At 38.8% G+C, this 134,574-nt stretch overlaps 3 protein-coding genes across 13 annotated transcripts; all 3 read left to right on the top strand.

The window, feature by feature from the left end:
- The first annotated feature begins 18,848 nt into the window (after window positions 1-18,848).
- Window positions 18,849-74,328, top strand: STYK1 (serine/threonine/tyrosine kinase 1). 5 transcript variants are annotated; one of them, XM_067695696.1, is made up of 12 exons: window positions 18,947-19,150; window positions 46,673-46,795; window positions 47,322-47,456; window positions 55,789-55,943; window positions 56,354-56,488; window positions 59,223-59,489; window positions 60,211-60,392; window positions 62,167-62,250; window positions 66,644-66,852; window positions 68,628-68,668; window positions 69,332-69,428; window positions 71,592-74,328. In XM_067695696.1, exons 4-12 carry the CDS (start codon window positions 55,880-55,882, stop codon window positions 71,794-71,796), a joined length of 1,284 nt encoding a protein of 427 aa, XP_067551797.1. In that variant the 5' UTR covers window positions 18,947-19,150; window positions 46,673-46,795; window positions 47,322-47,456; window positions 55,789-55,879; the 3' UTR covers window positions 71,797-74,328. The 5 variants fall into 5 exon arrangements, with proteins under 5 accessions (XP_067551799.1, XP_067551797.1, XP_067551798.1 ...); XM_067695697.1 differs by lacking the exons at window positions 46,673-46,795; window positions 47,322-47,456 and adding an exon at window positions 50,942-51,048; XM_067695695.1 differs by lacking the exons at window positions 46,673-46,795; window positions 47,322-47,456 and adding an exon at window positions 50,930-51,048.
- A 5,036-nt stretch (window positions 74,329-79,364) lies between these two features.
- MAGOHB (mago homolog B, exon junction complex subunit) lies at window positions 79,365-86,729 on the top strand. 2 transcript variants are annotated; one of them, XM_067695693.1, is made up of 6 exons: window positions 79,402-79,542; window positions 79,945-80,153; window positions 81,719-81,777; window positions 82,451-82,561; window positions 84,842-84,924; window positions 86,373-86,729. In XM_067695693.1, the coding sequence occupies exons 3-6, from the start codon at window positions 81,763-81,765 to the stop codon at window positions 86,470-86,472; spliced, it is 309 nt and encodes a 102-aa protein (XP_067551794.1). In that variant the 5' UTR covers window positions 79,402-79,542; window positions 79,945-80,153; window positions 81,719-81,762; the 3' UTR covers window positions 86,473-86,729. The 2 variants fall into 2 exon arrangements, with proteins under 2 accessions (XP_067551793.1, XP_067551794.1); XM_067695692.1 differs by lacking the exon at window positions 79,945-80,153 and having other exon boundaries at window positions 79,365-79,542.
- Window positions 86,730-86,862: 133 nt separating this feature from the next.
- Window positions 86,863-114,483, top strand: LOC137201628 (C-type lectin domain family 12 member B-like). Of its 6 annotated transcripts, none has more exons than XM_067695686.1 (12): window positions 86,863-90,020; window positions 91,629-94,709; window positions 95,828-95,943; window positions 104,660-104,790; window positions 105,180-105,296; window positions 107,376-107,474; window positions 108,494-108,613; window positions 109,728-109,799; window positions 109,942-110,093; window positions 111,628-111,734; window positions 114,082-114,238; window positions 114,334-114,483. In XM_067695686.1, the coding sequence occupies exons 4-11, from the start codon at window positions 104,757-104,759 to the stop codon at window positions 114,221-114,223; spliced, it is 843 nt and encodes a 280-aa protein (XP_067551787.1). In that variant the 5' UTR covers window positions 86,863-90,020; window positions 91,629-94,709; window positions 95,828-95,943; window positions 104,660-104,756; the 3' UTR covers window positions 114,224-114,238; window positions 114,334-114,483. The 6 variants fall into 6 exon arrangements, with proteins under 6 accessions (XP_067551787.1, XP_067551786.1, XP_067551789.1 ...); XM_067695685.1 differs by having other exon boundaries at window positions 96,713-104,790; XM_067695688.1 differs by lacking the exon at window positions 91,629-94,709 and having other exon boundaries at window positions 96,713-104,790.
- The last annotated feature ends 20,091 nt before the right edge of the window (window positions 114,484-134,574 follow it).

Below are 134,574 nucleotides of genomic sequence, written 5' to 3'. Positions count from 1 at the left end.
GCCTCTTTGCAACCGCACTACAAATTTCTTTCCCCAGGTAGTAGATGGTGCCCCTAGGTTGAGAGACACTACAGTGTATGTCAGTTCTGTTGAGTTAACTTCTCAGATCCACTGCACCTTTCAAATTATTTATTCCCTAAATCAAGTACATACTTGAGCCTAGGCTTGCGCAAAGCACTGTTCGAGTGGCACAAACCAACAAAAGACCCGAGTCCCGCAGAGTTTGTGTTTTAATGAGTGAATATAGAGAATCAACAAATATGTAAACAAATGTGAAATTTAATATCAGATGGCAATATATGTTATAAAGAAAAATAAAACATGGTAAGGGGCAGAGATTGGCATAATTGTGGGAGGTATGTTTATTTTAAAGGGGGGTGTCTTTCCTATAAGATAAGAGGATATATAGATGGAGTCCTGTGGTGAGAGATGGATAACCATTTGACTATCTGGAGAGAAGAAGATTCCAGGCAGAGGGAGCAGATGCAAAGACTCTAAGCAGGGAGCATACGTGGCTTGTTTGAGAAATCACAAGCTGGAGAAAGTGGATTGTTCAAGAACCTTGTATTGCTTTGCAAGTTTAAAACAAAATCAAAATTGGTAATATGCACAAGGCAAAAATGTTCAAAGATATTAAAAAGTATTTTATGAAATGTTTCCCATCTCAGTCCTGGTTCCCTCAAGGCAACCGAATAGCATGTTTTAAAAACATATATCTGTTTCAGATATGTTTTGTGCGTGAGTCTGTGTGCATGTGTGTGTCTGACCAACTAATGTGAATTCGGGGAGACGGGGTCTTAATTGTCTCTAATGAGACTTATACATCTGTTGTTATAATTCTGTAGGTAACTTTACTGCCCGGCTGTTTGCTCTCTTTTCTAACTTTCCCCTTTTCTCTGCTCATTTTAAAGCAATTTTATTATTATGGAGTATTTCCAACATACTTTTTAAAATGTTTTTTAAAAAATGTACCATATATATTTGGGCCCTGAGATTTTTTTCCACCTAATATCTTTCCTCTTGTTCCATCACCAGTGTATGTAGAGTCCTCTTATCCTTTGTACTGGCTCCATAACTTTGCATTGCATAGTTCTCCATACCTTTGTCAGTCTTCTATTATTGGGTATTGAAGGTTTTTCAACATTGCAATTATAAACACTTTGTCATTCCAACACCCTTACCTCTAAATACCGCCATCCATCAGGGTTACAGCTATTCTATTTCTAGAGAAAAAAATGTAGCAATGAGTGCAAAGAGTTAGGGGAAAAAAGTCTTAACTTTGGTAGTGTATATAATTACAACCCTAAAACACACTGGTTGGAGCTACAGGAGAAAATACAAATTGGATGTGATATGAGGATGGGCCTGAAGTAGGTTCTTTTACAGCACAAAATCAGGGACTTGAATTACTTTACCAAGAGACACACAGTCCCTGGGTGGGAGCACAGCTATAGAGATTAACTAGAGCCTGTCATACCGTGATTACACATTAGCTGTGATCGGTATTCATTTGAAGCTCTGGAGTTTTGCATATTTGCAACAGCACCTATTGGGAAAGTAGCCCTATGCAACTCAAAATGATAGGGCCTGCTATGTGCCAAGTGATGCTGGGTGTTTTCACGTCACAAATATATCAGTTGCAATCAGCATTATCGGGATTCCTGCGTTTATTGCACAGAGGCAATTTTCGAAAGTACTTTTGCCCTTAGTGGATTGAAGAAATGTGTTACAAAGACTAATACTTCGAGATTTTGAAGTAATAAAGTTCTTTGAATCTTAGAACCGACACATTAAATCCAAGAGCTCGTACTTGGTTTCAGCTGAAAAGAGGAAAAAAGTCTCTTGACTTTAGAGGAATAATTGTATATATTATGGCATGAATGTTTGGTTTAATAGGAAAACGCTAGAAGGGAAGCAGGTGCTGATAGAAATCTCTGAAAATTAGGTGATCTTGTCAGTGGCAGTGGTAAAGACTTCATCAGCTTTGTGACTTTCTCAGGGTGAAAACATTTCATTTTAACTGATAAACTAGTTCCAGAGCCACCCAGATACTCAGAATGGGGATGGGAAGCTGTAATGGAATGGAAACCACACTGATAATGTAATATTTCCCCCAGCCCCTGTAGTTTGGGCAGTATTCCGTTAAGAAGGGTATAGAGTGGAAGCATGTGAGAAATGAGAAATTGCTACTTTGTTACTGCCATAGTATCATCCTTTCATGCACTGATCTTCTCACTGTTTAATTCATGGAGTATTTCACCTGTGGAGTTCTGAGTGACTCCTATACCTGCTACATTGACATGGTACCACTGGGAACAGAATTTGCCGAGCAATAAAAACATGGGGAATTGCATGCGTGTGTGTGTATTTTATTTAAGGAGTTCCTAAACTATTTGCTAGAATGGTTGTTAGGGGCTGAATTGTGTTCCATATTCTTACGTTGAAGCCCTAACTCCCAGTGCCTCAGAATATAACCATATCTGGAGATAGGTTAATGAGGCCATTAGGGTGGGGCTCAATTCCATAGGATTGGTGCCCTTATAAGACCAGGAAGAGACACCAGGGGCTCGCATGTGCTGAAGGATGACCATGTGAAGGGGCAGGCAATAGGGCAGCTATCTGCAAGCCGAGATGCCTCAGGAGAAACCAAACCAGCCAGCACCTTGATCTTGGACTTCCAGCTCCAGTACTCTGAGAAAATAAATTGTTTAAACCATCCAGTCTGTGGTGTGTTTTTGTGGCAGCCCTAGCAATCTGATACAGTGGCTGTATCATTTTACATTCATAGCAGCCATGTATGAGAGTTTTTATCTGCATTTGGTATTGTCACTTTTTAAAATTTAGCTCTTCTGTAAATAATGTGTGTGGTGATATTTATTGTGATTTTAATTTGCATTTCCCTAGTGGCTAATAATGTTGAATATATTTTCATGTGCTCATCTGTTGTGTGTATATTCTCTGGTGAAACGTCTTTTCATGTCTTTTACAATTTTTTTTTTTTTTTTTAAGCTGGCTATGTAGTGGCTGAGTCCTTTGGCTCAGCCAATCTTTTCAGCCTCAGGATCTAGAAGGGACCGTTGGAGACCCTGGTCCCTGCTTCTTTGTCCTGGTGGCTGGGCCAAACAGGGCCCTTGCTCTTGAAGTCTGGGACTGGGCATTGATCTTGTGGGAACACTCTGAATTTGAAGTGCTGGGAAGATTTTTAAGGGCCAGGGGTGGATCTTTTCTAAACGTTATTACTTGTAAATAAAGTCTATTTTTTTCCCTTGGTGGGAAAATTTATTAAAAAAAGAAAACAGTTCCTTATGTTTTATAATTTAGATATGAGTCCTTTGTCAAATATGTGGTTTGTAAATATTTTTCTTCCAGTTAGTGGCTTGTCTTTTCACCCTCTTAATGGTGTCTTTTGTTAGAGCAAAAGGTTTTGATTTCGATAAAGTCCAATTTATTATTTTTCCTCTATGAATTGTGCTTTTGGTGTCATGTCTAAGAACTTTTCACCTAGCCTAGGTCTTGAAGATTTTCTTCTATGATTTCCTCTGAGATAACTTTTGTATAAGATGTGAGGTATAGGTTGAGGTTCATTTTTTTGCCGACAAATATCCAATTATCCCAGCACCATTTCTTGAAAAGACTATTGTTCCTTGGCTGCACTGCTTATGCCTTTGCCAAAATCCAGTTGGCCCTGCTCATGTGGGTTTATTTATGGGGTCTCTATTCTGTTCCATTGGTCTAGCTTGTCTGTCCCTCTGCCAACAACACATTGTCTTGATTACTGTAAATCTTAAAATATAGAAATACAATAGATTTTTATATGTTGACCATGTATTCTATAAATACACTGAATTCATTTATCAGTTCTAGGAATTTTTTTTTTTTTTGGTAAATTGGGATTTTCCGTAGTTACAAAACAGGATTTTTATCATATTATCTGAATATAGGGACAGTTTTATCCTTGTTTTCCAGTCTGTGTGCCTTTGATTTCCTCTCCTTGCCTCATTCTGCTGGTTGGCTAGGACTTCTGTTTTTATTTCATTGATTTCTGCACGTTGTTATTTCCTTTGGGTTTATTTTGCTCTTCAGTTTCTGCTTTTTTTAAGATGGGAGCTTAGATTATTGACTTGAGACTTTTCTCCTATTTTAAGATAAGCATTTTAATGCTATAAATGTCCCTCTCAGCACTACTTTACTTGTGTCCCACAAATTTAAAATGTTGTATTTACATTTTCATACAGTTTAATGTATTTTTAAATTTCTCTTGAGACTTTCTCATTCACCCATTTAGAAGTGTGGTGCTTAATTTCCAAGTGTTTACTGATTTTTCTGTTCTCTTTCTGATGTTAATTTCTAATTTTATTCCCTTGTTGTCAGAGAACGTGCTGAATAATTTTACTTCCTTAAAATTTGTTGAGAGCTTCCGGGAAGATGGCGGAAGAGTAAGACGCGGACATCACCTTCCTCCCCACAGATACACCGGAAATACATCTACACGTGGAACAACTCCTACAGAACACCTACTGAAGGCTGGCAGAAGACCTCAGACCTCCCAAAAGGCAAGAAACCCCCACGTACCTGGGTAGGGCAAAAGAAAAAAGAATAAACAGACAAAAGGATAGGGACTGGACTTGCACCAGTGGGAGGGAGCAGTGAAGGAGGAAAGGTTTCCACACACTAGGAGGCCCCTACACGGGCGGAGACTGCGGGTGGCGGAGGGAGAAAGCTTCGGTGCTGCGGAGGAGAGCACAGTAGCGGGGGAGAGCACAGTAGCGGGGGTGCGGGGGGCAAAGCGGAGAGATTCCCGCACAGAGGATCAGTGCCGACCGGCACTCACCAGCCCTAGAGGCTTGTCTGCTCACCCGCCGGGGCGGGTGGGGCTGGGAGCTGAGGCTCAGGCTTTGGTCGGAGCGCCGGGAGAGGACTGGGGTTGGCAGCGTGAACACAGCCTGCGGGGTTAGTGCGCTACATCTGGCTGGGAGGGAGTCCGGGGAAAAGTCTGGACCTGCCGAAGAGGCAAGAGACTTTTTCTTCCCTCTTTGTTTCCTGGTGCGCGAGGAGAGGCGATTAAGAGCGCTGCTTAAAGGAGCTCCAGAGACGGGCGTGGGCCGCGGCTAAAAGCATGGACCCCAGAGATGGGCATGAGATGCTAAGGCTGCTGCTGCCGCCACCAAAAAGCCTGTGTGCGAGCACAGGTCACTATCCACAGCCCCCTTCCGGGGAGCCTGTGCAGCCCGCCACTGCCAGGGTCCTGGGATCCAGGGACAACTTCCCCGGGAGAATGCACGGTGCGCCTCAGGCTGGTGCAACGTCACGCAGGCCTCGGCTGCCACAGGCTCGCCGCGCACTCCGTGCCCCTCCCTCCCCCCGGCCTGAGTGAGCCAGAGCCCCCGAATCAGCGGCTCCTTTAACCCCATCCTCTCTGAGTGAAGAACAGACGCCCCCCAGCGACCTACACACAGAGGCGGGGCCAAATCCAAAGCAGAGCCTCTGGGAGCTGTGAGAACAAAGAAGAGAAAGGGAAATCTCTCCCAGCAGCCTCAGAGGCAGCAGATTAAAGCTCCACAATCAACTTGATGTACCTGCACCTGTGGAATACCTGAATAGATAACGAATCATCCGAAATTAAGGAGGTGGACTTTGAGAGCAAGATTTATGATTTTCCCCCCTTTTCCTTTTTTTCTCAGTGTGTATGTGTATGCTTCTGTGTGAGATTCTGTCTGTATAGCTTTGCTTCCACCATTTGTCTGAGGGTTCTATCCGTCCGTTGTTTTTTTTCTTAATAATTACTTTTTATTTTAATAACTTTATTTTATTTTACTTTATCTTTGTTCTTTCATTCCTTCCTTCCCTCCTTTAGACAACGAATCATCACAAATTGAGGAGGTGGACTTTGAGAGCAAGACTTATGATTTTTTCCCCTTTTCCTCTTTCTGTGAGTGTGTATGTGTATGCTTCTATGTGAGATTTTGTCTGTATAGCTTTGCTTCCACCATTTGTCCTAGGGCTCTATCCGTCCATTTTTATTTTCCCTTAATAATTATTTTCTTATTTTAATAACTTTATTATATTTTATCTTACTTTATTTTATTTTACTTTATCTTCTTTCTTTTTTCCTTCCTTCCCTCCTTCCTTCCTTCCTTCCTCCCACTCTCCCTCCCTCCTTCCCTCCCTCCTTTCTTTCTTTCTTTCTTTCTTTCTTTCTTTCTTTCTACTTCTACTAATTCTTTCTTTCTACTTTTTCTCCCTTTTATTCTGAGCCGTGTGGATGAAAGGCTCTTGGTACTGCAACCAGGCGTCAGTGCTGTGCCTCTGAGGTGGGAGAGCCAACTTCAGGACACTGGTCCACAAAAGACCTCCCAGCTCCACATAATATCAAGCGGCGAAAATCTCCCAGAGATCTCCATCTCAACACTTTCACACAGCTTCACTCAACGACCAGCAAGCTACAGTGCTGAACATCCTACGCCAAACAACTAGCAAGGCAGGAACACAACACCACCCATTAGCAGAGAGGCTGCCTAAAATCATAATAAGTCCACAGACACCCCAAAACACACCACCAGACGTGGACCTGCCCACCAGAAAGACAAGATCCACCCTCATCCATGAGAACACAGGCACTAGTCCCCTCCACCAGGAACCCTACACAACCCACTGAACCAACCTTAGCCACTGGGGACAGACACCAAAAACAACGGGAACTACGAACCTGCAGCCTGCAAAAAGGAGACCCCAAACACAGTAAGATAAGCAAAATGAGAAGACAGAAAAACAGCAGATGAAGGAGCAAGATAAAAACCCACCAGACCTAACAAATGAAGAGGAAATAGGCAGTCTACCTGAAAAAGAATTCAGGATAATGATAGTAAAGATGATCCAAAATCTTGGAAATAGAATAGGCAAAATGCAAAAAACATTTAACAGGGACCTAGAAGAACTAAAGATGAACCAAACAACGATGAACAGCACAATAAATGAAATGAATAATACTCTAGATGGGATCAATAGCAGAATAACTGAGGCAGAAGAACGGATAAGTGACCTGGAAGATAAAATAGTGGAAATAACTACTGCAGAGCAGAATAAAGAAAAAAGAATGAAAAGAACTGACGACAGTCTCAGAGACCTCTGGGACAACATTAAACACACCAACATTCCAATTATAGGGGTTCCAGGAGAAGAAGAGAAAAAGAAAGGGACTGAGAAAATATTTGAAGAGATTATAGTTGAAAACTTCCCTAATATGGGAAAGGAAATAGTTAATCAAGTCCAGGAAGCACAGAGAGTCCCATACAGGATAAATCCAAGGAGAAATATGCCAACACACATATTAATCACACTGTCAAAAATTAAATACAAAGAAAACATATTAAAAGCAGCAAGGGAAAAACAACAAATAACACACAAGGAAATCCCCATAAGGTTAACAGCTGATCTTTCAGCAGAAACTCTGCAAGCCAGAAGGGAGTGGCAGGACATATTTAAAGTGATGAAGGAGAAAAACCTGCAACCAAGATTACTCTACCCAGCAAGGATCTCATTCAGATTTGATGGAGAAATTAAAATCTTTACAGACAAGCAGAAGCTGAGAGAGTTCAGCACCACCAAACCAGCTCTACAACAACTGCTAAAGGAACTTCTCTAGGCAAGAAACACAAGAGAAGGAAAAGACCTACAATAACAAACCCAAAACAATTAAGAAAATGGGAATAGGAACATACATATCAATAATTACTTTAAATGTAAATGGACTAAATGCTCCCACCAAAAGACACAGATTGGCTGAATGGATACAAAAACAAGACCCATATAGTTGCTGTCTACCATAGACCCACTTCAGACCTAGAGACACATACAGACTGAAAGTAAGGGAATGGAAAAAGATATTTCATGCAAATGGAAACCAAAAGAAAGCTGGAGTAGCAATTCTCATATCAGACAAAATAGACTTTAAAATAAAGACTATTAGAAGAGACAAAGAAGGACACTACATAATGATCAAGGGATCGATCCAAGAAGAAGATATAACAATTGTAAATATTTATGCACCCAACATAGGAGCACCTCAACACATAAGGCAAATACTAACAGCCATAAAAGGGGAAATCGACAGTAACACATTCATAGTAGGGGACTTTAACACCCCACTTTCACCAATGGACAGATCATCCAAAATGAAAATAAATAAGGAAACACAAGTTTTAAATGATACATTAAACAAGATGGACTTAATTGATGTTTATAGGAAATTCCATCCAAAAACAACAGAATGCACATTTTTCTCAAGTGCTCATGGAACATTCTCCAGGATAGATCATATCTTGGGTCACAAATCAAGCCTTGGTAAATTTAAGAAAATCGAAGTTGTATCAAGTATCCTTTCTGACCACAACGCCATGAGACTAGATATCAATTACAGGAAAAGTTCTGTAAAAAATACCAACACATGGAGGCTAAACAATACACTACTTAATAACGAAGTGATCACTGAAGAAATCAAAGAGGAAATTAAAAAATACCTAGAAACAAATGACAATGGAGACACGACGACCCAAAACCTATGGGATGCAGCAAAAGCAGTTCTAAGAGGGAAGTTTATAGCAATACAATCCTACCTTAAGAAACAGGAAACATCTCGAACAAACAACCTAACCTTGCACCTAAAGCAATTAGAGGAAGAAGAACAAAAAAACCCCAAAGTTAGCAGAAGGAAAGAAATCATAAAAATCAGATCAGAAATAAATGAAAAAGAAATGAAGGAAACGACAGCAAAGATCAATAAAACTAAAAGGTGGTTCTTTGAGAAGATAAACAAAATTGATAAACCATTAGCCAGACTAATCAAGATAAAAAGGGAGAAAACTCAAATCAATAGAATTACAAATGAAAAAGGAGAAGTAACAAGTGACACTGCAGAAATACAAAAGATCATGAGAGATTACTACAAGCAACTCTATGCCAATAAAATGGACAACCTGGAAGAAATGGACAAATTCTTAGAAATGCACAATCTGCCAAGTCTGAATCAGGAAGAAATAGAAAATATGAACAGACCAATCACAAGCACTGAAATTGAAACTGTAATTAAAAATCTTCCAACAAACAAAAGCCCAGGACCAGATGGCTTCACAGGCGAATTCTATCAAACATTTAGAGAAGAGCTAACACCTATCCTTCTCAAACTCTTCCAAAATATAGCAAAGGGAGGAACACTCCCAAACTCATTCTATGAGGCCACCATCACCCTGATACCAAAACCAGACAAGGATGTCACAAAGAAAGAAAACTATAGGCCAATATCACTGATGAACATAGATGCAAAAATCCTCAACAAAATACTAGCAAACAGAATCCAACAGCACATTAAACGGATCATACACCATGATCAAGTGGGGTTTATTCCAGGAATGCAAGGTTTCTTCAATATACGCAAATCAATCAACGTGATACTCCATATTAACAAACTGAAGGAGAAAAACCATATGATCATCTCAGTAGATGCAGAGAAAGCTTTCGACAAAATTCAACACCCATTTATGATAAAAACCCTCTAGAAAGTAGGCATAGAGGGGACTTTCCTCAACATAATAAAGGCCATATATGACAAACCCACAGCCAACATCATTCTCAATGGTGAAAAACTGAAAGCATTTCCACTAAGAACAGGAACAAGACAAGGTTGCCCACTCTCACCACTCTTATTCAACATAGTTTTGGAAGTTTTAGCCACAGCAATCAGAGAAGAAAAGGAAATAAAAGGAATCCAAATCGGAAAAGAAGTAAAGCTGTCACCGTTTGCAGATGACATGATACTATACATAGAGAATCCTAAAGATGCTACCAGAAAACTACTAGAGCTAATCAATGAATTTGGTAAAGTAGCAGGATACAAAATTAATGCACAGAAATCTCTGGCATTCCTATACACTAATGATGAAAAATCTGAAAGTGAAATCAAGAAAACACTCCCATTTACCATTGCAACAAAAAGAATAAAATATCTAGGAATAAACCTACCTAAGGAGACAAAAGACCTGTATGCAGAAAATTATAAGACACTGATGAAAGAAATTAAAGACGATACAAATAGATGGAGAGATATACCATGTTCTTGGATTGGAAGAATCAACATTGTGAAAATGACTCTACTACCCAAAGCAATCTACAGATTCAATGCAATCCCTATCAAACTACCACTGGCATTTTTCACAGAACTAGAACATAAAACTTCACAATTTGTATGGAAACACAAAAGACCCCGAATAGCCAAAGCAATCTTGAGAAAGAAAAACGGAGCTGGAGGAATCAGGCTCCCTGACTTCAGACTATACTACAAAGCTACAGTAATCAAGACAGTATGGTACTGGCACAAAAACAGAAATATAGATCAATGGAACAGGATAGAAAGCCCAGAGATAAACCCACACACATATGGTCACCTTATCTTTGATAAAGGAGGCAGGAATGTACAGTGGAGAAAGGACAGCCTCTTCAATAGGTGGTGCTGGGAAAACTGGACAGGTACATGTCAAAATATGAGATTAGATCACTCCCTAACACCATACACAAAAATAAGCTCAAAATAGATTAAAGACCTAAATGTAAGGCCAGAAACTATCAAACTGGTAGAGGAAAACATAGGCAGGACACTCTATGACATAAATCACAGCAAGATCCTTTTTGACCCACCTCCTAGAGAAATGGAAATAAAACCAAAAATAAACAAATGGGACCTAATGAAACTTCAAAGCTTTTGCACAGCAAAGGGAACCATAAACAAGACCAAAAGACAACCCTCAGAAGGGGAGAAAATATTTGCAAATGAAGCAACTGACAAAGGATTAATCTCCAAAATTTATAAGCAGCTCATGCAGCTTAATAACAAAAAACCAAACAACCCAGTCCAAAAATGGGCAGAAGACCTAAATAGACATTTCTCCAAAGAAGATATACAGACTGCCAACAAACACATGAAAGAATGCTCAACATCATTAATCATTAGAGAAATGCAAATCAAAACTACAATGAGATATCATCTCACACCAGTCAGAATGGCCATCATCAAAAAATCTAGACACAATAAATGCTGGAGAGGGTGTGGAGAAAAGGGAACCCTCTTGCACTGTTGGTGGGAATGTAAATTGATACAGCCACTGTGGAGAACAGTGTGGAGATTCCTTAAAAAATTACAAATAGAACTACCATATGACCCAGCAATCCCACTACTGGGCATATACCCTGAGAAAACCAAAATTCAAAAAGAGTCATGTACCAAAATGTTCATTGCAGCTCTATTTACAATAGGCCGGAGATGGAAACAACCTAAGTGTCCATCATCGGATGAATGGATAAAGAAGATGTGGCACATATATACAATGGAATATTCCTCAGCCATAAAAAGAAACGAAATTGAGCTATTTGTAATGAGGTGGATAGACCTAAAGTCTGTCATACAGAGTGAAGTAAGTCAGAAAGAGAGAGACAAATACTGTATGCTAACAGATATATATAGAATTTAAGAAAAAATAAATGTCATGAAGAACCTAGGGGTAAGACATGAATAAAGACACAGACCTACTAGAGAATGGACTTGAGGACATGGGGAGTGGGAAGGGTGAGCTGTGACAAAGCGAGAGAGAGGCATGGACATATATACACTACCAAACGTAAGGTAGATAGCTAGTGGGAAGCAGCCGCATAGCACAGGGAGATCAGCTTGGTGCTTTGTCATCGCCTGGAGGGGTGGGATAGGGAGGGTGGGAGGGAGGGAGATGCAAGAGGGAAGAGATATGGGAACATATGTAGATATATAACTGATTCATTTTGTTGTATAGCAGAAACTAACACATCATTGTAAAGCAACTATACTCCAATAAAGATGTTAAAAAAAATTGTTGAGTCATTTTGGTTTTATGGCTCATGATATGGTCTATCATATAGCATGTTCTATGAACTCTTACAAATATTTCTGCTCTTGTTGGGTGGACTGTTCTATAAATGTGAACAAGATTCTGTTGATTGATGTTGTTGTCAACTTTTCCTATATTCTTGCACCAACAGACCATCTATCCATCTAGACCCACTGGTTTCTCCTCCATCAACATGTAGTGCTGAGTTTTGGCGGAGACGAAGGAAATCTTCAAAGCTATATACTGAGTTTATCCAAAGATATGGTTTCAAATTGGGAGATTGGGATTGACATATATACACTAATATGTATAAAATAGATAACTAATAAGAACCTGTTGTATAAAAAAATAAAATAAAATTCAGAAATTCAAAAAAAAAAAGATGTGGTTTCAGCCAGACTGAGTGAAGAAGGGGCAAGATCTTAGCACCTTCCCCACTTTGAAACTTGTCTTGTGAACTCATGTAGACCTAAGCTAAACCTATCTTAACTCCTTCAAAAATTTAAGAAACTGGGTCAGGCAAATTAAAGATGATAAAAATTGTATGGAAAAAAAGTAAAGAAATACGGTATTATTAACTTAGGGACTTTTTAATCTTTAAGGTTTCTTGCATAAATGAAAAATACATTAAGTGCCAATGTTCTCAGCATTGTTTTAAACCTTCACACCAATCCTGGCTAGTAGCTTTTGTTGCCATTTAGGAAATGAGAAAGTTGTGGATCCAGGTCACACAGATTCAGTAGGAGGCTCAAACCCACGGAAATGGAGGAGACAGGAAGAGTCTGGGAATCAGAAGATCTGGGTTCAGATCCAAAGTTTTCATCATCTTTAATCTCAAGCCACTCACTCAACAGCGGGGTTTTCATGTCTGGCTGAAAAGAAAAACGTTGTGTGGATCAGTGGTTTTCAACTGGGGGTCAGGGTGAAGTAATTGCAGAATTTTCCCCAGCTCTCTCTCAACTTTAGTATGCCATTATCCTTTTGTAAGTGCCTCTGTCAAGATCACTTCTAGGGATGGCACCAAAGAACTGTATTTCACTGGCTGATATCCATAATCTGTCTCTGCACATAACTGTAGGGGAAATGATAGCAGAGGTAACAGCCAATGTAGAGTGTTCCAAGCATGTGGCAACAAATAGGAACAGGCAACGGAGAAGCTGAATGAGGATTGGACAATTTGCTCACTTTTGTCAGTTTAGAAGTGTGTTTAGGAACTTCCCTGGTGGCGCAGTGGTTAAAAATCTGCCTGCCAATGCAGGGGACATGGGTTCGAGCACTGGTCTGGGAAGATCCCACATGCCTCGGAGCAACTAAGCCTGTGCACCACAACTACTGAGCCCGCATGCCACTGAGCCCGCGTGCCCACGCACATAGAGCCCATTCTCTGCAACAAGACAAGACACCACAGTGAGAAGCCTGCGCACCGCAACGAAGGGTAGCCCCCGCTCGCCACAACTAGAGGGAGCCCACGCTCAGCAACGAAGACCCAACACAGCCAAAAATAAATAAATAAATAAAATAAATAAATTCGTTTTTAAAAAAAGGAAAAAAAGAAGTGTGTTTAAACTGTGATATGAGACCATTTTTGACAAGTATAGTTTGAGATAACTCTAAAGTTGCTGTAGTTAAAATGTACTAGTAATGGTTAAGAACTACTGAAGTCATTTTCTTGATGGACTCTGAACTTTTCTTTTTTCCTCCACTTTTCCTTTGCTTAGTCCTTCCGCTCCTCTTCCTTCTTTTAAGACATTCATTTTAAGGTTCAGTTACTGCTGGTGTCGCATCCTTTACAAATATGACCATAGTTGGGAGGTTGCAGATGAACCACGGGAAGAGTTTTCCAATGCTTTCAATCTGGATTCTCTTTCCAGTCTTATTCATCACAATGTCCCAGTTTGTGTACTTATAACTTAGAGTGGTCAGAGGTTTGTTTGTTTTTTTCCCTGCCACAACCCTCAGGGATAAATTTCCTGTTGTTAATAAAGAAATAAGAAAAGACTCAGTTGTACAGTTTTTCTCATGATACTATGCTAGTGGTTTCAAATGAAGTTATTTAAATTTCAGATACTATAGGTACCATTGAGAATAGTTGTCTCTATTCTTTTAGTCATTCAGTCTAATTTAAAAAATGGATTTAAGTCAATTTTTAAAAATGAGTATGCAAGTCACTTTACAGTACATCTAAAATTAACACATTGTAAATCAACTGAACTTCAATTAAAAATAAATAAATAGATAAATAAAGTGAATGTGCATCTGAATGCATGCATTTTTTAATACAAAAACTCTGTATGTATTTGTATGTACTTATAGTACCTGTTATAAAACATAAAAAAGAAATTAAAAATGAAAGACAAGATAGCATGCAGAAAATGTTTATTAATGTAATAAACTTCTTACTATGATATTTTAATAATAACTAGTAAAGTGATTTAAATTGTTTTAGTATTTGTAAAAGTATTGGCTTAATATTTTGTGATATGTGATTTGAAAATATGTTTTATATGTTCACTTTGATCTGATAGTCGATTTCAGTGTCTGTAATAGCTGAAAAAAATGTATGGGTCCAAATGGAAGAAAAGCATTTTGCTTCTATCATGATATATTTCAATTCCATCTACCAGCTATTTAAATGTTTTGTTGGAATTTGCATAGAAAATTTTCATCTATCTGGTATCAAAACAGTTATGTAAACTAGTTAGAAATTGTTATATAATAATTGCTTTCAAAGTGGAAACTATTCATTTATACAATTTTTAGAGGTTAGAAATTTTAAAAAGTTTTAGAAATATGTAAATATGAGAGAATTCAGAGGTGAAAAATATATCATTTCAGCAACAAAAAAATACATGATAATGAATAATATCTCCAAAAACCTATTTTCAACCCCCATAGCAAGGGTTCTTTTCAAAAATGTTCAATTTTTACACATTGTGAAAATATCACTTTTACCTTGAAGGTGTTCATCTTTTCTACAACTATCTGCTAGCATATTCCTGTCAGTCACTGAACACAGGAAAAATAGCAAATTTAGGAGACCTACCTTCATATAAAAGAAAAGTGGATATTTTAAATGTGACAATTCTCTTAAGTATACAGATGCATCTATATAGGACAATTTAAATTATTACTTCTCATTTCAAGGTATTTCCAGGATTATACTACTTAATAGTTTTGATTTTACAAAATAAACCACATTGATATCATTATAGATTGCATTATGTTAAACATGTATAAACAAATGTAAGTTATCACCCCCTTTTTTCATATAATTGCAATTCTTTTCTCAGGATACCTCATCCTGCATACGTGACACGTGACCCTCTGACATGCAGATTCAGTGAGTATTCCATTGTCACTCTTTTATATAAAAATACAGTGAATTTTAGTGAGAAAGCTTACTTTCATATACTTCAAGATAAAAACATAAGCAAATCTTCGTATTTTCCTCACAATTTACATATATCTCACTAATGTATCCTATGTACCGAGCACTATATAGATTATCTTTTACCTTTACTACAAGACTTTTTATTTCCCTTTTATTTATGTGGAGAACAGTGGCTCTGAAAAAGTGGTATGCCTGCATTTCTCAGGGTAATTAATTCTAGCTGCTGTAACAAACCATCGTAAATTTCAGTGGCTTACTATAATACACTTTTTTCTTATGGACGCTTTTGGTTGAGTGGTTCCCATGGGCACTTTTCCTCCCAGTGGCTTCTTAGGAATAAAATCTCTTTCCATGCTGTGGGTCTGTTGTCTTGAATACATGGTTTCAGCTTGTCCTGCTGTCATCCAGCCAGTAGATGGGCAAATGAGAAGATGTCTCCTGGGCTATGGTCCTCACTGCTCTGAAGAGGTAGGGGGAAATGTCGGTATATAGAAGATATTAGTGAAGGGGGCACGTGCAGTCAAGCTCACGTTTTGGCAGAGGGTTACTGCTGGTCACAAGGAACAGATGCCTCCGTGAGTGATTTGAGTGCTCTTCCACATGTCAGAAGATGCAAGAAATTGGGCTCATAAACTCTCCTCCTGAAAATATCTAACTATCTGAAGGCCTGTTCTGCCAGTTTTTCCCAGAGCACAGAGTGCCTCATTCCTGATCTCCACCCTGAACCCCTTTTAAGGTGTGTTGAAGGTCAGGGATTGCTGTGGCTAGTGACTTCAGCCTTGTAGAACCTGACGGCGAGTGACAAATTTTAGTTGGCAGTATCTACTGTTCTTTCAATTCCTGAGACGCCCCATTTAGGTGGGGGGCATTGCTGCAGCGAGTCTATTGCTGACTGTTTACAGCTTGCATCATTGTTCCGTTTCCATGTGCCATGCAAACCTTCTTTGTAAGCCTCGGGGTCTGTGAAGCTGTGTATGGTCCCCTGCTGCCCTCCTATGGTGAAGTTGGATTGTTTTCAGATAAAGTTGGAAGAATCCATTTGCCTGGCTTTTGTGTTAACTTCCTTTGAAACAGTTCCAAAGCAATGCTACCCAATCTATCACAGTTTTGTTTTATTTTTGCTTTTTTCAGTACACGGGCCTCTCACTGCTGCGGCCTCTCCCGTTGCGGAGCACAGGCTCCGGACGCGCAGGCTCAGCGGCCATGGCTCACGGGCCCAGGCACTCCGCGGCGTGTGGGATCTTCCCGGACCGGGGCACGGACCCGTGTCCCCTGCATCGGCAGGCGGACTCTCAACCACTTTGCCACCAGGGAAGCCCTATCATAGTTTTTTGGCTTTGTTTTGTTTTTCTGTTTTGTGAAATAACTCTCCCAGTTGTACTTACGGTCGCCTTTCCTGAGGCTCAGTTATGTTATAAGGTCTAGGCCAAAGGACTTTAAGAGACAGACACAACGTTGAACATCATTCTATTCTTGTCATTGGGCAACGCCTTCTCGCTCCGACACTTTCCTTATAATTAACAATTTTCTAGGGCTTTCTCCATGCCTCACGTAAACAGATTTCAGGAGGGTCCACCCCACCAGTCTTCAAGCTGGAGTTCCTTCTCACATTTGTAGAACCCAACAGAATACACTAAATAACACAGGAATGAGTGTTGTTGTAGGAATTTAGAGGATCTGGTAGAGGTGTGTATGGACTAAACTGCAGAATGAAGAGGTCCCCAGTATATATTTCAGAGTGACCTCTTGCTGTTCAGCACTTAACATTGGCAGAGCGGAAAATGGGCATTCAATAAATGCTGATTGAACGAATGGCGAGGCAGAAATAGCCATCTGGCAGGGAAGGATGGACTGAAGCATTGATGAAAATGAGTAGGAGGGACAGAGGTAATAATTGAAATTATAAGGGAATGAACACTTGGAGAGAAAAGAGAAATAAGGGGTATCTAGACACCTTATTCACGCATATATGTGTGGGACCAGTGATACATATATGCCTCCTGTTTACATCTTCTGTTTAAGATTCTCTATCTAGCAGGCATGTAGGTGTTTCTGTGTCTGTGCAGTTATTTCCAGAGTTTTCCCTATCTCAGAAATTTTAAAAATTCATAAGTTATTTGAATTGTTTATTAAAATTGGAGAATAAACTTTTGAATCCCCCTTTGTTCTATCTGTATATATTTTTTAAAATTTCTAGGTCCTAGAGGTTATTACTTCTGTGACCGTAGTGGGTCCTTTACAAAAACTAGATTTTTAAACACAATTCTGTGTATCAGAATGGATATCTAGCAGTATGTTGGATGCTGCAGGAATTACAAAAATGAGTAAGCCATGGTCTCTGCCTTCAAGGAGATCAGGGTTCTTGGGGAAGTAGAGTAGGAGATTACATAATATAAAGCTCAGATGAGTTCATGTGTCTTTTATTCATCAATTATGACATAAAGGATGGGAAGAAAATTTGAGTGATGAGACTTCATGCATTCTTTTTTTAAAATTGAGGTAAAATTCCCATAACAGAATTAACCATCAACCATTCTTATCAGTGGCATTCAGTACAGTTCATCCTATTTTAAAAGAGATCTGAAGGAAATGAAACTGTCAATAGCAAAGACTAGAGAACTGAAGTACCTCAGTCTCTAAATATGTCACGTCACATTGCACCCAAATTCTTTCTGTTCTAATGATGCCCAATTTCTGCTTAGTTTGTTAACAATGCTGAGCAAACTGGCCATCTATTCAATCTATGACCTATATTTCTTGAATAGAACGTGTATTAGGTGTTAGTATCTAATTTGGAATTCTCCCAGCTGTGTATTTTCTTCAGTGTCTCCTATGATTGTAAAATCCATGTGGGGGGACTTCCCTGGTGGCGCAATGGTTAAGAATCCACCTGCCAATGCAGGGGACACGGGTTCGAGACCTGGAAAGATCCCTCATGCCGCAGAGCAACTAAGCCCATGGGCCACAACTACTGAGCCCGCATTCCACAAACAGTACTGGAGCCCGTGTGCCTAGAGCCCGTGCTCCGCAGCAAGAGAGGCCACTACAATGAGAAGCTCGCGCACGGAAACGAAGAACAGCCCCCGCTCGCTGCAACTAGAGAAAGCCCAGGCGCAGCAACAAAGACCCAACGCAGCCATAAATAAATAGATAGATAGATAAATAAATAAGTTTTTTAAAAAGTTAACATAAATTCCACATGGGCCAGTAACCTAACTAGTTGTTCATCACTATATCCCCAGAGGAGAACCGAGCACACAGATCATGTAAAAAGCATTTGTGAATGATTGATTACCTACTCCTGGGATCTTTATTTTCACTTGTCCCATATATATTGCCTCATGTCATAGCAGTGGTCAATATAATCTGGTGCACCCAGTAAAGACTTGGGGCTGCGATTGTCCCTGGAGCTAAAGTCAAATCCTGACCATTCTGAGCACCAATGAAGGCAGCTGTTATTGGGTCGCACAGGAGGTGGCGCTGTTGCGCTTTATCATGACTATGATTTCACCTGGACAGGCGTCTCCTTTATACTGGTCTTTCAATCGCTAGTGAAGGAATTGAATAAGTTGATCAGCGACAAGTCCAGCTTTTACAGTTTCGGCAGAGGTTTCCTGCTGGTTCATGTGTGGTGAGTCCCGGAAACCTCAGTGCCCGCAGACTTTCCTTTGTGGGAACCCCGCCCAAACTCCATCCTTTGCTGGCAGCCACGCCCCACAGTGGGAAGGAGGGACTGAAAAGCATTTCCTTGAGGACGGCACAGCTTGCCCTACCCAAAACAGTCTTTTTTTTTTTTTTATTCCTGGTTGGGCCCGTTTCATCTGAAATACAGAGTGACCGGAGGAAGGACACGGTAGTAAAAAGGGTTTGGGGGTACTAAGGGTGGGAGGGGGATGGCAGTGATGCAGCTCTGGGTGGACTTTGATGTTTGGGAAGAAAAAAAGGGAGGCGGCCGAAAGTGGGGTGGTTGCGAGTGGCTGTTTCTATTTTATGTGAACAGCGATCACCAGGTGAATGAATCTGTATTTCTTTGGAACAAGCATCTCGTGGGTTTTGGCTTCTGTCTTTTTTTAAGGAGAGGCTAAACTTGCCTCAGCAATTTTGGCAAGGATAGAGGCAGCCAGAAAGCGAAGTGATGAGGGGTCTCTGTGTATTACTGGAGAGGAGGCCATCAGGAGAAGGGAGATATATAGAAACAAGCATGTACAGGAATTACAGTACTTGTCACAGGACAATACAGTCGTTCAGACGTGCCGCCTTGGGCTCCCTGCTGTCAGCTTCAGTTCCTCATCTCTTATGCATAATGAAGAACGTAATTACCTCACGGGGTTGTTGTGATATTTAAATGAGATGAGATAATATCTGTAATCACGCTTAAAAATCGTGCAGTCTGATAATGCTGTTCTTCGTTTACCGAATTTCAGTTTCCTTCTTAATTTGTCTTCTTTTTCTTTTTTATTGAAGTATAGTTGATTTACAATATTATTAGTTTCAGGTGTACAGCATAGTGATTCAGTATTTTTATAGATTTTACTCTGTTAAAAGTTATTACAAAATAATGGCTATTATCCCCTGTGCTGTGCAATATATCCTTGTTGCTTATGTATTTTATACAAAGTAGTTTGTATCTCTTAATCCCATACCCCTATCTTGCTCCTTCCCCCTTCCCTCTCCCCACTGGTAACTACTACTTTGTTTTCTATATCTGTGGGTCTGTTCTGTTTTGCTATATACATTCATTTGTTTTATTTTTTATATTCCACAAGTAGGTGTGAATACAGTATTTGTCTTTCTCTGTCTGACTTATTTTACTATGCATGCTGTTCTCTAGGTCCATCCATGTTGCTGCAAATGGCAGAATTTCATTCTTTTTTATGGCTGAGTAATATTCCATTATATATACTTATATAATGTATATATGTCTTTTTTAATCCATTTGTCTGTTGATGGCCACTTGGGTTGCTCCTATATTTTGGCTATTATAAATAATGCTGTTTTGAACATTAGTGTGCATGTTTTTTCAAATAAGTGTTTTCATGTTTCCGGATATATACCCAGGGGTGGATTTGCTGGGTCATGGTAATCCTATGTTTAATTTTTTGAGGAACATCCATCCTGTTTTCCATAGCAACTGCACCAATTTACATTCTCACCATTAGTGTACGAGAGTTCCCTTATCTCTACATCCCTTCCAACATTTGTTATCTAAAGCTATTCTCACAGGTGTGAGATGATATCTCATTGTGGTTTTGATTTGCATTTCCTTGCTGATTAGTGATGTTGAGCAACTTTTCATTTGCCTGTTAGCCATCTGTATGACTTCTTTGGAAAAATGTCTATTCAGGTCTTCTGACCATTTTTTTGATTGGGTTGTTTGGTTTTTTTTAATATTGAATTGGATGAGCTGTTTGTGTATTTTGTATATTAAGCCCTTGTTGGTTGTGTCATTTGCAAACACTTTCTCCTATTCCATAGGTTGTCTTTTTGTTTTGTTGGAGGCTTCCTTTGCTGTGCAAAAGCATTTAAGTTTAATTAGGTCTCATTTGGTCACTTTTGCTTTTATTTCTTTTGCCTTAGGAGACTGATCCAATAAAATATTGCTATGATTTATGTCAAGGAGTGTTCTGCCTATGTTCTTTTTTAGGAATTTTATGGTTTTAGGTCTTACATTTAGGTCCTTTAACCATTTTGAGTTTATTCTTGTATATGGTGTCAAGAAATGTTCTAATCTCATTGTTTTATGTAGCTGTCCAGTTTTCCCAGCACCACTTGTTGAAGAGACTGTCTTTTCTCTGTTGCATATTCTTGCTTCCTCTGTTGTAGATTAATTGACCATAAATGCGTGGGTTTATTTCTGCTTTCTATTCTGTTCTATTGATCTATGTGTATGGTTTTGTGCCAGTACTGTGCTATTTTGATTACTGTAGCTTTGTAGTCTAGTCTGAAGTCAGGGAGAGTGATTCCTCTAGCTGTGCTCTTCTTTCTCAAGATTGTTTTGGTTATTTGGAGTCCTTTGTGTTTCCATACAACTTTCTTAAGTATTTGTTCTAGTTCTGTGAAAAATACCATTGATATTTTAATAGAGATTGCATTGAATCTGTAGGTTGCCTTGGGTAGCATGGTCATTTTAGCAATATTAATTCTTCCAATCCAGGAACAGGATATATCTTTCCATCTGTTTGTGTCATCTTCAATTTCTTTCATCAGTGTCTTATAGTTTTCAGAGTACAGTTCTTCTGCCTCCTTAGGTAGGTTTATTCCTAGGTATTTTATTCTTTTTGAAGTGATTATAAATGAGTTTTGATCCCCTTCCCTCTGTCTTCTCCTTTGATAACCCCTTTAATGAAAATACTGGTGCACTTAATGTTATCCCAGAGATCTCTTAGATTGATTTCATTTATTAAAATTTGCTTTTCTTTCTTTTTTTTTTTTTTTGCGGTACACGGGCCTCTCACTGTTACGGCCTCTCTCGTTGCGGAGCACAGGCTCCGGACGTGCAGGCTCAGCGGCATGGCTCACAGGCCCAGCCGCTCCGCAGCATGTGGGATCTTCGCGGACCGGGGCACGAACCCGTGTCCCCTGCATCGGCAGGCGGACTCTCAACCACTGTGCCATTAGGGAAGCCCAAAATTTGCTTTTCTTTTTGCTGTTATGATTGGGTGACTTCCATAATTCTATCTTCCAGATCGCATACGTGTTCTTCTGTATCACTTAGTCTGCTATTCATTCTTTCTAGTGTGTTTTTTATTTGTTATTGAGTTCATCATTTTTGATTGAGTTTTTAAAAATATATTCTAGTTCTTTGTTAAAATTCCCATGGTGTTCATCTATTCTTTTCCTTAATTTAGTTAACATCCTTATTACTAATGCTTCGAATTCTTTACCTGGTAATTGTTTATTTCTGTTTGTTATTTATTTTTTCAGCATTTTTTTTTTGGTTTAACTTTCTCTGACTGTATTGACTCTATGAACAGTTACCTCTTGCAGTCTTGAAGGGGTGTTCTTGTGTAGGAGCATCCCTGTACAGACTATGTGTGCCCAGTGCCTTTGGTGGGAGAGCTGGATTTACTGTGTATGCAATCATGTCTTTCCTCAGGGCGTGCCAGCAGCTATCATTTTGGTAGGAGGTGGGGCTGGACATGGAGGGGCTGGAGCTGGAGCTGGTGTGAGGCGGGACTTCCCCTCTTCTCAGTGGCCATCGCTGCCCTATTGGGGGTGGGGTATGACCCCAAGTTGCTGGAGCAGAAGCCCTGAGGGTTGGGCCAAGCTGGCTCTGTTTCCTTTAAGTGTGTTTTCCCCTCCCTCTGTTCTGGGACCCTTGTCTGAATTGTCTCTGATGTGCTGCACGTGCAGATGCCTGCAATTGTTTCCCTTGCTCTGCTCAGAAGTAGCCTTGGATCCAGGTCCCTTTTGCCCCTCACAGCTGATCACTGCCCCACCCAGGTCACCTCTGCATTGAACAGCTGAGCTTTCTTCCTGGCTGTGGCCACCCCAGATCCAGTGTCACACTGAGACCCAGAGCAAGTGGGGCTGGAGAGTTCACTCTGCTTGGGCTGGGGCACATGCCGAGGCTTTCTCGGGAAACCTGGCAGCCACTGGAGTAGCCCTCACTCCGTCCTCTCCACTTTGCCTCAGGGGCAAGCCAGCACATGTGCACTCCTCACGAGTGAGTCCAGGCTCCCCACAGCTCTCCTGTTAGCCCCAGTGGTCTTCCCACAAGCCAAGGGAGCTCATCTCCCCTGTGTAGGACCCCAGAACTGGGATGCCCAATATGTGGCTTGAACTGCTCGCTCCCCAGCATGGGTCTTCACCTGTGTAATCCTCCTTTTCCCCTGAGTCCCCTTCCAGGGGCACAGGTCCTAACCTGATCATTTCTCTTCCCTTCTTATCCAGTTACGTGTGGATCTTTCTTATAGCCTTGTTTGTACAGGAGTCTTTCTGCCAGTCTCTAGTTAGTTTTCAGTGAGAATTCTTCCATATGTAGATGTATTTTTGATGTGTTCGTGGGGGAGAAGTGAGCTCCACCTCCTCCTACGCCACCATCTAGATTGATCCCATCTCTGTCTTCTCTTTTTCTTCATTTGTTTTTCCTTTCTGTCAATCCCTCAACCTCATTCCCATGTTGTCTCCTATCTTTCCCTGTTATTTCTGTGACTGTGGACTCCTGATACGAATCCTCTTCCCATCTGAGTTGTTCTACATTTCAGACCAAGCTTTCTTCCCACTACTTACTTGCAGCCATCGGTAGTTATGGTGATAAAGGCATTAAGCTACTGGAATGTGTAACACACCCACACTGAAAAGTACCCGGAAAAAGCCCTGTTCCCAAGTGCTAGGGGTACAGCCAGGAAGAAAATAGCCAAAGTCCCCAAATTCTTGTTCTCATGAAGGCTTTCATGCTTTCCCTTCTAACTCCCCACCAGGCTACTGCTCTGTGTCTACTTCTCGGCTGTGCTAATGAAAGGACGTAAAGAAACTGAGTATGCCCTCAAGGAAATTACTATCTGGTTAGAAAGAAACAGATAATCATAGGCAAATTGATTAAGTACTGAATAAGTAAGTTGGGTATTCAATGCTCTATATTAGCATATCATTTCTTGGATACAGTTTCTAACTGGGGAAAGTACAAGTAGAAGGGAATAAATGTACACAAAGAAAAAGGAGATATTATATACATAGTGTAAAGTGGAAAGAGTCCTGTCCTGAGTCCAAGGATCTGAAATCTGTTTTAAGCTCTGGTACTTTTTGTGAGCAAAGAACAAGGTACTTACCTCAGTGTGCTTAGTTGTTTTATTATTATTATTTTTTTTCTGTCTTAGAAAATAAAGGGTTGAGGTAGACTGGCAAATCTTGGGAATTCTTCCAGATTAAAAAACTGGGTCTTTTATTGTGGAATTTCTCATAATTTCTCTCAGTTTCCTAACCAGAATGATCATGAGGAGATAGGTTAGAATTTAGCTGTGGAGACAGTCAACTCGGGATAAGGAAAGGAAAATGGGGATGAAGTGAAAGGGTTCCTATCCATGTCTTAGCTTCAACCTCATTTCCTAAAGTTAGTCTTACCCCCCTCAGCTCAGGTGGCCTTCTCCACAACGTTCCCCTGCCTACAACGCTAGCTGAACTGGGCGGTGTAGACTCCAGCTACATAACGCCGTGAAGGCCCCTTCCTAAGCGAGAGATTTCAGGGAACAGAAGGATTTCCTGATGCTCATGCTTCCTTTAACCCTCATCAGTCTAGGTTCTATCTCAGCTTTTAAGCATTGTCTGCCCCTGCACCTAATCTGCTTTCTTACTTATAATGATAATCGTTCTTGGCCTTGATGTAGCCAATAGCCAGTACAGCCGATTCTTTTTCTTTTTAATTAAAGAGTAATTGGCCTACGACACTATGTTAGTTCCAGGTGGACAAAATAGTAATTCAGTATCTCTTTACATTACAAAACGATCAACCCAATAAGTCTAGTTACCATCTGTTACCATACAAAGTTATTACAATGTTATTGACTACCTTCCCCAGGTTGTATATTTCATCCAAGTGACTCATTTATTTTGTAACTAGAAGTTTGTACCTCTTAATCTCCCTCACCTACTTCACTGGTTGTCCCTCCCTCCTCCCCTATGGCTGCCACCTGTTTGTTGTCTGTATCTATAAGTCTATTTCTCTTTTGCTGTGTTTGTTCATTTGCTTTGTTTTTTTAGATCCCGCATATATGTGAGATCATACAATATTTGTCTTTCTCTGTCTGACTTATTTCACTTAGCATAATGCCCTCTAGGTCCATTAATGTCAAAAATGGCAAGATATCATTCTTTTTTATGACTGTGTAATATTCCATTGTATATCTATCTATCCATCTCACATATTCTTTATCCATTCATCTATTGATGGACAGTTAGGTTACTTCCATACATTTGCTCTTATGAATAATGCTGCAATGAATATGGGGATGCATATATCTTTTTTTAGTATTTTTTATTGGACTATAATTGATCTACAATGTTGTGTTAGTTTCTGCTATACAGCAAAGTGAATCAGTTATACATATACATATATCCACACTTTTTTAGATTCCTTTCCCACATAGGTCATTACAGAGTATTGAGTAGAGTTCAGTAGGTCTTTATTAGTTATCTATTTTATATATGGTTTTGTGTATATGTCAGTCCCAATCTCCCAATTTATCCTTCCTCCCCTTTCCCCCTTGGTAACCATAAGTTTGTTTTCTACATCTGTGACTCTATTTCTGTTTTGTAAATAAGTTCATTTGTACCATTTTCTTAGATTCCACATATAAGTGATATCATATGATATTTGTCTTTCTCTGTCTGACTTATTTCACTCAGTATTCATATCACCTCTTTTTACATGCATTACCCTTTGTCTCCCTAAAGATTATTATTAGTGATATATGAGAGGAGAAAAAATATGACCAATGAATGATAGGGCAATGAGCATATATCTTTTTGAATTAGTATTTTTTTCTTCAGAAAAATACCCTGAAGAGTAATTGCTGGCTCATATGTTAGTTCTGTTTTAATTTTTTGAGGAACCTCCATACTTTTCTCCATAGTGGCTGTACCAATTCACATTCTCATCAACAGTATATTAGGGTTCCCTTTTCTGCACATCTGTGCCAACACTTGTTTATTTGTTGTTATTTTGAGAATAGCCATTCTGATAGGTGTGAGTTGATATCTCACTGTGGTTTTGATTTACATTTCCATGATGATTAGTGAAGAGCATCTTTTCATGTGTATGTTGGCCACCTGTATGTCTTCTTTGGAAAAATTCTATTCAGGTTCTCTGCCCATTTATTAATTTTTTTTGATGAGTGTGTGTTTTTTATATATTTTGGATATTAAGCCCTTATCAGATATATCATTTGCAAATATCTTCTTCAATTTAGTAGGTGGCTTTTTCATTTTGTTAAGAGTTCCTTCACTGTGCAAAAATGTTTTAGTTTGATGTAGCCCCATTTGTTTTGTTTTCTTTTTTGCTTTTGTTTCTCTTGCCTGAGGAGACATATTCAAAAAATATTTCTAGGGCTTCCCTGGTGGCACAGTGGTTGAGAGTCCGCCTGCCGATGCAGGGGACACGGGTTCGTTCCCCGGTCCGGGAAGATCTCACATGCCACGGAGCGAGCCATGGCCGCTGATCCCGTGCGCCCGGAGCCTGTGCTCCGCAGTGGGAGAGGCCACAGCAGTGAGAGGCCCACGTACCGCAAAAAAAAAAAAAAAATATATATATATATATATTTCTGTGTCAAAATGTATATATTACCTATGTTTTATTCTAGGAATTTATGGTTTCAGTTCTTACAGTTAAGTCTTTAATCCAGTTTGAATTTTTTGTGTATATGGTGTAAGAAAGGAGTCCAGTTTGATTCTTTTGCATAGTGCTGTCCAGTTTTCTCAACAACATTTATTGAAAAGGCAGTCTTTTCCCCATTGTATATTTTTTCCTCCTTTATCATGGATTAATTGACTGTATAAGCATGGGTTCATTTCTGGGCTCTCTATTCTGTTCCAGTAACCTATTGTGTTTGTGCCAGTACCATATGTTTTGATTACTGTAGCTTTAGAGTATAGATGGAAATCAGGGAGTGTGATACTTCCACCTTTGTTCTTTCTCAAGATAGTTTTGGCTATTTGAGGTCTTTTGTGCTTCCATACAAATTTAGAATTACTTGTTCTTGTTCTGTGAAAAATACTATTGGTATTTTGATAGGGATTACATTGAATCTGTAGATTGCCTTGAAGAGTATGTTCGTTTTAATAGTGTTAATTCTTCCAATCCATGAACATTGTATATATTTTCATCTGTTTGTTTCCTTTTCAGTTTCTTTCATCAGTGACTTATAGTTTTCTGAGTATAGGTCTTTTACCTCCTTGGCTAGATTTATTCTGAGGTGTTGTATTCTGTTGATGCAATTGTAAATAGGATTGTTTTCTTAATTTATTTTTCTGATAGTTCATTGTTAGTATATAGAAACAGAACTTATTTCTATATTTTAATTTCGTATCCTAAACTTTATTTGTTAGTTCTGATAGTTTTTGTGGTGGTTTCTTTAGGATTTTCTGTATAATATTACATCATCTGCAAACAGAGTTTTACTTCTTCCTTTTAAATTTGGATTTCTTTTTCTTGCTTGATTGCCATGGCCAGGAATTCCAATACTATGTTGAATAAAAGTGGTGAGGATGGGCATTCTTGTCCTCTTCCTGATCTTAGAGGAAATGCTTTCAGCTTTTCACTTTTGAGTAAGATGTGAGCTGTGGACTTACATATATGGCCTTTATTATGTTGAGGTATGTTCCCTCTATATATACTTTGTTGAGAGTTTTTGTCATAAGTGGATGTTGAGTTTTGTTGAAAGATTTTTCTGCATCTATTGAGATGATCATATAATTTTTATCCTTCAATTTGTTAATGTGGTGTATCACATTGATTGATTTGAGGATATTGAACCATCCTTGTATCCTTGGGATTAATCCCACTTGTTCATGGTATATGATCCTTTTAACGTATTGTTAAATTTGGTTTGCTAATATTTTGTTGAGGATTTTTGCATCTATGTTCATTAGTGATACTGGCCTCTGGTTTTCTTTTTTTGTGGTGTCTTTGCTCGGTTTTGATATTAGGGTAATGCCTGCTATGTAGAATGGGTTTGGAAACATTCCTTTATCTTCATTTTTTGGAATAGTTTGGTAAGGACAGCGTTAATTCTTCATTAAATGTTTGGTAGAATTCACCTGTAAATCTGTCTGATCCTAGACTTTCTTTTTTTGGGAGTTTTTTTGATTACTGATTCAATTTCATTACCGGTAATTGGTCTGCTCATATTTTCTAATTCTTCCTGATTCATTCTTGGGACTCTATATGTTTTTAGAAATTTATTCATTTCTTCTAGATTTTACATTTCATTGGTGTATAATTGTTCATAGTAGTGTCTTGTGACCCTTTGTATCTCTGTGCTTTTGGTTGTAACTTCTCCCCTTTCATTTTTTATTTTATTTATTTTGGCCCTCTCTTTTTTTCTTGATGAGTCTGGGTGAAGGTTTATGAATTTTGTCTATTTTTTTTCAAAGAACCAGCTCTTAGTTTCATTGCTCTTTCCCCTTTTTGTCTCTATTTTCTTTCTTTCTTTCTTTTTTGCCATGCCATGCAGCATGTGGGATCTTAGTTCTCTGACCAGGGATCAAACCCACACCCTCTGCAGTGGAAGAGTGGAGTCTTAACCACCAGACCACAGGGAAGTCCCACTTTATCTCTTTTTTGATCTTTATAATTTTTTCCTTCTACTAACTTTGGATTTTTGTTTGTTCTTTCTTTTCTAGTTCCATTAGTTGCAAGGTTAGGATGTTTATTTGAGATTTTTCTTGTTTCCTGAGGTAGGCTTATATTGCTATAAACTTCCCTCATAGAACTATTTTTTCTGTTTCCCATTGATTTTGGATCATTGTGTTTCCATTTTAATTTATTCTCAGGTATTTTTTGATTTCCTCTTTGATTTCCTCAGTGATCCATTGGTTGTTTAATAGCACGTTTTGTAGCCTCCATGTGTTGTGGTTTGTGCAGTTTTTTTTTCTTGTAGTTGACTTCTAGTCTCATACTGTTGTAGTTGGAAAAGATGCTTGATATGATTCAATCTTCAAAAATTTATTGAGACTTGTTTTTTATCCTGCCATGTGATCTATCCTGGAGAGTGTTCCACATGCACTTGAAAAGAATGTATATTCTGCTGCTTTTGAATGGAATGTTCTGTATATATAAAGTCTATCTGATGCAATCTATCATTTAAGCCAGTGTTTCCTTATTGATTTTCTGTCTGGATGATCTATCCATTGATGGAAGCAGGGTGTTAAATTTCCCCTACTATTATTGTGTTATTGTCAACTTCTCCCTTTATGATTGTTAACATTTGCTTTGTGCATTTAGGTGCTCCTATGTTAGGTGCATCTATATATACAACTGTTATATATTCTTGTTGGTTTGATCTCTTGATCATTATGTAATTTCCTTCTTTGTCTCTTGTTACAGTCTTTGTTTTAAAGTGTATTTTATCTAAGTATTGCTACCCCAGCTTTCTTTTGGTTTAATTTTCGTGGAATTCCTTTTTCCATCCCCTTGCTTTCAGTCTGTATGTGTCTCTAGATCTGAAGTGAGTCTCCTGTAGACAGCATATATATTGGTCTTGTTTTTTTTTAATCCATTCAGCCACTCGTTGTCTTTTGATTGGAGCATTTAGTCCATTTACATTTAAAGTAATTATTGATAGGTATGTACTTTTTGCCATTTTGTTAATTGTTTTTGAATTGTTTTTGTCCTTTTTTGTTCCTTTCTTCTTCATTTGCTCTCTTCCCTTGTGATTTGATGACTATCTTTAGTGCTGTATTTGGATTTCTTTCTTTTGTGTGTGTGTGTCTATCTATTTTAGATTTTTGATTTGTGGTTACCATGAAGTTTAAATACAGCAACCTAAATATTTACATGATTATTTAAGTTGATGATCTCAAGTTCAAATGTATTCTAACAACCCTGCATTTAACACCCTCCCCCCCACACTGCATGTTATTTACACCATATTTTACATCTTTTTGTTTTGTATATTCCTTAACTATTTTTGTGCATATAGATGCTTTTACTAATTTCATCTTTTAAGCTTTCTACTAGGTTTGTAAGTGGTTGATCTACTATCTTTACTGTATATTTGCCTTTACCAATGAGAATTCTCCTTTCATAATTTTTATATTTCTAGTTGTGGTTTTTTCTTTTCTGCTTAGAGAAGTCCCTTTAACATTTCTTGAAAAGCTGGTTTAGTGGTGCTGAACTCTTTTAGATTTTGTTTGTCTGTAAACCTCTTTATCTCCTTTTCAGATCTGAATGATAGTCTTGTCAGGAAGAGTATTCTTGGTTGTAGGTTATTTTCTTTCATCACTTTAAACATATGTTGCCACTCCCACCTGGCCTGCAAAGTTTCTGCTGAAAAGTTAGCTGATAGTCTCATCAGAGTTCCCTTGTACATAGTAGTTGCTTTTCCTTTGCTGCTTTTAAGATTATCTCTTTATCTTTAAGTATTACTATTTTCATTACAATGTATCATGGTGTGAAACTCTATGCGTTCATTTTGTTTAGGATGCTCTGTGATTCCTGGACCTGGATGCCTTTTTTTTTTTCCATATTACAGAAGTTTTCAACTTTTTTTTCTTCAAATAACTTCTCTGCCCCTTACCTTCTTTTCTCTTTCTGGGACCTATAAAATGTGAATGTTAGTACACTTGATGTTGTCCAGAAGACCTCTTAAATTATCCTTATTTTGAAGAATTATTTTTTCCTTTTTCTGTTCGGCTTGGGTGATTTCCACTACTCTGTCTTCTAGTTTGCTGATCCGTTCCCTGTATAATCTAATCTCCTGTTATTCTTTCTAGTGTATATTTTTAATTTTTGTTCTTGTATTTTTCAGTTATTTTTGGATCTTCTTTTAATTTTCTGTTTGTTAAACTTCTCACTGTGTTCATCCATTCTTCTCCTTAGTTCATTGAGCATCTTTATGATTATTACCCTAAACTCTTTATTGGGTATATTGCTTATCTCCGCTTAGCTTAATTCTTCTTCTGGGGTTTTACCTTGTTCCTTTATTTGGAGTGTATTCCTCTGTCACCTCATTTTGCCTAATTCTCTCTCTCTCTCTCTCTCTCTCTCTCTCTCTCTCTATATATATATATATATATATATGGTTGGTTATACATCCCGATCTTGGAGAAGTGGCTTATGTAGGAGACATCCTATAGGGCCCATCATCACACTCTCCTCTGGCCACCAGAGCCATATGCTCTAAGGGTACCCTCTATGTGGACTGCATGGACCCTTCTGTTGTGGTGAGCTGACTACTGTAGGTGTGCTGGTAGGCAGGGCTTGCCCCCAGCCAGTGGCTCTCAGGCCCTGCCTCATGTGAAGGATGCTGGCCCACTGGAGGGTGGAACTGGGTCCTTGGGTGACTGCTTGTGGGGCTTGAGTTGGGGGTTTCCCAGGGCTGGTTCCCCCCATGTGGCTGGTTTCTTGGCCTGTGGGGTCCTAGGACTGGTGCCTACTGGCTGGTGGGCAGGTAAGCCCCTGGTGCTAATAGGCTAGAGGAACGATTCCAAAACGGTGCTTGCCAGTGTTACCGAAAGCTCGGCCTCTCTGTACACGGGTGCCGAATCAAATCCTGGAGACAGTGTTGGGTGAAGTAGAAAAGGATAGCTTTATTATTCAATACTCTGCCAGGCAAAGGGAGACACACTGGGCTTCTGCCTCGAAAAACTGTGTGTCTCAACCCCAGAGGATTTGATGAAGGGTTTTACAGCAGTGGTTCAAAGGTGGGGTCTCTGACAAGATTAGGGTGTGAGCAGGGCTGCTCTCCCTTAATCTCATCTCAGGTCTCCTAATCTTGATGAGCTTCTCTGGTCCCTTTAACCTTTCCTCAGGTGGTTTCCTGGCTGCTCCTCCCTAGATTAGCAACTGTTCAAATCCGCCCTTTGGAACTCAGGGAAGGTCATGGAGGCTGGAGTCTTGCTTATAAGAAGTGGTGGACAAAAGGAGGCCTCCGTGCCTGCCCCACTAGGTTTCACCAGCACCAGTATTCTTGTAGTAGAATGAGTTCCCAAAATGGCTTCTGTCAGCATCTATGTCCCCAGAGGGAACCCCAGTTGCTTCCTGCCTCTCTGGGAGGCTCTCCAAGATCAGCACATGAGCTTAACCCAAGCTCCTTTAAAATTCCTGCCTCTTCACTGGGTCTTGGAGCATGTGAGATTTTGTGTGAGCCCTTTAAGAGTGAGTCTCTTTTTCCAAGACAGCTCTCCCTATGCAACTTGCCCTAGGCAAGCCCTACTGACCTGCAAAGCCAGGCATTCTAGGGGCTCAACTTCCTGGTGCAGGAACCCCAGGCTTGGGAGCCCAATGTGGGACTCAGAACCTCACTCATTGGTAAGAACCTCTGCAGCTGTTATTAACCTCCAGTCTGTGGGTCACCCAGCTGCAGGTGCGGGGCTTGACTAGACCATTCTCCTCATCCTCTTCACCTCCTACTCATCTCATTGTGGTTCCTTCTCTGTATCTTTGATTGTGAAAAATCCTCTCTTCTAGTCATCAGGTCATTTTCATCTATAGTTGCTCTGTAAATGGTTGTAATTTTGGTGTGCTGGTGAGCAGAGGCGAGCTCAGGGTCTTTTACTCCATCCTCTTGACCACTCCACCTCAACAAAACCAATTCTTGACAATTACATGATCATAGCACCTTGAAGATAGTGATTGAATGTTTTGGACCTACACTTTTATACTTTCATGGACTAAATTACTGTCAAGAATGATAAATGAAAGGGAAATCTGCTTCAGTTTTTTTCTTGTATAGCTGTTAACATCTTATACCTTCAGTCATAGTAAACTGCCCCATCTTTGTATAGTTAACAGTGGTTCTTAAAATTGTCAGGTGACAAAATACGTAGAAATATGGTGCTGTTTCTAGAACATTGATCTAAATTAAAATTATTATATGTATATAATTCTAGGCTTTGTTAGAATTCTACTAAGAACAAATTGTAGCAGATGCTAAAGTTTAAGAAAAAAATGTGTTTCCAAGTGTACATTGTAGCCATAGAAAAATCTCAATAATACATATATAAGACTCATGTTAAGCCAGTTAGCTTCCTGGAGAAGACTTCAAAATTATTAGTTTTCATCTGATTATCATTTTGAATGATCTAACCAAATGTACTGTTTTGTTGGATAAATGTGGGGTGTTGGGTTGAACAACTCTGGGAGACACCATTTATGTTATATCCGTATTATGCTATCACCTGAATGATGAAAAATATTTGCCAAAGATGATAATTTGGAGCTTAGAGAAGATGATCTTAAACATTTTTTTTTCTGACAATAATAAGTTTTCAAGACCAATTGTAGACCCAGCCACCCCTAGTTTGTGTCATTAGGATCAACCTCTCCGAAGTCCCTTTCAAGTCAGATGGGGTTAACTTAGCCCAGACAAGGAAATCACCTGCTGACCCTTGCCTACATGCTGTACGATGCCCCTCCAGCTGAGACCCAAAGTCAGTGCTGCCTCTGGCTAGTTAGAGGCTACAGCAGCAGGAAAGGATTTGTTTATCTGAGTAGAAGTGACAAGCTTGGCTTGTGGTTCAAGGAAGGGGGAGGGGAGCTGAGGGAATGCTGAAAATCTGTCTCGACTGCCTTGTTTTCTACGGGATTTATAAGCAGATTCCACAAATCCAACCAGTCTGGTCTAAAGCTGCCCTGCCTCCTACCTCTGTGGTCTTTCCCAGTAGGTCCCAATGCCTCATCCCTTGAGTGTTCCTTGGGGCTGATATCTTAGTATGAATCAAAATGAGTTTTGGGGGAGGGATAAATAAGCAGAATATTCACAAGAATATTCTTAAAGCCCTGCAGTGCCAGCAAGGAGAACACAACTGGGATGTAGAGTCTCTCAAACCTTGGAAACGTATGGGGTAGATTTCCAGAGGTTAATCCAGATACATACACAACCCAAAGGCCTGGCAGGCAGAAGAAACTATGAAACTATAGGCACGTTATGAATTCTAAGAGCTAGGATCTTCCTCCTTATCTTCATCTGTACAAAACTTAACTTAAAGAAGAGATCAAATGTCCAGTCAGCCTTTGGAAGGGTGGAAAATTACAGTAAAAGAACACCAGGTGGACATTCAAGGCACACAAAGCTAGTCTTAGCTTAAGTTCTAATTAGCTGTTGGAAGACACCTAAATCCTGTGCCTCAGTTTCCTCATCAGCTACTTATGGAGGTTAGGGCTTTTTTGGTTGCTTTCAAAGGGCTCTTCTTGTTGTACATGTTTAGAATGCATTTGTGGAGTTCATGTTGCATCTCACAGTGTACCTGTAAAGCAGGATAAGAAATGGAAGGCAGGGTTGCTATTTTTATAGTTTCTTTAGCAGGGAGCTGTGTCTGTAGTGGCACAGGAGGTACAGTGGTGGTTTATGGTATGGGAGTAGAATGGCTTTTTGACACTGAAAGTTGAACCTGCTGTGTTTGCGTCCCTTCTTGAAGCCCAAATAGCTCCCTTAACACCAAGTGACCTCGATTTCATGCCCTGTCTTTCTTGTCCTCACCAATGTTCCACTCTTAAGATGGTCTAATAATGGATTCATGATCAGAAGGTCCCACATCTGATTAGATCTCTGATTTATTTTCTGACCCTAGGCGAGTCACCTTTTCACTTGGATCTTAGTTTCCACATGCAATATGAAGTTCTTAAAACAGCCATGGATTATTCTGAATGGCTTGCTATCATAAAAATGAAGATAACTTAAGGGACTTCCCTGGCAGTCCAGTGGTTAAAATACCATGCTTCCACTGCAAGGGGCGTGGGTTCAATCCCTGGTCAGGGAACTAAGATCCTACATGCTGTATGGCCAAAAATAAATAAATAAATAACTTTGAAGAACACTCCAAGTTTTTAGGATTGGGAAAAAAAGAAATGTAGATTAACCAAACGCTGTTTTGTAACTATCTGTAAAGCACCTCCCCTTCATCACCACCACCTTTATCTTTCTAGGTCTGCTTTTCTTGGGCTGATATTAAAATTGATTATTTTTAATTCACTGAGTTAATGCACTGGGAACTAGAGGCAAATTGACTTACAAATAAAAGTATGAGCTTAGGTTATCTACAAACAGATGGGCAATAAAGACTTGATAGTATCAGCAAGACCACAGGTTGTGGGCTTATAGAGAGCTAGATAATGTGTGAGATCAATCACTCAGACAAAGTTCACTGAACCTTGGGATAGAACTCTGTGCTAGATGGAAATCCCCATATCTTCATACCTGAGTTTAACAGCTATATTGGAGGCTGCACCTCTGTGGCTTTTATTTCAACCTTAATCAAACAAATTTTGGGCGCCCCGGGAACAGATTTTTTTATAGGTTAGGTTTATAGAAACATTTATGTTGCTAACAATTTAGAGATGTGACTCTTCTGTGACATTCTCTAGTCCCGCCAATTCATGGCAACCTAAGAAACTGAGACCAACTCAGGAGGTCCAAGGAAAGAAACTGGTTTCTGACACTGAGAGCTACAGAATGTGGCGCCCTATAGTCTGTGTACTTACCCAGATATGAGAAAGATAAGCAGTGGGCTTCTATTATCTTATATAAGGCATGTCTGGTCAGCTTCTAGGAGACATGTACTGTGCAACCTGTTTTAGAACGGATTTTCTCAGACACAGAACATTCTGTGGTATCACCAAGCCACACACAAATTCTGATTTAACCTTTAGAGGCCATGGACCTGCAAATGCTGACAATAAGTGAGACTTGTATACTGAAAACTACAAAATGTCATTGAAAGAAATGAAAGAACTGAATCAGCAGACAGACGTCCTCTAGGAGTAGGAAGACTTAATATTGTTAAGACAGCAGTCCTCCCAAGTTGATGGACACAGTCAATGCAGTCTCTGCCGAAATTCCAGATTTTTTGTTCAGAAATGGTCAAGCTGATTCTAACATTCATATAAGAGGGAACACAAGGGACTTAGGGTATCCCAAACAATCTTCAAAAAGAGAACAAAATAGTAGGACTCAGACTTCATAATTTTAATTTTTTTTTTTTTTTTTTTTTTGGCCACGCTGCACAGCTTGTGGGATCTTAGTTCCTCGACCAGGGATTGAATTGAACCCAGGTCCTCAGAAGTGAAAGTGCTGAATCCTAACCACTGGACCGCCAGGGAATTCCCCAGACGTAATAATTTTAAAACGTACTACACAGCTGCAGTAATTAAGACATGCGTTATCGGCATAAGGAGAAATATGGACTTCAGACTCTGGGACCCCTGTTTTCAGGCCTCCAGCCTCGGATTGAATTATAGCCCCAGATTTCCTGGTTCCCCAGCTTGCAGATGGCAGACTGTGGGACGCCTTGGCCTCCATAGCCTTGTGAGCCAATTCCTATAATGAATCTCCTCTTATGTATGTCTTTATATATGCTGTTGGTTCTGTTTCTCAGAGAACCCTCACTAATGCAATGGATGAAACTTGAAAACTTGCTAAGTGAAAGAAGGTCACAAATTGTATGATTCAATTTATATGAAATATCCCAAATAGGCGAACCTTTAAAGACGGAAAATAGATTAGTGATTGCCTAGGGACTTGGAGCGGGGAGGTGGGCATTGGGGAGTGACTGCTACCGGTACAGGGTTGGTTTTTTTTGGGGGGTGGGGGATTAAAATAGTCTAGCAGTGTGGTTGCACAACCTTCTGAAAATGCTAAAAAGCACTGAATGGTATACTTTAAAAGGGTGAATTTTATGGTATGTGAATTATATCTCAATTTTTTAAAAAACCCAAAGCAATATTAAAGGTAATTTTTAAAAATATAAACTTATTTATTTTTGGCTGCATTGGGTCTTCGTTGCTGCACGCAGGCTTCTCTACTTGCAGCGAGCGGGGCTACTCTTCGTTGCGGTGCGCGGGCTTCTCATTGCGGTGGCTTCTCTTGTTGCAAAGCATGGGCTCTAGGCGCGTGAGCTTCAGTAGTTGTAGCATGCAGGCTCAGTAGTTGTGGCTCAGGCTTAGTTGCTCCGCGGCATGTGGGATCTTCCCAGACCAGGGCTTGAACCCGTGTCCCCTGCATTGGCAGGCGGATTCTTAACCACTGTGCCACCAGGGAAATCCCTAAAGGTAATTTTAATTTAAAAAAAAAAAGTTTTTTGAGAATCTGCTATGGAAGCAGTATATAGTATAATGTAAAAACACAGATTCTAAAACCACACAACCTGGGTTGAGGTTCCAAATCCCTGCTTACTAGCTGTGTGATCTAGAGCAAGTTACTTAACCTCTCTGTGACACAGTTTCTTGATATGTAAAGTGCTTAGAACAGTACCAAACACATGGTGAGCACTGTATAAGTGTTTGTCATTTTAACTATATGCCATAAAATGTACTAGGCAGTATCGGGAAGCAAACACCAGTATCGAGGAAGCAGTGCTGAGCACAAATATCAGTTAAGGGTGGTGGCGTCCACAGCAGGTTACTTCACTTGCTTCATTGTTTGAACTCTGCTCCTTGCTCACTCGTGAAAAGAGCCTGGGTTTAGTGGAAAAGGAGAGAAAGATACTGTGGGTCCAAGGATACAATACCTGAATTTAACCTTGCTACCTGGGTCCTGGAAAAAGGTCCAAAATATGTTAGGAGAGATATATAGAGAAAAAACCAGAGCAAGGGATGGTGAACAGTACTTCATATATTTTTGTTGTTCAGTTGAATGTGTTAGGCAACAATTCTGAGGGTTTTCCTCTGGAATTTAGACACTAACCTCATGATCTTTGTTCTCTTGTCCTATCTTTGTTGGGATCTTTTTTCCTCTTTCATTTCAAAATGTAAGATCAAGCAGACCTTTAAAGTTCATGTCCCTGCCACATTTTTATTCCCAGGACAAATCAAGAACCCAGGAGGGTGGTGGGCATTTCAGGCAATATTTGCATCCCTTTGCTTTAAACTGCTTTCTGCATCTTTGTAGGGGTGCATTTACAGTTATTGATTTTTCTGTGGATCTCAATCTGTTGACAGACACCAAATAGAGATTCTAGCAGAAGGACTGGATTGCATACCCATTTTGAGGGAATGATATAAGGTATTAAATTCCCTACTTACAAGGATAGAGAAAAACCCTGTTGTCTACCTTTCTCTGGTTTTACACTTCTGAATTCTCTTCTACTATGTAAATATATTTTATACATACTTGGTTTCATTAGTGTTCTGCTTTCTTGAATATTCTCCATTGGATATCAATAAATAATTATAATGCCTTGTATTTTTACTCTTTACATATTATTTCTTGGTGCTTTACATACAACCCTTTGACAAAGAGATGTTAATTGACTTGTTTAAGGCCACACACAAGAACTTGCTGACCCAGAATCATTACTTAGATCTCGTGACTCCTTTGCCTGTATTAGGAGAGGTTTCTTCCCTTTTACTGTACGTTTCTCCTAGAACTTCCTATTGAGAAATAATCTGGGTGAGGAAAATATGGTGAATTCCAGGGCAGAAGGCAGCCGAAGCCTGAAGATTAATGCCAGGGCCTCATTATACTGGCATCCACGCTGGTACCGATATAGCGTTATTTAAAATTCATTCGATATCAGATTTTTCTCCTAGGTGAATCTCATATCACCTTTTTTAAGATGCATTAACCTTTGTCTCCCTAAAGATTATTAGTAGTGATATATGAGAAAAAGTATGACTAATAAATGATAGGGCAATGAGCAGAGTTGGCTTGAAGTTCTCTGGAATACCTTAACAAAGCTTAACAGATCCCCAAGTTATTACTGTAGGAAAGCTTTACCTGTGGGGTGTGTGTGTGTGTGTGTGTGTGTGTGTGTGTGTGTGTGTGTGTTTGTGTGTGTGTGTTGGGTGCAGGAGGGTGGAACATGATTCTGAAATCCTTTTATTCTAAAACTGTAAATGTCCTCTCGTATGTTTTATGTCATTTGTCAGAATGTCTCTGGTTAGGTAAGGATGACAATATATTATGTTATAGATTAGGAATTAAAACACAGGGGAGGGCTTCCCTGGTGGCGCAGTGGTTGAGAGCCCACCTCCCGATGCAGGGGACGAGGGTTCGTGCCCCGGTCTGGGAAGATCCCACAGGCCGCAGAGCGGCTGGGCCCGTGAGCCATGGCCGCTGAGCCTGCGTGTCCGTGCTCCACAATGGGAGAGGCCACAGCAGTGAGAGGCCCTCGTATCACAAAAAAACAAAACAAAAAAACCAAAAAACAAAACACACAGGGGAATGATAATATTTGGCCAAAGAGAGAGAAAGAGAGAGTACTAAAACATAGTTGCCAGTTTAGAGCCTTATCTATTCAGGGTGATCAGCTCGGTGCTCTGTGATGACCTAGAGTGGTTGGATAGGGAAGGTGGGAGGGAGGTTCAAGAGGGAAGGGATATTGGGATATATGTATACATATAGCTGATTCACTTTGTTGTACAGCAGAAGCTAATACAACAATGTAAAGCAATTATACTCCAATAAAGATGAAAAAATTAAAAGAACCTTATGTATTTAAAATAATAAATATAGGGCTTCCCTGATGGCGCAGTGGTTGAGAGTCCGCCTGCCGATGCAGGGGACACGGGTTCGTGTCCCGGTCTGGGAAGATCCCACATACCGCGGAGCCGCTGGGCCCGTGAGCCATGGCCGCTGAGCCTGCGCGTCCAGAGCCTGTGCTCCGCAACGGGAGAGGCCACAGCAGTGAGAGGCCCGCGTACCGCGAAAAAAAAAAAAAAAAAAAGATTATAAAATAATAAATATATATTTTTCATTTTTGGCTGCGTTGGGTCTTCGTTGCTGCGCACTAGCTTTCTCTACTTGCGATGCGCGGACTACTCATCGCGGTGGCTTCTCTTGTTGTGGAGCACAGGCTCTAGGCGTGCGGGCTTCAGTAGTTGTGGCTTGCGGGCTCTAGAGCGTAAGCTCAGGAGTTGTGGCGCACGGGCTTAGTTGCTCCGCCGCATGTGGGATCTTCCAGGACCAGGGCTCGAACCTGTGTGCCCTGCACTGGCAGGCGGATTCTTAACCACTGTGCCACCAGGGAAGTCCCAGAACCTTATCTATTAAATTAGAGCCTGGTGACTTTCCTCTGTATTAAGTAAGAAAGGAAGATAATGCTGGTTTAAGGCAGAGTTCCCAAACTTGGTTGCATACTGGAATTAACCTTCAGAGCTTTAGCAGATCCCAGTACTTTGTTCCCATTCCCAGAGACTCTGATTCTGACTTAATTGATGCATCTTGGGCGTTGAAACTTTTAAAAAGCTACTTCAGCCACACTGGTTTAACTCTGGGAGGGGGTTAGAGTCGGGGTAAGGAAATCTACAATCAGTTTTATCTACTTTTATTGTAAGTATATGATGTTTTAAATTTAAAAACTATGAAGCAATTTATAGAAAAGAACATGAAAGTAGAAAATTTAAGATTTAAAAAAATCAGGTACTTCACAGAAGGAAGGTGAGAAAATTGTAGTAGAAGCCTGGTAATATTTACTCTAAGAATACATTAAATTTAGATTTCAGGAAATAATTTTCTTATTCCTGTGATACACAGACATATGAGTATTCTAATTGTGTTATTATGTCATGATATTGGTATGAAATCTCATACAAAAGGATAGGTCATTTGAAGATATCATAATTTGAATAATAATAGTTATTATTATAGGAATGTTTTTATTTCTATAATTATTATAGGAATAATTAATAATAGCTACTGTTTGCTGTGTGCTATATATTGTTCTAAGGATCATTTAATTCTTACAGTGACTCTTGGAGCTAGATAATACTGGAAACCCAATTTAACAGATGAAAAAAATGAGATTTAAGAGAAATTAAGTAATTTGCTCAAGAGGACACAGCTAATTAGTAGCAGAAATGGGTATATTGGGTTTCAGAAATGCATTGGGCTATACTTCTGAGAACTGTAATAAAAACTGAAAGGTAGCTGAAGCCTGGGAGTATGCCTTTTTGGCCTTTGTTGTGGAAGATATAAAAGACCTCAAGGAAAGAAGCATCTAAAAACAAAGCATCTTCCTCATACATGTAAGTTCAGAGCAGGAAAGAAAGGGACAAAGACAGATGGCTGAGATGGGGCCAGCTGTTGGGCTGCACTGGGGCTATATTAAGACAACAGGCCAGCTATAGAAGAATCTCTCACTTCTATTTAAGAAAATACATGCCTACACACCCTACTCACCCACACCCACATTCTCCATATTCGCGTGCGCACATGCAGTGGTTCTGCATTTTTTTGCTCACTGAATTTATTTTCCAACTATTCTCCTTTAACATTTAGCAAGTCTTTTGGCATTTTCATTGTGTTGTGCCTGTGTTAAGAAGAAAGGGATTTTATCCACAGTTATGCCAGTGCTTTGAAGGAAAGCCACACTCTCTTGAGATCATCATGGTGGACCAGTAGTAATCAGAGTTAGAGACCGTCAAGTAGAGTATATTATTCAGGAACGGTACGTTGGACCCCTTGGTCTGAAAAGTAATTATGCTACACACATGAATTCTTGTTAGAAGAGGAACTTATAACTACTATCATTGAAGAACACTTTTACAATCTTATTAATTCTCACTAGAATCCTCTGAGCTAAGTGGTCATGATGATCTCAGTTGTAAAAATTAGAAAACCAAGGCTTTACAAGGTTGAGATAAGTCCATTCTGCATCTCCATCTCTGATGCCTGTGTTCTTTCAACTATACCACAGTTTGATGAAGATGATATATTAACTTTGTTCCCGAAAGTTCCAACTTGGCTGTTTCCCAGATAGGAAAGATAACGCCTCCAGCAAGCAATAAGAAAGGACTTGCTAAACTTCAGAGCTTCACCTTGACTTTCGGCCAAGAGAGCCCTCTTTGAAGCCATAAATCTTGACTTACTGATTCTACCTAATCTTTAATTCTGATCACTAGTTAAGAAGAAGATTTTAAAGAAGAGTTTCTCTTCTGTCTTTTCTGTCACCCTCAGCCAGTTTTCTTTTGATGTCTCTGCTTTCAACTTTTTCTGGCTTCCAGACTTTCTTCCTTTTCATTTTTTTATTATAAAATAATGAAGGCTTAATTCAGACTATCTGAAAAATAAAAAACGGAGGAAAAAAATCAATCTTACTGTCACCATTGTTGCTGTAACATTCTGATATATTTCTCTTTTGGGTTCCCCTGCATGGGTATTTCCCCCTAACCAGTACTGGTGTGGTCTTCGCTTATATATGTATATTTTAAAAATCTGCTTTTATCATCTAATGTGCTACCAATTAAAATTCCCCATTTATTAAAAATTTTCATGAACATAAAGTTAATGTATTTACAGTATTCCACTCTATAGCTATATAAAAATTTAACATCCCACCTTGTATTACTTAGGGTTCTCCAGAGAAATAGAATCAGCAAGAAGTATGTGTGTGTGGGGTGTGTGTGTGTGTGTGTGTGTGTGTGTGTGTGTGTGTGTGTGTATTTATCTCACTATCTATCAGTCATCAATCTATCTACCTATCCAATCTATCAAGATATACGAAATCCATGGATACTTGGCAAGTTCAAAATCTTCAGGGTAGGTGAAGACCCAGGGAAGAGTAGCCATTTGAATCCAAAGGTAGTCTGCTGGCAGAATTCCCTCTTCTTCTGGGCAGGTCAGTCATTTTCTATTAAGACTTTCAGCTGATTTGATGAAGCCCACCCACATTATGGACGGTAATCTGTTTTATTCAAAGTTCACTGAGTTAAATGTTAATCTCATTTAAAAAATTCCTTCACAGAAACATTTAGAATAATGTTTGACCAAATATCTTGGTAGCATGGCCTAGCCAAGTTGACACAAAAATTAACCGTTACACTCTTTTTGATGACAATTTGTTTATATTTTTATCTTTTTTTATTGTAGAAAATTTCAAATCTATACAAAAACAGAAAAAAGTAGGTAGGATGGGAAGATGGCTACCGATGTATTAATCACCCAAATTCAACACTTTTAAACACATGGTCAATCTTGTTTTTTTACAGCTCCACCCACTCTCCTTCAAGTCCTGGGATTATTTTGAAGTAAATGTATATTTTTGCTTTCAAGAGAAATAGATGACAGTACAATAAAAATGTTTGTCTGTGTTCAGAAACATCTTCCATTTAAAAAAGATCTTCTGGGACTTCCCTGGTGGTGCAGTGGTTAAGAATCCGCCTGCCAATGCAGGAGATATGGGTTCGAGCCCTGGTCCAGAAAGATCCCACATGCCGCGGAGCAACTAAGTCTGTGTGCCACAACTACCGAGCCCATGCTCTAGAGCTCACGTGCCACAACTACTGAAGCCCGCATGCCTAGAGCCCGTGCTCTGCAACAAGAGAAGCCACCACAATGAGAAGCCCGCACACGGCAACGAACAGTAGCCCCTGCTCACCCAACTAGAGAAAGTCCACATGCAGCAACGGAGACCCAAAAATAAATAAATAAATATTTTAAAAAAAATAAAAATAAAAAAGATCTTCTTATAATTGACTCCTAGGAGAGAAATTATTGGGTCAAAATTATAAATGTCATTAAGGCTCTTCATTTACATATTGCCAAATTTGTTTCCGTAAATGTTGAAATTTTGATAACCTGTCAAAAAAAAAAAAGAGAGACTTTTTTTTTTTTTTTTAAACCCTCTTGCACTGTCAGTGGGAATGTGAATTGGTGCAGCCACTATGGAGAACAGTATGGAGGTTCCTTAAAACACTAAAAAAGAGTGAGCTTTTTAATAAAGCTCTTCAGTGCATCAAAGTTCTTTCTTTCATTTTTTTCTTAAGTAGATAAGCAAAAAAAAAAAAAAAATTGCGTCTTGTTTTTATTTTAATGTGTATTATTTAATTACTAGTTAAATTGAATATCTTTAATCTTACTCCCCCGTGGTTCTCTATTTGTTAAACATCTTGGTTTGATGAATTTGTTTTCATCAGTTTTTCATTTTCCATGGCCATTTATTTATTGGCATCTTAATAATTTTCTTATTTATTGCTGTAAAATTTCTATGCTTTTATTTGTTCATTGGTTGATCTCTTTTTTTTTCTATTGGAAATAATCTTTTCTTTAAAATTTAGCAAGTCCTTGCCAATCCAATATAACTTATACTGTTATTTTTTATGCTTCTTAAAACATACAGTCATTTTTCCAACTAAACTTTATTTTTACATAGGGATGAAACAAGGATCTGAAGTATTTTTGCCAAATGAGTAACCCGTAATATGCATATTATGCATAATTCGTATAATGCGTAATCGATCTCAGCACTTCTTAATATCAGGTAGAGTTTAGTATCTCCTGGGAAACATGGAGACACTCTTCCTTTTTTCAGTGCTGATAGGTGAAAGCATAATCTATTGGATTCATAATCATCACAATCTCTTCCAGGGTTGGGGGGTGGTGAGCTCCAGCACTATAGTACTAGTATTTTCTTAGAAGCTCACTAAAAATTCTAATGTACAGACCAAGTTTGAGAATCTGCTTGTTTTTTTCATGCTGACTTCTTTATACTAAATTTCTAAATATATGTTTTATTTATAGGATATTTACGTGTTCTATTAATCTTTGTCTCTATTTTTCAGTGTCATTGTGTGTGAGTGTGTCTGGGTAGGTGTGTGTGTGTGTGTATGTGTGTGTTAGGCTTTGTCATATATTCAGGCTTAGAACATGCCTCTCGGGCTCAAAGTTTGATTTGTTTTGTTTTTAGAATAAAAGATTACCTCATGCTGGGATGTTGCTTGTTCCCTCCCTCATCTTGCTGGAGCCCTAAGTTTCCAAACAAACCACCTATAAGAGCTCTCCCTGGGGGCTTCCCTGGTGGCGCAGTGGTTGAGAGTCCGCCTGCCGATTCAGGGGACGCGGGTTCTTGCCCCGGTCCGGGAAGATCCCACGTGCCGCGGAGCGGCTGGGCCCGTGAGCCATGGCCGCTAAGCCTGCAGGTCCGGAGCCTGTGCTCCGCAACGGGAGAGGCCACAACAGTGAGAGGCCTGCGTACCGCAAAAAAAAAAAAAAAAAAAAAAAAAAAAGAGCTCTCCCTGAACTCCTTATCTTAGTCTTCTCATTCTTAGCTAAACATCTTAGAAAAGCTACCTAAACACATTTTCTCCACATCCTCACTTTCTATTTACTCCCTGAACCACACCACTCTCTGGCTCTGCTGCTGCCCTGACACTACTCTTTCTATGGCCAAGAGTGATCTCCATGTTGCCTTTATCCATTGGTGACTTTTTTCTCGTAATTTTCATCAGCTTTACGACCAATTGTCTGAGCAAGAGATGTGAGATTAACTAGGTTGCAGAGGTAGACGGTAGGTAAAGATGGACAGTTCGGTTATAGAGTCAAATGCAGGCAAGAATAAGCAACTTGGGTTTTTGGTGGCGTGAACAGAGCACAGGGGCAAGAGGTCCTGGGGTGTGTGGGTAGACATGAAATAGAGCAGGGATGGGGTGATTCAGGCTCTAGGCCGGCAGGGGTGTTTACCTGGGGGGAGATGTCTTCCCATTTGTAGCAGAACCTCGGTAACCAGAGTATAGAGCAAAGTTCTAATCTCATGAAGGAGGATTGATTTAGGCAGAGAGGACAGTAAGAGCCTATCCACCCGTGAGGATGGATTCAGGATGGGACCCCAGATTTGAGAGTGCTTGGATCCATAGCACGGGTAATCAGACATGCCTTGTCAAAATGGATCGAGGTTTTGTCCTCTCAAACTGGGGAGGATGGTGAGAGGAAGGGGAGAGGGGAACTGAGACTATCGATCACTATTGATCTCCTTACTGCCTCTGTCAAGATGGGTTCAGGACCTGGGTGAAGACTGAGCCAGCAGATAGGTGGTATCAATGGAACCAGCTAGAAGGAGTTGAGGAATTTAGAGACAGAGGTTAATTAATTAATTAATTATATCACTATTTATTACAGCATTCTACCTGTTTTTGTACCTTTGTTCACAGCATTATGCTCTTTGATCCACCACGTCTAAATCTCCCTTCCGCGACATGATTGTTTTTTCTTTTTTAAAATATTTATTTATTTATTTATTTTATTTATTTTTGGCTGTGTTGGGTCTTTGTTGCTACACACTGGCTTTCTCTGGTTGCGGTGAGCGGGGGCTGCTCTTCTGTCCGGTGTGTGGGCTTTCTCTGGTTGTGGTGAGTGGGCTTCCCACTGCAGTAGCTTCTCTTGTTGTGGAGCACGGGCTCTAGGCGTGCAGGCTTCGGTAGTTGTGGCTTGCGGGCTCTAGAGCGCAGGCTCAGTAGTTGTGGCGCACGGGCTTAGTTGCTCCGCGGCATGTGGGATCTTCCCAGACCAGGGCTCAAACCTGTGTGCCCTGCATTGGCAGGCGGATTCGTAACCACTGTGCCACCAGGGAAGCCCGACATGATTGCTAAATTCAGACACCTCCTGGCAGGTGTAATACTTAGGCTGTCAAATCACACCTTGTAGGTGTATGCAGATTTTTAAAAAATATTTATTTATTTATTTGGTTGCAGTGGGTCTTAGTTGTGGCAGGTGGGCTCCTTAGTGTGGCTCACAGGCTCCTTAGTTGTGGCATGGGAACTCTTAGTTGAGGCGTACATGTAGGATCTAGTTCCCTGAGCAGGGATCGAACCCGGGCGCCCTGCATTGGGAGCGTGGAGCCTTATCCACTTCACCACCAGGGAAGTCCCTGTATGCAGATTTTTAAAACCTACATTAATTTGTGATTACTTTAACTCGCTCTTCAAACACAGGACTACATATACTTAGATCCACAAATATTATAAATATTTTGATAATGGTGTTTTTTTGTTTTGTTTTTTTATTTGTAGTTATATATGCTTACCTGATTGGTACAGCTGTGTGACTACCTCCCAACCTGGAAAACAGGTGAAGAAGGGAGAGACTAATATACTGTATATGGATCGCCTGTAATGGACCTGGCACGACCCCAGGTATTTTACATAAATTATCCCATATAATTTTCAACAGCCTTGGAAGGTAGATATTATTGTCTCCACTTTACAGGTGGAAAAACAGAGGCTCAGAAAGTTAGGATAACTTATACACAGTCACGGTGAATAGTAGAACTGAGATTCAAATAGAAGCCCTACTCCAGAGCTCCTTCTCTTACTATTACCTCAAAGGAAATTACAGGCAGGGGAGGGATAGGAATGAAAACTTGCGAGGTTCTGGGGCTGCCATGATGTGGGTAGGAAGATGCAGGTCCAAGGGAGCCTTCAGAATTTGAGAGAGGCGAGGGGGGATTACTGGTTGTGGGGACTTCTTGGCTGGCCTGCCCCTTTTCTGGTGTCATTCATTTCCTGCAGCTCTCTGTAGTTCTTTACTACCCTCAGGAGAGAAGCAGGTGTCTCGGTCCCGAAATTAGGAAGAGAAGGGATGACAAGGTCAAGTGATATGCTCAGTGAATCACCTACCAACCCAGAACTAGAACTTCAAACCTCTGCTCTGTAATCCTAGCACCAGGTCAGCGCTGATGCTACTTCCCCGGACTCCAGACCGCTCAGCTCAGAAGCACGCTGGCCCACTCCTGAGGCGGGGAATCTACTGTTTGCTCCTGACAGTGCAGAATGAGGTGGCGATGTGTTCCCACAGGTGCCTTTTTCATCTTGCCAGGCCTTTGCTATTGTTTACCTGGAATTACCTTCTGTGTATAGAGCCCTTACAAGGGCACACCCTGTGTGACAAAGCACTGAGGTGAACGGCAGCTGAGCTGATTTCCTGATTGTGGAGTCTCCTATCTGTCTCTCTGCCTGCCTGCATCTGGGACTCATTTATCAGAGAACGAGAAAGTGTGCTTGTGTGTGTGTGTGTGTGTGTGTGTGTGTGTGTTTCCCACAATCTTTTGGAGACTGTCTTCCTTCTTTCTTTTTTTTTTTAAACTGTGAACTGTTTGTCCTATTAGCATTTCCTGATTGGCAAGCTTATAAACATATTCCACAACCTCTACAAATACACATTTTCTCATTGCATAATTTCTTTCGATGTGGTATAAGGTGTTTGTCCAGTGAACAGAAACATCTTCAGTTTTTCTCTAATAAGAAGATAAAGTAGTTAAATGTAGACATGTTCAGCAATTAATCAGACTGTCTTCTTTCTGCCCTCCTCTCTGCAGAGGGCTGTGTGTTAGAAAAGGCTGGAGGCGTGGCAGGACAACAAAATAGATCTCCTCACTTATAGGGGAAACGGAAACGGTCAAAAGATTTTTAAAGTACCAGAAGCTCCCCCTTAGAAGGAAAAGCCAAGTGGGGTGAATCACAAAGATGGGGACTGGTCCCTGGAAATGCAGTGTGACTGACAACAGTAAAAACAAAGTATTTGAAACAAGCCCCAAGCAGCACATACAGGCATCTTTGGTGTGTCCATCAGGTAGGAGAAAATAAATGGATCAGAGGCAACTCTGTTTTCAGAGCAGGTGGTGATTGTATGTTCTTGGCCTTTCCTTTTTTGTTTGTAATAACCCACAGTGCCCAGCGTGTCACTGATATTCAATCAATGAATAAGGGAGTGGACAGCACTTTGCAGGGAGTTGATGTTGGGAGGCAGCAAAGGAGCTAAAAAGCCATTGGCCTTTCCTTCCTATCAATAATCTTTATTATGGGCTTGGGAAATTGCTGTTGGTTAGTAATCCCAGGAAGAGAAGATAGCCAGCAAGAGAGAATATAATTATATATATATTATTTCCGGACTTTGGAGGTTTGCACGTGGTGGATGCAGGGTTATGGAATCAGGAATGTGATAAGTAAAATGATCATTATAATAAAAACAAAATGTCTCGAATTTGTATAACACCTCAAAGGGCATAAAATGTGTTCATGTCTGTAATGATATTTAAAATCTGATGCTGTCTGTGACGTGAGCACCGCATCTCGTGCCTAGGAGTCCTGGGGCTGCGTGTCTTGCGTTCCATGTCCTCCCCTACGGAGCAAGCTTTTCAGGAGAAGCCAAGATACAATTTAGGCTTCCTCATCTCTACTGCATATCACGTATATTTCAGGAATTCTCAAAGAGGTAAAAACTCCTGACAGGTAAAAATAAGCAAGAAGAGCTGATAACGCTCTGTCCTGTCGTCAAAAGATTTTGTTTAAACATGGTCAGGACTCCCAGGCAGCATGGCAGGGCCTCTCTTTTTATGGTTCAAAGTGCATTTCAAGCCTTAGGTCTCTAGGAAGGTGGAAGAGGGTGCAGATCAGCCCAGTCACAATCCTTCCATATCTGAGAAGTACGGGAGGACGAGGGGTTCTCTCTGGCTACCTCCTCTCCTCTCCGCCTTATCTGCTCCAGGAGATATCCCTGGGCATAAGGTGAGTTATCTGTGCAAGTCTGATTCTCTGGGTTTAAAGAGCAAGCCCTTTCATCTACTTGTCCTCTCACGAGTGCACTGCAGGAGAAAGGTAGAGCCTGAGGCGCTCGGCAGGGCGACTCTAATGATTAGGCCAGTGCTCTGTCCGCTGGGGGTTCTGGCCCTTTCCTGAGCCCCGGACTCACAGTGGAAGATCGCTAGTGCTGGAAACCAGGCCCTTTTCCCCAAAATGGAAGATAGAAATAGGCTTGGGCTCAGATCCAGGAAAATGAACAGACAAAGAAAATGATCCTGGATTCCATCACCTGGTGAGTACTGGAAACCATTTCTGATTCGACACTCATATTCAGAAAGCATTTTGAAGACAGACATGCAGACGTGCCCCTAGGTGACCTCGGAGAACACACAGATTCTACTCACCTGTTCTTTCCAATTTATGGTCTATTTGTTGGTGAAATTTAGTTTCAGCCTTGTGGTTTCCATGATTGTTTTGCATTCTGACATAATTCCTTCTTGACACTATGTGTCTTGTGCATTTGAATGGCAAGGACATACACGTAATGAAGTAGTTTATTATTTATTTATTGGGCTGCATTGGGTTTTCATTGCCGCGCACGGGCTTTCTCTAGTTGCAGCAAGCGGAGGCTACACTTCATTGCGGTGCATGGACTTCTCGTTGCGGTGGCTTCTCTTGTTGAATGGGCTCTAGGCACGCGGGCTTCAGTAGTTGTGGCTCGCGGGCTCAGTAGTTGTGGCTCATGAGCTTAGTTGCTCTGCGGCATGTGGGATCTTCCCGGACCAGGGCTCGAACCCGTGTCCCCTGCATGGGCAGGTGGATTCTTAACCACTGCGTCACCAGGGAAGTCCCAATGAAGTAGGTTAAAGAACATTGGGTTTGTAGTTAAAAGACTGAGGTATGGGAAATTACCTGGTGCTCCAGTGGTTAGGATTCTGGACTTTCACTGCTGAGGGTGCGGGTTCAATCCCTGGTCGGGAAATTAAGATCCCGCAAACTGTACGGCCAAAAGAAAGAAAAAAGTCTGGGGTATGAAACCTTTCTCTGACATTTATTTACTTGCCTTTTGTTTTTTTAAAAACCCTAATTCAGAACTTAATCTCTCTGAGCCTCAGTTTCCTCCTGTGTGTGAAAGTGGCTAGCCTAGCATGATACATGCACACTGTAGCTCATCAATATATGTTTATTGGATCTGAAAACAGGAAGGACAGATCGGTTTTCGGAAAGTAATTCTGGAATCCTCTAGATCTGAGCAGTTCTTTTCTATCTTGCTTCCAACTTAACATTGTCACTCCATTAAGTGAAGTTTTTGGCTGGACAGTTCAGGGGTAAGGATGATGGGGGAAGAGAAGGGAAGGCTGAGTGACAGAGCCAGGAGGCAGATGGTCTCTGTCTCGGGGTGCCACCTCCACATATTTTATCTTCCTCACTTTGGGTCTTTGTGTCCTCTGCCCCATAGCCCACAGCTAATAACCCCCTTGACCCAGTGCAGTGCCCAGCTAGGCAGCGGGGCACTTGTCTGTATGAAGATAATATGGCTGGCAGATCCACTTGTGCAGAGATGCAGGTGGTAAGATTGAGGGTGAGGCAGGCATAACAGATTTAATCACACCTTATGGGAATGGGACCATGTGTCATACAGTCTTTCGAGGAACTTCTCACAACACATAGGCAGACAGAGTACAGGAGAATGCATCTAAAATTTTTTTTTTTTTTTTTGGCCTCAACCTGTGGCATGCGCGATCTTAGTTCCCGGACCAGGGATGAAACCCCTGCCCCCTGCAGTGGAAGCTTGGAGTCTTAACCACTGGACCACCAGGGAAGTCCCTGCATCTAATTTTTAAAGTTCTATTTGTAGATGAATTTTGGTAAGAAGAGTTTCTTCTGGACACTCACAAGTAAATCGCTGTTTATGTCTGGGACATTATTATGCTAACTGCACAGAAATGTCACTCATCAGAGTTGTGTTATTATTGCAAACAGAACTGTCTTTCTTTGTGTGTAATAAAACAGATGCAAAGATGCAGTGTGCATTGTACTTACATTGTAAATATGTGTAAGAATTTGGAGGGCTACTATGAATACTTAGTTCAATTCCAGTTGTGATCATTCACTTCTTTTTTTTTTTTTTTTTACATCTTTATTGGAGTATAATTGCTTTACAATGGTGTGTTAGTTTCTGCTTTATAACAAAGTGAATCAGCTATACGTATACATATGTCCCCATATCCTCTCCCTCTTGCATCTCCCTCCCACCCTACCTATCCCACCCCTCTAGGTGGTCACAAAGCACCGAGCTGATCTCCCTGTGCTATGCGGCTGCTTCCCACTAGCTATCTACCTTACGTTTGGTAGTGTATATATGTCCATGCCTCTCTCTCGCTTTGTTACAGCTTACCCTTCCCCCTCCCCATATCCTCAAGTCCATTCTCTAGTAGGTCTGTGTCTTTATTCCTGTCTTACCCCTAGGTTCTTCATGACATTTTTTTTTCTTAAATTCCATGTATATGTGTTAGCATACGGTATTTGTCTCTCTCTTTCTGACTTACTTCACTCTATATGACAGACTCTAGGTCTATCCACCTCATTACAAATAGCTCAATTTCGTTTCTTTTTATGGCTGAGTAATATTCCATTGTATATATGTGCCACATCTTCTTTATCCATTCATCCGATGATGAACACTTAGGTTGTTTCCATCTCTGGGCTATTGTAAATAGAGCTGCAATGAACATTTTGGTACATGGCTCTTTTTGAATTATGGTTTTCTCAGGGTATATGCCCAGGGGTGGGATTACTGGGTCATGATCATTCACTTCTATGGTCTCTAGACTGCAGTCTTGAAAAAATCTGGGGTGGATTTCGCTTCCCATTTTATTCTCATTCTCTTCCTGTTTGTATCTCCTTCATACTGCTCTGTGTCCCTCTAGATTCTCGATTTGGGGGGCGGGGGAACTAAATCTTTTTTTTTTTTCTTTGCAGTATGCGGGCCTCTTACTGCTGCGGTCTCTCCCGCCACGGAGCACAGGCTCCGGACGCGCAGACCCAGCGGCCATGGCCCACGGGCCCAGCCGCTCCGCGTCACGCGGGATCCTCCCAGACCGGGGCACGAACCCATGTCCCCTGCATCGGCAGGCGGACTCTCAACCACTGCGCCACCAGGGAAGCCCGGAACTAAATCTTTTAATATGCTAACAGAGTCAGGAGCAAATGAAAAGAGAAAAAATAAGGAAGGATAACCACAAATGAGGCAATAATATTGTTTTAATTAGAGCCCTGCCTGAGAGATTTGGCACCATACGTATGTGTAAACTTTAGGCAAGCTATGTACATATTTTCCACTGTCAAATATAGTTATCAGAATTAACAATTTCACAACCTCACTCGACCCTTGGTTCCAATGCCCTGCGTGTAGTAATACATGGCACTAAAGAGAGAACTTGAAATCTGCCAACTCTTTATTCACTGTCTGAATTAGCTTTGTATAAAAATGAAATTAAATGTTTTGTTTAGAAAATAAGTGAGACACAGAGAAAATTAGACCTGCTTAACGACCATAGGGGAGGTAGACTTTTCCCACATAACCCACGGACCACAATTGTTCAGACAGGTGCTGTGAACATCTACCTGGGCCCTAGAGCAGGGGTCTCGGGTGGGAGGGGAGCCTTTAAAAATAATTTGAGAAACAGTGGCATGAAAGGATAAGGCATATAGGGTTGTGTTTTACATACTTAAGGACTTTACACTCCAATTAAGAGACGAAGCAGTAGCGAACATATTTTTTTCTTTTAACCCAGTGAGATATAGTTGAAGGGGACAGAGTATTGGTCATTATTGTACAGAAATGTTGGTCAGATACATTCTTCTAATAATCAGATGGGTTAGAATCAAGTGCATAAGAACGGCCATCCCAGAAGGTATTTTCATCTAGCCATGGCTTTTCTTAGCTTGACACAGAATGGGCAGCCAAGTCATGTGGTAATTGAATGTTCGTATTCAACTAATTGCAGAGAGAAAAATGATGTGGAGAGAAATATTGTTCTTACAAGTGATTATAAGAACTTTGTGACCTAAGTGCTTTGAAGGGCTCTGTGTGGTAAGTTTCCTCTGTAGGCGTTCATGGATATAGGGGTCTACCTGGCGCGTATTCCTTAAAAATTCTACATTCATTTGGTATATTATAGATGCTTCTAGCCAAAGCGTAATCTTCGGAAAGGGCTTATTATACAAACATCTGGAAAGCGATTTATTGAGTGGGCCTCGCCACATTATAGGTTTATTTCCTTGCTTCAGCATCCAGTTTCGTTGGGCCGCTATGTGTTGTTAAGCCCAGTCTCTATAAACTGTCTAAGCACAATTACAACTCATGGTGAGAACCTTGCTCAGGAAATGCAATAGAAGGTCACGTTGTATCCCAAGGTGGGTGCTCTGTAGTAAGTGTGATACCCAGGTGAAAGGGTATAGGCATGGACTTGGGGCCTTGGCCACAGGTACGTTTGGCCATGTGCTGTCATCGTGGGCGGCCACCTGAGCAGCTCTACGTGGGGACACGTGCACAGGGCTTTACGTTTCGTGCTCAGGTGTGCGTCAGCACGTGTGTAGTTTGGTTTCTGGGCGGAGCTCGCGAGTTGGAGCCGGCCGCTGCCTGACCCTTTTCTCCTCTTGTAATGCGGTAAGAGAGATTATGCTCCGAGAACCGACTCCCCAGAGAGCCAAACTCGTTTAACTGGCTGCTCCCTGAACGAAAATAATTACATCTGATAAGGCACCGAAAAGGAAGTAAGAGGAAAGGAAAATAAGAATCAGAATGACATTTGCAAATTATGTTTGAATTCTCCCGGCTGAGCTAATGTTTTATTTTTAGGACCTTCTTCGCTCCGCCCTCTCAAGGCTCTCTGTTTCTTGCCCTTTTATGAGTGTTTTCCCTTTCATGCAGTCTTGTGGAATTGTGGGAACTTTCACCTTGCCTTTTTGGCCTGCAAACTCGATGAGATGGACTTTACTATCTTACCATTCATTGCCTTCATAGATCCCTCCCCATGTGCAAGCCCACAGATAAGAATTTCACTTTCTCTCTGTGATGTTCCTTCTCCTGGCTACTCCTCTGTTTACTTAGGTTTCTGTCAACCAGCCACACACCTGTATCTTTTCTGAGCTGTAAGGGGATTGTTTAACTCTCATCCCCTCAGACAAACTCATGCAACTCCAGGAATAGTGAAAAGAGGACAGCTGGCGGGGAGGTTTCTTTACATATGTGTTTCCGGCACTGAGACACTCTGCCTCAATAAGGTATTAGTGGTTATTAGTATTAATAATAAAACACAACATGTAATGTAACAGATGGGACCATAATATGGCTAATGGCACATGTGTACAATATAGTATAATATCATATAAGTTACAATTATGATTTTCTAAAATTTACCTTGTTATTAAATCACTACAGAACTAGATCACATATTCAGTTACCTAGGCAGTGAAAAATCACCATATTTGTTTCAGATCAATCAGAATTAAAGAAGTTGGCTTTGCTGGCCATGGAATCAAGTTAACCAAGGGCAAAATAAAGTTTTTATATACATGGAAGAGCGGTGACCACCAGTTCTCTTCAGAAAGAAAGAATTGGGTTTTTGGAAATATATGCTGATTATATAGAATTCTATAGAAATATAAGCTGATTATATAGAATTCTATAGAAATATATGCTGATGATATAGAATATAATCATGTAAAGAATCTCTGGTCAGGTAAGCAAGAAACTCACAACTATAGTTTACTTGGAGGAGAATTGGGAACTGGACAGATGGAGAAGGAGGGGGTGGGGAAAAGATTTTCATGGTATACCATCTTATATTTTTATTTTTGGATCATATGAACATATTTCTTTTTTGTTAAAATAAAAAGAGAGGAAGAGAAGATGGCTTAGTCCTGACGCTTGCTTTCATCCACGTATTGGTAAGAATGAGTGTCTGTGTCTATCTGTATATGATGGGTAGGGAAAGCTCTGAGAGTTGCAGAATTAAATAGTTTTATTGATAACTGCCATCTGCTCACTGGTAGTGAGAATGCGGTAGAGGGATGTTTCAGAGAAGGAAAGCAAATGCATAACTCATCTCTCTTGAAATCTGCCAACTATGGATTCATTGTCTGAATTAGTTTTGTATAAAAATGAAATTAAGTGTTTTGTTTAAAAATTAGGGGATACACAGAAAAAGAAAATTAGACCTTCTTAAGGACTGTAAGAGAGATAGATCTTGGGCTTTCCTGGTGGCGCAGTGGTTGAGAGTCCGCCTGCCGATGCAGGGGACACGGGTTTGTGCCCCGGTCCGGGAAGATCCCACATGCCGCGGAGCGACTGGGCCCGTGAGCCATGGCCGCTGAGCCTGCGCGTCCGGAGTCTGTGCTCCGCAACGGGAGAGGCCACAACAGTGAGAGGCCCGCGTACCGCAAAAAAAAAAACAAAACAAAAAACGTTCTTCCAGTTTGAATGTCAGATAGTTGGATAGAGATGAATTGGTGGCTTGGAGCGTTCCAGGTACCTGTGTACTTAATAACTAGTTATTTGGAGAAGTGTTTTAAAATTCTCTGTGTGCTCCATTTTATTTTAGTTTTTCGGAACAACTCAATCCTTGGGGATTATTCTCTAGTGCTCTTTGCATCCTCTGAGGGTCAAGCGCTGAACTGGACTGCTGTGTGGCAATGGGAGATGAGAGGCGCATGACGCGGATGCTGTTGGAATGCAGTCTCAGTGACAAGTTGTGTAGTAAGTACAGATGATATAGAGATCTGCCGTCTGAGTTTAGGATGATGGAGATTAAGATCTGAATAGATTCTGGAAGGAAGATCATTTGATTTCTAATAGAAATGAAGCAATGGTGAGAATTGAATTGGCACTAGTGGCTTTGGGTGGAGGGGGGAGAGTGGCAATCATAGATCCAGATGTGCTGCATCCTCGAACTCAGTAGGAAAAATGAGAGACGAGGTGCACAGCATACTTCATGGGCTAAGAGACAGGGACATTGGGATTTCAGACCAGGGAGTTGATCCCGATTGTGGTAGAGGGATCAGCAGGAAGAGATGATCGTGTGGGGTGAGCTGAAGACTGATGGGTAGGGGAAGTCAGGTTAGGCTGCTTCTTCAATCTCTTCTCTACTTCCTTGATTTCCTACCTAGTTGTCCAGGAGCAGCAGTATGAAATCATCATCATCCCAACCCTTCTGGTTGGGATCTTCCTCATTCTCCTTGGGGTCATCCTGTGGCTTTTCATCAGAGAACAAAGAGAGCAACAGCAGTCTCCTGGACTACGAGGTAAAGTTCAAACCGGGGCTGGGCAGTGGCTCGGGGAAGATGGAGATTGTAGAAAATGAGGCACAAGCCTCAATGAGCCCAAGTCTAGAGGACCCTGCAATGAAATAGTGGGTATGGGTCCCCTCCTGTGTAGTTGAGAGGGAGGTGAGCTCTTCTCAAGGAAATGTAATGTATGCTTGTTAGCTGAAAGAAGAGTAGGCAAGAGAGGCCTCCTGTAACCTGTTTCTGTCTTCTTCGTCCTATGGCACTATCAAATCTTTGGCCATGTGAGTGTCTAAGGACTGGGGAGCAAGGCTTGGGTAAAGCCCAGAGCTTTGTAACCAGCTTGGAAGGATGACATTTTACTCTACAATGCATTACAGCCCTACCCTGTGCTTCTGGAATTTAGGATGTAAAGGAGTAGCCTTCATAATAGTCCTTGAAGCATTAGGTAGGAGGTGATAATGTGCTATTCTGGGGTACCACTGAGCATATAATGGAAGAGAATCAGCTCATACAGGAAACTCAAAGAAAAAAGAAGGAAAAAAATATCCTGACAGTAAATGAAACTCTACAGTGGCTGACCCCTAATCCTTCTCTAAACTGTATCCCAAGTCTCTTATAATTCACTCTTACAAAAAACTTCTCAAAGAACTTGTCTAAACTCACTCTCACTACTTCTACTTGTCATGTTCTCTTCTGAACAAACTAAAACAAGGCTTCCCCCACCCCTCCCCGCAATCCACCAAAAGAACTCTTTCCAAGATCACCAGTGTCAACTCTGTTGGGTCTTCATCCTACTTGACCTGTCAAAAGCATTTGACACTATTTTGCACTTCCTCCTTCTTGAAAAACCTTTTTCTTTCCTTTTAAATCTACAGTCACTTCGAAACTGATCTCATTTTCAGTCTTATGGATTCAATTATTTTCTCAATTCTGACTATAGTCCCCTTGAACTCAGATTTTTATACTAAACCACCTACTTTGCAGTTTGGACCTAGTACACATCTAAAACGTAATGTGTGTAAAACAAAGGTCCTGAAATTCCCTCACAATGTCCTCTCCCAACAGGCTTCCCTATCTTAGTAAATGGCAAGCCCAGCTCCCTATATGTTCAGTCTAAAATCTTGAAGATGTCCTTGACCCCTCTTTCTGTCACACTCCGTCTCTAGTCCATTAGCAAATCCTGTTAACTATGTCTTCAAAATAGACTCAAGCCACCCTCACCTCTCATAGATAATTGTAATACACTCTTAAGTGGTTTCCCCACTTCTGCCTGTATCCTTTTATGCTCTATTGTCCCAGAGCAGCAGAATGATTCTTTTAAGGCATAAGTCAGTCCTGTCAATTCTCTGCATGAAACCCCCAGTTGCTTCTCAACTTAGAATGAAAAAAGACAAAATTCTTTTTAAAAATAATTAATTAATTAATTAACTTTTTGGGCTGTGTTGGGTCTTTGTTGCTGCACGCGGGCTTTCTCTAGTTGTGGTGAGCTGGGGCTACTCTTCGTTGCGGTGCGCGGACTTCTCATTGCGGTGGCTTCTCTTGTTGCGGAGCATGGGCTCTAGGCACACGGGCTTCAGTAGTTGTGCCTTGTGGGCGCTATAGCACAGGCTCAGTAGTTGTGGCGCACGGGGTTAGTTGCTCGGTGGCATATGGGATCTTCTTGGACCAGGGCTCGAACCTGTGTGCCCTGCATGGGCAGGTGGATTCTTAGCCACTGTGCCACCAGGGAAGTACAAGACAAATTTCTTTTAATGGTCTTACATGATCTGGGCCCTCTCTGGCCTCATCTCCTGTAACCCTCCAGTTTTCCCCTTGGTTCCAGGGGCACTGATTTCATTACTCTTCCTCAAATATGTCAAAAATGCTCCTTCCTCAACCTCTGCACTTCTTCCTGATACCAGTATGGTTTGCTCTCAAATTGCTTCTATTTCTCAAAAGTCATCTTCTCAGAAAGACCTTTCCTGACCTTCAAACATAAAATTGCATAAGTGATGCTCCTTCTTCCCCTCTTTTCCTCCATAACACTCCTTACCTAGTATATTATTATCTGCTTCCTCTCTCCTACCACTAGATGGTAATCTTCATGAGAATCTGGACTTTGCCTCTTCCTATCACCTAGAACAGTGCCTGGCACAGAGGAGGTGATATTTGTTGAATAAATGGATGAATAAAGATTTAATAAAAAGAATGAATCTCTCTTCTCTAATGGAGAAAATCTCATTTAGAAAGGGGGAAAGTACCAAAAGAATTTTTTGATTGAGACTCTTGGAAATATGGAATAATTTGATTTGGGGGACAACTTGAGGGAGGAGTAACTTTCGCTCAGAGTTGAGTAGTTATCCATACCTACCCTCCACCTTGGGAAGCTGTTTGATTGACTTTAATGAGAGTCTCCACTGGCAGTTACCACCACATTTAGGTGTCTGTGGTTTGAATACCTATTCAGTAACTTCCTTAATTGTCTTCATACTATACTCATACTGAACTGTAATCCTGAGGAAGACTGAAATGAAATGTCGTTACCCATTTTCAGAGGTCCATCTCCAGTTGTCTTAGAAGTAATGGGATTATTACATAAATTCTGCAAGGTTTGTATTGATGCTGGTTCATAGGGAAGCATCAGAAGGTATCCTCACATTGGCCAGAGAGAAAATTGCTGAAGGGACTCCTTGATGGTTTGTTCCAGGTTCTGCTTTCTTGGAGTCCCTGGGCCAGGAAAAAGCTTGTTGGTACCACCTCTTTGTTTTAGGTGTTGCCCACGTGCCTGCATCTAGGGGCCTAAGCTGGGAAGCAGCAAGACCTGAAGGAAGTGTGTTTGTACCACTTAAGGAGACATCGGTGGAAAGCCTTCTACGAACTTCCACACATGCCCTGGCTAAGCTGCAGGTGCCCCGGGAGCACCTCCCTGAAGTTCTGGAGCAAATCCACAATGGTAGTTTTGGGACCATTTACCGAGCCAAGATGTATACTGGGGACCCTGATGAGCCCAAGAGTGTTGTCCTCAAGGCTTTAAAAGGTAAAAGGAGAAGTGTTGGACTTCCTTTCCTCTTTTAACTTGTTTTTACTGTGAGCCCTCAACAGTGAATGCTAACAGGCTTTGCAGACATTAAGATGTTAATCAACAGACAGTTGTGGTCACAATTGGGCACAGAATAAGAAGGGAATAGAAAGTAAAAACTCTGAAACAGAAAGGTTCTTCTTTGGGTCTTTCCCTAGCTCAACCTTGCCTATCAAGGCTGTTAAAACTGATTTTTCCATATTAGATATTACTTGAATGAGGATTTTGTGGTTGTTTCTTCATTTTTCTTCACTGTTTTGATATCTTTTCCAGTTACTGCATTTTTCTTCTTTTTGCTGATACTCATTGATATGGACGAGTAATGATGGATACGTAAAACAGAACAAGGATAGGATTAGCAAGAATATTAATCCAAAGGTCTAGAAGTAGTAATATGTTAATGTGTGATAATATTTTAATGTGAACAGAACACTTGTCTATTAGGCAGAAGAAAGCCCACCAGTTCTAAACACCTACGGTTCTATGTTACCTTTGACAAAAGATCAGTGACATTGAAGATCATCTTCTAATTGATTCTCTTTCTTTTTACCTTTTGTCTACACTCACTCCCCTTTGGAGCCTTGAAATTTATCATCTGAGGTTGCTTCCTGACTTGAGCCCCCATTTTATTGGTGATACTCTGACTGCTCACTCCCCATGGTTCTTCTGTCCTCCACAGAACCAGCTGGGCTCCAAGAGGTGCAGGAGTTCTTAGGGCAAATCCAGTTCTATCAGTACCTGGGGAAGCACAAGAACCTGGTACAGCTGGAAGGCTGCTGCACAGAAGGGCTGCCGCTCTATATGGTGTTGGAGGATGTGGCCCAGGGGGACCTGCTCAGCTTTCTCTGGACCTGTCGCCGGGTAAGTGGTAGGGTAGAGGTGTTGGGAAGGAAGGGCATGACCTGGCTTATTAGCTGTTCACATGTCAATTAGCCTGACAAATGAGAGAGACATTATAATAGCATAACAGAGTGATTATCACCAACCAATAGAATTTTTAGTGATGATGGAATATCTGCTCTGTCCAATATGGTAGCCACTAATCACATGTGGCTACAGAACCCTTGAAATGAGGCTGATATGATTAAGAAACTGAATTTTCAAATTTATTTAATTTTAAATAATATATGTTTAAATAGGCATATGTGGGTAATGGCTACCATATTGGGCAGTGCAGATTTAGAGAATGGACTTTGGGCTCCATCTCCTACAAGCTACGTGACTTTGGGCAAATCACCTCTCTGAGTCTGAGTTTTTGGAATCTGTAAAGTGGGAGTAATAATAAATACTTATTAAAATTCAAGGAAATTATGTCTGTAAAAACATAGTGATTGGAACATATTAAGCACTCAAAATGGTAGCTGTTTTAATGATAATTGCATAACAACCTAACTACTGTTAGTAATCATTTTGTTGTTAGTGTCAAGTATATTTTCCATTCTGTAACATCACCCTAGTGTGCCGAGGCTGAGTTAAGGAGAATTTCAGCCTGCAAGTTTGTATATCTCCGATTCATATTTTGAAAAATTTAAATGTTCAGAAATTTCCAGGCTAAAGTGCAAGTCCTACTCCTTACAATTTCACCACTTCTCTATCTACTCCTCTTTCTGAAGTGCTCCGTGTTTTCCTAGTTAGCTCGTCACTTGCTGCTGAACAAAGTTCAATATTAATCAAGCCTCCTAGGTAGGCTGATCATTGTATTACTAAATGTGTATGAAAAAGAGACCTTGTTGACTTCTTCCACCCAGTGATGCAAATAGGACAATGTGCACATCATGAGATTTTAAACTTTTTAAGAGGTTATCCATCTGTCACTTGGTCTGTGCCCTAACCTCACGTGTTTCTTTTTATTTTTCAGACTGCATGCCTCTCTATTTCAGATTGTTTTCACATGCTTTTCTCATTACACCAGACTTCTCTCCCTTTCCCTTCTTTGTAGGGTCAATGGCCACTCACTCTTCGGATCTCGTCAAGAGCTTTCCTTGCTTCTCCAACTGAATGAGCTCTCTTTCCTCCACCATCATATGATCTCTTTTACATTTCTTTCATGGCACTTATAGATATGTAACCATGTATTTATGTGTGATTATTTTATTTTGATTCACATGTGTTTGCCACAGTATAAGCTCCAGAAGGCGTAGACATATTTATTTTGCTCACTTTTGTATTCTGAGGTCCTAAGATGGAATCTGGCACATAGTAGGCATTCAGTCAAGATGTGTTGAGTTAATGTGCTTAATTAATCTCTCTCTCTCTCTCTGTCTGTCTCTCTCTCTCTCTCTCTCTGTCTCTCTCTCACACACACACACACACACACACATGTTCTGCCCTAGGAAGATTGCTGCTTTATCCAATGGATAGTCTTATATATACTTGTCTTTCTTACCTGCTATTCTGTTCTTCATTCTGCTATTCACCTACATTCTTTACTGTTTTTCTGGTCCAATAAATCATGGTACTTCTCTGCATATCTGAGAATCTCTCATATCATCTGTCCTTGAATCTTATAGTCCTTATATTTTTGTGTATTTTCCTTAGCTTTGATAACTGCATTTAAGAATATCTCTGCCCCTAGCTTTTCTTTCAGATCTGTTCATGTCATTTTGATATACTGCTTTTTTCTCTATCTATTTAGGATGTGATGACCATGGATGGCCTTCCGTATGACCTCACAGAAAAACAAATATATCACATAGGGAAGCAGGTCCTTTTGGCTGTGGTAAGGCTTGGAGAAATGACAACAGATGGCAGTGATTTTTCTTGTTAGCTTGGTATTTAATGTCATATTTCTCAGTTATGCTCTCAAATGGGGTATATATTATAAAGGAAATCAGATGGAAGTTAGGGGACGGAAACTCAAGCACCAATAAATTGTTTTCAATTCTTTCATGAAATTATTTAGATAATATAATTCAGGATTGGTAATTCTAGGAAGAAAGTAGTCAGTTTAAAGTGTTTTTTTAATATTTATTTATTTGGTTGCATCGGGTCTTAGTTGTGGCAGGGGGGCTCCTTAGTTGTAGCTCACTGGCTTCTTAGTTGCGTTTTTTTAAAGAAGATGTTGGGGGTAGGAGTTTATTAATTTATTTTTGCTGTGTTGCGTCTTCGTTTCTGTGCGAGGGCTTTCTCTAGTTGTGGCAAGCGGGGGCCACTCTTCATCGTGGTGCGGGGGCCTCTCACTATCGCGGCCTTTCTTGTTGCAGAGCACAGGCTCCAGACGCGCAGGCTCAGTAGTTGTGGCTCACGGGCCTAGTTGCTCCATGGCATGTGGGATCCTCCCAGACCAGGGGTCGAACCCATGTCCCCTGCATTAGCAGGCAGATTCTCAACCACTGCGCCACCAGGGAAGCCCTGGGCTTCTTCATTGCAGCAGGCAGGCTCCTTAGTTGCAGCTCCTTAGTTGTGGCATGCGAACTCTTAGTTGCAGCATGCATGTGGGATCTAGTTCCCGGACTAGGGATCAAACCCAGGCCCCCTGCATTGGGAGCACAGAGTCTCAACCACTGTGCCACCAGGGAAGTCCCAATTTAGGGTTTTTAGAATGAACAGGGGGCTTCCCTGGTGGCGCAGTGGTTGGGAATCCGCTTGCCAATGCAAGGGACACAGGTTCGAGCCCTGGGAAGATCCCACATGCCACGGAGCAACTAAGCCCGTGTGCCACAATTACTGAGCCTGTGCTCTAGAGCCCATGAGCCACATCTACTGAGCCTGCATGCCACAACTACTGAAGCCCGTGCGCCTTGAGTCTGCGCTCCCCAACAGGAGACACCACCGCGATGAGAGGCCTGTGCATCACAATGAAGAGTAGCCCCTGCTTGCAGCAACTAGAGAAAGCCCAGGTGCAACAATGAAGACCCAACGCAGCCAAAAAGAAATAAATTTATTATTTTTTTTTTTAAAAAAAGAAGGAACAGGAAGGGTTTTAAAAGCTTTCTCAGTCTTAAGGGTAAAAAACCAGGGCCAAGAGCTGTATGTCCACATACTTCCAGATATATACTAATGTTAACATAACAGATGTAAAAGGGGAAAGGGGAAGCAAGTTGGGAGAAGAAATGGGAATAGAAACTGAATGGGTGAAAGGCTACAGAACCAGAAGGAAGCTTATAATTTATACCTGTAAAACAAGAAATACTAGTTCAGAACATGTTAGGTTGTAGATTTGCTTCGATACTGAATGTGATAGGAGTTACAGATACTTTAAAAAGAAGAAGGAACAAGGGGAAAAGGAGGAATAAAAAAGAAGGGGCAGAGGTGAGAGCATTTCTTTATTTTAAACTAACCTAAATAAACAGGGAAGAGAAAGAACTCAAGGTTTAAGAAAAAAAAAAGTTACCTTTACCAGAATTACTCAGGAAATTTAGATGACTATTCCTATGAAATTATTTAGATAATTGTGTTTAAAATTAGTTACGGAAAATCAGGGCTCTGTGAAGCTACTATTTTAGTATTTGATATATCTTGCTACCTTGAGGTATGAAATATACAAGAGATATAAAAGGAATCAGAGAAAGCTTAGGAAAAAAGAGGTGATGAAGTGAGAAAAAGTTAGTTGAAGTTCTCATGGAGCAAGGGAGAGAGCACATCATACAAATAAATGTTAACTATGGTGTTTGGATGGCCTAGTTGGTATATTTCCTTGATAAAGTTAGGGTATCAGGGGCTTCCCTGGTGGTGCAGTGGTTGAGAGTCCGCCTGCCGATGCAGGGGACACGGGTTCGTGCCCCGGTCCGGGAGGATCCCACATGCCGCGGAGCGGCTGGGCCCATGAGCCATGGCTGCTGAGCCTGCGCGTCTGGAGCCTGTGCTCCACAACGGGAGAGGCCACAGCAGTGAGAGGTCTGCGTACCGCAAAAAAAAAAAAAAAAAAAAGTTAGGGTATCAGGACAAATGAACTATTTAAAAAACAGAAATAGACTCACAGCATTGAAAACAAACTTATGATTACCAGAGGGGAAAGGGGAGAGGAGGGATAAGTGAGGAGCTTGGGATTAACAGATACACACCATATATAAAACAGATAAACAACAAGGACCTACTGTATACCACAGGGAACTATATTCAATATCTTGTAATAACCTATAATGGAAAAGAATCTGAAAAAGAATATATATATATGTATATGTGTATATATATATATACACATATACATATATATATACATATATATCTGAATCACTTTGCTGTACATCTGAAACTAACACAACACTGTAAATCAACTATACTTCAATAAAAAGTTAGGGTATCAGGACAGGGCTTACCTTGTATTCTGAACCATAATTGCAGGGGTGCCCCATAGAGATGCAGTGATCACACTGGAGCATTCCTGAGAGCCCAAGGTTACCAGGTATAAGGCAATAACATACTATTTTTTCTAACTTTTAACAACCTCAAGATCAGTACATTCTTCAATTCTTCTCATTACAGTATAATATCTTTGTTCTGAGACCTCACCTGAGACAAAAAACCAAAAAACCAAAAAATCCCTGCTAGTCACTGTTTGCTTCACCATCAATGACTGGAAATTACCACCTTCACCTTTTATTTTTTCACACCATTCTTGTTTAGTAATCATAGACCTCAGTCTCTAGCGCTTCAGTCATGTATAGTTTTTCAGCATCTCTGTATGCCTTGAACACCTTGATGTTGGGGGAAATGATTTCAACACATCAGTGTCATTCAGGTGCAGTGGTTCTCAAATGTCTTCTTGGCTGTGCTATAATCATTTTGATACCTCTTAAAAAGATAGGTTATCAGGTCCCTCTTCCTAGATTTTGGTTAAGTAAATCCGGAGAGAAAACCTTATGAATTTATAAATCTCTCAGGCAATTCTGGTTTGCAGCCTGGCCTGAAAAGTATTAGTAGAATTTGTAGTACTTCCTATGAATTAGAATACTGGGTTCTGGTCACTACCACTTAGTACCAGTGTGACCTTATATAATCATTTAGATTTATCTGAAAGTTACTTCCCTAACTCACCTCATCTAGTTATTTTAGGGACAAAATGAGATGATGTAAAACTGTATATAAATTTATTATTATGACACTCAACTTTGCTATGTATATATTACCCTGTTTGGGAGACTGCTGCTAGAAACTTGAAACCTACTCTCCTTCCCCTTGTCTAGCTGGGTCCTATCTGAGAGGAAAATCAGGCCAGGGTCAGGGTCAGAGTAGGAGATTATAATTTCCAAACCCAGTACAAATGTTATTTGGATTATTTGCTGTTTGCTAAGCTTTATTTGTTTGTTTTAAAGCAAAGCTAGTGTATTTACTAATACATGTGTCTTCAAAAATATAAGGGTATATCAACGTATCCAAAATGTGTAAATCATTTGTCAAACCCCAGAGAATGTACAATGCGAAAAGTGAACCCTGAAGTAAACTCTGGACTTCAGTTGAAAATAGTGTATCAGTATCAGTTCATCAGTTGCAACAAATGTATCACACTGATGCTAGTTGTTAATAATAGAGGAGACTATGAAGTGGGAGGGAAGGGATGTGGGAGTGCTATGGATTTTCCACTCAATTTTGCTGTCAACTTAAAACAACTCTTTAAAAAAAAAGTCTTTTAATTTTTTTAAAAAAGGAATGAAGTATTTGTATCAGTTTGCTAATCTTAAACACAATGCAAACATGTCTGATTCATTATAAATACTTGGAAGCCGGACTTCCCTGGTGGCACAGTAGTTAGGAATCTGCCTGCCAATGCAGGGGACACAGGTTCCATCCCTGGTCCAGGAAGATCCCACATGCTGTGGAGCAACTAAGCCCGCATGCCGCAAGAGCCACAACTACTGAGCCCGCGTGCCACAACTACTGAAGCCCGCGTGCCTAGATCCCGTGCTCTGCAACAAGAGAAGCCACCACAGTAAGCCCCTGCTCGGTGCAACTAGAGAAAGTCCGCGTGTAGCAACCAAGATCCAACACAGCCAAAAATAAATAAATAAAAATTAATTAAAAAATTAATAAATACTTGGAAGCGATATGTCATTATTAATGAGGCTTGTTCAGAGTAGAAAATATACTTTTCTTTTCAAGGGTTTGTTTCTCTTTATCTGTGACCTAAGCCATGACCTCAGAGAGCTGATCCATCTTTGATCTCATGTTGACAGGAATTTCTCCAGGATAAGCATCTGTTCCATGGGGATGTGGCAGCCAGGAATATCCTGATCCAGTGTGATCTCACTGCTAAGCTCTGCGGACTGGGCCTGGCTTATGAAGTCCACTCCCGAGGGGCCATCTCGTCTACTCGCATCGTACCTCTCAAGTGGCTCGCCCCAGAACGGCTTCTGCTGAGACCAGCTGGCATCAAAGGAGACATGTATGGTTTGTTCCTGCCCTGCCCTATGGATTTCTTCCTTTCTCGACCCAGGTGTCCTCCAGCTCATGAACATGACTGGGTCTATTGTCAATTATGTCTCCACATGAAATGTCTACTGAGAAGTCAGCCTCTCAAGCAAAAATGCGTGTTATGTGGCAGAGCTCCTACTTGGCATCTGCCTGCAATCCTTTTAGTGCCTTTTGAAGTATTCCCTCTGTGTTAGATTAGAAACCTTAATTAGGAGAGAAAAAAAGTGAATAGATTATTCATGCTAGTATCTGAGGACTTAATCTGGTGGAGTTTTATCTGTGTATCTAGTTTTATCTGAAAGAGGTAGGTCCTCTTAATCAAAAGTTTAGTTAAACTAGGACTTATTAAAATAAGTACCTATGTGTGTGTATACTCAATTTATTTTAACTTAAAACATATAAATAGATATTTAATTATCAGTCTTTTGGAGGAGGGCCAAGGGGATAGACCTGCTGTGCTAAATGAAGTTACGTGTTGTGTTTCTTGTATAAGTAGCATCCATAATGAATTACTTTTGAGTTTCCGTTTGGGATGACTCTAAATAGAGTGGGAAACTTGAAAACGCTTGTGACGCAGTTTGACTACAGACACTTCGTTAATTTTTTCCCAGTTTTCTACAGTTGTCTCACCCACGCAATGTGACAACACTTTCTTTTTAGCAGCTTGGTTTTACAGAATATTTTCAGAGCATTCAATCTAGTTTTCAGGGAGCTAATGCTTTGGGCATGTATATTTAATCAGCTTACGTAATATTTAATTACATAATTACAGTTACATGTAGGATTGGCATAAACAGGATTGTAAAGAACTGCGATTGACTTTTGGTAGCCATATAACTCAACTGCTCGGAGGAGCACATAAACATAATATAGAGTATCTTACTAGCCATGAATGTTATGAGTTGCGGGGGAAATTTAGAACATCAGTTGATGTGGTCAGTCAATTAAAAGACTGCTTTTTAATTTTATTTATTTATTTTTTGGCTGTGCCGTGCGGCATGTGGGAGCTTAGTTCCCTGACCAGGGATAGAACCCATGCCCCCCTGCAATGGAAGTGCAGCGTCTTAACCACTGGCCCTCCAGGGAAGTCCCCAGAAGACTGCTTTTTTATTTCATTGCTGTTTCGCTGACATCTCCTTTTAAATAGAGGTCTGGGAGCTTTGAGGGCTTAACTGGGAAATATTGCTCATTTAATGATGATATTATAGAATAGTGAAATATACATCTCTTGAATCATATTGCTTAGGCAAATGCCTACTCCAATTATGTATAAAACTTGTTATGTTAATATTTTTCCTAGGTTTGGGCAATTAGATCTACTGAGGAAATAGTAGATAAATGATAAAACTTGCTTGGCCTTGAGCTAAGAATAAAGGCTAGAATTTCAGCAGGGAGAAATGGAAAGGATGAAAAAGATGCAGAGGGGAATTTCTGTATGTTTGGGTGAATATGTTTGCATGTTTGCACAAACACTCACAATTTAGCAAATAATGGTAAATATCTATTAATGTGTAATATAGAAAAAAGGAGACATAAATTCAGTACTCAAATAGATTAGATTCTAAGGGGATTGGACAGAAATGCTTTCTAATGGCACTACCTCATTGCTTATTGTATCAGTCACCCTTGATTCCCTTTCATTGCCTTTGTAATGGGGTTCTTACTGAAGGCCTCTGGTACTTAAGTGAGCTGTCTTTACGAAAGGCAGAAATAGAAATTAAATCCATGGCCTTGTTTCTTTTACAGCTGGTCTTTTGGGATACTGCTCTACGAGATGGTGACTCTAGGTGAGGAGGATCCCCAAAGTAGTGTGCACCTATACAAAAATATACAAGGATGTTTATTTGGGTGGTGGATGACATTTGCTATGAGAAGGGGTTTCGGTACAATCTCTGAAGGTTGAACTGAGTTGACATAGAATCCTGATTTTTGAGATAGTCTTGTAATGTCTTGATTCCCTGCCTCTCTCTCTCCTTCCCTCTTCTGTTTTTAACTTTCTTTTGCTTTCTTTCTCTTTCTTTCCCTCAACACTTTACAAATTCCATGGGAGGTATTAAAATCCAAGGATGATTCCAAGGATGATCTTGCATAAACATAAAAATATTGTCTTTAGATTTATTAATCCACTTGATGGAGAAACTATAGCACCTTCTCATGTTTGGGAAGCAGAGGGCAGATTATCTTATGTCTCACTTTGCTTTATTTTGTTACTTTCCTAAACACTCAACGTTCTGCTAAGTTATCAGTACCCACCCCCATCTCTTTTTTTCCAAAATTCTCTAAGCTATATCCTTACTTGATCACCAGGGAGCAATTATATCTATTAGTTTTTCTATGGCTATACTTTTGCAGGTAATTAGCCCAGGTGGATGGAGAGTAGTGTTAGTTATACTTTATATTCTGAGGACCCTTAAGTTCTCTTACTACTCTCATTCTTTCCATACCAACAGGGGCACCTCCATATCCTGAAATTCCTCCTACCAGCATACTACAGCATCTCCAAAGAAGGAAAATCATGAAGAGACCCAGTAGCTGCACACACACCATGTAAATGGTTTTTAAAATCTTTTTTTGCTCTTCATCAGTCGTGCTCCTTTCAAAGTGGCTCAGATGACCCTCAGCTGTCCTTTGTGTGCTAATGTACAACCCTAAACCAAACCTCTGCAGTAAAACACATCTGCTCACATATACGATGTACACGTATATGTATATCATATGTATGTGTGTATACATACACACACACAAAATATTGAGGCAACCACTGAGTACTATGTTAGAAATTTAAGTTTGCTAACATTGTTAAAGCTTAGTTCTTCTGGAAGCTTTTAAAATAGACCAAATCCAATGCAAATACAGTAGTGTTTTATCTATTTAAATGTCAGTCTCAGTTAGAGACTACTGGCTTCAGTTCTAATATAGTTGTCATAAAATCCATTGCACTACAGTTACTCACTGGTTCCTATTTAATATTTAACTTAAAAACATATTGATTATCTGTTTTCCCAGTTCTAAGCATGTTGGAAGCCAACCAAAAGTGGGGGTGAGAAGAAATGAGGCAGGAGGAGGAGGATATCAAATTGTCAGCAGAAAGGGACAGTTGGTGAACTAACGTAGAGGCAGAAAATGGAAAAATTCAAAATTACATTCAGAATTTTATAACCAATAAAGTACAAAAAAAGGTTGTTATAGAACATAAGAAAAGGTTAAATTATTTTTAAGAAGACAGGAGTTAATATATTAATATACATTTCTATTAAAGTTGTTGCTATTTTGTAAATTTTTCAGCACTGAAAGGGTAAATTTCCAGCACCTGGGTTTCCCAACATTAAACAGTTACAGCATCAAGCATGTTAAAACTGTTAAATATCATAACTGTTGACATATATTTTTATGTGTAATACACACACATACACACAGTATAGTGATACTGGCTGGGTATACTAGAATGGAGTTGTTGACAAATATTTCTCATAGGCTTTATGTGTATAAAAGGCTGTCCTTGATACTGGGGAGAGACATTTAACTGATAAAGTACCTGGTCTTGAAGAAGGATGTCAGAAACAACATGAAAATCAACATAAAATTTGAGGCAATAAGTAGAATGGTCAAAAGCTCAGATTCATCTCACAGAGTCAGAAAGACACACGTTCAGTCCTAGTCCTACTACTTTACTGTGCGTTGTGTACTTATTTTAAAATAGGTATAATGATAATCCTACCTCAAAATTATTGTGAGGCTACAATGAAATAATGCATGCTAAGTTCCCCTACCATGCCGTTTATAATAAGTAAGTTCTTGGTAAAACATTAGCAGTATTATTAAAATAGCATTTTCTACAAAGTCTCATCGTACAACATTAAAGAGTGTGGGAAACACAGTGCATGCTGAGGTTTATAAGGAAAGGAATTGAGACTTAAATCTGTAGGAAAGGATATTCAAGGAATTGGGCAGAGCATGAGCAAAGACAGAGTTGGGTGTTACTAACCACATCTAGGGCATAGCAAGACACTGACTTGTCAGGAGGAGAGGGCTTCAGTTAGGCAAGAACTATATGTTAAGAAGCTAGGGGGTGGTATGTTGACTTTATATGGTGAGCAGTGGTAAATCACTGTAGGTTCAGGAATGAGATTTGATGAAGAGTGTTTGAAAACAGGCTATGTTGTAAATTCTCTAGAAACTGGATTGAAGCAAAGACAGATTAAAGGTGGTAAGTACTTCTATCTCGATTAAGGCAATTTCCTAGAGAAGCTAAGTAATAAAGAGGGGAAATGACCTGGATTAAAGGAAGGAACCATCTAATTACATTATCTGAAATGAGTATGAATCGTATTATTCCATACCTTCTTATTTTCCTTGCTGTAATGTAGCTCATACTGGTAGATAAGTTATAGCAATGGTTTGGAATGATGCAGATTAATAACATGTAAGATGAAAACACTTAAGAGTTTTTGGTAATCTAATGGAAAAAAAACCTGTTCTGTCATACTGATTGTAGTTTAAGAAATATTTAGTCATTCCTTTTATAAAAAGGGTCCTGTTGAGAAGATGATATTAAGAGACTTAGCATTAGGAGGATGAGAAGGAACAGTATTCTCTGGGAAGCATGTGGGACACAGCAGTGAGAAGTAGGTTAAAGACTCATAGGTTTCTTTTGTTAAGGTTTGTTAGGAGATGAGACAGTTTCTCTTGTTTCTCTTGTTTTCCTTTCAGGTACGGTCTCATGAAGTCCTGCTGGCGTTGGAGTGAGGACAGCCGCCCCTCACTTAGAGAGCTACACTCACGCCTAGAAACTGCCGCTCGAACTGCCAATGACAAGGCTGTGTTGCAAGTACCAGAATTGGTGGTGCCTGAATTGTACGCAGCTGTGGCAGGCGTCAGCGTGGAGAGTCTCTCCTATAGCTATAGCATCCTTTGAAGATCCTGGGGCAGCACACATTTTTGGGAGATCATATACTCTTGGAACCAATTCCTCCAAGAACAGAGACAAGACTTTCCAGTGGGACATAAAGGGAGGAACGGGACATGGATCCTGCATCTTCCCCTACATATTTCCCCAGAAACCTGAAATGATGCTAGATGAGGCTGCACACAGCATATACCCTCGAGACTGAGAAGTACAGTTTCATTTCTGTTATCCCAGTCCTGAAGATGCAGGGTAGATGGGATGGACCGTGTCAATGCAAGGGAGGTTTTACAAGTCTGCAGTGTTCGTCGCAGCATGGCACAGATAAGCTGGTCCCTCCCACCACAGGCTGGTTTCCTTTGAAACATGCTTTTATCTAGACTATTATAAGGTCCAGAAAATTGGAATCAAATGAGGGAAGAGAAAGCTGATAAAGGAGTTGATGAGAAGAAAATTGAAGGTTCTACTTGCTCAGGAGTATAGATGAGGACCAAGGTCATCCTTCAGAGAGAAGGGGGAGGAAGGACACACAGGACTTCATTCCTGGTCCGTTCATGCAGGGCTGAAGGAGAACGATTAAGGAAGACTTCTGAGCTCCCCCTAAGGTGTATATAGGAGAAATATGGTCCCCTTTGATCTAATTCTGAGGTAGGTGAACCCTGTTGGTACTATTTTAACTAGAAGCTGGCGGGGTCATTTCATGATTAAGAACATTCAACATGTACTTTTCAACAGTCTGGCTTCCTGGCCCCTATGAGACTAGGGAGACTGAGCCCAGAGGGTCAATTGGTTCGATGATGAATACACTGTGTATTTAATAAATGGGAAATATGGAAGTCAAGCAAAAGTGCTTAGTAGGCAAGGACGTCTTTAAAAGGGCTAGAAAAGGATGTAACCTGAGATGGAAGGATGATAGCTTCCCATTTTCAATCATCCAGTGATCTACTGTGAAACTTATTTCATTAAATTCATATTTATTGAGTGAAAGTAGGCTTTTCAGGTTATACAGTTGCCAAAATCTCTCCAAGAGGGAGAATAACAGTAGATAAATGAAAGCTAATGACAACAGAAAAATTCAAGAGGCAATCTAGCTTGTCAGAAAAGGGATTCCTCATGCGTGAGAAGGGGATACTACCTACCTCACAGGGTTGTCATGAGGATTGAATGAGAGGATATATTTGTACCGTATCTGGCACATACTATGTGCTCAATAAATGTTAATTTCCTTACTCTCATCCTTACTAGCCTAGAATCTTTCATATCTTTTTCATTTAACACCTACGGTGGCCAAGAAGAGAACCTCGGTCTGTCAGTCACACTGCAAGGGAGGACATGCTTAAAGATGATGGGATGGTCCAAATACCACTTGACTAAAATGAGGAAGTCGTAATTTTTGTGTGAGCGTGTGGATGATGACAGGCATCTCCTACTAGTTCAAAATACTGGAAATATCATGATAATGACAGTTCAGTTGAACACGTGGTCTGTGATTTTAAACAATACCTTGGATGCTCTAGAAGGGACATCCAAGGCTGCTATAGGAAAATGACTGGCAGTTGAAAAACTTGCAGAAGTTAGAATCCTGATGGAGTCATGAGGAGTCGCCCAACTGAATAATGATTCTTGCACCTCTAGGAATACCACAATGACTAGACAGAATTTAAATGCGTGGTAAGCAGCAATAGAGAGAAGGGAGGAAGAATGGCTCAGCACAAAATGATGAAGTCCTATGGGATCTCATTGTTCTCAGCTGTTCATTTAAGTCAAATTTACAAAATATTTATTTATTTATTCAACTATTTTCAAAGAATAGAGTGTTAAGGACAACTGTGCCAGACACTGTGCTAGGTGTTGGATAAAAAGAAATGGAGAGCTTTGGCTTACAGTCTAGAAAGCAAGAGACACTATATACACATTTATGTGGGTATTTGTTAATTACAACTGTGATAAGTGCTGTGAAGAAAAAGTATAGGGTAGTAGAAGGGAGTATAAAATGGGGACCTCCCTGAAAAAATGGCATTTAGACTGAGACCTTAGGGATGGGTGAGTAAGCCTGACAGTGAGGAGAAGAGAGTTCCAGTTGAAGGATTATGTATGTGAAAACTCTGAGGCAAGAAAAAACTCAGTTTGAGGAACTGCAAGGAGGCTAGTGGGAGGGAGGTATAGTGAAGTGGGAGGAGAGTGGTGCATGATGAAACTGAGCATTGCTCTTTCACACTGTATTTTTTTTTTTTTTGCAAGGGAAATAATGAATTCACCTTTACCAATGATATTCAAAGTAGCACTCGACACTCATCCATCAGGGGTAAATTAGGAATAATAAAAATCAACTCTACCAACAGTCTGGGAATAGATCAGATGATCCAAGAGGGAATACTTCTCAAAATCCCCACCATGTACAAAAATAGACTCAATGGAAAAGAGCAGCTTTTAAAATATGTAAGAGGAAAAAAATATTAATTCTACAAATAGTTATTCATTGTATACCACACACAAAGCTCAAAGTTAGCTTCTATGGAAGAAATAAAGACAAATCCTGAATGACTCAAGCCTTCAAGTCACTTATTTGGTAGTAAATTCGTGCCCCTCATTTTTTTAATTACATATCTTTATTAGGAAAAATATTTTGAGCACTCAACCCTACTAAAATTATATAATTTATATATAGATGTAAAATATACACAGTATAAAATAAATGCAATATAAATTAAAATTGGTAAAATAAAGAAATATTATTTTTTAATTTTATTGGAGTATAGTTGCTTGAAATAAATCTTATTTTTAAAATATTTTGCTAGTTGTCTCACATTGTATGTTAATGTTTGTTTTGGTAGGAGGCAAAGAAGCAGACAATTGCCATTTTAAACTTTGTTTTTCTGGATATAGGTCTGGAACATTGGATACAGTAATTGTTTATTCAGAGGAAACTGGGTCTTTCCCTCACTTGGCCAGGCTTTTTCCAAAGGAGAATTATATTTCTGGCATCTTTGACTTATCAGCCATACCAGGTATTCCCAAGCTAATGAATGGAAAAAAGAATGAAAATATTTACCATTAATCAAGTTGAATCCAGGTTAGGGTTTGTTTTATTGTTTTGATTCCCTCCTCTCCCAGTCTTGCTTTTCCAATTTATGCTTTATGGTTAAAAAAAATTGCAAAATAGCTAGGAACTGAGCAAATGCCCACCTGGAAACCACGTCTCATTGAAACTTGACAATGTAATTCAACTTAGAATAGTCTGAACCAGTAGTTCTCAAATCATGTTCGTGCACAACACTAGTTTTAGGTATTTTCTATTAAAATTGAATAATAATATTTTTCACCATGCTAAAGAAAAAGTTAGTGAATAGAATCTTCTAAATCTTAACCTTGCTGTAACAACTGTTGTTAAATATTTGCTCTACCATGACTCATTTAAACAAATAAATGTGTATCAAATACAGTAGAAGACTGGGAGAATCACCTATTATGCTTAATTTAGCAGACTGGTTTTACTTGTATTGGAAATAAGAATTAGTGGTTATGCTATGTGTTAGAAGCATATAATATTGTCATATGCTCGATAAATTATTAGTTTGAATAATGGAATTGAATATATCATGTCATAATAATCTAGCAATAGCTTCAAGTGCTCACTCACCATATATGAACATATTTGAGAAACAATGGTGTGGAAGTTTTGGTGTTTCTGCATGATGGTGGTTTTCTCATTAAAAAAAGTAACTCCACTGAGTGGTTTAAAACAGCGGTCCCCAACCCCTGCGGGGCGGGGGTGGGGGGGGCGGTTCCTGTTAAGAACCAGGCCGCACAGCAGGAGGTGAGCCAGCGAAGCTTCATCTGCCGCTCCCCCTCGCTCCGCACTGCTCGCATTACCGCCTGACCATCCCCTAACCCCGCATCCGTGCAAAAGCTGTCTTCCACAAAACCGGTCCCTGGTGCCAAAAAGGTTGGGGACCACTGGTTTAAAAGACATATATGGTTAAAACAGAGAAGTCTGCTACAGAAGGGAAGAGAGAAAGATGGGTGGATGGAATGAAGACTGAAATAGACCATAGTCATTCTGACATTTAAAAACATTTCAATTACCTTAGAATAATTTTTTAGACCATATAATATTCTTGATTTACTACTCTGATCCATTTAATGTAACAAGCTAGCCCTAACAGTTTTTGTCTGTAAATACAAAATCAAAACTATTCAAAAGCTACTGATAAAATAAAGAAAACAAATGAAAACAACAACTATCTTTGGGCTTGCCTGGTGGCGCAGTGGTTAAGAATCCGCCTGCCAGTGCAGGGAACACGGGTTCGAGCCCTGGTCTGGGAAGATCCCACATGCCGCGGAACAACTAAGCCCGTGCGCCACAACTACTGAGGCTGCGCTCTAAAGCCCGTAAGCCCCAACTACTGAGCCTACGTGCCACAACAACTGAAGCCCGTGCACCTAGAGCCTGTGCTCCGCAAAGAGAAGTCACCACAATGAGAAGCCCGCTCACTGCAACGAAGAGTAGCCCCTGCTCGCCGCAACTAGAGAAAGCCTGCGCACAGCAACGAAGACCCAACGCAGCCAAATAAATAAATAAATAAAAATTAAAAAACAAAACTATCTTCTCTAATTATCACAAGAAAATCAGAACATATTTCTGGAAATTGTAAGTAGGAATGATTCGATAATTTTAAATAGTGGGGCAAAAGGCAAAAAAGGTGTGAGGACAGAGCAGACATGAGAGATCAAAGGAAGAGAGAATTTTAGACATAGGAAACATCAGAATATTTAAAAGATGAAATTAACACTTAGAAGAAATAATCATCTCTGACCCTAGCCCTCTGACTTGATTCATCATCATGAAGTTGAAAGCAATAAACTTAAAAACTTCAATGGGAAATCATTATTTTATCAATGAATAATGTGTATTTGATTAAATCATTAAGCCTTCATTTCAGCTGGAGTTGGAAAATGAAATGTTTATTTCTTAATTACTTCACAAGGGTTTTTGAAGCTAACCACAGAGAGATTGCATTAGCAAAGGCAGAAATAGTTCTTCATTTGGCTTCATTTAAGCAGCCCAAACATTTATTTTTATAAATAAACTATGCTGTCACCAGTAAGTATGTCCTAATTTGAAGCCTACAGCCATTGAGATTGAGATTTCTCAATGTTCCAAAAATATTTTCTGTTTCCAGCCCATGTAAAAGCATATAAAATGGTTCTTATTTAACTTTGTTGTCCAAAATGATAGCCACTAGACATGTCTGGCTATTTAAATATTAAGTTCACACAAATTAAATAATATTTAAAAATAAAAATTCAGTTCCTCAGTCTCACCAGCCACATTTCAGGTGCTCAATAGCCATTCAGAAAGTTTCCATAGCTCTGGTGTATAACATCCAAGAAGACCACAATACACAAATGCTTTATCACTTTCCAATCTTTACGGTGACACAAGAGACGTACAGTTTGGCTTTTTTCTTTCTTTTTTTTTTTTTGTTAATTATAGGAAGGATTGAGTAAGTATATTTTCACATTTCATCTTAAAAACAGATAGGGTTAGAGAGGATTAGTCTTGAGCTCAGATGTCTTTTTAGGGGATAAAGACAGTAATTGGTTACAGATAAAAATCTTAACCCTGTGCATTCCATAAGCTCTATTTACACAGTCACAGACCTGGTACCTGTAGCTCTACCTAGGTAAGCGTGAACACTTGGCACATTTGCCAAAAATGGGAAGGAAATGCATTAGGAAATCCAAAGATTGCATGAGGCTCCCTACAAAAAACAAATGGATTACTGCCTATATTTTCAGAGATATTATGGAATATTATGATCAAGTTTCTGTGGATTATTTTTGTGGTAAGTACAGTGACTGACGTATCCCAGTTTGCCTGGGAAGTTCCAGGTTTTAAGACGGAAAGTCCCACATCCTAGGAAACTCCTTGGTCCTGGGCAGACTGGAATGGTTCATCACCCTAGTGATGAGGGATGGTGCTTTATGTTTCTTGTATATTTTCCATAATGGCAGCCTATATTGGAACTGAATAATTTTTCTATATTAACATTTATACAATGGTTAATATAGTTTTCTATATTGACAGTTATACAATTGCTAATACAGACTCAACATAACCTGCCCAGTCTGCTTTTCTGGTTATTCTACTTCTGTGAACTTTGTGTTCTAATTATACTGAAATGCTTGGCTTTCCCAAGGCATGCATTGTAACACGACTGCACCTTTGCTCAGGCTATTTGCTTTTCCATCCCTCTGAACATATACTGAATTTACCCAACAAGGTCCAACTCAAATAGCACATCTTGTCACAAGCCTTCCCTGGTACTTCCCCTTTCTTCAGCTTCCCCAGTAAAGTGATTTGTGTCCTCTGCTGTATTACCAGCATTAAAAAGATTTTTTTTTTCCTTATAGCATTTGCTTCCTTGGGCATGTGTCTACATGTTTGTTTCCTAGACTACAAGTGCAAAGGGCTCTTTTTTAATTACCAGTGCCCAACAATTTCTGGCATGTAGGAAATGCCCGTTATAACTCATTATATAATGTTTTATAAATTCTAAATCTTATTTGACATGCATTATCTCATCTGATCTTTTCAACAATTCTTTGAGCTTGACAAAGTTTATTGTAGTCTATTCGTTTGGCTGACGAATAAACAGGCTTAGAGATAGCGTCTTAACCACGGTTAGGTAGAGATACGTGATGGGAACGAATCCCAGGTCTTCTGACTGCCACTCTTTCTACCAAATCCCACTGAAGGTTAAAATCATCCAACAGGCAGGATTATTCTGTGTGTTGGTAAAAGAAAGGTAATGAATAATATCTGAACAATAGGCTTTGTGTAAAGCTCACCTTGCCTTTCCCCATCCTTCAAAACCTATCCTAGATGAGCACTCCTTCCCTTTCCCCATGTAATTCTATCTGGTAAGAAACGCGGGCTGAACCACTTGATCTTAAGTCAAGGTGCCAAAACTCCAGAGGCCACCAGAGAGTAACCCTTACTGAATAAGTTTTATTATTAAAAGGAATTCTTTTATATCATGACTGCCAGAGATTTTTCAGTTTCAACGTGCCTTTCAAAATTTCAGACCTCCTGTCTGATGAATTCTTTTTACTTTGTCTCTACTACTGGCTTCTAGGTGTCGGATAACTAGCCATCATTGTCCGAGGGGAAAGGCCCGTGTTAGGAATCTAGCAGGAGAAGGGTTTGTATTCCCGAGGTGCCATTCTGATTCTGGGATTTCGCTTTACTCACTCCACGAATCAGGGGAATAAGGCCACACCCACCTCACGGATGCCGCGAGAATCAGAGACAGAGACCCGACAAGTCAGAGCGACTGCGAAACTTTAGCTCCAAGCCCGTAACAAACGCTTTCATATTTTCACACTTCTGTGCTTTCCTAATAGAATATGATCTACTGAATTTTGAAAATAATACGCTTCCAACCTAGTAAAGTTCAGGTCGTTGCCGCCCGCCCCTTCCCCGCGCGCCTCCACGCCTCTCACTCGAGTCCCCGCCCTCCCGCTTTCCTCTGGGGGAGGGGGGGTGTCGCAGGAGGCGGAAATGCCGCAGTGACGCGTTTATCCTGCGCGACTGACGTCACTGCCAGGCGTCCGGCGGCACGTTGGCTGGGCCTTCGGCGGGCTTTTCGGCGACAAGGATGGCTATGGCCAGCGATTTCTACCTGCGCTACTATGTAGGGCACAAGGGCAAGTTTGGACACGAGTTTCTGGAATTTGAGTTTCGGCCGGACGGTGAGCAGAAAAGCGGCCGCGGCAACGAAGCGCGGTGCTGAGCAGGGGGAAGCGACGTGGAGAGGCCGCAGAGGAGTTGGGGTGGGTGGGCGCGCCTCCGCGGGCTCGCGAGTGTTCAGTAGGGCCGAGGAGCTTAAGGAAAATGGGAAGCGTACATTGGCTTTGTGAATAAAAGAGTAAATTGGTGTCAGTTAATTAAGAAAAGCCGATCCTGCCAGATAGTAAAGTTCAGAATCCTAGCATCAGTTCACCGGAAGGGACCTTAAAGGCTCTCTAGTTTATCTGCCTAATACCTGAACGTTTGTGAGAACATCTCCACCACGCGGTGGACGCATGGATGCTTAAAATCTTCCGGTGAACAGTAAATTTCGGACTGCCCATTCATCTTTTTTATTCATTCAGGCGCTGTATGGAAGGCAAAATGTCGAGAAAAACGAATGAGGCCTGCTCTGAAGCGGGGAGCCCCACGTGTAGAAAAATGAGTGTAATGCCGTGTTTGGGGTGCCTAAATACAGTTGTTCCCTATAGGATGCATTAAGACTATAAAGAAGGGGCGTGGTTAGTTCTACATGAAAGAGTCGGCAGTCTTTTTAGAGAAGGTGACAGTTGAGGTGAGTCTTGAAACGAGAGGAGATTTTTTTCTTGGTCTCTGAGGGGAAAAAAAGAGTCAGACTGCTGAGAGCCGTATGAGGTGAAACTGCCTGCTGCCCAAGAAAAGTGCAGCAAATTCTGTCTTTGGACAGCTCTGATTCTCTTTAGATGGTTGTACTGTATATTGAATTCTTATTGTAACAACGACAGTCCCACTGCATAGACTTTTCTTTTTTGAATGCATATTATGTGCTGGGCAACATGTAAAAACAAAAATTGAAGGGACAGTAACGCATAAGACTCTTTACTTCCCCTCAAGGAGTTATACCTTGGTGGGTGACATAGACATGAAACTAACCGTAAGGCAGTATAGATATTAAGTGCTGTCCTTCATGCTTTGGACAAAGTTCTGTGAAGGCATGAAAGAAAAATTAGGGGAGGATGACATATTAGGAAAGGGGAGGAACATCGCACATTTCATGTAGAAGTCAAGGTAACTTCGGCTCTGCAATTATTTAGAAACCTTAATCACCTTACCCTCTCTGGTTCTCCCCAAGTCTTTTCTAAATTTAGCTAAGGAGCCAAGTTTACCTGAATTCTCCATCTGTTCTTTCTTTGTGTGATACTGTTTTCAGGGCCTTTGCCTGTGAACAACTTTTAGCTTGTCTGTATCACTTTTAGCCAGTCACATAAATTAAGTAGTCTAAGATTATGAAGGAAATTTCATTCCAGAACACTGGTTCTCATCTGCCACCACACCATTCCACAACCTTTCCATAAGTAATGATGAGTTCCAAAGACAGTGATTCCTAAGGGCTTCTCATTAGGATAACCTGTCATTTTAGAGGATCAGGGTCACATTATCACAATACATCTGTATCTGGGCAATTGACCAGCCATGAGGAGAAGCAGACATTAGGGAATTCATCAAAATTAATTGTAGATCAGGTAACAAACTGGTCAATTTTTATTCAGAAGTTATAGTTTGTGTGCTTCTTAATTACAATTCTAAAACAGTATCATTGCCATAATACATTAATTTGAAGGAAAATAATTAAAAGAACATTTTGGAGTAGTGGGGAAAGCATGTGTATTGGAAGAAGGTAGATCTAGGTCTAAATCTTGTGTGACCCCGGGCAAGTTACTTAACTCTGTTTTCTCAACTATGAATACGTGAGAGAATAAAACATACTTTTTAGGGTTGTTTTACAGATTAGATTAAATGTTCTGGGTAACTCAGCACCAATAAGACATGTAATGTAAACTTTAGAAGAAGTGTTAGTTCCTTTTTTAGATTCTCTGTCTAGATCATGACATAGCTTAAGAAAAATGGGCCTTGAAAATAACCTTCCCATTATATGGAATTGTATTGAAGGCATGGAGTTTAAAAAGTTGACTGGCTTCAACTTCAGCCAACTTAACAGCAAATACATGTTCAGCATTGATCTTATGCCAGGAGGGAGGAAATATTAATAAAAGTAGTAGTATAAAATGATTTTTACCTTCAAAATTGCTTACGATGTCATTTCTTTATATTTTAGCAGTTTTTGCTGTTATAGATTGAATTTTTTTCCACTTCCCACAGGAAAACTTAGATATGCTAACAACAGCAATTATAAAAATGATGTCATGATCAGAAAGGAGGTAAGTTTTTTACAGATGTGTAATTTTTTATATTAAACCTGTTTCCCTCATGTCTGTGTTTTTTTTACATATTTAAAGTACATCTAAGGCTGTAAAGAAGAAACCGATGTATAGATTGAAAAAGGCTTCTAATTGTAGCATCGATAACAACAAAAGAAGCAATCTGAATATATTAAGTTGTAGTCCCACATTCAAGTGTATCATTTAATTCATTTTATAATTAACTTTGTCTTTTTACTCTATTCATTATTTAAAACTAATTAATAATTATGTTTTAAACACGGTATGAATTTTAAATGAAAGTCTCAAAAGTTAGGTATAAGAAAAAGTTCAAAGCACTAACTGTGCTGTGTATTTGTATTTGTCACTGTTCACCTCATAGATTTTGTGTTGACCACTCAGAGGTACTTGAGTCCTGTGTTACAAAGGCAGAATACAAGGTTTTAAGATGAGGCTGGTGTTGAGAAGAGGGAAAAATATGTTTTAAAGGAAAGGGCAAGAGAGTGAAGAAAAATCATAAGAATGATTCTTTCCCATGTTGTACTTTTAGAATCAGAATTCAATTTTTCTTTAATATTCTATTTGAATACTCAGGGTTTGTAACTCTGTTTTATTATTGCCTTCTGAGTTGTGTTGAGAAATAGACACTGAAATTTTTATAACTTGTTTTCAGGCTTATGTACACAAGAGTGTAATGGAAGAACTGAAGAGAATTATTGATGACAGTGAAATTACAAAAGAGGATGATGCTTTGTGGCCTCCCCCTGACAGGGTTGGCCGGCAGGTTTGTATTTAATAATTCTTTAATTGCATAAATACTAAAAATTGTTAATATAATTATTATGTTTCTCCTTGTTTATTTAGAATAGCTCCTCATTGAGTCTTGGGTTTTCCATTTAGTAGGCACCTGGTAAATACTTTATAATTTTATTTCACTTTGCGTCATTTTCTGTGCTACCGCCTAGTAGTAAAGGAGTCACTTTAGACATCTTTCTGAACAGTCTTCTCTGCAGCCACCCCAGCTAAAGTTAAGATGTTTCACAGTGTTATGAATGATTGCTATTATTGGTTAATTACTTTTATTAGGAAATAAAAATAGGTAGGAAAAAACACAAGTGTTTGTTAAATTTGAGAATTAGAATTCTCATTGACTACATAAAATTCACTTTCGCCAGATTTATAACTTTGAAAGTTCTTACTTGCATCTTTATGCCCCAGAGAGTGATTTGATTGGTTTCTTTGTTCCAACTGACCGTTGCCTTTGCCTCTCATATTCCCTTCAGAAAAATCGATGGGCTGCTGAAGAGCTCTGAAGGCCTAATTTCACTCTGTAGAAAGCCAGTTTGATTTCTGAATTGGGTCTTTTCACCTGTTGGAGAAATGAGATATGACCCCAGGAGGAAGAAACATTTAATTTCGCTTTTGTATATTCCCGAGGATTATACTGTATAACAACTTCTTTGACTAGAAGAAAATGTGGCGAAATCTAATAGATGCTGACTCTCTGTAGCAGTAACTTAACACTTCTCTTTAAAGAAATATTATTTAGGAAAGCAAAGGTAATAGTTAACAGTATTTATTTTATGCACTGCAAACACTTTTAAGAAGTAAATTTAGATCTGTTTGTTTTATACATATATACGTTTGCATTAAAAATAGCAACAAACCTTTTATTATCTCTTTAGACTCAGGGAGAGAACAGTGTTTTCATCTACCCACTTGATGTGTTCATGTGTTTTGGTTAGTGGGGAGGATTACTCATGCTCCAGAAATTGTCTGTTGGATCTTTAAGTCAAAGATTTTACGATTGTTTGAGAGTCTTATTTAATTCTCCATTTTGTGTGTGCCATAAACTGTACATAATTAGATTTTCTGCTCAGATACACAGCTAGGAGTGTCTTTAAGGTCATCTGTTAATTTAAACTGAAAAATCACTACAGACATAGCCTCTTACTTTTTCATTTTAGATTTGCAGATAAAATATGGAGAAAAATTTATACTTAATTTTGGCACACTAGAAATATCTATATTACGTTATATTTGTTTTACTAGTTCTTAATTTTAATTGTTTTGTGAAGTCAAAAGAGTATGAATCAAATATTAGTACCATCACTTACTAGTGGTTCTACATCAACAGTTTTTTCCCTCTGTTTTATGAGTCTTGGATTTCACATTTGTAAAATTAGGCAAATAAAGCTGACCTAGAAGGGTAGGCTTTATTAGTCCAATTTGAGGGATTACAGAGAATGTTTGTAAAGTCCCTAGCACCAGGCCTGACACATAGTGGGTACTAAGTAGTACTGTTATTAATATGCAGTTTATTTGTAGAGCCTGGTAGAAAGGGTAAATGTGTTTGTATTTATTATATTAAAAATAGGCTTATACCCATATTACTAGTTTTACTCACATAAGAAACATTTCTCTGTCACTCGTAAGTATATCATTCATTTGATAGCATCATCTTTTTGAGATCTGTGGAAAGCAATTCTTTTTTTTTTCTCTTTTTTTTGGTTATTTCTCTCTTTTTTTAACATCTGCATTTATTTCTATTTATTTATTTATGGCTGCGCTGGGTCTTCGTTGCTGTGCATGGGCTTTCTCTAGTTGCGGCGAGCAGGGGCTACTTTTCATTGTGGTTCACGGGCTTCACATTGCTGTGGCTTCTCTTGTTGCGGAGCACGGGCTCTGGGTGCGCGGGCTCCAGTAGTTGTGGTGCGTGGGCTTAGTTGCTCCACGGCATGTGGGATCTTCCCGGACCAGGGCTCGAACCTGTGTCCGCTGCATTGGCAGGTGGATTCTTAACCACTGTGCCACCAGAGAAGTCCCTGGAAAGCAATTCTTGATTCATCCTAATATTGGGGACACCTGAGGAGCTGATGAGATTTTTTTTTTATTTTACATAGTTTATAGCTACCATGTCGTTTCATTTTTGGTTTTTTTTTTCCTCCTCTATGATGGCTAGAAAACTTGCAGCTAAAATTGGGACTTCTTGGTAGCAAGAATACATATATCTTGTGGGATGGATTTTTATATTAACTACATTTCTCTGTTTTATTTTTTTCAGGAGCTTGAAATTGTAATTGGAGATGAACACATTTCTTTTACCACATCAAAAATAGGTTCTCTTATTGATGTCAATCAGTCAAAGTGAGTATGTTAAAGCATTTTGACTAAATTGACATAATTTATTAGAGGGGCTCATTTTAGCACCATAGCCAGTTTGGTAAGATTATTTTAATTGCAACCTGTATCAGTTCATTATGTATATGTAATCCTCATTTTTATAGTAGTGAAGACTTGTTATCAAAGAAGTTAGCAGTATATTTTACTGATTGCCAAAAATAATCTTAATCTGGACACAGCATCACAAAATTTAAAAGAAATCCTTATTGGATTTATCAGCCTTATTAGTCCCATATAACATCATTCTCCTCCTTGGATTTAATACTTGAAAGAAATGGAAAAAGCCCCAGTATAGCTTAAGTATGGCTTTAGCTACCTGTGTCTTCCCAAGCTCTGTAAGTGCGGTACCACATAACCATTGTCTGAAAAATCTCTCTGCCTCCAATTATTTCTTTCCACTCTTTCCCCTCAAAATGTTCTTATAGTGTCTTTTTCCTATCCCCCTAAATTGTAATAATTTATTTGTTTGCTTAACTGGTTTCAGTGTAAGCTCCCTGAGAACCTTGCCGTATCTCAAAGTTAGTGCAATGCCCGGCACACAATAGGCGCTTTATAATCAATAGAGGAAAGGAGAAAGGAATTAATGCATAACTACTGGATACAAAAGGCTATGTTCATATATGAAGACTGGCGAGATACTTTTAAACTATCACATCTGTTTTCCCATAGTTGGTGAGGATGTGGCATTTGTATCCTACTGGGATTGTAAATTGTTACAGTGTTTTTTGGAAAGCAATTTGATAATATGCATCAAAAGCTGTTAATATTTTTCATTTATCTTTGTCCAACTGATTTCATTTCTGAGCATTCATCTATCCTGGGAAATACTCTGAAATAATGAAAAAACTTTATTATTCATAAAGATGTTCATTAAAACCTTAGTGATAATTGGAAAAAAAAATCCAAATGCTAACAAGGAGAGATTTGCTAAATTAATTAAAAATTATTTGTGACTTTTTTTTTTAATGTAATGGAAAAAGTAATGTTTAAAAGGCCACAGTAAATGATTTTAATTATGAAAAATATTAGAGAAATACCAAAATATTTATAATTATTCCATGAGGAATGACATTATATAGTATTGAGTTTCTTTTTTCTATCTTTATAATTTTATTTGCCTTAAACATTTTTGTGATGCATAATGTTATTTTTTATAAGGAAATAAACACTTTAAATATGAAATGAATACTGATGAAGAAATTTATGTATTTTTTTATTACAGAAAAGGTAGAGATGGGAATTGTTCAGGTTATCCATTTTAGTTATCAGAAAATGCTTTCTTTCTCCTCAAAATTCCTTTAATGTAATTGTTTTAGGTTTTTGGTCTTTGTTTTGTTTTAGGAATTAATTTGTACTATTATGTTGTCTCATTTTAGGAAGAAAAAAGTAACTTTTATCTTTTTAAATTTTAGGGATCCTGAAGGCCTTCGAGTATTTTACTATTTGGTACAGGACCTGAAATGTTTAGTTTTTAGTCTTATTGGATTACATTTCAAGATTAAACCAATCTAAATTGTTTTTTGAAACTGTGTTTATATTTAATTAAGGGATGGGTGAGGGAGGGTTTGCCATTTATGATATTGGGGTTTTTTTGAATGTGAAGCAAGCTTTTTTTGTATGCAAATTGAAAATAAGAGAATACATAAACAGGCTTAATGATTATCTTCACCTGGGTCCAAGTGGCTTGGACAGTCCCCACACACATTAAATTCTGTAAATAAAAACCACCTTTATTGAAATTTTGCTCCAATAAAACATATCAAAGCCTGGATGGAGAGTGCATTTTTTCCTTCAGGAGGCTGTATCTCTGATTCATTTTAAAGATAAAAATTGTTCTAGTAGGTGCATTCTATGGCAGAGGGTCTTTCACATAGAAATATGTAGCCAGATTCCCATCCATTTAAAGGCAATTGTAGATCTTCCCTTGTTTCTACCATACCTGATGGGATTTAATTTTTTGGTGCTTATAGAAGTTGTTTGTAGAAGGTTTTGGATTTTTTACATTTCTCACAAACCCCTCAGGGGTCATTCACATTTAAATGTTTTTGTATAAGCTGTGATTTCCTCAAGGTTACGAAGGTAAAGTCAGTACCCCAAATTAGGCACATCTTTTATTATGCCCCTGTTTCCATTATTTCACAATGTATATATTTTGTATATCTGTGGGAAGTAAATGAGTTCTCAGCTCTAAAAATTATTTAAAATTTAGACTTATGTATATATGTGTGTGTGTGTATTTATATCCTAACTCCTAATGAACACATCCCAGTCATATTTCTCAGTTCCCTTCAACTTCTTTCTGATAGACCTGATTACTTCTCCTGTTAGTAGCTAATGCCCTGATATTCTGTTACTTTTCCATCTGAACCTTCACTCTAAAAGTATGCAGTCCTGTTAGTCATCATCCGCTTTGCCCAGGGACCTTAGGGTGGAAGAATTGGTGTCTGAAGGCTCACCGGGGCTCCTGAGCAGCTATGGCCAGTAAACTGTGCGATAATAGAGATGTTCTGTATCTGAGCAGTCCAATAGGGTAGCCACTGGATACTACATGTGGCTACTGAGTACTTGAGATGTGGCTAATATAACTGAATTTATAGTCCTGTTTAAAAATATTTTCCACCATTTTATTATGAAAAATTTCAAACGTAGAAAACCTGAAAGAATTGTAAAATGAACACCCATATGCCAATCTAGATTCTATAATTAACATTTTTCATTTACTGTAATAAGTCTATTATAAGTCGTATTGTTGATTTCTCACTTATGGGTGGAATAACTAGTATAATTGGTGTCAATAAACTTATTTTTATTTTTTTATAAATTTATTTATTTATTATTTTTGGCTGCCTTGGGTCTTTGCTGCATGCGAGCTTTCTCTAGTTGCGGTGAGCGGGGGCTACTCTTTGTTGTGGCTCGCGGGCTCTGGAGTGCAGGCTCAGGAGTTGTGGCACACGGGCTTAGTTGCTCCATGGCATGTGAGATCTTCCCGGACCAGGGCTCGGACCCCTGTCCCCTGCACTGGCAGGCGGATTCTTAACCACCGTGCCACCAGGGAAGTCCCCAATAGACTTTTAAAGTGCTATTTAATTTTTATTAAATTTAGATAGCCAGATGAGGTTTGTGGCTACCCTTTGGACAGTGTAGCTCTAGAGCATGGCTTGGAAGCTTGTTTACCTTGGAGTGCTTCTGGTCCTTTGCATTGCATTAAAATGCGTGGCCATCCTCTTCGGGTTTGCCATGGAAAGTCACCTGATCTCCAGATTGCCACTGTGCAAGACTGCTGTCACCCCCTTGAGGTCTCTTATATGAAAATAAGCATTTCTGTTCAAGCTGTAGACCTTGATGGATGTGTACTATAAAACTATGTTATAATTCTCTTAAGCTAGATGTCAACCTCAAGGAGAAAACTGTGGGCCCACGATTTTGGTTGCTCCTCAAAATAATCATTCTGTGGCTCCTATTGAATAAGGCAATCCACTCAAGACTGAGCAAGACTGGGGAGAAATAGTCCTTGGGTTAGAAAGGTTTTGATATGTTAACTCCGTCCTCATTCTTAACTTCCCCCTAGTGCTGATTTACTTATGGTCTATCTTCACTATCTACTAAGGTTCTCATATTCAAACCAAGATTAGAGAATAGGTCATTAGGAGAAATATTTTATATTTTCTCTGATATTCTTGTCATTTTTGAACTGGCTCTTGCTTGATTTTAAGTGGCTGGTGGAAAACGAGCATTAAAAATTAAATTTTGTACAGCACTAGTTTTATGTGAAACAGGATTTTTATAGCACTCAGGTCAGCAGATACATGTCTCCACCTCTCACTCCCCCCATAATAAAGAGACCTCTTTAAATAAATTTCTTTTTCTTTTTTAATAAATTTATTTATTTTTGGCTGAGTTGGGTCTTTGTTGCTGTGCACGGGCTTTCTCTAGTTGCCGTTAGCAGGGGCTACTCTTTGTTGCGGTGTGAGGGCTTCTCATTGCGGTGGCTTTTCTTGTGGAGCACGGGCTCTAGGCACGTGGGCTTCAGTAGTTGTGGCTTTTGGGCTTCAGTAGTTGCGGCACGCAGGCTCAGTAGTTGTGGCTCATGGGCTGTAGAGCGCAGGCTCAGTAGTTGTGGCGCACGGGCTTAGTTGCTCCGCAGCATGTGGGATCTCCCAGACCAGGGCTTGAACCCATGTCCCCTTCATTGGCAGGTGGATTCTTAACCACTGCATCACCAGGGAAGCCCTAAATTTACTTTTCAAGTGTTGATTTTGTGCCTCATCCCTTTATTTGCCCCTTCATGGGATGGAGTGTCACTACCCAGCGTCTAAGACAGTCTTTTCTATGTAGTAGGTGCTTTGTAAACATTTTTTCAGCATTTTATTGTCTTTTATATTTACTGCCTTCAGATTATTTGTCTTTGTAACTTAGTCTGAGGTGTAAGAGATTCATTTCTGTCACTATGGATACCTTTCATTACCATGAATTTTTCAAATGCACATACTCATACCACAGAGTTGTATATTCGAACACATTGGATAAGGATGTGTCTTTTGGATGTGGCCCAACTGTGATCCTAAGTTCTGTGTATAGTCTGAGTTCCTCAATCAACGCAACCAATACAGCACAGCAAAGAGGATGGGTGCGAATCGGGGTGATCCGCCAGGCTGTACCGTTCTATTTTATTTATATATATTTGTTTACAAAATATACTTTATTTTTTAAATTATAGATTTACAAAAAATTGAAAAGGTAGCACAAAGAATTCCCATATGCCCCCCACCCAGTTTCCCCCATGCCCCTGTTTTACATGAATGTAATACAAACTATGCATTATCATGTTTCTCTTTTCTTATTGTGCCTACATGTGCCTATTCCTACTGTGCCCCGATAATCATTGTAGATAGAGAAATATTTAAGATTATAAATTGGGGAGTGGAAATCTGTAGTATTGCCCTAGTAACACCATCTTAACTTCGCTTGAGGTCAAGAAAGCCTTTGAGGGACATAACCCATGGAAAGCTGAAAGCTGACCAGCCTCTGGTGGAATTTGACCTTCTGGGGAGGACTACCAGGTGGGTAAATGGTGTCTCTGCCATGAAACCAACGCTAAATCTGGAACTTTTTCTAAGGGTCAAGGGTAGCGGGGCATGGTGGAAAGAGCTGCTTAATGTCAAATGTTTAAACCTCTGGTCTTTGAAGTAAAGGGTTGTGCTAAATAATCTTTAATGTTTCCTCTTAGCTGTAGTAACATATGAGGCAGAGATTTAAAAAAAAAAAAAGTGCCTTATATGAAAGAAAAACCAGGTTTTGTGCCTCTTCTTACTGTTAAAAGTACAAGTAGATATTTCATTGATAATCAGGCTGAATCTATTCATGTGGGCATTTAAAATATGAATATAGGGGCTTCCCTGGTGGCGCAGTGGTTGAGAGTCCACCTGCCGATGCAGGGGACATGGGTTCGTGCCCCGGTCCGGGAGGATCACACATGCCGCGGAGCGGCTGGGCCCGTGAGCCATGGCTGCTGAGCCTGTGTGTCCGGAGCCTGTGCTCCGCAACGGGAGAGGCCACAACAGTGAGAGGCTGGCATACCGCAAAAAATAATAATAATAATAATAATGAATATACATGAGGTTATTTTATATATCCTATTGTTAGACTACTTTGTTTTCATTTGAAATGTGTGAGACCTGTGAACATGGGTTGTGCTGCAAGTTCAACGACTGATCCATATGATTTTTTTTTTAAAAAACTTTTTTTAGAGCAGTTTTAGGTTCACAGCAAAATTGAGAGGGAAGTACAGAGATTTCCTGTATATTCCCTGCCCCCCCCCCACATGCGTAGCTTTCCTCATTATCAACATCTCCCACCAGAGTGGTACATTCGTTACAACTGATGAACCTACATTATTAGGTTTCACTCTTGGCTGTGTACATTCTATAGGTTTGGAAAAAATGTATAATGATGTATCCATTATTATGGTATCATAGAGTGTATTTTCACTACCCTTAAAATCCTCTGTCTATTCGTTTCTCTCTATCCTCAACAGCTGGCAACTTCTAATCTATTTACTGGCTCCATAGTTTTGCCTTTTCCATAAAGTCATATAGTTGGAATCATACAGTCTGTAGCCTTTTCAGACTGCCTTCTTTCACTCAGTAATACACATTGAAGGTTCCTCCATGTCTTTTCATGGCTTGATAGCTCATTTCTTTTTAAGGCTGAATAATATTCCATTGTCTAGATGTACCACAGTTTGTTTATCCATTCACCTACTGAAGGACATCTTAGTTCCTTCCAAGTTTTGGCCATCCTAAATAAAGCTGCTATAAACATGTGTGTTCAGGTTTTTGTGTGGACCTTAAGTTTTTTGATTATTTTAATAATTGGTTTCCTAGCATTATATGGCAATGAGCTAGATTGAAAATCCAAAAAAATTAATAAAAATAACAAAGGTAAATGAATGATTTGAGGATGAGCTTAGAGTCCAAACCGTGTGATACAGTGGCAAGAACACTGAAGAACTGAAATTCTTCATTATGGCACTACTTCACAGAACTATTTTCCCTTTCGACCTGTGAATAGGCTTTATCCCTTAGTGGCACAGAGTCTGAATAGTTATCCAAAATCCTTTTATTTGTTTTTTTTTGCCATTATTTTTTCATGCTTTCTTATTTCCTCAGGTGTTCTCATTTAGTTAGAAGTTGGAGGAAGGATGCTTCCTGTTTGATTGGCTGCTGGAGACCAGCTGGGACAATAGAGAAATTCTCTAGACCATTAGAATAGATTTTATCGTCAAGAGAAGGAGGACAGGGCTTCCCTGGTGGCGCAGTGGTTGAGAATCTGCCTGCTAATGCAGGGGACACGGATTCGAGCCCTGGTCTGGGAGGATCCCACATGCCGCGGAGCAACTAGGCCCGTGAACCAAAACTACTGAGCTTGTGCGTCTGGAGCCTGTGCTCTGCAACAAGAGAGGCCACGATAGTGAGAGGCCCACGCACCGCGATGAAGAGTGGCCCCTGCTTGCCACAACTAGAGAAACCCCTCTCTCAGAAACGAAGACCCAACATAGCAAAAAAATAAATTAATTAATAAACTACCCCCAAAATCTTCTTTAAAAAAAAAAAGAAGGACAAAGTAGCTAATTAGGGAAACAGGAAACCTCAAACAACGTGTTCTTTTGAGTTTTTACTGTAAGAGCCAGGAAATTTCATATGGCTCAGTGGCATAAAGGTTAGGCATTAGGACAAATAGCCATGGAGGGGGGAACCTGGCCAGGTGAGGTTACTCCTCCCGATAAGAGAGATAAAGACCATCTTCCCCTGGGATCTGGTGGTAGTTCTTGAAGCCTTCACTTCAGGCTGGGACAGGAAGAACAGCCTGCTGCTGTGAAATGATAAGCCATTGAGGTTTGAAGGTGTGACTAGGAGCTGTGTGCTAAGCCTCTAGCTGACGAAGTTAATATCAGCAGGAAGGGACGGGTAAAAGGTGTGGTTTCCTAAATGAAGAACGCCTTTAAGCAGCTAGGAAGTAAGTGAATGCTTTATGTATTCATGTTGTGTATGTGTTATCTGTGTTTTGCACAAAAGTGAATTCGGAAGACAATGTACAGGAACATTCAAAACATTCTTCAGACTATTCATCTTTCTGTTAAGGAGTGGGTGTGATAGATGAAGTTTAGTGCTTCCATTTTGTGCTTCTTTGACCAAATGGCAATGCTATAGGAGTTTCAGTTAGTCCTGTCTGAAGTTACTGCTGTTATCTTCTGATGCTGGTTTGAGTTCTTATTTAAGAAGGGATTTGCCTTTCCCAGAAATCAGAGCTTCGTAATAAAAAGAAACTGGAGCTTAGAGGGAGCAGCTACACAGTTTGGCTTTCCCATTATTAATCTCATGATGTCTCTCTACGAAACTATGAAAAATCTAGATTTTGTAGTCAGTTCTTACCTTTAACCACCTTGTTCATCAAGGGCACATGTAGGCCTCATATCTCTTCTATGTGCTACAGTTAGAATAATGAATGGGACCGATGTTCTCATGGTATGGAGTTTATACAGAGGAAACAGATGACTATGTAAGTGTGAAAATATGTTCTGCCCTCGTCTCAGCCTCCATCATGAGAGCTATCCACCCTCTTACCAGCTATGAGCATGTAAGACAAAAGAGAAAAAAAGCTCAACATGACCAATATCTCCATGGGGCGGTAAGACATAAAATAACCAGATCTGAGGTCGTGGAATGCCTTTTTCTATAGAGGCAGTGGGATGCTGCCATGTCTCCCAGCTCCTACATTGTGTTAATATGCACCGCCTTCACCCCCCGGTCCCCCTGCCCAGCCCCGCTTCCTTCTAAGCATCTGCACTCCTGGCTCAGTGTGTCAGCATTTCTGTATTAAAGTCCTGGCTCTTTCACTATTTATAGACCCCTCGAAGAAAGAGAAAAAAATGAATATTTACTTATTTTTGAAGTCTAAGAAATCCTAGCTGTAGTGCTAATCTAATTGAATTCTTCCAGATACGTAAAGTGAGTGACATTCTTACTGAACATGTGAAGAAACAGGCTTGAAGATTTGGAGTGATGAGTTCAAATTTTTACAGCTAGAAAGGATTTGAATCTTGGACTTCAAATAATAGTATTTAACGTTTAATGAATGTTAGCATTAGGTCTGGTTAGTGCTTTATATACCCTACAATCTTGGGAAGCAAAAGCACTATTTTACTTTCGTCGAATCTGAGGTTTAAAAAAGTGAAGTGACTTGCCTCAAGTCACACATAGAAGTGAGGGCTGGTATTTCAAGCCAGATCTGCCCGGTTCCAGAATTCATGCTTGGTGGCAAGAGATTAGTTGAAAATCCAGGCTCTTGTGAATCCAACGCCCATCTGTGCTCTATGTATTCAATCGGGCCTGATTTTAAACATGGGTCAAGAATTAGCAATAATGTGTTCTTTGGTAAGTCAATTACCTTCTTAACATTAGTTTCTTCATTTGTAAGAGGGGGATGATAGTAAGTAGCTGTCAGCGCTGGGAGGTTTCAATATGGTTATACACACGGCAGTCCTCCAGCAAATGATGGCATCTCTCTCTGCCACCTTTTGACAACCATTACTATTTCTCCCACCCCTACTCCTTACGTTCTCTCAGCAGACTTCGTTCCTTTCTGGCATTGGGATTGAGGGCTCGGGATCTTTCTGTTTTGAGATTGACAAAGTCAATCCAGGATGAGGGTAAAGAGAGAAGAAAATGCACAGCAGTCAGTGTTCCTGAAGTGTCCAGACTCCACTCATGAAACTTTGTGTGATTGAATTAAATTAGTCTCTGGGAGGTAATTCAGCTGACTGCCTGCCCATGATGACAAGTGGCAGACTCAATGGTGATTCTGAGATTAAGAATTGCATCGGAGGATAGGAGTGGGTCAGCTGACAGCCAGACAACAGGCAGCATAACCTAGTGGTGGGGGGGTCCTAGTGGTCAGAACATTCCGTAGACTGTGTTTGCAAAGTAGTTGGAAGAGACGTGGTAGGTGAAGAATGGGGATGCCTTCTAAAGGGTGATGGTTAGTTGTGGCTGGAGGTTGGTAAGGGAAGAAAAGAATAAGCAAGGAATGTGGTTAGAACCTGGTGAAATAGGGCTGGGTTTGTCTCTGCATAATCAATTTCACCTTATGTTTCCCACCTCACTCCTCTTCCCCCATAGGGTCTGGCTCATAGAAACAGACTTATAGAAATGAATTTCTTTTCACTGGAAGATTATAGGTCTTCACGTGAGGTAAGATTCGTGGATGAAACTCAAGTAGAAGAATAATTCACCAGTATTTCTTAAAAATATCAAATGTGAACACTTTCACACTAGTGTTGTATAAATGGGAACAACTTTTCTGGAGGGCATTTGGTAATATTTATCGAAGTTCTTTAATGTATATATCCCTTGGCCCCATAATTTCTTGTTTAAAATTTTTTTCCTAAGGAAATATTTGAAAGTACAGGACAAATTTTTTTAATATTCACAAAAAAATGGAAACAACCTAAATGTCCAGCAGTATGGGATTGCCTAAATACATTATGGTATAATCTATATGGATAAAAACTATACATTGTTTTTATTTCTTATTTTTTGCGATACGCGGGCCTCTCACTGTTGTGGCCTCTCCCGTTGCAGAGCACAGGCTCTGGACACGCAGGCTCAATGGCCATGGCTCACGGGCCCAGCCGCCCCGCGGCATGTGGGATCTTCCCGGACCGGGGCATGAACCCGCATCCCCTGCATCGGCAGGCGGACTCTCAACCACTTCGCCACCAGGGAAGCCCCCTTGTAAGAACTTTTTACTACTGATATGTAGTCCTGAATACACATATATATGTATATATATATGTGTGTGTGTGTATATATATATATATATATATATATATATATGTTTTAAGCCAAGATATTTATATTTTTTCAGAATCCCCAAAAGTAGAATTTTTGTTTTTTGAATTAATAGTTTTAAAAGTGTCTCAGTAATTTGGGATGGTATCACTTTGTCTAACGTGTATATATATACGTTGAACATTTTGAGCTGAACTGAATAGGACCCAGCCTATCTAATCTATTGGTAAATTTAAAAAAATTCTTTCCTTATTTTCTAATAATCATGGCTGTAGTTACTAGGAGTACAAATGACTTTAGCAAAAATACTGAAAGGTTTTCATTTCTTATATAAATCAGTCTCAGTCTACATGCTTTAGGCACTTGAAGGAGTTAATAAACACACGTCCACAGACACACACATACATCTTAATCCTGGTGTGTTGCTATAGACTAACCTTTTAATTTTTCTTTGGATAAAAATCTTTCTGTTACAAAGTTTTAATGCAAAACACATACCTCACCTCTTTTTACTTTAGAGATGAGTGATCAAGAAGGGACTTATTCCATCCTGAGATTTCTTCGGTCACCTTCGGAGTCACAAAATAGATCAAGGCCTGGTAGTACCCAAAGCCTGGCAAGACTGACGGAAAAGGTAGATGTTTGAAGCAACTAGATTCACCCATCTCTGATGAATTGTCAAACTTCTGACATTAGAAATAAAAAGTTCCTATCTATATTCTAGGTTCTCAGTAATATGAAACCATAATGGTCTTTAATATCTTTTTTGTTTTTAATTTTGTGAGAATGGAGAAATTAATTCTTTTAAATTTGAGAAGGTAATAGAATTTTTTTTTAAATAAATTTATTTATTTTTGGCTATGTTGGGTCTTCGTTGCTGTGCGCAGGCTTTCTCTAGTTGCAGTGAGCGGGGGCTACTCTTCGTTGCAGTGCGAGGGCTTCTCATTGTGGTGGCTTCTCTTGTTGCAGAGCACGGGCTCTAGGCACGTGGGCTTCAGTAGTTGTGGCTCGTGGGCTCTAGAGTGCAGGCTCAGTAGTTGTGGCACACAGGCTTAGTTGCTCCACAGCATGTGGGATCTTCCCAGACCAGGGCTCGAACCCGTGTTCCCTGCATTGGCAGGTGGATTCTTTTTTTTTTTTTTTTGCGGTACGTGGGCCTCTCACTGTTGTGGCCTCTCCCGTTGTGGAGCACAGGCTCTGGACGCGCAGGCTTAGCGGCCATGGCTCACGGGCCCAGCCGCTCCGCGGCATGTGGAATCTTCCCGGACCGGGGCATGAACCCGTGTCCCCTGCATCGGCAGGTGGACTCTCAACCACTGCGCCACCAGGGAAGTCCCAATAGAATGTTTTCATTCAAATTTGGTCAAGAGAAATTCATGAGGACTTTTTTTTTTTTTGGCCAGACCGAAAGGCTTGCTGGATCTTAGTTCCCCGACCAGGGATGGAACCTGGGCCCCCAGCAGTGGAAACGTGGAGTCCTAACCACTGGACCGCCAGGGAATTCCCTCATGAGGATTTTAAAAGTAAAGGACAGACTAGAATCTCAAGAAAACATTGCAGGGGCTTCACGGGTGGCGCAGTGGTTGAGAATCCGCCTGCCAATGCAGGGGACACAGGTTCGAGCCCTGGTCCAGGAGGATCCCACATTCCGCAGAGCAACTGGGCGTATGCGCCACAGCTGCTGGGCCTACGCTCTGGAGCCTGTGAGCCACGACTCCTGAAGCCTGGTCGCCTGGAGCCCGTGCTCTGCAAAGAGAGAGGCCACCGCAGTGAGAAGCCCGCGCACCGCAAGGAGGAATGGTTCCTGCTTGCTGCAACTGGAGAGAGCCCGCGCAATGTTAATTCTTAAGGGAGGAGACATTTGGTTCAGGTCACAGATCTTTTTCCACTTACCCGTGAATCGCAAGACTCCTGTTGTTAAAAGGAGAAAGAAACAGAAGATTCCAAGAATCACTAGAGTGGGAAAGCAGGCAAATGGAACTGAAGACCCTGCCCGGACAGAAAACAAAGATGCTGAGGAGACCAGCAGGGGAAAGACTGAGTTACAGGGCTTAGAGGGGGACGTTCCGTAAATTCAAGACCCTAACTCTTGAATGTCTTCAAACTTGAAATCATAAATTGAAAGGGATACTGGACAATTTGAAACACCAACGGACTGAGAGTTAGATGCCAGGGTTCTACTCCCTATTCTGCTACTATATACCTCTGAGGGAAGTCACTTATTCTATCTTTACCAAAATAATCCTCTGATTCATCTCCATGATTTATGAATACAAAGTGAATACTAGATATGAGGACTTGGTTTTTGAGATGCAAACATACTTCTAAATAAAACATATCTGGGGCTTCCCTGGTGGCGCAGTGGTTGAGAATCTGCCTGCCGATGCAGCGGACATGGGTTCGAGCCCTGGTCTGGAAAGATCCCACATGCCGCGGAGCAACTGGGCCCGTGAGCCACAACTACTGAGCCTGCGCGTCTGGAGCCTGTGCTGCGCAACAAGAGAGGCCGCGATAGTGAGAGGCCCGCGCACCGCAATGAAGAGTGGCCCCCACTTACCACAACTAGAGAAAGCTCTCACACAGAAACGAAGACCCAACACAGCCATAAATAAATAAATAAATAAGTAAAACATATCTGTATAGTCAATTTTATTGACCCATAATCAGAAGATATTTATTATCCTGTAAATATCATATGCTTGCATATATATCCATCATTTTCTCATTGGAGCCTCACTACAGTTCTTCAACAGTAGAAGAAATTATAATTCCAAACATGTATCAAATAATGTTAATCAAATATTGTTTCTTGAAACTTCATAAAATGAGTGGATATAGACATCAGGAGATTCACAATTGTTTCCAAATTGAAAAGTAGTAATTTTCCTGCTTGATTTGCTCAGTTATGAATTTATGTATATAGCACCCAAACTACATTAATTATCTGGAATATACTAAATATGGACATTTCACTTTCAATACCATTTTTTTGGTTTAGATTATAAGATATAGTTTAAGCAACCTCATGAAACTGGGCAGGCTAACTTAGTTATTTGAGGCCGTGGTAAGCTGAGCAATTGGAGGACAGGTAAGCTAGGTCCTCTACATAAACTTTACCTTTTTCTTCAGGTGATTCAGTTCTTGTTATCTTTGTCCGATTGGACTTTGTAGCGCATATTTTTGCTTCTGCGTAAATTAGCTGCTCTTTTGTCTCTGGAGATTAAAAGAGAGACGTGGTTACCACACCATAGTCACACTGTTTCTTGGAAAGCATGTAAGTTATCAGTATGTGTGAAGGGAGTTGACAGAATAGGATTTTTTCCAAATCGAGGAGATCTATATACTTGTTTTCTTCTTACCATGTGAAGTCCATCAGGTAAATCTTTTAAGTAACAAAATCTTGAAAAAGAGTTAGACATAATGTGCCATATGCTAAATTATAATGACATTCTTTAGAAAAATTATTTAACAAGGAAAAGAAAATAATATCAGAGTTCAGTAGGGACTGGGAGAAAAAAATACTCACTTTCTGCATCTGCTTCTTGGAAGGGATGTGTTTCAACTCTGCATATCCTGGGTGTTTTTCATTCATCTCTAAACATTTTTGAGATACAATTCTAAGATGCAGACATCAACAGGTTTTTTTGAAACTAAGTTTTCAGGTTCTGTCTTTCTGAGTTCTCTGTGTATTATTGAAATCACTATTTCATACCATTTAAATACTGATGCATGATTTTACTTCTGCAATTTTCTTCCAAGAAAGATTTTTGCCTCAGATTATTTTCTTTCCCATTCCTAAAATTATCAGTTACCAGCATCTCTTTAGATGTCATTTCACCTGTTACCTGGAGTTCTCCAAATGTGGTATTTAACTTTAAAAGGGTAACAGTGCTATGATCTATGAAATGTTTATACTACACTTAAAAACTGTCCCAAAAAAAAAAAAAAACTGTCCCTATCCAGAAAAATAAAAAGATAATTTTTATGAGTCATTTTGTATTGTAAAGATAACTAGTGTTACACAGTAGGTTATTCTAAAATTTCTCTTTCAGGAGTTCTCCTGATTTTTTTTCTATTTATCTTCACTCTTTTTTTATGATTAAAGATAGTTTACTTTCCGTGATCTCCTGAAGAATCTCTTCCAACAAGTTGTTAAAAATGAAAGACCTACAATTGGGATGCAAATTAGTTTAGTTGTACTCTTGTGGGGTGTGTAGCATTGTGCCCATAATATTTGAAGGCATAGGCTAAAAGCAACCAATTCTCCTTGAAATATTAACTTTACTTGCAAATTTTTTGAAAAGTTAATTTATTTCAAGTATTTCAAATATCATTTTTATAATCAAAGCAATTTATATAGAATAGAATTCTGATAACACAAAAAGTTTTAAAATTCTTATGTTCACTAGTTTGCCAGCGTATCATCAAATAAAACACTTTTTATATATTTTATTTCCTCAGAGAATTATGCCCTGTTGTTGTCTTTTATACTGATGAAAATATATAGGCCTTCGTGTGTTCATAATATTCACTTATAACATTTAATAGTTTCCCACAAGATAACTTCTCATAAGAAAACATGATTGTGCAGAAATAGGTTTATAATGCCTTTAAAAAGTCTTTACCAAGTTTGTAATATCTCATGAATATGGAAGCTATATCACATAAATAAGAAAATTCTAGATTTGGATGTGAAATAGAGAAACACACTATTATACAGACAAGAACAATTAATTACTGATTAAATAATTATTTTATTATTCATATCCTGGCTTCATCGATGTGACCATTTGCTTTATTAACTCAGTTAATCTGAGAGATATCCTGAAATATTTTCTAACAGTGCTATCAGTTATATTCAATGGTAAACCATGAAAAAATCTGAGGTAATTTACCTTGTAAAGTGAGTTTTAAACCTGAATGGGTTAGTTCTTTTTCTACAAGATTAAATTTACTGGATTACTTTTTAAAATCTCTATTCTTTGTGCTCCGTATACGCACTAGTAACGATGAGATAAGCTGAGAGCGACAGCTATAGATATAGTTGGTGATACCTGTGTCAGTGTGGTAGTTTCTGCTGGAATCTGGTCCCAATGGAAGAGGTGAACCCCAGTGGGCGAATGGCACAGTTGTGTGAGCTGTAGCTCAAGACGACTCTTCTGGGCTCTATATGTTATTGGCTCTTGTTATCAAAGAAGCTTCAGTATTTGCCAGCTCTTCATGAACATGTGAGAAAGCAGTTCATATTTGTACTTCAGGCTTCACAATTTGCATCGTCTACGGAGAAAGGCAGTTTTTAAGCAAGGGAGATGAATGGGCAATATAATTTAAAGGGCCATGCCCATTTTGCACAGAATTCAACACTGAACTTAAAAAAGAAAAAAGCACCAAAAAGGCCACCATCACCACTATGACCACCACCAAATACTATGATTCTAAATATAATCCCTATATAGATTAGACACTAGTTTGGGCTCTAAATAGAAACTGTATGTAATGGGATATTTAAATCCATCTTCTAAACTATGCTAGTGTTAGCTAAGTGGAAATATTAATACATTAATACTAATAGTTCATTATTCTCCCCAGTTATCTGAAGGAGATTTTGAAAAATAAAGTTTTCAGATGTTAAGTTTTATTAGATGAAGAGCTAGTCAATCCCTGGTTCCTTTAAAATATATCTAAATTCAATTGCTTTATTCTTTGAAACATTTTTTTCAGAACATATACTTTTTACAGTCTGTTTTTTCAGTTCATTCCAATACAAGTATACTCTATATTCTCTAAATATACTCTCTCTATATAAACTTCAGGTTTTGAGGTTTTTGGTTCCCTTCTCCTTCAGTCTGTACTCTAATTATAAAGAGTAGAAATATATTGGCTTCCCCCTTAGTGGTCTAAAGTGGCATTTCCAATGGTGTAATGGATAAACGGTGACAGTGCAGTTGGAATATATATGTTTCAACTCAGTGGAAAAGGATTGATAGCTTTATCTGTTTTCACCATTCAATAATGGTAAAAAACACAATAAAGAAATGTATTTCAATTGTGGATTTCATTCCTTCAAAAAAACCCATTTTAGACTGGTACATTTGCAAGAGTTTTACATTGAGTTCTAGTATGGAGAAATGATGACAAAAGAAAAACCTATTTTGATGTAAAAACAAGTTGTTACGGAAATTTTCAAACAGAATGAGTGTAATAAAAAAATAACCCTATGTAGCCTGAGAAAGAGGAATATTATTTATGTTCTGGCTATATGTTCTTTCTGGCTTTGTTATAGTCCCTTCTTATTCTTGTCTTGCTCTCTCGAACTGCTAGAGACTTCATCTGAAACAACCATCTGGTAAGCTCAACACTCAACACCACTGTAATTGGAATATTAGAACTTGAAAACATTTGCTTAGGCCTTAACTTCTCACATTTGGAAGTCCATCAAACATTTCCATTTCTTCCTAATCACTAACTTTCTGCACTTAAACAAAAAGTCAGTTCTCTGATCTACTTCTTTATCATTTTTCTTTACAATATTATACCTCTTTACAGCAATTTTTCTTTTTTAACCAATGATATAATGTAATAATTATTTTCATCATGAAACATATATGCCCCATTATTTCTAAATAGTTCACTAATTCTTTAATCTTTCATATTCAAAATAGCTCTCTTAGTCTTTAGTACGATTATGCTTCACCTTACAAATTACCTTCTTGCTTGTAGGTGTTTCCCTTTCATCACTTTAAATATGTCTTGCCACTCCCTTCTGGCTTGCAGAGTTTCTGCCGAAAGATCAGCTGTTAACCTTATGGGTATTCCCTTGTATGTTGTTTGTTGTTTTTCCCTTGCTACTTTTAATATTTTTTTCTTGGTATTTAATTTTTGATAGTTTGATTAATATGTGTCTTGAGTGTTTTTCCTTGGATTTATCCTGTACGGGACTCTCTGCTCTTCCTGGACTTGATTGACTATTTCCTTTCCCATATTAGGGAAGTTTTCAAATATAATCTTTTCAAATATTTTCTAAGTCCCTTTCTTTTTCTCTTCTTCTTCTGGGACCCCTATAATTCAAATGTTGGTGCGTTTAATGTTGTCTCAGAGGTCTCTGAGACTGTCCTCAATTCTTTTCATTCTTTTTTGTGTATTCTGCTCTTTAGTAGTTATTTCCACTATTTTATCTTCCAGATCACTTATCCATTCTTCTGCCTCAGTTATTCTGCTATTGATTCCTTCTAGAGAATTTTTAATTTCATTTATTGTGTCTTTCATCATTGTTTGTTTGCTCTTTATTTCTTCTAGATTCTTGTTAAACGTTTCTTGTATTTTCTCCATTCTATTTCCAAGATTTTGGATCATCTTTGCTAGCATTACTCTGAATTCTTTTTCAGGTAGACTGCCTATTTCCTCTTCATTTGTTTAGTCTGGTGGGCTTTTACCTTGCTCCTTCATCTGCTGTGTGTTTCTCTGTCTTCTCATTTTGCTTAACTTACTGAGTTTGGGGTCTCCTTTTTGCAGGCTGCAGGTTAGTAGTTCCCGTTGCTTTTGGTGTCTGCCCCCAGTGGCTAAGGTTGGTTCAGTGGGTTGTGCAGGCTTCCTGGTGGAGGGGACTAGTGCCTGTGGTCTGGTGGATGAGGCTGGATCTTGTCTTTCTGGTGGGCAGGACTGCGTCCGGTGGTGTGTTTTGGGGTGTCTGTGACCTTATTATGATTTTAGGCCTCCTCTCTGCTAATGGGTGGCGTTGTGTTCCTGTCTTGTTAGTTGTTTGGCACAGGGTGCCCAGCACTGTAGCTTGCTGGTTGTTGAGTGGAGTTGGGTGTTAGTGTTGAGATGGAGATCTCTGGAAGAGCTCTTGCTGATTGATACTATGTGGAGCTGGGAGGTCTCTGGTGGACCAATGTCCTGAACTCGCTTCTCCCACCTCAGGCCTGACACCCGGCCGGAGCACCAAGACCCTGTCAGCCACACGGCTTTTGGGAAGTCTGAGGTTTTCTGCCAGCATTCAGTAGGTGTTCTGTAGGAGTTGTTCCACATGTAGATGTATTTCTGATGTATTTGTGGGGAGGAAGTTGATCTCCACCTCTTACTCCTCCGCCATCTTGAAGGTGACACCAGATTTTTCAATTTAGAGTCAGAAAGTAAACAAAATAAAAATGAATTACAATATAGGCGGATAATCGTTGTAGAATATTTTTTATAAAATCTCTTCTATCTCTACCCTTGGTTTACTGAGATCTTTTTTTTTTGTGTGGTATGCGGGCCTCTCACTGTTGTGGCCTCTCCCGTTGTGGAGCACAGGCTCCGGACACACAGGCTCAGCGGCCATGGCTCACGGGCCCAGCCACTCGGCAGCATGTGGGATCTTCCTGGACCGGGGCACGAACCCGTGTCCCCTGCATCGGCAGGCGGACTCTCAACCACTGCGCGACCAGGGAAGCCCCTACTGAGATCTTTGAATGAACAGGAATGTTATAATATTCTTCTTGGTCAACCAACCTTGTATTTCATACATTAAAAGATAAAATGTGATATATTTTTAGGATTATCTGTAAGACCTTTTGATCTGAACTGGACATAGGACCGTGGGAAACTTATGACCACTGCCTGTATCTGAGGCATCTTGTGTGGTTTCGCCTGACTCACACATACATTAGTTTCTATGAGGTTATAGCCCTGATAAGAGTCTTAGGTCTATTTTTGTTTGTGTACAATATCTATTTATTCCCACTACAAATATTGAACTTTTTTCACTTGAGCAGTAAAGAGCAAAAGGTAGATTGTCGGTGGCTACCCAACCATATTTATATGAATAGAATTTGTTTTTCCTCTGAAACAAAGTCAGGGTGGAGGTAGTACCAAAAAACCTTAAGCCAAACTGTCACTATCTGGACATATAGGTTTTATGATGTGATTTCTCTCTTCAAATGCCTTTTTATATAAGCAGTCATTTAACTCCACCTTTGATGAACAGATATGTTATTTACAGCATTATTCCTTTTAAAAATTCCTCTGGTTGTCTAGAACCTTAGTTTCCATATACCTGTGTCTCCTTTACTGCATACTCAGTTCTCATAAAAATTTTCACTCTAGACTACTCAATTATATTATTTATGACAGTGGCTTTTCCTAATTTATTTCTGGAGTGATGGACTATTACCTGTACAAACCAGATGGTATTTAAAGGCTTGTTGTACATAGTTTAGTTAAGTAGACGTGATTTTATTTTTGTAAACCTATTAGAAAATATCCAGTTAGAGATTCATATTTCCTCTGTGGTTTTTACCAAATTGAGTTAGTTTCATACAACTGTAAGTAGCTGTACCACCTGAGAGGTCTGGACTTGTCATCAACTGTAGGAGGATAGTGGAAGAAATATCTCTTCATTCATCCGCCAACAACTTTGTAAGCTCTCCTTCACCTTTGGGATAAAGAAATCATCCAAAAGTCTCCACAATGTCAACTGCTTCAGACTGTGATCAACCTCCAGGTATTTTTTTAAAATCTAAATGTCCTGTGCCATTTCAATGGAAATAAAAGTTTTGTTGTTTTTGTTTGTCATAAGTGCTGATTATGATTATACTAGGGGCATTGTATTTTTAATATTTCCCACATATACCTGAAAGAGTGCCTTTAAATATATTTAAAAGAAATAATTATCTATTTCCTGACTTGATCCAAAGTGTAATCAACCAGTTTAAATACTTTTAGGAAAGCTGGATGGGCTGTCGAGTGGAAATGTGTTTTGAGTATCTTTGATTTTACTACTACTATATTTGTATTTCCAGTGATCTTTGAAAATGGTAATGAATCTCTTAAGTTCTAATCTCACTTGCTTTACAAGGTTATAAAGTAATTATATATTTTCTATGCTAAAAGAAAACACAGAGCAGACAGAGACAATCCCTATTGTGGATGTGGAAGAGCCTCTTGCCCTTCCTCCTCCTCTACCTGAGGATGAATGGCGCCCGATTCCTGAGCACACCAATGTGGATGGTAAAGTAGATATACCAGATTTTATTCATTTACGGTCTCTTTTTGTTATCTTTAGATACATCTTCCATTTTATGTTTCTCTACTTGTTACTATTCGGAAATTTTAAAATTTAGAGAAAATACAAAGATTAAAACATTTTCAAAACATACATAGAGGGCTTCCCTGGTGGCGCAGTGGTTGAGAGTCCGCCTGCCGATTCAGGGGATGCGGGTTCGTGCCCCGGTCCGGGAGGATCCCACGTGCCGCGGAGCGGCTGGGCCCGTGAGCCATGGCAGCTGAGCCTGCGCGTCTGGAGCCTGTGCTCCGCAACAGGAGAGACCGCAACAGTGAGAGGCCCGCGTACCGCAAACAACAACAACAACAAAAAACACATATAGAAGTAAAACGAAAGTGTATTTTCTGACAGGTTTGAAATTTTCATATATTAAAGAGCATAGTTAAAGATGAAAGAAGCCATTGGTCCAAATTTAGATTTGTTTTCTCACATGAAACTGAGGGACTTAAGCTTGTTCAAGGTTTAAAACTCAGAAAATTTGTAAAAAAGACAAAGAAAGGTAGAACCCTATTACATGATGCCTCCTTTTGATCATAATTAAACTTAACATGTTTTAATAGAACAGGGTTTTCCAAGCTCGGCACTAATGACATTTTGGGCTAGGTAACTCTTTGCTGTGGGACACTGTTTAGTGATTGTAGGATGTTTAGCACCATTCTTGGCATCCATGCACTAGATGTCAGTACCACCCGCCTGTCAGTTATGACGCCAAGAATTTCTCCAGATATTTATTAATGTCCCCTGGGGAACAAACTTTCCTCTGGTTGATAACCACCAAGTTATATGATTCAGGAAGTTAAAGAAATGATTTGGGTATTAGTCATGAATATAACCATTCTCTTGACAGCAATTTTTTAACCTTGTTTCAGAAATACAATTCTTCCAAAATATAAAGAAATATCTTTTTTACACTGGAGTTTATACATTTATTTTGGAGGGAAATAAACTTACCAATAAAAGACTATTAACAATGATCTCTGAAAGTTTAGTTTCTAGAATGTGGGGATGTAGCATATTATTTTTGTGAAATTGAATACATTATAGATGTTGTTTGACCTAAAACCAAATATCATCCCTTTAAAACATTCACTAAGATTTACTGTAATTCTTTATGAAAGGAACATACTACTACATCAAGTTCAAATAAAGAGTTCTATCTTAATAATAACACAGATTTAAAATTGTTAAGCATTTCTCCATCTGATCATATTAATGAGGATAATGTAATCTGAACTGAAATTTTGTGTCTGGTTTAAGGATATTTAATAATGCCTGTATGTAAAATTTTCACCTGTGCTGGAAGTCCCCAAAGACACACTCAGGTTTAATGTCTCACTAGGAGAACTCGCAGGACTCTATACAGTTGTACTCCTAGCTGAGATTTACGACAATGAATGTCTAACAAGCATCATCAGCAAATGGAAAAGGCACATGGAGTGAAGTGTTGGGGAGACCAAGCTCAGGCTTGCAAGGGTGCTCTCCCAGTAGAGTCACACAGGTCCCACGAATTCCCCAGCAACAAGTTGGGACTATGTGTCACATGTTGACAACCAGGGAAACTCATTAGAGAATCAATGTTCAGGGTATTTACTGGGGGTTAATCACACAGGCAGCTTCCAGCTGGCATGTAACAAAATTACAGACTTCCTGAAGGAAAGCAACGGTTCAGCACAAGCTATATTGTTTGCACAAACAGTGGAGACATGGTAAGCCGTGCCTATCAATTAATGGTTGTAGAAACCCTACTGAAATGTAGCTTTCCAGATGCCAGCCAAGGCCAGCCTTGTAAGCGGGCCTTTCAGGATAACAAGTCAGGTCTGCTACTTTAATTCTTTTCTGCACATCCTCCAAAATAGTTTTTTCCCCCTGTCATTCAGCCTAATAGTTCATAGTAATTCACACATTGGGCATTATTTTTCAGAAAATGTGGGCATTTTAACAATAATAAAAGGAAAATAATGATATTAGTCTTTCAAATAGCAGGAGTTTACATTACCTCTGATTTCCCTCACTCTGTTTCTTAGCCTCTCGTTTTTCCTTCTCTCTATGTGGAATAACCCCTGTGATCCTGGGAGTGTTCAGCCTGCTGCTCTTGATGTTGTGTGGATTCTTTGGTTATCACTGTAAGTCTGACCTATTGGGAGAAAAGAAATAATAGACTATTTGTCAGATGATCATATTTCATTAAACCATTCCCAGAGAATAGTTTTTGGTAAATGTTTTATTGCCATACTGAATGGAGAACAGGAAAAAATGACATGAAAAGTATCACAACTTTTTACTATATGAATGAATTTAACCTTGTGAGTTCTCAGTAACCACGTTTTTTTTTTTTCCAGGGAAGCTATATTGTTGAAATTACTGCAGAATTTACTGAGTGTAATGATTATTATCAGTATTTTGAAAGTTAGAAGTTACTATATATTAAGCTCGATGAATTTGTAACTGTCTTTATGTTGAAAATAAAAAGGAATTTTTCAGTTTGTTCAAACTGCCCATTCCTGCAGCATCCTAAATTAGACCAACAGAATGTTTGGATTATTATTAAAATTGTTCACAACTGGTTATTTTAAAATAGTAGTTTCTCCATTGTAAAGCAATTATACTCCAATAAAGATGTAAAAAAAAAAAGCTAGAAAGAATTTACAGATATTTTCAGTAAATATTTCTGGTCTGTAAATGTTTGCAGCCAAGGTTATTTAAAGATAATAAAGACTTATGAATATGGAAAAAAATAGTAGTTTCTCATTGATAAAGTTAGCTTGAAATTCAGAATTCTAAAATTTGATTAGGAAGTGAAATTCTACACATTACATCAAGGCATGATGCCAAAAGATTCATTTGAGACTTGGTTCTTGCTGTTGTCATCTATTTTAATTCAGTTGAACCACTGTCCTGTTCATATAAACACACACTTAATCTTATAAGGAATTAGGATGATATTTTAGATTTAGGCATAGACGTTAGAAATAATAGTGGATAAATGAAAACATACTTAGCCAAATATCTTTTTGCAGTTTTTGAAAACATTTATGGGGAACTTTATTAAAGATCTACTATAGAAATTAAGCTTCACAATCTAATACCCTACTGTTTCATAACTGAGCATGTGTTTTATACTCATCTGGAATGCTTGTTCCAGACTTTCAAAGTGTTCAGGAATCAGAGAGCAAGATGAAGAGCCTTATCCAACAGACTGAGTCTTTGCAAAACAAAGAGGCAAACTTTCTTCAGGTCCTAAAAGCTCTTGAGCAAAATAAAGGTAATGTTAGATCTAGAACAAACCATCTTTAGATAGTTTAGAATGCTAGATTGTTTTTCTTGTTGCAGCCATAAAATGGTTGGTTGCATAATGCAATGGGAGCTAATAGAGCAGCATGGTGGTTTTGATGGCTTCTTGCCTCTTAGTTCTTCATGGATATTCTGAAACTGAGTGTCTCACATTTACCAAATATAGCCTCTTGTATTAATTAATTAATTCATTCATTCAGTTAATCATTCACATTTATTCAGTGCACACCAGATGCCAGCCACGTGGCTGGTGATCAAGGATAAATACAATATGAACCCTGCCCTTGGGAGGCTTAGAGAAAATATATAGACCAAAAATAAACCGAAGTTTCAAGGTGTGCAGTAGATGTGCAAGATGTTGAGGGAGCATGAAAATGGAAGAACTCAAATATCTGAAAAGCAGTGGTGTTTTCATAGTTTCTGAGTGCCTCCTAAGGAGAGGCACTTACAATAATAGAGTAATCATAAAGCTACTTTTATGCTAATTAAATTATAATATAAAAATAGTCTATGTTGTGATAAATAAATATTTTACAAAGGTCTTGCATTAAAATGGTAGGGTTTTTTTTTCCCTTGAGGTATTGAACCTATAGTGAAAAATTAAATGAACCATCTGAAAGTCCATTAGTGATTCGTCATGTTAAAAAACTGTTTTGTTTTTTTTTTTACTGAGATATGATTGATGTATAACCTTGTGTAATTTGGAGGGGTACAACATGTGTGTTTGATACATTTATATATTGCAGTATGATTACTACAATAGTGTTAGCTAACACCTTTATCATGTTACATAACTATCATTTCCTTTTTGTGTTGACAATTAAGTTTTAATCTCTTAGCAACTTTGTGCTTATAATACAGTATTGCTGACTATAATAACTAAGTTGTGCATTTTAAAAGGATGGTTTCTAAGCAGCTGATTACTTCAGCCAGAGATGAAGCTAATTAAGTAGGGAAGGGAGTTGGACTAAAATTATTTGTACGTTTTGCCACTTGATCATTATTATTATTATGACTCTTGCACAGTAAAAAATCAGATGACATGTGTATTCCTATCTAATGTTAAGTCTTGTTGTCTTATATAGAAATCTTACAGCAGCTCCAAAAACAGAATGAGTATATCACTGAGGCTCTACAAGAACTAAATGTGGAACAAGGTAATTTGGAAGTGAGAAAATTCTGAGTACATAGTAATTTTTAATAACAGCCTCATTCTTTGAAGTGGGAGAACGTGTGAAGACATGAGGCCTTGTTTGTGAGGTTCTGTGGGCTCTGAGTTGTAAATATTTTCTTTCCTAGGAGACAGGTGTGGACCTTCTCTGAGTCACTGGGTACAATACAGAGACCACTGCTACCACCAAACTGTGCAAATTGTTTCTTGGTTAGAGTGTTCGGATCTTTGCATCTCTTTGAATGCTACATTTTTAAAGACAGAAAGGAGTAGATTGATGGTGAGATTGTAGTTCATTCTTTACTTCTGGGATAAGTGTATAGTAGCCACCAGGAGAAGGAAGGGCTCACCTGCAGCTCTGAAACCAGGGTAAGGGGCACTCTCCTGCTTTGTTTTCCACTCATCTTTCCCTGGCGTGCTCCACATCAACACACCTTTCTTTCCTAACACACCATGCATGCATTCACTGCAGAAACACTGTGTTTGCATGCAGAACTCTTCTCTCAGATGCAACCATGGCGAACTACTTCATGTCCTTCAACTATTTATTCAGTTGTCACCTTCTTAATGAGACCTGCCCCGGCAACCTTACTTAAAATTGCAACCTGTGTCGGGCTTCCCTGGTGGCGCAGTGGTTGAGAGTCCGCCTGCCGATGCAGGGGACACAGGTTCGTGCCCCGGTCCGGGAAGATCCCACATGCCGCGGAGCGGCTAGACCCGTGAGCCATGGCCGCTGAGCCTGCGCGTCTGGAGCCTGTGCTCCGCAACGGGAGAGGCTACAACAGTGAGAGGCCCGTGTACTAAAAAAAAAAAAAAAAAAAAAAATTGCAACCTGTGTACCAGTGCCCACCCCACCGCCAGACCCTCCTCTGTGCTTTTAGGCATTCTTATCCTGCTTTAACTTTTTATAGCACTTGTCACCTTCTTATGTATCATATCATTTACACCTATGTTTTTTACTTCTATCTGGCCCACATCCCCCAGAAGCAGGGATCTTTCTCATTTTTGTTCAATGATATATCTCAAGCTCTAAGAATAGGCACAACATTAAATAAATGATAAAATAAGAAAGTAATTCATATCTTGGTGTGGTGTCTTCTTAAATATAAAATTTTCTATTATAATCATCGCTTACTATTCGGTTCAGAAAAAAATAATATTTACCTCTAGTAAAAGTATGGTAAATTTTACCTAGTAAAAACTGTGAAATAACTATATCAAAAGGATACAGGAGGTGAGAAGATAGGGCATGAGACTAAAAATTCTGCCTTCATAAAATAGGAAGTCATAGAACTAATAAAGAGTTAGGAACAGTTAATTGCCTCTGGAGAATGGCATTCATTGAGGGAGGAAATGACTACTATTTTGTATATATCAATATTTAGCATCATTTGACTTCTAAAACCAAGTGCATGCATTTGTGTGATAGACTTAAAAAATATATGTAAGTGTAAAAAATCGGATGAAATTACAATACAGTTAATGCTGTGCCCTTTCTTTTTACAACTTAAATATTTCTAAAATACACTGGGGAAATAAAAACCTTTATCATTACTGGAACTAAGCTAAAAAAAATGAAATAAAATTTTCTATTAGCTCTGTCTTTTTTTTTTTTTTCTTCTTGGTGTTTAATTCCTGGTTTAAGAAATGCACAGACACTGAAGAACTGAAATATTTTTTAATGTTTTATTTATCAGTGGGCATATATAGACTGCATTATTTTTATTTTTATGATTCTTTAGACACAAGTTCTATATTTTTATCTCTAACGCACTCTTAGTATTAACACCTTTGTGTATTTTGGTTCCATGTAGTACATCATGAAGTTACTTGCAGCAAATCACACTTGGCTTGGCCTGTCTTATAATGAAGAGGACAATCAATGGAAGTGGGAGGATGGCTCCCTTCCTTCTCCTGGCCTGTAAGTTTCTGGTATAAAATCCAATTCCTTACTCCTTTTTCAATGTCTTTGGCCTAAGGAGCTTGAGGAAATAGAGAAGATCCTTTGGCCTAAAGAGCTTGAGGAAATAGAGAAGATCATTTCTCTTCTCAAAGAGGGATTGAATTTAGACCTCTTTATTTCTTGTTTTTATTTCATACTATACTGTCAGCAATTTTGTAAATCATAAAGTCACTTAGATATTTCATAATTAGTGTAAATATACCCTTATTATTAGATGAGCTGAATGATTACAATTTCAGATAAGAAATATAATGTGGGGAAGAATATCATTAGTATGAATATGGGGACCTCTCTGGTATTTTTATTGGGAAGAAGTATAGATAAAATTGTCTTTCCTTAGCCAAATAATTTGGGATTTTTTTTTGGTTTTAAGTACATATTTTTCTATTGCTATTCAGAAACACTGCATTAGACAGCTATGGCAGAAAAAATATTTTCAAGCTGTTTCATCACTGTGTGCCAATCTTAGATAATATTTTAAAGTTTGATAATTTTGATAGCTGATTATTTTTATTTTGTTCCTTTAGGTTATATTATTCTTATGTTTAGTGAGGCTGTTTTTCTTACAACTTATAATAATACTTTTGACCATTTTATAATATTTACCTTTTATTTCTTGGTATGATTCCTTATATATTAAGTTTGTGACTTCTCTTGCACACATATCTTACCAGTGTTTTCCTTTAATAATTTGTCCTTTTAAGTTTATTTGCTTTTATTATATGAACAAATGGTTAACATTGAAGTATAATGAGATTGTCTTTGTTCATTTGAAATTTATTTTAAGACATAAGGTAGAAAGCTGAAACATGTATGTTCAAATGTAGATATAATTATATGTCTCTCTATGTATTTCAATTAAGTAATCAATTGTCAGTATTGTTTAAATGATTCATTTTACTTTCATCACTGATTTTAATGTCATTTATCATATGCTAAAATTTAATATTTAAATAATTTTAGCCTTTTTACATGTCCCTTAAGTATTTCATAGTTTGTGTAAATATTTTATGTGTAAATATTCTTGAATATTTTCCCAGCCTTGCCTGCACTATTGCATCAAATTGTTAGTCTATTCTAACTTTATTGTTGATCATTTTAATTACTGGAATTTTGTAAATTGAAAGTCTTCCTCTGCTTCAAACCTTGTACAATGTTTGGAACATAGAACATTCAGTAGGTATGTTGAATGAATGAATGAAATAACATATGAAATATTTTGGCGATTTAATATGCCCAACACAGTTCAGAATTTTTTTTCTAGTTCCTTTGGCATTTTTAAAAGAAGTGTACTATGCATTTAATAAATCACGAAATAAGCTTTGCCTTTTTTTTTTTTTAAGATAGTACTGAACAACCAGCTTTGCTCTAGAGTTGATGAAAAATAGTCTTGTTAACATGGATCTAAAATGCTCTTTATAATCTAGACCTTTAGTAAAGGACTAAATTCAATCAGCATATTTGATAACATCTACCCTCTGGCATTTATATCAGTGGTAAATTAAAGTAAAATGTGAATTAAAGTAAAATGAACATTATCAGAGCAGAGGCAAGTGTCCTGAAATATTACATATACAGTTAACCCATGAATAATGCAAGGGTGTTAGGGGCACTAACTCCTCCATGTAGTGGAAAATCTGCTTAGAACTTATAGTCTACCCTTCTATAGGCAGTTCCAAAACTACATGTTAAACCAACCACAGTTAAACCAACCTGTAGTACTGTAGTATTTACCGTTGAAAAAATCCGCATATAGGTAGAACTGCGTAGTTCAAATCCAGGTTATTTAAGGATAAACACACACACACGCTCACTCACACACACATATATACATATACATATATATTCTAAATTTCATTACTAATTTTGGCTAGCTTTTATATCTAATGTATTTATAAGTAAATATCCCTCCTCCAATGGTAACTGTACATGCATGTGGTTTCTATCATGCTAATCTGTACTTAAACTTAATTATGTACCCCAGATCATATGTCCTATCTTTCCTGCTATTGCCATAATTTTCCAGCTGGACCATTCTCTTCTTCTCTATACAGGTGTACCTTTTCCCACTTATAAATACTCATAAATAACTATCACATTTTGTGAAGCTTATTTATGACTTAATGTCTATCTCTTTTTGTATATATACATGTATGAGTTCTTTGCAAAGAGGGAGAGTGCCTTTACTCCCTTGAGTTCCCTACAGCGCCAGGTATAATCGGTTTCACATAACACGTTCTTAAGTAATGCTACTTAATTTGAACACAGTGAGTGGCCAGTGACTTGTGTTTTCTAAATTTCTCAGGAGTCTACCAAAGCCAAGTACGGATTTCCAGGGGAATTGTGTGTATGCAAATGTGAACACTGTTGGCATGGATACCTGCACTATGTCCTCTTCATGTGTGTGTGAGAAGCCTGTCTGTGCTAAACACTCAGAAGAAAGTTAAAAAAAAACTGATGAGGTTTGCACATCTCAATAACATTCCATATTCAAGACCTGCCTGCCTTTCTTCTATTGGCACTTCATGTTATTCATAACTCTTTTTTTTTGTGACAGAAACTGATAAATGACTTCATGATAGAAGAAGCCAGAGTCTAGAGTTAAAGGAGAAAAAACAGAGAAGCACAGAAAACTTAGAAACTCAGAACCTGTTTGATTTTCTGAGAGTTATATAAATGAATTAAAAAACATATCATTTGTCATAAATACTTAGTCTTTGGGAGTCTTTGTTTTATATTTCAAAATCTACTCATTTACAATTGTGACCTGTGGAAATAAGCGTTTAGAACAAATACAGTGGGAAATATAAATGATAAATGGTTTACCACATAATATACAAAGAATGTAAAAAATGCAAAGAAATATCAATAATAACAAAAAGCAGAAATTTAAAAAAATTAATTAAAACAAATTGACGTAGTCATCTATTTCTCAAGTTGCTTGCAGAAGTCTTCCTAGCAGATTTTCAGTATATCAATTTCACTCACATCTTTAATTTCTTTTCTCCCTTTTCTTTCTGGTTGAAAGTGATGTGTTTTAAAAGTAAGTTGTCTTAATTAACGTTCCATTATAGAACCAAAGAATTATACTTTACAAACTTGAAATTTCTGTACATAGGAATAAGATTTATCAGAGATTAATATATTTAAAAAGCTACTTATTCTACTGAATATTTGTATTTAATTCTTTAATATTTAAATTAATATTTAAATATTTAATTTTAAAAAAAAATTTAATATTTTTTAAAATCTTTAATATTTAATTCTTTTATATTTAATAATTGTTTAATATTTAGCTCTTTGTTTTGCTTTCTATTTTTAGAAAATAGATTTGTCAAAATTCCTTTAACCTAAAGTAAGTGAGGGTCATTTAAAAAAATTTTTATTAGCATATAGTTGATTTACAATGTTGTGTTAGTTTCAGGTGTGCAGTAAAGTGAATCAGTTATACATATACATATATCCACTCTTATTTTTTTTTTTTTTTGATTCTTTACCCATTACAGAGTACTGAGTAGTTTTCACTTTGCTATACAGCAGGTTCTTATTAGTTATCTATTTTATATATAGTAGTAGTGTGTATATGTCAATCCCAATCTCCCAATTTATTCCTCCTCCAACCCCCACCTTGTCCCCTGGTAACCATAAGTTTGTTTTCTACATCCATGACTCTACTTCTGTTTTGTAAATAAGTTCATTTGTACCCTTTCTTTTTTAGATTCCGCATATAAGTGATATCATATGATACTGTTTTTCTTCACTCAGTATGACAATTGCTAGGTCCATCCATGTTGCTGCAAATGGCATTATTTTGTTCTTTTTTATGGCTGAGTAATATTCCATTGTATATATGTAACACATATATACATATATACCACATCTTCTTTATCCATTCATCTGTTGATGGACATTTAGGTTGCTTCCGTGTCCTGACTATTGTAAATAGTGCTAAAATGTACACTGGGGTGCATATATCTTTTTGAATTATGGTTTTCTCCAGGTATATGCCCAGGAGTGGGATTGCTGGGTCATATGGTAGCCCTATTTTTAGTATTTTTAAGGAACCTCCATAATGTTCGCCATACTGGCTGTGTCAATTTGTACGTTGTAGTGGCTGTACATTCCCACCAACAGTGTAGGAGGGTTCCTTTTTCTCCACACCCTCTCCAGCATTTACTGTTTGTAGGTTTTTTGATGATGGCCATTCTGACTGGTGTGAGGTGATAGGTCATTGTAGTTTTGATTTGCATTTCTCTAGTAATTAGTGATGTTGAGCATATTTTCATGTGCCTCTTGGCCATCTGTATGTCTTCTTTGGAGAAATGTCTATTTAGGTGTTCTGCCCATTTTTTGATCGGGTTGTTTCTTTTTACATTGAGTTGCTGAGCTGTTTGCATATTTTGGAGATTAATCCCTTGCCAGTCACTTCGTTTGCAAATATTTTCTCCCATTCTGTGGGTTTTCTTTTCTTTTTGTTAATGGTTTCCTTTGCTGTGCAAAAGCTTTGAAGTTTAATTAGGTCCCATTTATTTATTTTTGTTTTTATTTTCATTACTCTAGGAGCGGGATCAAAAAAGATCTTGCTGCGATTTCTCAAAGAGTATTGTGCCTATGTTTTGTCTAAGAGTTTCATAGTGTCTGGCCTTATATTTAGGTCTTTAATCCATTTTGAGTTTGTTTTTTTGTATGGGGTTGGGGAGTGTTCTAATTTCATTCCTTTACATGTAGCTGTCCAGTTTTCCCAGCACCACTTATTGAAGAGAGGGTCTTTTCTCCATTGTATATTCTGACCTCCTTTGTCATAGATTAGATGACCGTAGGTGCCCAGCTTTATCTCTGGGCTTTCTGTCTTATTCCATTGATCTATATTTCTATTTTTGTGACAGTACCATACTGTCTTGACTGATGTACAAAATCAACTACAGATTCACTGAGAATGAAAGAGGAAATACAAGACTAAATTCCTGAAAGTTTTGGCTGGCAAAGTTATTTAAAAGTATGTAGTTTAAAATCTAGCTAAATTCTACAAAAAGTCTTACCCAAGATTGTAGAGATTGGCATTTCAATTATTAGTTGTGTGTATACTTGGGAAGTGTGGGAAAAATCTAGAATTTTAAAAGACTAACAATAAAAAGTACAAAAATATAAAAGGATGGTATATACCATTTTAAGTTCAGAATAAAATTGCAAACTGTCTTATTTTCTCATAAATGAAGAGTAAATTTTTGCATACCTTTGAATTATTGTTAGAACCTAGTAAAGTGGGCGATTTAATTCATGAAATATGTTCAATTTGAGTTGTACTGATATTTCAATTGGATATAGTCTTCCTACTGGGAAATTAATTTACTTGATGCTCATTTGAAAAAGAAAACATTAATTCTTGAAATACATTTTGTTACAGGATGAAGAATTTATAGACCTAAAAATACATATTATATGAATCTAAATGCTCAGATTTCAAGTAGTTTTTGTTGGATTTTTCTGTTTGCTATTTTTTCTCAGGAAATATTTCAGGGATTTTAACAAGGTTTAAACTGGGTATACAGTTGCCCCTCAGTATCCATGGGGGATTAGTTCTAGGACCCCCCCCCCCACTGTTGTATAACAAAATCTGCAGATGTACAAGTTCCTTGTAGAAAAGGGACTTGTATATAACCTTTGCTCATCCTCCTGTATACTTTTAAGTCATCTCTAGACTACTTATAATACCTTATACAATGGAAATGCTATGAAAATAGTTTAAATTCAATGTAAACGCTATATGTGGAATCTAAAAAAAAGGCTACAAATGAACTTATCTACAAAACAAAAATAGAGCTACAGATGTAGAAAATAGACTTATGGTTACCTGGGGATGGGGACGATAAATTGGGAGATTGGGATTGACACATACACACTACTATATATAAAACAGATAACTAATAAGGACCTACTGTGTAGCACAGGGAACTCTACTCAATACTCTATAATGGCCTGTATGGGAAAAGAATCTAAAAAAGAGTGGATATATGTATAACTGATTCACTTTGCTGTACAGCAGAAACTAACACAACATTGTAAATCAACTATACCCCAAGAAAAATCAAAAAGAACAATTATTTTTTAATTCAGGAACAACAAACTCCACTATGTAAATAGTTGCCAGTGTGCAGTGCATTCAAGTTTTGCTTCTTTGAAACTTTCTGGAATTTTTTTTCAAATATTTTCTATCAGTGGTTGGTGTGATATAGGGATGTGGAGCCTGCAGATGTGGAGGGTCAATTGTATATGAAAATAATGTGAACTTTGATATATTTAATTAATTTAATTTATACTGATGGTTCTGACTTAGAACTTTTACTTCTGTTTTGAGACAGACAGGAAACAAGAAGCAAGACAGATTTGTCTTCTATAAAAGCAGATCTTCTGAACAGAAAAGAAGGCTGGAGGGACTCAAAACATTTTCACATCTTTATCTAGAGACTTAAAGAACTAAATCAAAGTTTTTATAGAGACTCCACCACTTATTTGTTTGATATATGGCAGAGAAGGCCCACTTTAGTCATTTGGAGCCTTTTCCTTTGTATTTTAAATTCCAGGTTTGGGTGGAATGAATTCCCAGACTCTGAGGATGGACACCTCATGCTAAAGATGTCCAAAGGTTATGTCATCTCTACCTCTAGTGCCAACTCAGTTCCCAAGAAAATGCCAGTATCATCCTTAAATTTCCCTCTCCTCTTTCCTTTTTAGTCTCCTGAATTTCACTCATTCATCAAGCCCTGATAGCATCGCTACTAAACCTATTATTATTTTATTATTAATTATTATTATTATTTACAACATCCTACATGTCATCCGATCATGACATCTCTCATTAAAACCTTTATCATTTTTCTCCTGAACTGGGCTGCTGCCTTATAACTGTCTCCTTAGGACTGTCTTTGTTCTTAAAAGCCAATTCCATTTCTGCACAGCAGCCAGTTATATATTTAAAACTCAAATCGGTCAATGTCATATTACTTACATAACATGATAAACTTCCACTGTCTATGAAATCACAATAAGGCTGCTGAAAGAGATGCAAAATTGTTCCTCACTCCTGCCATCTTTTCAGTTTTATTTCCTCTCTCCACCCTCTTAATGCTTTGTGTTGCCACAAGGACTGTTTGCTCTGTTCATGATTTTATGTTGCTTTCTTTGTTTTGTCTGCTTTCCCCCTAACTTACATCATTAACTCTTAGTAACTCTTTAGGACTCAAATCAGTTACTATTTCTTAAAATAAAAATTTTTAAACCTCCACCCTACTTCAACCCATGTCAGGATTTGATTTTGTGGTTCTCTTTCAAGCTGCACACCCATTTCACTGTCCCTTACACAATTACTTATAACCATGGCTCTATTTTTCTCAAATAGACTAAAAAACTGGACTCCAGTGACCGTCTCTCTTCAGTGTGTAGCAGAGACACAGCTATATTATACACTCTTAATAATTATTAGTTTAAGGAATGAAATTAATGAGTAGCAAACAATATACATTCAATTAAGTTTGAGTATTTTTACTTCTTGTACCAAATAGCCTGAAAATGTCATGATGGATTTTCTGTAGGTCAGGAAGAAAAATTTGGTATAAATTATAATATGTACACTAATATATAAAACACATAATGTAAAATGTACACTGTATAAATCACAAGCCATGGGCAGCATCTTAGAGATTCAGGAACTCACTGTCAGAACTTAGGTAAAAGGAGAGACCAGTGTTGCTATCGAACCTCACACATATTAGGATGGAAATTTAAATAACGGTGGTTTCTGATATGTGTCCAAAGCATACATCACAAAGGCTGCCTCTCAAACTTTCAAGCCCTGATTTAGAATCAAGGATTTATTACCCATCCAACTTTATACAAGTGCTTCAAAAAGGCATTGAAGCAGGGAATCACCAACTGAATAATTTGGAAAGCGGCATGATTGAACTTGTACTTATGGCATTTTAAGCCAACAACTGAAATAAAAGAGATGGGAAGACCCTGTAAATAATATCTAAGATAAGAAAAATAACATAGATGGAGAAGAGGTAAAAAATTGAAAAAATGTTTTAGAGGTGAAATCTCCTAAAAACTTAGCACCTGATTGTACCGACTCTGAATCGGCACCTGTCTGTGCCTTCTCTTCTCCAGTTCAGTGCTCTGCTCAAACTTTCTTTTCTGGCATTCAAATAAACTTGCTCTTAATAGGTCACCAACATTCTTCTACTCTCGGAACCCAAATTAAATTTCAATATTGGTTTATCCTCTTAGAACATTTGCCTTAACTAACTCCCCTTCTTATTTAAATTTTACCGATGCTTTTCTATCTTGGGTTTTTCTCTTAAGATCTCTGACGGCTGGATTCTACCCGCCTCAGCCCCCACTGACGAGCCGAGGAAGAGGGGTAGAAGAGGGAAGGGTAGATTCTGCCGCAGGAGAAAACGTGGCTGGGTGGCATCACTGCTCCCAATCTCCTAATCCTAGGCTCCAGCTCTTATGGCCCCTCCTTCGTCTGCAACCACACCCTCGCCCCCTTACCCACCTCTTCCCTTCCCCACCCTAGCCCCAGTCCCAGCTCTTGCTTCCCTTCCGCATGGCTAGTTCTCATTATTTTAGATTACTATTTCATGTCTTTTTGGCTCTGTTACTGAGAAAACTGGATATAAAAAATAGCAAGCTCATTGTTTAAAAACTGAACTGGTGTTGTCTATAGTGGGAGAAACTCCTAATTAACCATTCTAAGACGAAACTGATTATATTTTCATCAGACTTCATCACGTTATGTATATGTGTTATACAATATACATAGGTTATGTAGTTTTCATATTTTAATAAAGGGTGTTATATAAATTAAAATATTCTGTTTTTTCTTTTTTCTGACCAAATATATTATTTTTAAAAATTTGTCTTTATTTTCTATGTTTCTTGGCCTTACTCAAAGATTAAAAATACAATTTCTGTGTTTCATTCCCTTATATGTATTACTTACGTTTAGTATTTCATTTGCCTGACATAAGGAGTTAAGGTTAATTTTCCCAAAAGTATATCCAGTTGTTTAAACACAATTTATTGAGTGTTCTATAATTTATTGTCTGATTCACCCATTTAAGTAACATGTTTGGGTGCCTACTATATGTCAAGTCCTAAAATGATAAACAATAATAGACATATCCTTGTGGAAATTAGAATTGTTGGAGAAAACATATATCAGTCAAATAACTACAGAAATTATTTTTAAATTACAGTGTTGATTATTGCCTAGAAAAGGTAAATTATCCACATGGTGCTATGAGAAATATCATATAGGTAACTGAGCTAGTGTAGGAGTTCCCTGAAGATCTCTAAGGGAGTGCAGATTGGAATAGGTATTTTACAAATTGAATTCCTACAGTTACTTAGGTAAAGAAACGAGGGAGAGAGTGTTTCAGGCAAGGACATTAGGATGTGTAAAGACCTGGTGATGTTAGGAAGAATGGCCCATTCAGTTAAAGAAGAATGATGTGGCAGGAGCATAAAGATAGAAAGAAGTGTAGTATCACATGGAGCTGCAAAGGTGAGGCAGAGCAGAGGCAGACAGTCTGAGTATAATGTATTATTTAAAATAGGCCAAGTCTTGTAATTGACATAGATCTACAGAGAATGAGATAATAAGTAGAACTCCAGATTTCTTACTCCTTCAACAAGTTAAAAAATGGTGACCTTTACTAATATAGGAATGCATTTGTGATGATGATCTTGTTTACTTTGTTTTCATTTTTGAGGTGTTGAGTTTTAGTTGTTAATATTTGGGGCACTAAGAGGAGATGTTAATTGACAAGGAGATAAGTGAGCTGAAACCTAAAGGAAAAATCTTTCCAGCACATACACATGTATAAACACTTGTTATAAGAAATCATTGAAACAATGATTGTGGATAAAGAGACCAAGAAAATACAGAATTAAGAAGAAATGTTTAAAAAGAAGGGAGTGGCGAATGGTGTTGAATGCTATTAAAAGCTCATCTAAAAGCAAAATAAAAGGATCCGTTTAGTGAAGCAGAGATCACTTATGATCTAAAGGTGTGCTGATGCCAAGGAATCACTGGGGCAGGAGCCAGGATGCAACGGCTTGAGTAGTGAGAATAAAAGATAAGAAATAGAGATGAAATGCAAAGGCACTCTGAGAATTTTTCTTTTTTAAGAGTGATAGAGAGTGAAGATAGTAGTTATATTGGGATTTGAGGTCTAATAAGGTTAAAAATTGCATGTAATTTTAAGCTGGTGAGAAGGAAACTATTAAGAAGACATTGAATATTCAAAAGGAAAGAGGAGTGATAAATAGTGTATGATTCTCCGGTGATAGGAGTGGATAGATTCAAATACAGTTGAAATTGGCTTTACCGAAGAGGAAGAACAGCCCTGTTGAACAGGAGAGAAGATAAGATGCACGCATATATAGGGAGCAACCTGAGAGATGTTCAGTCTGATAATCTGGTGGCTTTTATTTTTCTGTGATATAGGTCATCTTCTGAGAACAAGAGTGGGTGTGGAAGAGACAGAGATTTGTGAAGAATGGAGAAAGTGTGATAAAATTGGTTTCAGAGAATGTGAAAGAATGGTGACCAGAAAAAAGTAACAGGACTCCCAGCAGTGTTAAAGCAATTTCATGTTGGTGACAATGAATTTATATTGCAGAAAATCTGATCTGTTCTAAAAGCACTTGGCTTCTCAGACATTGACAAAGAGAAACAGATAATTTATACCATATAAGATAATGATTTTATTGAACAAGTGGGACCAAAAAAAGTTCAAGGAAGTTAGTGATTGGCAGAAGAGAAACATATTATGGAATCAAGGTGGACATGGAGGAAGGTGAAGTAAGAAGCAGACTGATAGATTAGAACAAAGTCGAGCTGGAGACAAGACTAGAGATGCTAGTGAGATCAAAGCATTTTCGTGTTGGAAAAAGATAAATGAGCAATCTAGAAAAGTTAGTGTGTTTGTGGAGGGTGGGAAGTTTTAATAAGACATTTTTGAGATGAAACATTTAAAGGTACGACAAGAACCAAGGTGTTCCCATGGGAGGGGTTGGCTGAGCCAGAGTGGAGAAGTCACGTGGAGATGGTGAGGCAGAGCAATTGAGTGGCCTGGAGGTAAGAGGATGGTGCACTTGGACACTGATGGATCAGAAGAATGTGATTCATCATCACTGGTCAATAACAAGGGTACCTGGGAGGACATACGCAACGATGAGAAGAGGGCAAATGAACGTTAGACTCATAAGTAAGTGGGAGAGGCTTGAGGGAGGTGGTGTCCGTAGTAAGGTTCTCAGTCATCAGGTAAAAACTAACAACAGAGAAATATTTGGAAATTTATATTAAGATAATTTCTTTTTTACCTACAAGCTGGTGACCACTGAAGTCTTCCAAACTATATAGTTATTTACTGTAACACAACAGACTGTACTAAACTATATTACATGCTATAAAAACAAAATGTAAACTCCCTGCTATGGGTGGAGATATCAACTACTACTAAGTAGTTACCAACTACTAAGAATTATCTATTATAATTTAACCAGTAAAGCCAAAAATATAATTTCTATTCTGACAAATCTACATACTTTTCTCTGTATCCTATGGTATTTTTGTTCAATGTAACCTCTAATACAATATGTAATTTGGTTCATTTTTCTTCTCCTATAGGGCCTCAGACTTGTTATAGGAATACTCTTATTAAGCACTCATTAAATATTTTTCTTATACATTTTAAATCAAAAAGTCTGTAATTTATGAAATAGTTTTCAAAATACCAAAGGTCATGTCATATTAAAGCACTATTTTTCACTTCCCGATAGGTACTTTGTGGAGGAGGTAAACTACAAATTAGCAGTTGCATGAAACTTCCTTTGTAGTTTTCCATGCATGCTTTGAATAACAAAAGATTATGTCATTATTAGATTATTTTTCAAACTAGAATCTTCCCTGGAGGTTCTTACACCAGATTACCTACTATATAACTTTAATTCCAGCCTGCAACAATTTTACATTGTTTCATATCTATGATTTTCCTACACATTTTTTTAAATTTATTTTTTATTTATTTACTTTTTAAATCTTTATTGGAGTATAATTGCTTTACAATGGTGTGTCAGCTTCTGCTTTATAACAAAGTGAATCAGTTATACATGTACATATGTTTCCATATCTCTTCCCTCTTCGGTCTCCCTCCCTCCCACCCTCCCTATCCCACCCCTCCAGGCAGTCACAAAGCACACAGCTGATCTCCCTGTGCTATGCGGCTGCTTCCCACAAGCTATCTACCTTACGTTTTGTAGTGTATATACGTCCATGCCTCTCTCTCGCTTTGTCACAGATTACCCTTCCCCTTCCCCATATCCTCAAGTCCATTCTCTAGTAGGTCTGTGTCTTTATTCCTGTCTTACCCCTAGGTTCTTCATGACATTTTTTTTCTTATATTCCATATATATGTATTAGCATACGGTATTTGTCTTTCTCTTTCTGACTTACTTCACTCTGTATGACAGATTCTAGGTCTATCCACCTCATTACAAATAGCTCAGTTTCATATCTTTTTATGGCTGAGTAATATTCCATTGTATATATGTGCCACATCTTTTTTATCCATTCATCCAATGACGGACACTTAGGTTGTTTCCATCTCTGGGCTATTGTATATAGAGCTGCAATGAACATTTTGGTACATGACTCTTTTTGAATTATGGTTTTCTCAGGGTATATGCCCAGTAGTGGGATTGCTGGGTCATATGGTAGTTCTATTTGTAGTTCTTTAAGGAACCTCCGTACTGTTCTCCACAGTGACTGTATAAATTTACATTCCCACCAACAGTGCAAGAGTGTTCCCTTTTCTCCACACCCTCTCCAGCATTTATTGTTTGTAGATTTTTTGATGATGGCCATTCTGACTGGTGTGAGATGATATCTCATTGTAGTTTTGATTTGCATTTCTCTAATGATTAATGATGTTGAGCATTCTTTCATGTGTTTGTTGGCAGTCTGTATATCTTCTTTGGAGAAATGTCTATTTAGGTCTTGTGCCCATTTTTGGATTGGGTTGTTTGTTTTTTTGTTATTGAGCTGCATGAGCTGCTTGTAAATTTTGGAGATTAATCCTTTGTCAGTTGCTTCATTTGCAAATATTTTCTCCCATTCTGAGGGTTGTCTTTTGGTCTTGTTTATGGTTTCCTTGCTGTGCAAAAGCTTTGAAGTTTCATTAGGTCCCATTTGTTTATTTTTGTTTTTATTTCCATTTCTCTAGGAGGTGGGTCAAAAAGGATCTTGCTGTGATTTATGTCATAGAGTGTTCTGCCTATGTTTTCCTCTAAGAGTTTGATAGTTTCTGGCCTTACATTTAGGTCTTTAATCCATTTTGAGCTTATTTTTGTGTATGGTGTTAGGGAGTGATCTAATCTCATACTTTGACATGTACCTGTCCAGTTTTCCCAGCACCACTTATTGAAGAGGCTGTCCTTTCTCCACTGTACATTCCTGCCTCCTTTATCAAAGATAGGGTGACCATATGTGCGTGGGTTTATCTCTGGGCTTTCTATCCTGTTCCATTGATCTGTCTTTCTGTTTTTGTGCCAGTACCATACTGTCTTGATTACTGTAGCTTTGTAGTATAGTCTGAAGTCAGGGAGCCTGATTCCTCCAGCTCCGTTTTTCATTCTCAAGATTTCTTCCTGATTCAGTCTAGGCAGCTTGTGCATTTCTAAGAATTTGTCCATTTCTTTGAGGTTGTCCATTTTATTGGCATACAGTTGCTTGTAGTAACCTCTCATGATCTTTTGTATTTCTGCAGTGTCACTTGTTACTTCTCCCTTTTCATTTGTAATTCTATTGATTTGAGTCTTTTTCCTTTTTTTCTTGATGAGTCTGGCTAATGGTTTATCAATTTTGTTTATCTTCTCAAAGAACCACCTTTTAGTTTTATTGATCTTTGCTGTCGTTTCCTTCATTTCTTTTTCATTTATTTCTGATCTGATGTTTATGATTTCTTTCCTTCTGCTAACTTTGGGGGGTTTTTTTGTTCTTCTTCCTCTAACTGCTTTAGGTGCAAGGTTAGGTTGTTTATTCGAGATGTTTCCTGTTTCTTAAGGTAGGATTGTATTGCTATAAACTTCCCTCTTAGAACTGCTTTTGCTGCATCCCATAGATTTTGGGTCATCGTGTCTCCATTGTCATTTGTTTCTAGGTATTCTTTTATTTCCTCTTTGATTTCTTCAGTGATCACTTTGTTATTAAGTATGTATTGTTTAGCCTCCATGTGTTGGTATTTTTTACAGATCTTTTCCTGTAATTGATATCAGTCTCATAGTGTTGTGGTTGGAAAAGATACTTGAAACAACTTCGATTTTCTTAAATTTACCAAGGCTTGACTTGTGACCCAAAATATGATCTATCCTGGAGAATGTTCCATGAGCACTTGAGAACAATGTATATTCTGTTGTTTTTGGATGGAATGTCCTATAAATATCAATTAAGTCCATCTTTTTTAATGTATCATTTAAAGCTTTTGTTCCTTATTTATTTTCATTTTGGATGATCTGTCTATTGGTGAAAGTGGGGTGTTAAAGTCCCCTACTATGAATGTGTTACTGTCGATTTCCCCTTTTATGGCTGTTAGTATTTGCCTTATGTGTTGAGGTGCTATGTTGGGTGCATAAATATTTACAATTGTTATATATTCTTCTTGGATCGATCCCTTGATCATTATGTAGTGTCCTTCTTTGTCTCTTCTAATAGTCTTTATTTTAAAGTCTATTTTGTCTGATATGAGAATTGCTACTCCAGCTTTCTTTTGGTTTTCATTTGCATGAAATATCTTTTTCTATCCCCTTACTTTCAGTCTGTATGTGTCTCTAGGTCTGAAGTGGGTCTCTTGTAGACAGCAAATATATGGGTCTTGTTTTTGTATCCATTCAGCTAATCTGTGTCTTTTGGTGGGAGCATTTAGTCCATTTACATTTAAGGTAATTATCGATATGTATGTTCCTATTCCCATTTTCTTGATTGTTTTGGGTTCGGTATTGTAGGTCTTTTCCTTCTCTTGTGCTTCTTGCCTAGAGAAGTTCCTTTAGCAGTTGTTGTAAAGATGGTTTGGTGGTGCTGAACTCTCTCAGCTTTTGCTTGTCTGTAAAGGTTTTAATTTCTCCATCAAATCTGAATGAGATCCTTGCTGGGTAGAGTAATCTTGGTTGCAGGTTTTTCTCCTTCATCACTTTAAATATGTCCTGCCACTCCCTTCTGGCTTGCAGAGTTTCTGCTGAAAGATTAGCTGTTAACCTTATGGGGATTCCCTTGTGTGTTATTTGTTGTTTTTCCCTTGCTGCTTTTAATATGTTTTCTTTGTATTTAATTTTTGACAGTTTGATTAATATGTGTCTTGGCGTATTTCTCCTTGGATTTATCCTGTATGGGACTCTCTGTGCTTCCTGGACTTGATTAACTAGTTCCCTTCCCATATTAGGGAAGTTTTCAACTATAATCTCTTCAAATATTTACACAGCCCCTTTCTTTTTCTCTTCTTCTTCTGGAACCCCTATAATTCGAATGTTGGTGCGTTTAATGTTGTTCCAGAGGTCTCTGAGACTGTCCTCAGTTCTTTTCATTCTTTTTTCTTTATTCTGCTCTGCAGTAGTTATTTCCACTATTTTATCTTCCAGTTCACTTATCCGTTCTTCTGCCTCAGTTGTTCTGCTATTGATCCCATCTAGAGTATTTTTAATTTCATTTATTGTGTTGTTCATCATTGTTTGTTTCATCTTTAGTTCTTCTAGGTCCTTGTTAAATATTTCTTGCAATTTGACCATTCTATTTCCAAGATTTTGGTTCATCTTTACTATTATTATTCTGAATTCTTTTTCAGGTAGACTGCCTATTTCCTGTTCATTTGTTAGGTCTGGTGGGCTTTTATCTTGCACCTTCTGCTGTGTGTTTTTCTGTCTTCTCATTTTGCTTATCTTACTGTGTTTGGGGTCTCCTTTTTGCAGGCTGCAGGCTCGTAGTTCCCGTTGTGTTTGGTGTCTGTCCCCAGTGGCTAAGGTTGGTTCAGTGGGTTGTGTAGGCTTCCTGGTGGAGGGGACTAGTGCCTGTGTTCTGGTGGATGAGGCTGGATCTTGTCTTTCTGGTGGGCAGGTCCACGTCTGGTGGTGTGTTTTGGGGTGTCTGTGGACTTATTATGATTTTAGGCAGCCTCTCTGCTAATGGGTGGTGTTGTGTTCCTGTTTTGCTAGTTGTTTGGCATAGGATGTCCAGCACTGTAGCTTGCTGGTCGTTGAGTGAAGCTGGGTGCTTGTGTTGAGATGGAGATCTCTGGGAGATTTTTGCTGTTTGATATTATGTGGAGCTGGGAGGTCTCTTGTGGACCAGTGTCCTGAAGTTGGCTCTCCCACCTCAGAGGCACAGCACTGACTCCTGGCTGCAGCACCAAGAGCCTTTCATCCACACGGCTCAGAATAAAAGGGAAAAAAAGTAGAAAGAAAGAATTAGTAGAAGTAGAAAGAAAGAAAGGGAGGGAGGGAGGCAGGAAGGAAGGAGGGAAGGAAGGAAAAAAAGAAAGAAAGAAGATAAAGTAAAATAAAATAAAGTAAGATAAAATATAATAAAGTTATTAAAATAAAAAATAATTATTAAGGAAAAGAAACATAAAAACAACGGACGGATAGAACCCTAGGACAAATGGTGGAAGCAAAGCTATACAGCATAAATCTTGCTCTCAAAGTCCACCTCCTCAATTTGGGATGATTCGTTGTGTATTCATGTATTCCACAGACATCAAGTTGATTGTGGAGCTTTAATCCGCTGCTTCTGCAGCTGCTGGGAGAGATTTCCCTTTCTCTTCTTTGTTCTCACAGCTCCCGGGGACTCAGCTTTGGATTTGGCCCCGCCTCTGCGTGTAGGTCGCCTGAGGGCGTCTGTTCTTTGCTCAGACAGGACGGGGTTAAAGGAGCCGCTGATTCGAGGCCTCTGGCTCACTCAGGCCGGGTGGGGGGGGATGGGGGAGGAAGGGGGAGAGGGAGGGGCACGGAGGGAGGGGCGAGTCTGCGGCGGCAGAGGTCAGTGTGACGTTGCACCAGCCGGAAGGGGGGTGTGGATAGTAACCTGTGCTCACACACAGTCTTCTTGGTGGCGGCAGCAGCAGCCTTAGCGTCTCATCCCCGTCTCTGGGGTCCGCGCTTTAGCCGCGGCTCGCGGCCGTCTCTGGAGCTCCTTTAAGTCCTCGAGCACCAGGAAACAAAGAGGCAAGAAAAAGTCTCTTGCCTCTTAGGCCGTTCCAGACTTTTCCCGGACTCCCTCCCGGCCAGCCGTGGCGCACTAACCCCCTGCAGGCTGTGTTCACGCCGCCAACCCCAGTCCTCTCCCTGCTCCGACCGAAGCCCGAGCCTCAGCTCCCAGCCCCGCCCGCCCCGGCGGGTGCGCAGACAAGCCTCTCGGGCTGGCGAGTGCCGGTCGGCCCTGATCCTCTGTGCGGGAATCTCCCCGCTTTTCCCCCTGCACCCCTGTTGCTGCGCTCTCCTCCGCGGCCTCGAAGCTCCCCCCTCCGCCACCCGAGGTCTCCGCCCGCGAAGGGGCTTCCTAGTGTGTGGAAACTTTTCCTCCTTCACAGCTCCCTCCCAGAGGTGCAGGTACCGTCCCTATCCTTTTGTCTCTGTTTTTTCTTTTTTCTTTTGCCCTACCCAGGTACGTGGGGGGTTTCTTGCCTTTTGGGAGGTCTGAGGTCTTCTGCCAGCGTTCAGTAGGTGTTCTGTAGGAGTTGTTCCACGTGTAGATGTATTTCTGGTGTATCTGTGGGGAGGAAGGTAGGTGATCTCCGCGTCTTACTCTTCCGCCATATTCCCGGAAGCCCCTACAAAATTTATTTTTAAATTTATTCTTCAAGTCACTGAGTATTACTTTTATTTCCTTCTCTCAAGAAGTTAAAAATGTATGTAACTTTTTAACACTAATTTCAACAATGAACTCAGAATGTATTAAATGATAGTTTAGGAAAAAATAATTTTTGTAAAATTATGTTACATGCTCATTTTGTAAACAGTGTTGTGGAGTATGAACCCAGCTATCCCTTGAACTTCTTTGTTTCTTTGTCTTGGAATTTTTCTGTCGTTTTATTTTCCAACTATTTAGCCTCTTTTTTGAAGTAACCCATCATTTTCACATTATTTTGAAATCTTTTATCAGTAGATGTTTTTACTATTTGGTTTTGATATTTACATACTGACAAATTATTTTCCAGAAGGGAAAGATTTAGATTAACCAAAAGTCCGTGTAAATGAATGCCTGTTTTCCTGCACTTTGTCCAACTCTGTGTGGTTGCATTTGGCTTATAAATATTTACTGATTCTGTAGGTGAAAATGTATATCATTAATATAGTAGTTTGTATTTCTTTGGTTAGTGATGAAATAAAAGTCTTTTAGTGTGATTATTATTGATAAAAATCTTTACATTAGCAAGAAAATGATGTTTCTATAATTTAACCTAACTCTCTTTCTTGTCTGTGTGTGACTAGAAAGTTATAACTATTTACTTATACTTTCTTTCAGTCGTTTATCCGTTTTATCATCTCATGGTTTACATTTAACATTTTAGTTTATCTGAAATTTGTTCAATTATATGTTGTGAAATTAGAGATCTAAGTCTATGTAATGCTTCAATTTGAACCAATATTCCACCTGATTCTATCGCTTTTAACATTTTCTAGATCAGCTTATTCAATTATTTATTTTCAAAAACAATAGTCATTTTTCTTCCTTTTCTGGTACAAAAAATAGTTTAATTGTTCTAAATATTTAAACAGCAACATTCTTACAATGCCAATTCCTCTTAAATATCATTTTTGCTGGTGCTAAATGAATTGGTCAAAACTTTCAGAAAACAATTTGAGGAAGTGTAAAAAATTCTTAATTTGAAAATAACTTTATCCCAGTTGTTTTGAGTTTACTCAGTAAATTTATAGAAGGGTAAATATAGAAAAGGCCCTATGTATAAAATTATTTATTATTCAATATTTTTAAATACTCAAATTTTCACCTTTAAATAGATTTTAACATATGTTCTTTAATTTTCAATAAAATTGAGAGCAGTGCAAACCTGCCAAAACTCTACCTACAAGTAACCACCAAAGACATAGCACGTTACAAATCTATTATTTTGCTTTACACATCAGTAATATTTGTTGGGCTTCCCTGGTGGCACAGTGGTTGAGAATCTGCCTGCCAATACAGGGAACACGGGTTCGAGCCCTGGTCTGGGAAGATCCCACATGCCACAGAGCATCTGGGCCCGTGAGCTATAATTACTGAGCCTGTGCGTCTGGAGCCTGTGCTCCACAACAACAGAGGCTGCGATAGTGAGAGGCCTGCGCACCAAGATGAGGAGTGGCCCCTCCTTGCCACAACTAGAGAAAGCCCATGCACAGAAACAAAGACCCAACACAGCCATAAATAAATAAATAAATAAAAATTTAAAATAATATTTGTTATATTAAACAATGGTATACTAGGGTATAAATGTCTCATAACTTTAACAACTCCCTTAATTGTGAACCGTTCTCTTGACAACTTTTTGTTCTTTTGTTTTTCCAATTTAGCTTTTAGTAAATAAAACCAAAAACAGGTGCTACACAACTTTGAATATTTAAAAAATATTTTGTAAGATAGATTACTTAAAATAGAATTGCTGGTAAAAAGCCTGTATATTTTATGTTTTAATAACTATCGACAATTTGATACTCACAGTCATTTGCCAATTCAGAAAAGTATCAGTTATTTAGTGTTCTCACAGGTGAAAGTTGTTCTATTCTTTTCATTTGCTTTCTTTCTTTATTAATGAGATTGAATAAATTTAAAAAATTTTATACATTACCTTTTAATTTCTTTTGTTTATTTTTGGTGATTCATTGGCCTTGTCTCTTTAATTTAGATGGTCTGTGTGTCTGCCTCTGTGTGTGAGTATGTGCCTGTAGGTAAATATAATCTAGTTAAGTAGAAAAAAGACGTTAGGCTGGCAGATTGAGAGATACATGGTTATTGTACAAATGTAGACTCTACCCAGTTCTTGAAAGAGTTGGGGTTTTCCTCTATTAGTAAAGAATCTACTGAGTAATGGGTTATTTCAGTGATACAATAAACTTTATGCCAACCTGATTTGAAATAAAAACTTTAATATTAAATTTAAATAATCAACACTTTGTTAATGTAGTTGTGTTTTAGCCATAGTCTACACATTGTCAACATGATTCATTATACAGAGAATGTTGAGAGGGAAAAACATATCTACTCCTTAATCTGCTCCTTTCAAAACCTGATTCAAAGAGGAAATGAAATGTATAATCTCATTAAAGGGGAATAAAATTATTCTTCTGAAGAAGGACTGCAAAGTTGGGAGAGAGATTTAGTCTCTCATTTCCTCCCTTTTTTACCCTTTTAATGTTATACCTAAATGTTTACTTGTACATCAGAATGAAGGCAATTTTCACTGTCTGAGCTGATACAGTCACCATGTAACTCTTTTCCTCAGATTTCTCTATTGCATAGATATTAAAGAGAGACACAGAAAGATATCAAGATTGAGCTGAAACAATCTAAGTCTTTCCAAAAAATAATGTTTAAGAGTAAGCAAAACAAGGGTATTGTAAACAAGCAAGAGGTAACCTACACAGAACCAAAATTTTCCAAATCTCAACAGAAGCAAAAAATACCCAAGACAAACCAGAGAAGTGTCAAATCAAGTGAACAGCAAGTAAACTACACGGAACTGAAGTTTCCAAGGCCCTCTCACCTTCAGCACAGAAAACGGTTGTTTAGGAAAAAAAGAAAAGGTACAATATTATATATATTTTGTTATTTGCTAGATCTTGATTCTTGGGTTTAGAAGATTACTTCTCTCAAAACCACTATAAAATTGCCTCATTACACTAATTATCTATCTTCAACACTCTCCTTAATTATTTTAGGATATTACCATGGAATTGTCTGTCTCTTAAATAGTCCTTCACTATGTTCATTTCCTCTAAAATAGCATTGATTCAAATTCCTACAGAATTGCATTACTTGTAAGAACTACTGTGAAAATTCTATTCCTTTTTTTGTGTTATTTTAAAATTATTTTAAAATAATTCTTGATATTAGTCTTCAATTCAGTTCAATATAACTCAGTCCCACAACTATGTCTGAATTTGTTCTGTGGGCCTGCTCTGGACTTAGGGTACCTACAAAGATGAAGAAGCAATAACCACTTAGCTTCAAAGAACTAACAGAATTTGTTAGGGGAAAGACAGATTATAGAGAAAAAAAGTATTTTGGCGGTAGAGCTTATATGACTTCATGATTAACTGAAAGTTGGAGGTAAGGTGAGAAATGAGTAGAATAAGATAACAAGGTTTCTAGCTTAAGTGACTAAGTAGTTAATCATCTTACTCACCATTAAGAAAAATAATGTTTAATCCAGTAAAAGTCAGATCATATATGGCATTGAATTGTCTCTTGATCACTTCAGAGGACAACGTCCATAATGAAATTAGATTAAAAGGCTGGATATTCCAGAAGAGGATGGAAATGGGTGGGAAAGACTCAGTAGGTAAGGTTGCAAATAGAGATGATGGGGGTGAAAAGTCTATCATAGAGAAAAGCAACATATAAGGCTTGAGTAGAGGAAGACTCAAGAAAGGTACATACGAAATGTATGTCCATTTCTGTTAAGAAAGAACTGAAGTCAACAAGAAGCTAATAGGGAGGAAATTTGGGTATCAAAGAACTAGGGTTCTCAATGTGGCTGAGAAATAGTTTTATTCAGGATGAACTCATTCAAGAATTAGAAAATGAATGGTTGCCCTCTAAGGGTGAAACACAATGGTCTTAAATTTTACATTTGATGACTTCTGGGAAACGATGGAACTTCATCATTGTTTCTGTTTTCTTTAGTGTTACACCACCGACCTACAGCATGGCAACTGGTGACTGGGAGTCTAGGGATCTTTTGTGTGGTCTGGATGACAACAGTGGGTGCCTCGCTTGCAAACTGTAAGTAATTAAGAAAATAATCTGTTTTTATTAAAATCAGTAACATAATACATTTCAATGATTTGCTTTCAAGACTGATTTTTACGTTGTCTTAATTATTTTATCCTATACAGAACTAATTACTACCATAATTTTTACCACAGTATTTTCTAGCAGAGAAGAACAAAACTGAAAAAGATCACCTGTTCCCACACTATCTTCTAAAAATGGTGGTGAGTATTCTCTCTGTTCAATCCACTTCTAATATTGATCATTGGAACTAAAGGGTTTGCCTTCCTGACAGCCACAAAACTTCGTGAATCATGATAGAAAAATGCTGTTTTATGGTATGGTCAATGTTTTATCAAGGAAATATTAATATTTATAATATTATATATATATAATATATATATTATATATTATATATTATATTATATATATTATATATATTATATATATTATATAATATAATATTAATAATAATAATATTGGGCAAAATAAGAAAGAAGACGTAAGAGAATGTGAAAAAACCCAACGTATTATGTATAAAAGATAATTATTGTTTGCAATTTGATTATTATTAGGAGAAAAATGGGATTTAAATTATATTAAGGTGGGGGGCGAGAGAAATGTGTGAAGGGGGTCAAAAAGGCAAAAAGAAAACAAATGAAAAGCAAGGGAGTTGTGTCTCATTAACACTTTTTTCTTTCTAGCTTTCTCTGATGGATATTATTCCTCTAACATTTATGACATTACAAGCGTATAAAT

The sequence above is a fragment of the Pseudorca crassidens genome, chromosome 11 (assembly GCF_039906515.1).
Source record: "Pseudorca crassidens isolate mPseCra1 chromosome 11, mPseCra1.hap1, whole genome shotgun sequence".
In the NCBI taxonomy this organism is placed as follows: domain Eukaryota; kingdom Metazoa; phylum Chordata; class Mammalia; order Artiodactyla; family Delphinidae; genus Pseudorca; species Pseudorca crassidens.
Note: the sequence above shows the minus strand (reverse complement) of the source record. Positions and strands in the feature narration are given on the sequence as shown.

Excerpts from the sequence above, each read along its gene's own strand:
- STYK1 (XM_067695698.1), top strand. The coding sequence starts at position 55,880 with ATGGGAGATGAGAGGCGCATGACGCGGATGCTGTTGGAATGCAGTCTC. Across the intron at positions 60,393-62,166 it reads TTCTCTGGACCTGTCGCCGG|GATGTGATGACCATGGATGG; the intron begins GTAAGTGGTAGG and ends CTATCTATTTAG. Across the intron at positions 68,669-69,331 it reads CTACGAGATGGTGACTCTAG|GGGCACCTCCATATCCTGAA; the intron begins GTGAGGAGGATC and ends CCATACCAACAG.
- MAGOHB (XM_067695692.1), top strand. The coding sequence starts at position 79,449 with ATGGCTATGGCCAGCGATTTCTACCTGCGCTACTATGTAGGGCACAAG. Across the intron at positions 81,778-82,450 it reads ATGTCATGATCAGAAAGGAG|GCTTATGTACACAAGAGTGT; the intron begins GTAAGTTTTTTA and ends ACTTGTTTTCAG. Across the intron at positions 82,562-84,841 it reads CTGACAGGGTTGGCCGGCAG|GAGCTTGAAATTGTAATTGG; the intron begins GTTTGTATTTAA and ends TATTTTTTTCAG.
- LOC137201628 (XM_067695690.1), top strand. The coding sequence starts at position 104,757 with ATGTCAACTGCTTCAGACTGTGATCAACCTCCAG. Across the intron at positions 109,800-109,941 it reads AGAACTAAATGTGGAACAAG|GAGACAGGTGTGGACCTTCT; the intron begins GTAATTTGGAAG and ends TTTCTTTCCTAG. Across the intron at positions 111,735-114,081 it reads TCCCTTCCTTCTCCTGGCCT|GAGTCTACCAAAGCCAAGTA; the intron begins GTAAGTTTCTGG and ends TAAATTTCTCAG.